Source organism: Sinohyriopsis cumingii, chromosome 18 (assembly GCF_028554795.1).
Source record: "Sinohyriopsis cumingii isolate HCF-2022 chromosome 18, ASM2855479v2, whole genome shotgun sequence".
NCBI lineage: Eukaryota > Metazoa > Mollusca > Bivalvia > Unionida > Unionidae > Sinohyriopsis > Sinohyriopsis cumingii.
Genome location: NC_142978.1, coordinates 58,630,295 through 58,746,918, shown reverse-complemented (window position 1 = coordinate 58,746,918; position 116,624 = coordinate 58,630,295). Strand labels below are relative to the sequence as shown.

General features: G+C 37.1%; 2 protein-coding genes across 8 annotated transcripts; both read left to right on the top strand.

Moving 5' to 3' along the window:
- The first annotated feature begins 44,189 nt into the window (after positions 1-44,189).
- LOC149776737 (sodium-dependent glucose transporter 1A-like) lies at positions 44,190-79,807 on the top strand. Of its 6 annotated transcripts, XR_016416096.1 has the most exons (6): positions 44,190-44,342; positions 64,321-64,563; positions 67,393-67,678; positions 68,507-68,838; positions 79,143-79,272; positions 79,673-79,807. XR_016416096.1 is itself a non-coding variant. In XM_089941273.1 (5 exons), the coding sequence occupies exons 1-5, from the start codon at positions 44,268-44,270 to the stop codon at positions 79,212-79,214; spliced, it is 1,008 nt and encodes a 335-aa protein (XP_089797399.1). In that variant the 5' UTR covers positions 44,190-44,267; the 3' UTR covers positions 79,215-79,464. The 6 variants fall into 6 exon arrangements, 5 of the variants coding, with proteins under 5 accessions (XP_089797399.1, XP_089797393.1, XP_089797394.1 ...); XM_089941273.1 differs by lacking the exon at positions 79,673-79,807 and having other exon boundaries at positions 79,143-79,464; XM_089941268.1 differs by lacking the exons at positions 79,143-79,272; positions 79,673-79,807 and adding an exon at positions 53,376-53,488 and having other exon boundaries at positions 44,232-44,342; positions 68,507-69,906.
- Positions 79,808-80,248: 441 nt separating this feature from the next.
- On the top strand, positions 80,249-97,721 carry LOC149776736 (sodium-dependent glucose transporter 1A-like). 2 transcript variants are annotated; one of them, XM_089941274.1, is made up of 4 exons: positions 80,249-82,150; positions 93,700-93,898; positions 95,185-95,470; positions 96,330-97,721. In XM_089941274.1, the coding sequence occupies exons 1-4, from the start codon at positions 82,119-82,121 to the stop codon at positions 97,445-97,447; spliced, it is 1,635 nt and encodes a 544-aa protein (XP_089797400.1). In that variant the 5' UTR covers positions 80,249-82,118; the 3' UTR covers positions 97,448-97,721. The 2 variants fall into 2 exon arrangements, with proteins under 2 accessions (XP_089797400.1, XP_089797401.1); XM_089941275.1 differs by lacking the exon at positions 80,249-82,150 and adding an exon at positions 88,616-88,967.
- The last annotated feature ends 18,903 nt before the right edge of the window (positions 97,722-116,624 follow it).

Here is a 116,624-nt window from a genome sequence, read left to right as displayed (position 1 = left end):
CAGGGTTCTTCCTCCACCAGTTATACTGGCCGCCATGTATAGCCTATCTTGGGAACTTTATATTTGCTTTTAAGAGAATGTTGACATCCATCGAGAAGAATGAAAGCGTCATCAGCATACAGACCTAATTTGTACTCACTGACATCAAAGACGCAACCCCCTACATCCACATTTTGCTTAAATTTATTGCTAAATCTCAACACCGATAATAAATACACATGGTGCAAGAGGATCCCCTTGACAACATCCTCTTTCAAGACTAAAAAAATGATGACATATTTCCTATATTTATAACAGCTTTTAGAGATATTACAAAACAGCTTAAACCACTTACAAACAGAATCACCAAAGTTAAAAGATTGTAAAGCCTTCTCCACACCCTATTTCATTTTGCTTCCTATTTCATTTCTGTTCAGTAGGTAGAGTTCTCCACCATTTACAGATTCTAGACTGGATACTATTTTAGATTTGGGTTAAGAAATTAGTAGCTTATAAATTTCGGAATCAAAATGTCCTGGATCAAGGTTTACTGTGGTTCCCACACAATAATATTGGTTCTACACCACAGACCTTGACCACACTTCGTGGATGTTCGTGTGTGATTTGGATTTTTAACATAGCTTTAACAATTTTGCAATCCTATCACTAAGATGTCTGCAGTGTGTTGGTTGATAATGATGTCTTGGGGCATCATGCTGCAGACTTGAAAGAGACCTATTAAATTGGTCAAAGGTCAAGGTGATTGCGACCCGAAAGGAAAAATGGACTACCACAAAATATTTGGCAATATCACTAAATAACCTCCACGGGGAATATTTAATCTCATGATGATCTCGATCACGTAAACGCTTGGAATCTTATACTTTCAAAGTCGTCCTGGAGTGTGTGGTTTGGATTTTTAATGTAGTTTTAACAATTTTTCAGTCATATCGCTACGATGTCTGCAGTTTATAGTGATGTCTAGCACTGGGGCATCATGCGGCAGACATGTAGCATGATGTCCCACCAGACCGACCCGTCCTAACACTAACCTCTTAATTCTGAGCGCCAAGCAAGGCAGCTGTTTGTACCATCTTTGTGAGTCTTTGGCATGACTCGACCGGGGATTGAACCCATGACCTCCCGCATCCGAGGCGGACAATCTAACCACTAGGCCACCGGAGCGGTCAAAAATGTTCGATATTATTCATATCTAATGCAATCAAATAAACATACCTTCAAATGTATGCAGCAAATAAAAGTAGTTTTTCTGTAACATAACAAACGTCAAAATTACGAGTCCGTTACTCTAAGATAGTTACCGATTATAACCCTTAATATAGAATTGGAAATGATGGCAATGATTCACAGTAATTTTTATAACATCAAAATACAATTCGAAATTATTCCTTTCCTTGCCATTAATAAAAATTTCTTATACAGATTAAAGCTAATTATTATATGCACATTCTTGGTTATTAATGAGGTTTATTCCTTCTAAAATGGAATTTCCATTTCATACATGTTTGAACAGAGCCGAATGGTTTTGTTTATCCGTAATTTATTTACGGAAGAACTTGCATGATTAGTAATGTCAGTGAGGTTTATTCCATCAAAATATAAATGTATTCTATTTCATAAAACCACTGGTAAATATGAAGTATACATGAATGATAAGTTTATAATTATTTCATGTTTTATTTATATTTGTATAAATATTGTTATTTTACGTTAAATAACAAATAATGAGCATGTGAAATTAGACACTGAAAGTGTAAAGTTAATTAACCTACCCTTTATTTTGGTGTAATTACAAACGGATTAAGTCTACTGGATGAAAAAGAATAATTAATTTACATTACATAATATAAATATAACAAGAATAATTATTTTACATTACATATTATAAATATAACAAGAATAATTATTTTACATTACATAATATAAATATAACAAGAATAATTATTTTACATTACATAATATCAATGTAACAAGAATAATTATTTTACATTACATAATATGAATGTAACAAGAATAATTAATTTACATTACATAATATAAATATAACAAGAATAATTATTTTACATTACATAATATAAATATAACAAGAATAATTATTTTACATTACATAATATCAATGTAACAAGAATAATTATTTTACATTACATAATATGAATGTAACAAGAATAATTAATTTACATTACATAATACAAATGTAACAATAATATTTTACATTACATAATATAAATGTAACAAGATTAATTAATTTACATTACATGATATAAATATAACAAGAATAATTATTTTACATTACATAATAGAATGTAACAAGAATAATTATTTTACATTACATAATATAAATGTAACAAGAATACTTATTTTATGTTACATATTATAAATATAACAAGAATAATTATTTTACATTACATAATATAAATATAACAAGAATAATTATTTTACATTACATAAGATAAATATAACAAGAATAATTATTTTACATTACATAATATGAATGTAACAAGAATAATTAATTTACATTACATAATACAAATGTAACAATAATATTTTACATTACATAATATAAATGTAACAAGATTAATTAATTTACATTACATGATATAAATATAACAAGAATAATTATTTTACATTACATAATAGAATGTAACAAGAATAATTATTTTACATTACATAATATAAATGTAACAAGAATACTTATTTTATGTTACATATTATAAATATAACAAGAATAATTATTTTACATTACATAATATAAATATAACAAGAATAATTATTTTACATTACATAAGATAAATATAACAAGAATAATTATTTTACATTACATAATATGAATGTAACAAGAATAATTAATTTACATTACATAATATAAATGTAACAATAATATTTTACATTACATAATACAAATGTAACAAGATTAATTAATTTACATTACATGATATAAATATAACAAGAATAATTATTTTACATTACATAATAGAATGTAACAAGAATAATTATTTTACATTACATAATATAAATGTAACAAGAATACTTATTTTATGTTACATATTATAAATATAACAAGAATAATTATTTTACATTACATAATATAAATATAACAAGAATAATTATTTTACATTACATAAGATAAATATAACAAGAATAATTATTTTACATTACATAATATGAATGTAACAAGAATAATTAATTTACATTACATAATATAAATGTAACAATAATATTTTACATTACATAATATAAATGTAACAATAATATTTTACATTACATAATATAAATGTAACAAGAATAATTATTTTACATTACATAATAGAATGTAACAAGAATAACTATTTTACATTACATGATATAAATGTAACAAGAATGCTTATTTTACATTACATAATATAAATATAACAAGAATAATTATTTTACATTGCATAATATAAATATAACAAGAATAATTATTTTACATTACATAATATGAATATAACAAGAATAATTATTTTACATTACATAATATAAATATAACAAGAATAATTATTTTACATTACATAATATAAATATATCAAGAATAATTATTTTACATTACATGATATAAATATCCTGTCCACGGAAAATGTCAGCTCTATAATGTTACACAAAATATTTCATTATTTCGTGCAAAGAGTAATACATGTTCCTGCATTACTTTCTGGCTGAGCAAAGAATAAGGTGATAATAAAGTTTAGAAGGATGTGCAAATAATGTAATAGCTAAAATAAAATAGGGAAATATATATTTTATGGACTGATGTTAGAGACGTTATTGGTATTACTTCGTAGTGCTAAGTTTATATAAAACGTTTATTTTGGACCCAAGGACTTAACCATTTCCGACGAACTTTCGTTTTACATTGTTTACGTGAACGGATTCAGCTCTGTAGTATTCTTTGAGTGGGCCCGGCTGCTAAATATTGATGATGACGCAGGTGCGTTTCGTAATTTTCAAGCTCTTTCCGATTATTTCCACACAGAAATGATGCATTATATGTTTATAAAGTTTAACTGGACGATACGAGTACATGGATAACAGAAGGTGACATGATAGGCACATAATTGAAAGAAATATAGGTATTATTTTCCCTGTACTAATTATCATAAGAGTTGATTAAAAATCCAATGTATTATCGTACACTTTTTATTACATAGACGATCCCCCCCCCCCCGCGGCGGAAATTTAGCGATTACCTATATAGTTGACAAATTTAATTAAGTGGTACTGTCTTCCAAACACTTGTAATAAAAACTTTCACCGCCCAAAATACCAAGCCCCATTTTGTCTACAGACTGTTCCCGAAGAAACCCTTCTCCCCGGAAAAATTTTTCCCCATGGGGGAAATTTAACGATTACCTATATAGTCGCTAAATTTACCCCGCCTAGTTCCATACACTTTCAACTTTTTTTCTTAACCCTTGTGTTTAGAACCTTCACCCACCCACCCCAAAAAATTAAAAAAATCCCAAGCCCCATTTTTTTATATATAAACTGTCGTTCCCCCCCCCCCCCAACAAAGAAACCCTTTTCCCGGGGAAAGCTTCCCTTTGAGTGAATATAAAGTTCACACAAACACAGTACGAACGTTCTCTTATAAGTAATCGCTAAATTTCCCCCGGGGAAATTTTGCTATTACCTATACAGTCGCCAAATTTAACCCGCCGAGTTAAATACACTTTTCTACTTTCTTCCTAACTTTTGTATTTAGAACCTTCACCCTCAAAAATATCAAGCCCCATATTTTATATGAACTGTCCCCTAGAGAAATCCTTTCCCGGGAAAACATCCTTTTAATTAGTCTAGAAAATGTATCTATTCAGACAGAACGTTCTATATAGGTCATCGGCAAAGAACTTTTTTAGCACATTGCTGGTTTTGAACGAGGTTCGCTTGTTTGTAAAATGACCATATGTACCACAAGACTATGCAATCCTTTTGACAAAGTACATTAAAATATCTGGGCCATACGTGATCTAGGTTTATTGAGAGCAGTGAGACAAATTTATATTATTTAAATACAGTTAAATTTTCAAATGAATTTTTATATTGGAAAATGCACCAATGTAGTATAGCATTGTTCCAAGCGTCTACGTGATCGTGATCATTCGGAAATTATAAATCCCACGAGTTGGATATCGGGGGAAATTTAGTGATATAGCCAAACATTATAAATCCCCCGAGTTGGATGTCGGGGGAAATTTAGTGATATTGCCAAACATTATAAATCCCCGAGTTGGATGTCGGGGGAAATTTAGTGATATAGCCAAACATTATAAATCCCCCGAGTTGGATATCGGGGGAAATTTAGTGATATTGCCAAACATTATAAATCCCCGAGTTGGATATCGGGGGAAATTTAGTGATATTGCCAAACATTATAAATCCCCCGAGTTGGATATCGGGGGAAATTTAGTGATATTGCCAAACATTATAAATCCCCGAGTTGGATATCGGGGAAAATTTAGTGATATTGCCAAACATTATAAATCCCCCGAGTTGGATATCGGGGGAAATTTAGTGATATTGCCAAACATTTTTGTTGTTCTTGAGTAAATTCATGGACCAAACTGTGGGTGGCCTGCATTTAGGTTATTTTGGTGTCCAAGTTTTAAACGTCATGGTCACTTTGATTCTAATAAATAGTGTCTGCACAGTAAGTTTAATTAAAGACCGTGTACATTTACCAGAGAACTGGGTGACTGTGTTGACCGATCCCGTGATACTTCAACTGGCTTAGATGGTATCAACCATCAATTTCAGAAACACATAATCCAGCTCTCAATAGGATACATTATGTTTTCAATATAATTTTGGGAACCGGCGACTTCCCGTCGTCATGGCGAGAAGTATCAGTGATACCAATACTCAAACAAGGAAAGGACCATTCTGACCCATCCAACTAACGCCCACAGTACTAAGAATAGTATGTGGCAAACCATGGAATGAATGATAAATCACCGACTCCTCAGTAATCTTTAATCTAACAAACTACTTTCAGACTTTGTGGATTTAAAGGGGACCAACATGCAAAACTGAAATTCGCGCAAACTTCATATATAATTTGCTATATGTATAAGGTTCATTTTCTGAAAATTTGTACCTTCTATTCTTACTTGTTACGAAGAAATTTATGAAAAACTGATCATCTCTCCCGATCCGTCTTTAATAGAACAACGCGCTTCCCTCCCCCTGTAAAAATAGCGGGTGTGACGTCATTTGAGACACTGTGTATACACTTGCATTGTTGATAATGAATTATGGAGAACTCGCCCTGGGAAAACTTATCCCAGGTGTTAGGAGAAGTCGCCCCATGGTTGTCGGAGAAATCGCACCACTGCGCATGGAGAAGTCGCCCCAAGGATCATGTATAGTAATTCTGAGATGTCGCCACGTGGTTGTTAAGGCTTTATTTATTATTGTTGTTTTTCTTCAAGTTCAACTTAATAACTTATTAAATCTATAAAATTTGCAACTTTTCAACTTTTCCATTTGACCAACTCCGCTTCTGTACTTAACGAAAAAGAAGCGGCATATATCCCTTTTGCTCTGCTCTTCAACTCATTAAATGCATTTTAATTGGAAAAATAGAGCGGGTGTAGGCATGATGTGACATCTGCAGTTTTAAACATGAAATCGACTGAATTCTTGCCGTCAGTAATCCAAAGGGTTATAGTATCATCTCTCTAACTGAACAATTTAATCTGATTTTTCAGTGAGATTTGATAACCATTGACGAATAATACATGAACTCGATAAATAGCATCATTGACGCCTACTCAGGAATTGAGTTCAACAACATGGCTAAAGCACAGAATTCAGACGGTTTCTGACAGTTATCATGTACTAATCCCATCATTTAGTTTATTTCTTCTTTTTTGTCAGCGTTCGTAATTTTATTATTTCTCAATGAAACAAACTATTTAAAGATGAACGAGAAGTTTAAAAATATGTCGCTACTAAATTGCCGATGCACAATAAACATGATTACGTTATTTTAGTATATATAACAATACAATGATCACGCGTACTAACGGGATTTTGTTACATTAAATGCATATTTGAACTGCTCATCGTACTTGGGACATAATGAGAAGATCATCTTTAAAAACAAATTTAAATGTCACATTTAAATCCTGGACTAAACTGAATAACATTTCACATGGTCCTAATCAGCTTGGAAGTTTGGAGAATCAGCCAGATATATGGGCCGAATCAGTCAGCGATTTTTACCGAATCAGCCTGGTCCTAGTTTGAGAGTAATTACCACATTAATGAATAATGTTACTATAATAGATTTATCAATCAAGAAATTTAACAGTAACATTTGTTTAAAAAAAATTGTATCGTGGTGTTCCTGTGTGTGTAGTTATAAGAAATCTGACGAGTTTATACACAGACTTTCAATTATAAGTGATTTATTTTTCTATTATCGACATTACACAAACAAGATGAATGCAGAATGGGAAGGAGGGGTTTATTATCCAGCGAGTGGAAAACAGTCTTGAACGTAAGTGTGGAAGTAAAATGCATATTCATCCAATGCAGTTAAATACAAAATCAAACATGCATAATAAATTGATGTTAGAAACATCGAATGAAATAGCGTAATCATTTCTTTAATGTTATTTCATTTGGTAGATAATTTCTTACTTTTCAAAGATGGAGAAAAAAAAAAAGAGTAAAATAACTGAGGATTGTTCCAGAACTGCTATTATTCACGCAATTTAGAGCTGCGCATTAAACCATCTTATTTCTACTTGACACTTCGCTGCACAAATTGAATACAACTCTTATACGTTAATCGTCTCAAAAAAATGTCACATCCTGTCGGTATGGAAGGGAGCTAACAAATTCGAGGCAGGTTCTTTCCGTTTGATCTCGGAATACAGGACAATATTTTGTATGAAATGTTTGTGCAAATACAATAGATGCAAAGACGAAAATAGTCGGGATAGATTATATACACAAACTACTAAATATCCTTCTGTTTACAATAAAATTGTGCAGGTCAGGTTTTTTGACCCCTTTAAATACCATGGAAACGCATGGACCATCTATTCTAACTTAAAACAGTTATTTAAGAAGTTTCCATAAAGAAAGAATATACAAGAAATATCTTTTTGGAGAAAGTTTATGAAGGCCTGGAAGCGCGGCATAATGCACGATCAAACAATCTAGGTCAAAAGAGTCTCCTACCTTTATGTATCCATTCTGTACAGATAGAAGTGTTTGATGATAACGACCACTCTTCTATAAGTTATCCTCGGGATACTGATGGACCTCGGGGTAGGATAATCAGCAACCAGGCCGATCCTATCATTTCCCGCTGGGGTATTTGTGTGTATGTAAGCGCATGTTTCGATTGGGTTACTGGCAATATTTTTATAAAGCGTGTTTGCCCTGTCTTTTAAGGGTTTTACGCAATTTTACGTGAATATACGGATGCACGGGAAAAGAATCGTGACCCTTGTGTAACCTAGGGTTGCCCTCACGCGTACGGCAGTCGTAATCAGCGGCCAAAAAATATTGTATCAATTTAATAACGCTCACAATTACACATATCACACACACACACACACACACACACACACACACACACACACACACACGTACACCGGGGATGGTCGAGAGTTTTTAACTCAAATGCCCTGAAGCGGTAACGCAAGAAATTTTCGAGGTTTAAATGGAATTTTAATGCTACTATTACGTTCGTGATGGTCCGATTCATCCTTGCGCGAGTGGCAACATGCCATCCGCCTCGTAGGAATTTAACACGTATGTGGCTGCGTTTCTGAAGGATCAACCGTGTTTGATTTGATATGGTGGAGCGACCGCCCATTACGACGGCGCAATCATAATGATATTCATACCTTTATGTACGATTACGTGATATATATTGGTAATGCTGCTAAGCATCCGTCGACATATCATAACCATATCACAACCTCGCCATACTCCAGCCGGGTAGTTACATGTTTGTCAAGCCATTTTGGCATTTTCACACAAGCTTTGACATTTGCATATTTAGCTTTCATTATCATACGCATTTTAATACTAATATTTTCATTTACTAATTTATGTTAAAGCAAAATCATGGCAATGCGGTAAAACGCTTTTTTTGTAATCAACAAAAAGGGCATAAAACCTACTTGTTGTTTCCTCAAATATTTACACATCAACGTGTTTAGGGAAAATGTACTATCTACGGTGGAATATCGACTTCTAAAACCATCTTGCTCTTCACCCAAAATATAATTTTCTTTGATCCAACTATCTATTCTCTCAATTAAAATGAAGGTAAATATTTTGCTGAGGACTGGTAAAAGGCTAATCCCTCAATAATTTTCAGGTGTATTTAATTTCTCCTTTTTGTGAATGGGTGTGACCATGTGGTGGACCAACACTTGGGGAAGTATCCAACATCAAATAATTTATTGAAGATAGATACTAAGACAGGTACCGTAATATTTCAAATTGCTTTTAAAAACATCACTCGAAAGGTCATCAATTCCACCTGATTTTCTCGACTTTATACGTTTTACAGGATGCTGTACTTCTGATTCAGTTACTTTACCGTCCAATTTTTCGTGGCGAATATTAATTGTTTCGTTTAATCTCAAATGTTGATCGATCTTGTATTGTATATTAAATAACTTTGAAAAGTATTGGTACCATCCGATGATGTTAATTATTCCATGCGTGGTGATTGAACATTTAAATAGTCTCCAGAAGATTTTCGAGTCGTTATCTGAAAGTGCTTTTTGAAGACTTGCCTTTTCCTTTCCTCTGTTTAGTTTGCGTGTGTACCTAGTTGTGTTTTTGTTCAAATTTCTAGTATCTATATATTGGCAAGTTATATGCCATATTATTATTTCTGAAGTTCCCAAGTACATCAAGTGCGTGATATTTTGCTGCTTTAGTCTGCATCAGACTATGTTTGTTATTTTTGGCACAAAAAATAATCGATCGTTTATTTTATTGACATCAGTTTTATCAACTTTAATTGTCTGATTCCTAGATGCTCTCGATGAACGAATTCAGAGCAGACTCGAATTGATCTTGTTCTATCAATGTCAACATTGTATTTGTTTTTTCAACGCAGATTTTTATTTCTGGCACTTATGTAACACGTGAAGCAACTTATGACGATTGTATCATGGGCCCATGTTTCGACGACCGCACAAATATCAAAATCAAGCGCATCATTAAACACAGTCACAGTTTGTCACATTTCTAGAAGGCTGTTTAACCATCCCTGAGTGCCTTTCAAAGTGTCTTATGCGTTTAAGATACGAGGCTAAAACAAACATGTCAAAAGTCAAAATATAAGCTTTTAAGGATATTCACGCTAAGGACGCTAGCATTCCAAATGAAAGAGAATTTGTTAACAATGTAGCAATCGAGATCGCAATGTGTATAATCACGTGCTCACGTACCGGAAGTGCCCAATAATAATAATAATAATAATAACAATAATAAAAGCAACTAAAATAACTATTAAAGGATATTTATTTTATTTACCAATTTTATTTCTCTTACACTCAAATAATTCAATTATAAAATGAAAACATAAAAATTATTATTATCATTTTACAATCTGAAAGTACTTCATTGGATCTGGGAACGTTATCCGTCTCAGAAAAATCAGCAAGAGTAGACTGCGTAAGCAACAGGTAAGTGTCATTAGGATAAACTTTTATTTTCAGGAGGTATCGATCTTAATGAAAATGTGCTGTAAAGTAATGCTAGGGTCATATTGTTATAATAATTTCATGTCACATACATGGATTCAACTTCAATTTTCAAGGTACTAACTTAATTCCTAACCTTCTCAAAGTACATAAAATTAAAAATATTATCTTTTTCTAACTAACTAATATATATATATATATATATATATATATATATATATATATATATATATATATATATATATATATATATATATATATATATATATATATATATATTACAAGTAATAAGATTGAAATTTTCTCTAAATTGTATTAAAAGTAAGTTTTGATTAAATTATATTGAAAGTAATTTTCTATTAAAATATATTGAGATTAAATCCATTTATTTCGGTATTACGATTATATACTATTTAATAGATTGCGCCCGTATGAGCAGAAAGGCAAAACCCTTTTGTACATACATTTCCCTTGTATCGTAGAGTCAGCAAAAAATACGCTCGCTAAGTTGTGTAAGTACCGCATTGCGGAAGCCTAAAATTCCTAAGCTATAAGCTCCGTGGTAGAATTGTCTGTCTAATGACGTACATAGACCCAGACGACAGTCTGTAAGAAACTATGAAGCCTCACTTTGAGACTGGTTAACACAAGAACCTGGCATATATCCATATTTGGCCTTGTCCTAAGGAACTGATATAAAAAGCGTCAAATCCACGCACATGCCAGTTTGTTCGCCAGAGACTCAAACAGGCTTCTGTCTTTACAGGTAAGATTATCGTCTATGTAAAATTGTTCATATAGTATATGGAATTTTAGTGTTATAATGTATGATGTTGGTAAGTGAAAGATTCCCCAGATGTAGCCACATCTTCATCGTCAAGTGACATCTCTTTCAAGAGGATTGAACTTCGTCTTTCTCTATCTCTCTCTCTCTCTCTTGGGGCATGAAAACAGCTTGACCAAGAGTTTGTGAAAAAATCCGTCTCATAAAAGCTGATGGACAATCCTTTCTCGTAAAGGCCTATGGATAAATCGTTTCTGACGGATAAATCCTTTTTTCATAAAAGCTGGTGGATAAAACTTTTTCTCGTAAAATGTGTAATTTTGCTCGTAATCTTTTCTTTTTTAAAACATATAAACATAAAATGGTCTAAATATTTTAGAAGATAATATTTTATTTATGTTAACATAGAAGTGGATTCCATTGCGAATACATCGATCCAACTATGAAATATTTAGGCCAACCTAAACTATGTACTAATGCCCCATTCTTTCTTTTTTTCCGTCTAGTTTTAAATAAGTTTATAAATTTATAAATAATATAGTATTTGAATCTAGTTCTACCCTTTAAATTTCAGATTCAAGAACATAACCAATTAAGGGAGGGATTGCCAACACAGTCTATAATTTCATACATTTTTCAACTGTTTCTGATTTTAAAGATAAATATTTTAGTCGATTCTCACTCATAACCTCTTCCAACCGTTCTTTAAAAAAAAACCAACAACATAAACTGACATGATCCCACACTTGAAAGTAAAATAATTTCCTTTCACGTAATATTTTTTAAATTTCATTTGTTTCGGTGCTTATTTGTTTTTCTCCAAATTGAGTATTGGGTACCTTCATCAATTTAATTAGGTTCATAAACGAACAGACTGTTATTGAATGAATAAAATCTTGTAATATGTAATATATTGAAATATTTTAAACTTTGTTGACCTTCCAAGACACGACAGTTACTTGTTTAAAGTACAAAAAAAAATCGTTCAGAAAAAGCTGTTTCTAATCGTTAAAACTATTTAATGTAAAATTTTCTTCTGTCGTAATCGTTTTAAAGAAAAGTAATTAATTCACTACCTCCATCAATACGTAATATTTTAGAAGTTATTATTGTTAAGTTGAAACAGTTTCAAATACATCGAAGATACTAGTAGCTTTTTATTTTTTAAAGATTGTACGAAAGTTGTTGTTGTTGTTGTTGTAGGGTTTAACGCCATTTTTCAGCACAAGATAGGCTATACATGGCGGCCAGTATAATTGATGGAGGAAGGACCCTGGAAAACCCCGGGAAGAACCACCGACCCACGAGAAGCTACTGGCAGGCTTTCTCACGTACCCACGTTAGCCGAGCCTGAGACTCGAACTCACGCAGACAGAGGTGAGATGGCAGTGATCCGTAACGGTGAGCGCTTTAGACCACTCGGCCACTCGGGGCCTCTTGTACGAAAGTTATACGTGAAAAATCATCGACAGTAACGAATACAATTATTTATAATCCTCATATTCTTTTAAATTGTTTACGTATACTAATGAGAATTACACATACTTTGTGCCATTTGTAATCATTGTAACTATTTGTTATTACATATGATTATTACAATTTGGATACGCTTTTGTTTTTTCGTACAATATTTCTTTGTAGAGGATAATTAGATTGCTTTTTAGCCATCCTGTCATTTCGCATAAATTAACTATATCGTTTGTCTTTTAATAATTCTTGCAATTTAATGGGCTCCGATATGCTCCAAGATGTTTGACTTATTTTAATTTTGTAATTCTGTATTTATTGAAGTGTTTTCATTCATTCTATTATATATTATAATTAAAATAAGATAGTTCATATTTTTACACATATTTTATATATCGTAAATAGTATTTTATATTCAGCAAAACAGTACAATTCTTTATAGATACATGATATATCGCACAAAAAATGACATCTGGTCGGTTTCAGTTTTGATGAGACGTGTTATTTAAAATCTGGGTCACTTAGTCAAAAAGTATACAATGAGTGTCTTTAATTCGATAAAAGGTTCATGTATGTTGCTTCCTATATTCCTGTGAGACTGATAAAGGCATTTCACTTCTTTATTTCCTATATTCCTGAGTGATCAATAAAGATATGTTCATGTTTGTATTTCTTATATTCCTGTGAGATTGATAAAGGCATGTTCATGTGTATATTTCCTATATTCCTGTGAGATTGATCAAGATATGTTAACATGTGTATTTCTTATATTCTTGTAAGATTCATATGCACATGTTGACGTCTATATTTTCTATAATCCTGTGAAATTAATAAAGGCACGTTCCTGCGTGTGTTTTTCTTATCTACCTGTGAGATTGATAAAGACATGTTCACGTGTGTATTTCTTATCTTCCTGTGAGATTGATCAAGATATCTTAACGTATGTATTTCTTGTATTGCTGTGAGATTGATAAAGACAGTTCACGTGTGTATTTCTTATATTCCTGTGAGATTGATAAAGGCATGTTCACGTGTGTATTTCTTACATTCCAGTGAGATTGATAAAGACATGTTCACGTGTGTATTTCTTATATTTCTGTGAGATTGATTGTCACGTTTACCCCGACCCAGAGTAGCCCCAGTTTGAAACATGTATAATCAAGATAATTCTGACAAGCCATTGTTTGATGTTAAACATTGCAGCAGGCTACCACTAACCCATTACGTAAGATTGCCGTGGCTAGAAGTGGAGAGCCAGACCTAGGAGTTGCGAGGCCGCCAGATAGCCAATTATCAGCTAGTTGTGGAAACGTTTGTCCAGATCAAAAGAAGTTGCCGAAGAAGTGGGAGTGTCTTAACTTTTTTCCCTGCAGACGATTGGACAGGGTCACAGCGCCACCCAATCAAAATCGAGATAGGGGAGAGACCTTGATTTGGGTAGAATGATATCCCCGCGTCTTCCGGCAAGAATTAGTTCGCTAAGAGAAATTACCCAGAGGAGGTTAGCGTGACTCCAAATAGCCACTCGTTATTGGCGGGAATATCTTAGAACAGGAAATTCTAAGTACAGACAGCTTCAAATAAGGTCAGTGAGCTAGTTGTTCGGTCTTTGCGGAATGCGACTGCATTTTAATTGTAGGTCGTTTGTATACTTTATTATTACTAGAATCGTAGTACGAAGAATTACTTTGTGGTGTTAATATGTTTGCATATTTTGAAGAAATGAGTTGATATTTGTAAAGAATTAAATAGCTTGCTAGCCGTCGTAAGAGTTAACATTGTATTTCGCTATGTGGGTATTTTATAGTAGACTAACACATGTGTTCATGTGATTATAGATTTTGCCATTGTTGAATATTTGTGTGATGTACAGACATGCGTCTGATTGTTGTCAGATTGTAGTACAATGAGATTAAATATATATGTGTATATACTGATGTGACGCAATGTATTGATGTCTGTATGACAATTCGCTGATACCGTGTTGTTACGCCATTGTTTACCCTGCAAGAAGTGTGTGAGAATTTCGATGTGTACGCATGCGTGACAGAAACCGTGATAGCATTATCTGATGATTAATTGTTGATCTAGTGTGAGGTGAGATTCGATAATGCAGGTGTTAACGCCTTGTGGTTTTTCACAGGAAGCTTTGAGGGACAGACCAGTTACAGTTTGGTCCCGTAGTCTCAGATAGAGAGACGGAGGAAAGGAGAAGTAAGGAGAGAAGTCAGGAGAAGTTGAAGTCTAGGAGGAAAAGGGGAGAGAAAGGAGGAAGAGGGAGCGAAATTGGAGGAGGAGGAGATAGTCGAGAGGGAAACGGAGTCAAAGGAGGTGTTGGAGGAACGGAAGGAAGGAAGGAATTAGCAGGAGAGAAAGAGATGAGTAGACGCAAGAACAGGGGGAAAATCGAACTCACACTGTAAATCACGGGATGAATTAGGCTGTCACTTGGTCGAGGGAAAGACGGGTGATTGAGAGTTTATCGTTTTAAATTATCGAATTTATTAAATTGTTATTAATTGAATTTCATCTTCGTGTTCTCTATAATTTAGCCGTCGGCATTGCTGACTGGGGGCTCAGAGCTGTAAATCTACCTCGTCACTAATTTAACTTTCTAACCTCACGAGCCCGGGTGGAACTTTCATCATAATTTAATTAAAATATATGTTGGAAGAACCCCACCCAAATGCGTGCAAACGTCACATTGATAAAGTCATGTTCACGTGTGTATTTCTTATATTCCTGTGAGATTGATAAAGTCATGTTCACGTGTGTATTTCTTATATTTCTGTAAGACTGATAAAGTCATGTTCACGTGTGTATTTCTTATATTTCTGTAAGAATGATAAAGCCATGTTAACGTGTACATTTCTTATATCCACGTGAAATCGATAAAGGCAAGTCAGCATATTTCCTATATTTCCGTAAGATCGATTTGGTATGCTAACGTGTGTATTTCCGACATTCTCGTGAGATCGATGCGGTATGTTAACGTGTGTATTTTCTGTATTGTTGTGAGATCAACAAATGTATGTTAACGTGTGTTTACTATATTCATTTATTTCTGTTCGATATAGACATGTGTTTTTTATAAATCATTATTGGTGTATCCAGTGTTTTTGTTAATGTGTGTGTGTGTGTGTGTGTGTGTGTGTGTGTGTGTGCTTGTGAGAGGCGTTTGCCTTAATGGCTGTCATTTATTTGAATCCAATTATAGAGAGAAACGTTTAATACTATTTTTCGGTAATCCAGCTTGTGCAGAGCGTTTATGACACACGTACTTACAAAAAATATAAAAATATGATTACCTTAGACGCGTGGAAGAGAAAATCTTTATCGAGTAATAATTCTCATATATATATATATATATATATATATATATATATATATATATATATATATATATATATATATATATATATATATATATAAGGCATATTATCATACCGGTCAGAGGTCAGAGAAGTCTTCATGTGGACGAAAGGAACAGAACTTTCCATTCTGTCTAGTGTATTTATCTATCACCTCTCTTTCCCCTTCTCTATCTCTCTCTCTCTCTCTCTCTCTCTCTCTCTCTCTCTCTCTCCCTCTCTCCATCCATGCACCCACCCGTCAGTACGTCCGTCCGAGAGACAGCTTTTGGTATGAATAAATGTATATATCAAATACAAAGTCATGCAACACAACATTCCGTCCATCCATCCATTCATCCATCCATCCATTCATCCAATCCATCCATCCATCCATCTTATAATTGCACACAGAGAGACAGCTTTTGGTATGAATAAATTTATATATATGAAATACAATGTCATGCATATCTACTTACCTACCAACCTATCCCTCCCTCCTCCCCCTCCATCCACTCACCCACCCATCCATCCATCCATCCATCCATCCATCTATCTATCTATCTATCTATCTATCTAATAATTACACAGAGAGAGACAGCTTTTTTGGTACGAATAAATTTATATATGAAAAACAAAGTCATGCAACAGTACAGGTTAAGGAAGGACGAAGTTAAACGAAGCATGTGCAAGCAGTTTAGAACCTGTATACATAAGCGCATATTTAGAGAAATGTATATTGTGTCCGATTTAGCACCTTCAACTAACAGAATGAGAAAGATCGAGGAACCACCATCGAAAGCAAGTTATTCTGAAGGTCGTTTTGTCTTTCCTCACCTTTTCCAAGAAAGTATGGTGAACCGTTGGAGTATACCACGAGAATATCTTCAATATAAAATGTCTTGAGTGAAACATCTTACAAGAGGATACATACGGTATTAAATGGTGTGTGTGTGTGTGTGTGTGTGTGTGTGTGTAAACTACTTATTGGTGTATAGCTATATAACGTGAATAGCAGTATTTGTATGCTACGTTTTTAACAAATGCAGATCGTCCGTTCGTCCGCTTCAAGTAATATATTTTTAAGAATTACATTATGGTTTTTGTATCATGTATATATGGCCTTTTTACTGAAATCTGAGTAATCTTTGAGGATTTGTCGAAAACCAAATACCTTCAAAAATATTTGTTTTTCACGGAGTTACTGTAAGTTAGGCGTTTTGTCTCTAGTTTACGTCATGATCGGAATGATAGACTTTTTCTTCCTATATATTTTCCTTCATATCCGCAGTTGGCAAAAATATTACAGAATGCACAAAACAATGATCAAATTAGGTAAACGAACAAAATTGACGTTTATAACACGTTGATGCACTGGCATTGTATTTCATGAAACTGTGGAGAATAATTTGTATTGTCAAAAAATATTACCTACTGTATGATATGAAAAACTATAGGAAAGTCTACGTCTTGGAAACGTGAATTTTGAAATACTAACGAGCAAGTCGGGAATAAGACTTTCTTCCAACGTTAGAAATATTTACTGCAGATGTTATTTTACGTAGAGCCTAATTGCTTTTAATATCCAATATTGTCTTTCAACATGTTCACTGTCTTTTTTAATATTGAAAATAAAACTAAAAAAGAAAATATGTAAAGGAATATTGTCTGTTTCTGCATGGATTTATTTTATATATTGTCATCACGAAGCTTTAAACTTTGAAATTTCAGATCGCAAAAACATTGTCAGAAAAAAAATCAGTATACATTGATTAGGAATTTATTAATATTCGTGCATATTTCCACTTTATGGCGTTGCTGTACGAATCGAATATGGATTAACCTTCCCTGTACAGATTTTAAATTCTGATGAAACAGTTGAAATACAGAAAAGGAGAATATGGAAAAGGCACACAACAAAAGTAAAATTTATCCAAAGCTATTGAGATGAGCAATTGTTAAAAATGAACTAATGGCCCCATAGTAACTTGTAAAGAGTGTTCAAAAGAAAAATCAGACGACTTTCGTCATTTACCTATTGGAATTTTCCTTGATTAAACGCATAAACCTAATATTGAATGGGCTCTAGTGTTTGGGTCAAGGTCCATGAAAAACAAGTATTGAATATTGTACATCAGGCTAAAGGCGAAAAGAATTATATCAGTATTCGAAAGCTGGGTCTCTTTTCTGGTAAACGAGTACTGGACTAAATAAGTGAAATTGGAGTTAGAGGTGTGTGTGTGTGTGTGTGTGTGTGTGTGTGTGTGCGAGCGCGCTTTGCTTTTTTAACGTAGCTTTAACAGTTTTTTCAGTTATATCGCTGCGATGTCTGCAGTGTGGCAGTTTATAGTGATTTCTAGCACTGGTATATCATGCCGCAGACATGTAGCATGATGTGCCACCCAGTAACATTATTCTGACACCATTCTGACCAGTCCTAACACTAACCTCTTAATGCTGAGCGCCTAGCGAGGCAGATGTTAGTACCATTGGTCTTCGGTAAGACATGGCCGGGATTCAAATCCGCGACCTCACATATCGGAGGCGAACGCTCTAACCAATAGGCCACCGGAGCGCGGAGTGGTCTGGACGTCGAGTAGAAAATAGAAAATGATATTAAAATTTATTAGTGAGATTAGACCTAAGTGTGAGACCTCGTAAGTGGATGATTAACTGAAAAATCTAGTTTTCTTTTATTAGATTTTCTTTTTTGAACAAACTTGACAGAATGATATTTTATCCTTTGTTTTCTCTTTATTCATGCGAATGCGGTTAGAATGGAAAGATGCCCTACTCTATTAGATCGACTCATTTAGCATTTACTTTATTAGCGAAACGACAAGAGATCTCATTCAATATTTGGAATAACGGTTATTTAATATTATTGAAATAAAAAGCCACAATGGAAACGCAGTAATATTTGCTGAACTTAAAATCGTACGAAACTTCAGATTTTTGAAATATATTGCATTAATTTTGTAGATAACATTTATATTTCATACAAATTACATTCTGTCATACACTCTTTTGTTACGGATAGATTTCGAAGGAAGATCGATACGCGCAAACGTATACAGTGCCGAGGCAACGAGTGTAAAGGCCTTGGTCTAGAGATACACAAAGGCAGACGATGACCTGTTCTCGATACCCAGCAACCTAATGTCCGGCATAACCATTAAGGAATCATGGCTTTCGTCACACAGTGTGACAAATATTTTTCATTTATAACTCGTGGTGTTACTTTGAAGAAATATACTTATGATAAGAAAATTACTGGCATCTGAGCAAATTCCCCAACGACATAAAGAAAGGCAACATTCATAACAGCCACATGCAGATTAGTAACAGGAGCAAGTTTAAATTGTCTGATCCATGGCGGTTGTTAGTTGGTTTAACAACGGTTTTAACTCCTTATTATACTGACGATACATTGCAGCGGAAATGAAACTTAGGTGCCTTGCGCTAACACAGACCTAGGCAGCTGACCCTCTTTGGCCTTGACAATTATCGAACCCGCAACCCTTGGATTACAAGTCCAACACTGTATCAACCGTTGTTGTGGATTTAACGCAATTTTAAGCACACTAAAGGCTATACATGGCGTGAGTATAACTGGTGGAAGAAAAACCCAGGAAAACCCAATAAAAACCACCAGAGTTACTGCAGTTCCCTGCCATTAACAATCATATTTGTATCCATATATACATATCCACCTCAAAATGTTTTAACTGTAATGTGTTAACACTTTGTTCTAATTGCAGTCAAATACGCCGTCTAATCTTATGTTTTTGTTGTTTTTTTTTGTTGTTTTTTTTTGTTTTTTTTTTACAACGTAGAGACAATGTATTTGAAATAAGCCACTAGTTCGCATGTATTGATACTTTTTACATACGGATAGGCTTGACGACCGTATCCGGTAGGTCAAAAAAAAAATAAAGTTTGGTTTACTCAGGTTTTATCCTTCATCTTGCCTTACAAGAGTCTAATTTCGTGATCACAGAATATCTCCAAGTTCGACTGGTTTAATGGCAATGATTACGTGAGCTCGACATTATCAACAAAGTAGAACTGTCTACAAATGAGCGAACGACAACTTACCTATATAAAAAAAACCACTTTATAGAGTAATTGTTACTTTGCACTTGAGGATTTTTTCCTCTAAATGACGTTTACAGTATTGCATTTATTATACCGTACTATCATAAATCCAGATAAAGACACTCATGTAACCAAGACATGCAAGTCGGTTGTAAGTGCTTGTAAATAATATATTCTTATTCCTTAAATAGAAAGCGACTGACAAAATTAAACATCAGACGAATTATTTGCTCACAAGTCGAGTTGTACTCATAACAGTTAAACATTTGTAAGCCTTTCAATCAACGAGTGCACACTTGTTCCTTAAAGTGCAAGTTGGCGTTTTTATTTAAATAAAGTGCATCCGCAGTCTAAAATGATCAGTAATTAAAATTAGATTCATAGTTTCGTAGTTACCAACGTTGATGAAATCCGTATCGGTGTTTTGTGTATTTCTTCATTCTGGTGTTTCTTTCTCACCTTTGATTTTAAACAAGAACTTGTTTCTATGAATATTCGGTTGCCCTGTGCTAAAAGCAAGGAGAGTAAAACATTGATTTTTACTGTAAACTTCACCAAACCGAGATAAACGTGAGGTATCATGATATTGACGCATACATCGTGAAGGTTTATGCCTTAGTTCATAAATGTTAAAATGTAAGTCCTTCTGCAGATCCGCGATGAAAACATTTGCCTGATACCCTGGCTCCCATGATGCATCACACACGAAGCGTCATGGAAGGCCGGGGTACCAGGCTTTGAAAACATATATTAAACATAAGTTAGGTTGAAACTGGAAATAGACTTCATAAATAGGAACAAAAACAATAACAGAAAGCGTATAGTACTGAATAGTTCTCATATTCTCACTAATGCAAAATCGTTTTCATATTCAAATTAAAACGAAATCGTTTTCCTATTAAACATTTTCCATTCAGTAATCAGAGGCTACTATTAACATGTGAGATAAGGATTGCTGTAAAATGTATTTTAACACAATTCAACCAGGATACAGTCCGCACGCTATCAGTGTTTTCCTATTATCTCGAGTCTGCTTAAAAAAAAAATTGGAATGTTTCGTAATCGAGACCTTGTTATCCTATTCATACTAAACATGATAAATTATTCCCATTAAGTAACCGAGAGATTTAAACATAAGCCTGTCATGGTAAGACAAGAAAAATCTAACCGATAGAGGATCGTTAAAGCTGAAATGAAACAATACCCTTTGATGTGATGAAAGGTTTTATGATTGGAAACGTGGGCTGTTCGTTTGTTTTCGAACTTTGAAAGGCTGATGCCTGTGCCACCACGCTGCGGTTAGTGTGTTATCTGTGGATTAAAGTTTGACAGGGTTGGGATATACGAAAAATTAGTGGGTTTTTTTGGTTGTTGTTGTCCCGATTTGTTATTCTTCAACAGGGCTTTAAATATTATTATAGATCAATGGATGCTTTATTGTTTCTATTATGCATAAATCAATGTCGGTCGAGTAGACCGAGCCTTATAATACATTATGGGATTATCTGATGTTATTGTTTCGAATTACATTGCAAGTGACTCCCTTTCTATTAGATTTTATCTCACTACCCACTTCTCTTCTCAGTCATTCGTTAGTTTGTTTACTCGCTTACTCATCTATCGAATAAACTATCATACGTTGAACTTTCTAACACTTTACCTAAGCAACCTTGTTTTTACCAACTGGGAACCCTTAATTAAAACCTTGTCCTCGTCTTCTCGTGGCCTCTAACCATAAGTGAACAGTTGCACAAATGACAACGTAACAAACACGAAAACACGAAAAGCACGTACTTTACAAAGTCTATAGAGTGTTTGCTGTACATTTGTAGAAATAATTACAAAATAAAGGTTTGAACGATGTTGAGAATTGTTACTTTTTTTAGTTCTAAAAACTTAACAAGGCAAGAGAGGCTAAAACAAGTTATTCTTTCGATGAAGGCATAAGTAGGTCAGAATTTAATTGTTTGCGCCGTCTAAAAACCTGTACTGCAGTAATTCGCTTTGCTGATTGAATGTTAAAAGCATGAATTTATGTTCCAGAGAAAAATTCCATTACTCAGTTTGTAATATTTAACAGTTTAATAAACGATTTTAAATAAGTTTTTAATGTGTTTTTTTTAATACATTTTTTCATGATATTTAAAACCATGTGTTGGAAAAAGCAAATACCTGGCAGGAAATTGCGAGTCTCGTAACCTTAATTTCCTCGTTACATATGCACCGATAAATGGCCGTTTGAATTATTTCTGGGCTTGAGTGTAGGCAGCCGATGACGCCTATAGGTTTCTTTGGGTTTCCTAATTTCTGTGCTCCATTTTGAGTTATGCTGACACAATATATATATTTATAACATGTACTTAAGTGAGATGTGGCTTCACAAACAGGTTAGTATACTTAGTTTGCTGTAGGGAATATAGATGGTAGTGTTCTAAATGCAAACTGAGCTTTTTACAAACGTTTAATTTTATTTCTTTTTTTTTTCTTTTCTAGGGCCATAATGGAGCTTTGTTTGTATAGAGGTCGCTTTTCAGCATACCGTAGAGAAAGGTCACGTGAGTCGTGTAAAGATGTGATTATGATTACAACGAACTTCTTGATGGTGGGTAGATAAGTTTTTTTCTTACACATAAAAGCTATCAAGGCTTACTGAATATTATTTAGAAGCTATTGAAAGTACTCGTCTTAACAGGAAATTATCTTCAATGGCGTGTAGTAATATCTGTACAGAATACTATTAACCAAATTTCGAGTGACCTACATTTTTTTCAGACGTAAATCATTACATTTTAGCTTTCACTAATTGCTTAATATAAAAAATTAACAGTAGCTTAAAACAAAGACTTATTTCTATAAGTATACGATTACATTTGCCTGTGTCTGGTTCATTCACTTTACGGATGGAATGTTTAATTCATTTAGAAGACTTGGATTATTTTTTTTATTTTATGTATCTGGTAATGATTAATCAATGGCAATTCATCACAGATTTAGAGAATATAGAAGCGATAGACTACTGTTGTAATATAACCTAAAGCAATACATAATTCCGGATATTTTATAAATGGACTATTATTTAATATTTCAAATTGTAACAGTAGTTCAGACTGAGTGTGCGATACGGAAACTTTAGGTGCACGAAACGGACTTTGCAGATTGAACATCTGTATTAAACGCCAGATCAGCCGTATAAGATTAAATGGGTATTTAAGAAAATTATACTTTTAATAGTCCAATATGTGTATAAAGTAACCACTAGTCCAATATGTGTATAAAGTGATCACTAGTCTAATATGTGTATAAAGAGAACAATAGTCCGATAGGTGTATAAAGTGATCACTAGCCCAATATGTGCATAAAGTGATCACTAGTCCACTATGTGCATAAAGTGATCACTAGTCCACTATGTGTATAAAGTGAACAATAGTCCAAAATGTTTATAAAGTGATCACTAGCCCAATATGTGTATAAAGTGATCACTAGTCCACTATGTGTATAAAGTGATCACTAGTCCACTATGTGTATAATGTGAACAATAGTCCGATATGTGTATAAAGTGATCACTAGTCCACTATGTGTATAAAGTGAACAATAGTCCGACATGTATATAAAGTGACCACTAGTCCAATATGTATATAAAGTGAACAATAGTACAATATGTGTATAAAGTGACCACTAGTCCAATATGTGTATAGCGTCACAGAGATACCTTCATCAGTTACATACATACCTTCAATAGTATTGAAAGTGAAGTTTTGTGAGGAGCAAAAAGCACGTTTACACCACTACTGTAATGTCTGTACCAAGGTTTAATTAAGGTTTTGAAATTAATGATGAATGTTTGGTTTTGAGGAACCGTCATACACTACTATATACCTTTTTATTGTACAAAATGTATCATGTTTTCTTCTTTCTTCCAACTGCATGCTCCTAAATTTTATGCTCTCCACACACACACACACACACATGGGAACTGCCAGAATTCTACCCACTTTTTCCATACACAGTTTGGAAATTGTTGTATTAAATCAGCATACTTTACTATCTCCAATTAAGTATTGCAATGTCATATATTGAAAATAAATCTCACGTGGGCCTCAAAAGATTAATTTCTAAAATTTTCGTAATTTTATAGGAATAAGGAAAATTGACATATTGCTTGTTTTTCACGCATGTTCAACAATATTTCATGGAGTGTAAGATGTAAACAACTTCTTTTAGTTTTTATTTCTTAGAGAAAACAATTGGTTTTCTGAGGGTCACACTCGGTGGACGTGACATTTTACAAGAATTTCCATCTAGAAACTTCCATGTGATGATCATGTGACCCTTGTTGATGTTTTAGAAAGCCCATATAACTCAATAGTTTAGAGAATTGATTTTTAGTAGAAGTTGGGCAGTTAAAGTGTTATGTTGTGCTGTTTAGAGTCATTTCAAACTACTTGTTTGGAGTTATTTCAAATTACTTGGATTCAAAAGGATTAATTCTGTTATTTGTCTGGAAATATTATGAAGAGTGTTCACACAGGGAAAGACATTGCTTACAAATTTAATTTGGATTTCTACAAGGAACTGTATAAAAACACATTACTGACTACATCAAACGTCATCGTCATCCATCTAGGAGTCGAATTTGAAATTATTAGAACAGTTATTACTAGGACTTTTGCAATTTAATTCGTGGATTATTCTTACATTATTTTGGGATTTGATTCTTGAAACCGTAAGTTCTTCTCCTTTTTTTATTTTTACATTTGAACTTCGTGAAGGGTTGAAACAGGAATAAAATATTTATTTTATCTTTATTGGGGCGGAGATTATAGATAATAATAGCAAACTGTTTCCAGCAATTTGTTGGGTATTTTTGTCATGCTGACTTCAAATACAAGTGATCTCTTACAAATTACTAATTTTATAACACCTGCAAGTTATGACATCAAAAATGAAAACGCCTCACACTAATTAGCTAACAAAGGTAAAAACGGATACAAATCTTCTCCACCACCACCCGACCCCCAACGCACCTGCCTACTTGGCATTATTTGTTTTAAGAGGTTGTGATAAATTATCGTTTTGCGTAGATCTGACATAATTTAAATTTACTGGTTTATTTATGCTACCCTAGAAATTCTGATTTAATTAATAAACTGACCCAGCTTTGCAAGAAATGAAAGATTCTGTTCTTCTGATCACTTCAAGCGAAATGTCTGGTTGAAGTTTGCGACAATGTTCGTTCCTTCCCATGGACATCCAGCAACATGCTGAAATTTTCACCTGGTCTTCACCATCGAAATTCGTATTTTCACGAATGCAACACTAGAGTGCAGTAGCTAAAGCCTGTCGTTATCACACTATCTGAATAAACACACATAAACACACTTGTAATTAGGTAGAAAAGTTTCAGAAATATTGTCAGCAACATTTTCCAATGAATCGTTGTATTTTATGCTGCTGAATCCGCCTTTTGACGATAGCCTGCGAGCCGTACCAACAGTGGGACGAGCTTATCGTTCGAAACCGAAAATATGCATCACGTGATTTGTTAAGGATAGTAGAGCTCGTGCAAGACACGAGAATGCATTCGTCATCTTGGTAGTCCGCGAACCATATGAAACAACCAAGTGATTAAAGCGAGGCAGATTATCTGTTCTTCCAGAAATATGGTCTTTACATTAAAGACAGGATTTTATGTATTATTTAGTATGGTTGCTGAGAAGACTGCAGTGAGCATGTAGTTTTGAAGCCACGGTATTTCATAACAAAGTAAGTGTTCCTTGGAAGAAAATAAATAATTTCATTGAGAGCCAAGTCAAAATTATTTTCTTTTAATTAGGCAGGAGAAAGCTTTTACCTTCACTCGATTAAGGATGCAGAGAGTTCTTCAGCTCCTGGTTTTTGAGATTTACATATTGTCACTGGAATAGTGCTCAGTGCATACTGTTACGTGTAGTATCAATTGTTGGGTGACAGCAATTGCTATCCAAGACCGCTGTGTTCACGAACAACCACCGTAGGCCAGCTCACACTTTGTCATACTACTAATTTGCTCAGTTATAGTTTAACTTTGTGGTTTAACCGGCCACTCCTGCGTTCTGCACATTTCTGACCAGTGATAACATCGCGTACGCGGACCAGTGTCAAATTGTTTATTTGCAAACATCATAATGTTATCAAAGACCTAACATTAGAGCAAGTTCTGCATACTAATAATATTGCCCTATTAGCTCACCGAGAATTTATCGGAAACAAGTCTAATAACAAAGTGGTAAAGTTAAAAGAAAACATGGTTGTTACTTATAGTATTCAGATAATAGCACTGAATATTCTTAGTCAATCTATGGTTTTTAATTCAATAAATGGGGACAAACTTTCTCATTAACAAATATTCAAGGGCATTTTTTTAGGACAAAATGCTGAACCATGATTGATTTAAAAATGAATTCTCATTTTACATAGACGTCCCACCTCCTCACTTATCCAGTCGTTCTGTTTGGAACGCTGGTCTTGGAAAAGCGATTAAAAATCTTAGATACTCATCATACGTTAGAATCTATATAGAACATTGAACTGGGTTTAGCAATTCAACACAAAGATGCTTTTCTGCTTTTCTGCATTCATTATACATGAGGGATATTTTAAAAGTTCTGAATATTTTGTCAATACATTTAACGCCGATTGAAAGACAAAATAACCTCATATAAAATGATATGCAGCTTCACGTAAAGCGCCCGGATGGGCGTTATTTGGTCAGTTGTTGTCCAGATATTGAAGGATCACATGAAGCATAGACAAGTTTGTTCAAGATGGGTCTCTCTTTTGTTAACGGCTGATCAAAACAGACTCGGGTTGAAATTGCCAAACAGCTACTAGCCAAAATGTGAAAAGAGTGACCAGAGAAATTTGAATGAGACTGTCACAAGTGATGAAACATAGGTTTATTATTTTGAATCCCACTCTAGAGAAAAATAACACAGTTGGATGATGAAAAAATGAGAAGAGGTCATTAATCGCTCGAAGTAGTAGGATTGTGAAGAGACTTTTATACGCATTTTTGGTCGATGCAAAAGGTCCCGTCAGCCAGATAAGCGTGCTTCACTCTGCTAGTGCCACTGGACTTTGTATGCATCCAAAGTGTTGCCAAAAGTGATCGGTGTGTCCACATGCTCACTGACAACGCACCGTCACGACAGTCTTCCTGAAGAAGCACAGAATCCAAACTTCCTCACATCTTCCATGCAGCCCTGACTTAGCTCCAAAGTGATTTTGTGACTGAATCCTGTCAACAAAGATTTGTTTTAAGAGTAGACATTACAATTTTAAAGCCGCCAAGCAGTTGATGACGAATGTTTCCAGTGTACGAACAAAATAATAGCGAATACAAAATAAGGTACATGTTAGGGGATGCACTAACGTAACCTTAAAAAAGAAAGAACTTTTTACACGGCGCAATTTTATTCAGAATTGCTTGAATACCAATCGTTTCTACAGTAACGAACTCAATATTTTGTAGGGGATAATTTTACCGATTTGCTCATCGAGCAGAAGAATCGGCAAGAAACCATGTCCTAAGAAGACGAGAAGGATTAACATGTGATGGTATAAGAATAACACACACACACAAACACACCCTATCATCATTGGGTATGAGAGCAAATTGGTCACTTTTGTCTCGCTGAAACAGTTTGAAAATGAAATGTAAAACATTCCCATAAACAAACTAGTCCACTGCTTAACAAAGTCAAATTTGCTTACATGACGCATGTTAGAAATGAACAGTGTAAACTCATGAATACTCCAAACTTCAATGGCGTAATAATGTCTTCCGGACACAATACAATATTTAGAAAGAATACAAGTTACAATTTAACCCAATCTCTGAAAGTCTGTTAGAATATACTTAATTCCTATAAAAATTACAACGATTTGGAATTCAAAACGGTGCACTAGTAGGAAGGTTTTTCTCAGAAAGGAAATTACTTGACTGTTTAGAGATAATGAGCGTGACTGGGTATTTACTTGTAAAAATACGTTAGAACCATTTGCCCTGAAATTGTTCATTCTGGTTTTCTTTTCCGATCCATGTCTGTAAAGTGGGCATGTAAATAGCATTCACCGTCTGTACACTTATCTAAACTTTGAGTCTAGCCTTTCAGTATAAGCATGTAATATTTCAAAGTAGGTCAATTGGAAAAACCACTCAAATGTGGTACTATTTTCTAAAAAGAATTTCTTGACTCGGCCAATGAAAGAATGCGAGAAAACTTGCCAGTAATTTCCCATGGGCCTGTGGTTGTTTCCTAGGATTTTCCAGGGTTCTTTCTGCACCAAATATACTGGACGCCGTGTACAGTCTATCACGTGCTGAAAAATGGCGCTAAACACTTGGCAACTAACGAAATGGAGTGGTTGATGGCTATCATTTGTGAAACATTTATCACAGGACAGTATACATGGAGGTTGAGTGGAAAAGCAGTGGACTGAAATATATTAGTATTCTAAGCTTATTGATTATGATATAACATCCCTAGATATTTACAGTGCGTACAGTCGCGAAATTCCCCTAAAAGCAGCAATGCCGCCGTTACGTGCAAAAAGTCGTATTTGCCAAATCATCTGAATAATGCTGAATCTTGGTAGATATTGGTCCTAAAATTCGTTCGGTTCCAATAAAACCAGAAAATATCGACATTTCATAACATTATGAGCCAAATTTTTGCCCTCGAAGTGAGAAACCCTGCCATTTTTCACATGTGGGTTAATCTATTTCAGTCAAATGCTGGAACACAAGATTTGATAACATCACCGACGTAAACATAAATAGCCAACACAATGCTATGTTGGACTATCTTCCGCCCAAGTTCGTCCTTTAAAATAATCCAGCGCATCAGCTGATCGCCAAGATTCACCATAGTCCTTTTTGTTTCATATGTTGCATGTTTTTTTTTCTTCTCAGATCCGCTTTAGAAAAAGCGGGCTTATCTCTCGTCATTCCCTCTTGATTCAATGTGTGCGCCACGGGCGAATGTTGTTATTAGATTAGACACTAACAGGATTTGTTGAATGTATCACAGTTACTTTTGGAGCACTCCCAAAAAAGGAATTTCGAACGACTTCGATGACCGCATTAAGCACATTATCAATGCTTTGATAAAAGTATTTTCTATCGAGTACAATCATTATGTACACGTGACTTGTCTGTAAATATGATGTCATAGAAGGCCACAAGTTCCATGCAAAAACCTGTCATTATATTCGTTATTTATTTATTTATTTATTTATTTATTTATTTATTTATTTATTTATTATTATTATTATTGAAAAATTGAATATTTGGATATAAATTTTAAATTATGATGAAACAATAAATAGTTGAGTAAGATATAAAACAAAATATTCCTTGTTGTCTGAAATAGTTTCACACGAAAGGGTCCAATGAATGAAAATATAAATAAATCAATAAAGAAAGAAAGAAATAAGACACTACAAGTAATAGTTGGACTATTAGTAGGAAACGTATTGCCCGGAAAGTTTTGCCGTTAATATAAATATGTTTTTCTAATGAAATTGAAGAAGATAAAAACTATATTAATGTGAAAATTCATATCTTTATATTCAGTTTACATTAAAACATATTCCATTCATAGAAGATGTTCTACTGTTAGGAGAATTTTATTGGCAAGAAAACTATTATTTAAAGTACATCTAGACCCCTTTGTTTCTTATTTGGAATCGGTTTGTCGGTGGTGCCATCGAAAGCGACGGGAAGTTACTGAACTAGAGCCTTTGCTGTGGTTTTCGGGGAAAATTCATAAAATCAACACGTGTCTTATTATCCTTCCTTCCCGTGGGGAGGTGGGGGGATGTGTTTTCTTGCATACATGTTAAACATGATCACGGATACAACATCAGTTATCAGTGACTGCAAATAATAATTACTTTATGTTCAAGCGACCTTTATCATAGATGTAAAAACAAATTTGTGGGAGGGCTGAGTAACAGCTGCAGTATGTTCAGAAATGCGATGCGACATAATTAGGACTTGTTTTGGCAGGTTTTATTAAAATGTGATAGTTGAGAAAATGGTTTTGTAAAAATTCGGATATGGTCGTAGAAAGTAACTGACCGTGGAAACAGGTGAATGTTGATGCGTACAAGTAAAATTGAAGTATACCCGATCATTTCAACGTGCATTGATCAACGCCGATTTACTGATGTTATCAGGTCTGCAAACGATTGTATCACTGGTCAACAGTGAAATCATTACTGACTTGAAAAGGCCCTAATCTGTAGTATTTTGGTGTGCCGAACACGAATATAACCGTGAAAAATTTGTATTGGCTCTCGTTTTGAAGATATTCATATACCTCATTTTCTATGTTTCACTGTGTAAATTTCTCCAGTAGGACTGCAGCAACATCCGGAATAATGATGTAACATTGCATAATACCATCATGCTCACATCATCCACAGTTGATTGCATCATTTTCTGATGCAATGCAATACTAATGCCATGCGGCTGCTGAAGTAAGTTGACGTCAGCAGTGTACTATACATGTGTAGGCCTATTATACTAATGCCAGGCGGCTGCTGAAGCTGACGTAAGCAGTGTACTATATAAAGCCCAATCAGATAGGTTCAGCATTTAAAATATTTTAGACGTTGTGCGAGACAGTTCAAGCTACTGTTACATAAAACTTATTATTTTATCCATTTACGTACAATAAAGAACAGTAATGCCTCGAAAGTGTGTTAATACCGCGGACAATTTTTGCTATATTTGTGGGGAAGTGACATTTGCCAACCAGAAGAAAAGTATCAATTCTCAAGTGAAGAAGGCATATCATCTTTACTTCGGATGCAAGGTTGGTGACCAAGACAAGCCTTGGGCTCCGCATATATGCTGTGCTACATGTACAACACAGCTTTCACAGTGGTTGAATTGCAAAAGGTCATCAATGCCGTTTGCAGTCCCAATGGTGTGGAGAGAGCCAAGCAACCACCTAAATGACTGTTACTTCTGCTTGGTTCCTCCTCTTTCCGGCGGAATAACGAAGCGAAAGAAGTCGAGAATAGTCTACCCAAACATTCCGTCTGCATTGAGACCAGTTCCACATGGTGAGGGACTTCCTATTCCAGAACCTCCAGCAGAATATTCTCTTGATTCATCTGACGAAGACAAAGGTGAGTCGACCTGTTCTTCTCCTGGTCCATCAGCATGCAGTGATCCAGATTTTCACTGTGGTGCATCATCAACCCCACACAGAATAACACAGGAAGAACTAAATGACCTGATTCGTGATTTGGACTTATCAAAGAACAAGGCAGAATTGCTAGGATCAAGACTCCAACAATGGAATCTTCTAGAAGAAGATGTCACAATTACTGCATATCGAAAGCGCCACCAGCAATTGGAGCCTTTCTTCAGAAAGGAAAGTAATCTGATATTCTGTTCCGATATTGAGGGCCTCATGAATGCTTTAAAAATCACTCATGACCCACAAGAATGGAGACTATTTGTGGACTCTTCGAAACTGAGTCTCAAGGCTGTGCTTTTGCACAATGGAAACATTCTTCCATCTATTCCAGTAGCGTATGCTGTCCACATGAAAGAGACATACGATAACTTAAGGCAGCTACTGAATTCCATTGAGTATAACAAGTACAGCTGGCACCTCTGTGGTGATTTGAAGGTAGTTGCCCTTTTAATGGGACTGCAGCAAGGATATACAAAATACATGTGTTTCTTATGCGAGTGGGATAGCCGAGCAAGGGAAATGCACTACATGAGGAAGGAATGGACTCACAGGCAGAATGTAGCCATTGGAGAGAAGAATATCCAACACCCAGCTCTGGTTGAGCCTCAGAAAATCTTGCTACCACCCCTTCACATCAAACTAGGTTTGATGAAGAACTTCGTGAAAGCCATTGACCGGACTTTGCCAGCATTCCGATACCTGCATGAAAAATTCCCTCGACTCAGCGAAGCAAAGATTAAAGAGGGAGTTTTTGTGGGTCCTCAGATTCGAGAGCTTTTCAAAGATGACCGGTTCAACAACTTGCTGGAAGGTGACGCGAAACAAGCATGGAATGCTTTTCGCCTAGTTTCTACAAACTTCCTCGGAAATGTTAGGGCAGAAAACTATAAGGAACTAGTAGAAGACATGTTGATGAAGTATAAGAAACTTGGCTGCAATATGTCTCTAAAGATTCACTTCCTTCATTCCCATTTGGATTTCTTTCCTAGCAACTGTGGTATTGTTAGTGATGAACACGGCGAACGTTTTCATCAAGATATCGCAACAATGGAACAAAGATACCAGGGAAAATGGTCCACTACAATGCTGGCTGACTACTGCTGGACACTCCTCAGAGATGCTCCCGAACAGCTGTACAAGAGACAGGCGAAGAAATCTAAGATGTAGTCAATGACTTGATTTTTTATAGGTAGGCTATTACAGTTGACCTTTTACTATTGGAATGCATTTCGTTATGTAAACATTAATTTCTTGCAGATTACAAAAAGCTAGGGCCAATTTTGCAATTTGACTGTCATATTCGTGTTCAGCACATAAAAATTGATAAGAATTGACTAATTTTATTTCAGTAACATGACTTTTGTAAAAATTTGTTGTCCAGTGCATACATGGCGGCCAGTATTAATGGTGGAGGAAGAATCCGGGAAAACCCCGGAAAGAACCACCGACCCACGAGAAGCTACCGGAAGCTTTCTCGCATACCCACACTGGCCGAATCCGAGACTCGAACCGGCGCAGACAGACGTGAGATGGCAGTGTTTCGTAACCGAGAGTGCTTTAGACCACTCGGCCACTAGGGGCCCCAAATATGGCACGTGAAAAACGATATGCATCAACAGCAACCATTTATTTGGTGTTTTTTTTTTTTTTTTATAAATTATATAATAAAACGTACAAGTGAATTTTGAGAGCCTTATATATTCCCCAAAACCTTCATTTTACACCACACAAAACGGCCGTGAATTTTTTAAAAAAAAGGGTTACATATGTATCATGACCTTAGCGACCTACATTCTAAAGCCTCGTGAATGAATGTTCAAGGTATAATTATTGAAAATTTGCTTTTAGATTTCTCAAAGATTATACACGATTGATTCAGAGACTTTTTAATTCAATCTTCAGTTTTATTTTTCATCTTTATCTGACAGATTTGGCTCGTAATTACACTAGTGACAGTAACGTAGGTATTGATATGCACCATTTAGGTTGCGATATTTTCAGATCCAAGCTTTATTTATTGTTTACATTGATCTTTTTGGCTGTATAGACGTATATTGATATAGCAAAAAGGTATGCATTAAGGAAAGAAACGTAACATGTCAGCGACATTGATTTGTATCTCATTAGTGAATTTGGGTCTTAAACGTGTACAATTAACTTACTTTATTTTGCCGTAAAATAGACCGAGACAAAAAAATAATAAACACCACTTGAGTCAAAACACGAGATGGTTAAAAAGACTTCGAAGGCACGCATATATTTGGATATATATATATATATATATATATATATATATATATATATATATATATATATATATATATATATATATATATATATATATTGTATTTAACAATGGATGAGGATCGGGCAGCGGACAAGGTAGGATAACTATTAAAAAAATTTCCGGGGGCCAACCGTCGTCAGGGGGCAAAGAGAAGACTTTTTTGTAGTTTGTAGCGGATTACCATGACCGTAGAGAGCAATCACGGGCCCTGAGGTAAGAAACACCCGGGCCACTCCAACAATAGCCAGTATTAAGAGGCTAAGGACTGGTCGGGCTGGTGTCAGGATAATGTGACTATGCTGCGTGTCTGCAGCATTATTCCCCAGTGCTAGACATCACTATAAACTGTGACACTGCGGACATCGTAGCGATATGACTGAAAAAATTGTTAAAGCTACGTTAAAACTCCAAATCACACACACACACACACACACACACACACACACAAACACGCACACACATATTTGAGCGAGAATTAGAGCTAATACAGAAAATCCAGAAGTAATTCAAATTAACGTGACGTAGGGTTGCAATATATTCAATAGCATTGGGATTCTATATATGCATCTTTCTTTGCGTGGGAACAAACTAACTTGGGAATTGTGGGATAGAATTCAGTGAAAGTTGTTGTGGTTATTTAAGATTATATAAGAAAGAAATTACTTTTATGAACTTGTTCATTAAAAACTTCAGCAAAACAAACTACCTGATACCTGTATACCAACAACGGACAAGATAACAGTTTGAAATTTAAATTTGTCCACGAAATAAAGTGAGCGTCAGCAGCTGTGGAGCTTAATATGCTTTGCTTTGATTGTCACACTAGAAGTTTCGAGCATTTATACTTGTATTTTGTTCAACATGCCTTTCTCTTCTCGATGAATGTTGTATTCATATCACTATAAGTAGCAATGTGTGGCACGATGGAGTGAAATCTAAGGGTATACTTAAGAAAAGGAGGTCTTCATAGTCAACGACTTATTAACATTCTACAACTACGTCGACAACCACCACTGCTGAGACGTCGAGAGCGGTAGCAGTCTCGACTACCAGCACCATAGCTGGAGTAAGACTTGCACGTGAACATGTTGAATACAGTTGCAGTTGATGCCCAATAGTTCATAATTTGTTTATTCAGAACCCAATGGTCCTTCTCTGAGCTACTGAAATCTGTTAGAAAAGAGATAGCCGCTATCGCTTAACCGGCTTGAAGCAGCTGTTCCGTTTTGTGCCTTTTTCATGCTACATATGCGTGTTGCCTGTCTTCGTCTACATTATTGTGTTCATCATGTATTGGTTGTTAAGTTCGTATGTGTTTCTTTCTCGGAAAAGTGCATAGAAATAGTTAATTTTATCAACGACCAGAATATCGACGTATTTTTCCTGACAGAAACATGGCTAAAAAGATCAGACGATGAGCCGAAGTGCGCGGATCTAACACCCACTGGTTACTCCATCAAGTCGTTCCCCCGTAACTCTCGCAGAGGTGAATTGCTGTCATAACAAAGAACTCCATGATCAAACACCTTACCACACTCACACTGGAGCAAAGGTCAGTCATCTTTTCTGCCTATACTGCTCTCCTCCTAGTAGAAAAAAAAATGACTGAATCTCTTTTCTGGAGCAGTTTCCGAAACTCCTGGAGTATGGAAATTAGATAGGTGATTATTCTAGGAGATTTCAACTTTCACTTAGACTGTCCCGGAACCCCAAACACATCAAAACTTCTAGATTCCATGAATGTTTTCAACCTCAAACAGTCATTTAACCAACCCACCCATAAACATAGTCACATTTTAGACTGGATTCTTCATAGACCTGATGATAACATTCTACGGTCCTCCCTGGTATCCCATGAACTTGCATCAGATCACCTCTGCATTATATGCCATCTTGACGTATCAGTCCCTAACCCTCCACCTCTATCTGCTACTAAGAGAAACCTCCGTATGATAAATAGAACCAAACTAATGCATAACATCCAAGCAAGCCTAACACATTGCTTACCTAGCACTTCGGGCCCCAAGTGGCCGAGTGGTCTAAAGCGCTCTCCGTCACGGATCACTGCCATCTCACCTATGTCGGCGTGGGTTCGAGTCTCGGGCTCGGCCAATGTGGATATGTGAGAAAGCTTGCCGGTAGCTTCTCGTGGGTCGGTGGTTCTTCCCGGGGTTTTCCCGGGTTCTTCCTCCACCATTAATACTTGTCACCATGTATAGCCTATGGTGTGCTGAAAAATGGCGTTAAACCCCACAACAACAACAACAACAACCTCGTACATCAGAACAACTCGATAACTGCCTGCGTTCATTGCTCGACAAACATGCCCCAGCTACCAAATGCAGAGTATCGATTCAAAAGTGTTCTCCATGGTATAGCAGTGTTAGAGACCAGCTTCGCACTGCTAAAAGAGACTGCCGTAAAGCTGATAGGGTCTGTCTCTCCACCAGACCCACTATTCATAAGCAAATCTATGAAGCCGCTAAGAAGAATGTCAAAATTATAGTACATGCAGCGAAATCAGCCCACTACATTACTAAGATCGTGGAAAGTTCCAGCTGCAAAGAGTTCTTCGAGATTACTAACAAGCTAATGTCAAGGAAGAAATGTACACCACTTCCAACAACCTTCTCTCCAGTCGCCCTTCCGGACATGTTTGCAAATTTTTTCCGTGACAAAGTACAAACCATTAAAGATATGCTTGACACCACACTTTCAATTGACTCGTCGTCACCATACATTTGGGATACAGAGTTTGAGCGGCAACCATTAGTAGCATTTAAACCTGTCTCTATGGATTTCGTACCTATAATCCTGATGAAGAGTGCACCAAAGTCATGTGAACTTGATCCAATTCCAACACCACTGCTGCTTGAGTGCTTAGATCCAGTATTGCCTTCACTAACTGATGTTATTAATACCTCTCTCTCTCATCCGGGGAATTCCCATCATTTTTCAAAATCTGTCATTGTAAAGCCTCTGCTGAAGAAACCAACACTAGACCATAACGATTTAAAGAACTACCGCCAAGTTTCTAATCTCCCATTCACGTAAAAAAAATCTTAGAAAAGGTTGTTCTATCCCAGCTTGTATCTCATCTAAATTCAGACAGTCTTTGCAGCCATGTACAATCTGCATATTGTCCGTGCGACAGTACTGAAACTACTCTTCTAAAAGTAGTTAATGACATTCCTTCTGCTTTGGATAGCGAAAAGATTCCAGTCCTATCCCTCCTTTGTCTGCAGCATTTGACACAATAGACCATGATATATTACTTCACTGTCTCCAGCATGTATTTGGCATTCATGATACAACCTTACTGTGGTTCAAGTCCTACTTGGTGAACAGGACATAAATTGTGTCTACAAATGGAATACACTCCAGCCCAGTTAATCTATACTGTGGTGTTCCACAAAGGTCTGTTCTCGGATGTGTTCTCTTCATTCTATACACTCAGCCGCTCTCAAGTGTCATAGATCATCATCCAGTGTCTCACCAATTGTACTCTGATGGCACCCAAATATACAAATCTAGCCACACAACTGAAGTTGATGCTACCCTCCAAGGTGTTTAGAGGTGCATTTCTGATGTGAAATCATGGGTGACATGTAACAAGGTGCAGACGAATGATGATAAATCTGAGGCCATTCTGAGCACAACACAAAGACTTTCTTATTCACATCCTTTACCTCAAACAATAAATATCAGCAGCACCAACATCAAATTCACACAATCAGTACGAAACCTAGTCATCAACATAAGCAAGGCTGCATATCTTGGCCTGAGACGCATCAGCTCCATTCGCAAATAACTTTCAGTTGATGCCACCAAAACACTTGTGTGTTCATTAGTACGTTCAAGACAGGACTTTGTAACTCAATTCTGTCTGGTTCATCTCAATATCTACTCCAGAAACTTCAAAAAGTTCAAAACACAGCTGCTTGTATCATAGAGTACCACGATCAGAGCACACCTCACCGCTGCTCTGTACCCTACACTGGCTATCCATTCGATCCAGAATCAAACACAAAATTTGTTCTCTGTGCTACGTTTCACTGACGGACTTCAGTTCAACATACCTTTACGACCTCACCCATGTGTACACACCAGCATGATACTTACGCTCCTCTTCTGACAATCGTATACTCATTATTCCCACTATGAAAACAAGGTCATATGGACAGCGTTCTTTTGCATACCAGGGCCCAGCAACGTGGAATGAATTGCTCAATGAACTTAGACACAAAGACACACCGATCCCATTCAAGAGTGCTCTTAAAACTCACTTATTTCGACTGCAAGAACAAACTTAAAGACCTAATAATGTTTCCTACCTTAAATATTTTCAGCATGTTTTTTATGCTTTCTAATTTCATTGTGTTTGTTTTTGTAATCATATCATTATATATGTTTTTATGTTATATGTGTTGTCTAAAGTTGTAAATCGCTTAGAGTTTCTAACGATTACGCGCCATACAAAGTCCTCATTATTATTATTATTATTATTATTATTATTATTGTTATACTATTCAGTGGTTGCTAAATCAAACGAACGTTAAATGCTATTATAAAATGTGTGCTGTTGTGTTATTTTATACATGCCTAACACTAAATGAAGACAAAGAGACATTTACTTGTTTGGTGTATTCTCTTGACTAAAAAGCACAATGAAAATTAAAAACACATTACAAAGATACAATTCATCTTATTTTTTCACTATCTTGTGTTCTTAATTTCATCACTGGCATGTGATGACCAGAATCATTGAACTATAAATAATAAATTGCCGCATCAAAATTAGGAACCATCAATACCCAAGGCATTTCCTATGACAGTTATGAGGAGGATATGCTTTGTGGTGATTTGATTTCATGCTGAATCAAGGCAGCGACAAATCACATTTATACGCTATAAAATCCGAACAAACCCGCGTGATACTTCAGTTTGCACTGGCTCAAGTGAGCACTGTGAGCACGTTATTGTATGCAGAAATAGTTAAACTCTAGAAATCAGCAGTTTGAGGGACGTGATCCTAGAGTGTTAAAAACATCGAACACGAAGGTGGTATTTAAGATCCAGATGAACAGTCACATACCACTAGTGAAGAAGAAGAAGAAGAAGATGACGATAGTGACGACGACGACGACGATGATGATACAGAGTAAAGTACATTTGTGATGGCGATTTGGCCAGAACAACAATAAAGCTTAGTTTCCTGTGCCTAAAAGTGGAAATAATCAGAAACAAAAGATGTGACATGAAATTTTACTTTTATTTATTGTGATTCTTACCATTATCAAACCAGTTAAAATAAATAAATTGGTTCAAGAATTTTAAAAATATAAATAGAGCACCCCAAGGTTCTAATTAATCATCTGCTCCTTGTCACATTAAAGATTTTGAATAATTTTTTAATTATGAATGTAGTGACGCACGATTCTGACTTATTAACTGTGCTGCTCCTTGCAATATAAAAGTAGTTTAGTGAATTATATATGATGAGAGAGAGAGAGAGAGAGAGAGAGAGAGAGAGAGAGAGAATACACCAAAACTGCATATTTCATTAAGTTATTGTAACTGTATACATGTATATTGCGTCGATGAGTGTGTTTTGGGGCAGTCTTATGGTCTTTCCTTCAGCAAGTATCAGCAAGAGAATAAACTCTACTGATCTTACTCGATAATTATACAGGTTCTCATTTTACTGATCACTGTCTTTTTATTTGGCTTTATTCTATTTAATTGCCTACACGTATCCTGGGTAACTGAGTGTGTTTTTGGGATAGTCTTTTGTTGTTTTAGGGTAGTCATGTGGTCTTTCATGTGGTGATAATTACCAATATGAGGATAAAACTCTCCTGATCTTCCTCGATAATGATACAGTGCAGGATTTTTACAGATCACTGTCTTTTTTAAGGTTTGATTCAATAAAATTATATCCACGTATCCTGGGTAGGTGAGAGTGTTTTCAGACAGTCTTGAGCTAGCCCCATTACTTTCAGAGTGACAGATAGAAAAATTAAACTGTTGGATGTCTAATTCATACATATGTTGTTGAAAATAATCAAACATAACATTTGTTGGACAGATTTGGGGTTTGCTGTGAAGAAACTAACTTATGAATCTCTCTCTCTCTCTCTCTGCTGAGTTATTAAGTTATGGAATTTACCTTATCCATTGTTCCAAGCCACATATACTAGGGATAAAAGGCCAAATTTAAAATTTCGTCTCAGGTCCATAAAATATAATAGTTTTGTGAAAGCCAAAGTATCAGAAATAACAAATTAGCAAATAAAATATAATCCTTTTCATGGTTTTTGTTCATAGCGTGTGCAAACAACATTTTTTATTGCCCGTAAAAAAATCTCAAAAAACTGATCATTTTTGTACAGTGTATGTTAAATACAGATCCAGTGCTGTTCTTGAGGCATAATTTACAATGCATTTGGTATACAAAAGGTAATGTGCCTTGGCCAATCCAGAATTTGCAGTTTTAGTTCCTCAGAATTTGCAATTATGTCCAACCCGAAAGCCAAATTGTGTAAAAAGTTTGTCTTTAATCATGTTTTATTCATATGAAAGTGAAAAACAAAAGGGATTGGCAAATAAATCTATAAGAACGATATAACAAGACAATCCATGTATTTGTTCCTTATAATTGCATACCTGTATGACAATTTTTTATTTCAGACTAATTTATTTTGCAACATTGTTTTTATGAATGCCGGTTTACATTAAATATTTTTTCTCTTATATTTCCTATGAAAAGTTAAACATAGGACTGTATATAGTTTTTATTTATTTATTTTGCTTTGTCGCATAGTTGTATTGTGCTGATATGTTTGTGTCATGACAATATTAACTTATGTTTTAAATAGGATAAAATAATGACGAAATCACAGATAAATAAAGACGTTTATGCGGAGGAGGCGGGGGAGGGGATGGATGCGACAACAGCCTGAGCTGTGAGAAACCTTAGAAACTTTACAAGTTTTTAAATAAATTATATTGGGGAGGGGGGTCTTTCGCTTCTAGCAGAAAACAATCACATATGTGGAAGATACATGTACAAATTTGCATTAATCTTTTTAACTACTACTTTAATTTCATATTCAAATGCATCTAGCAAGATTGGTACTGTATTGTAGCAGTAATAATAAAAAGAAATAGAGCTGGTTACTGGTAGAGGTATCAACGTTGTTTATATTCAATATATTGTATTTTTATAGTTGCTACCAAAGGAGTCTGATGTTTTATCAGTGAAGTACCTTACAATCAATCATCTTATCTGTACTATAAATATCGCTTCATGTATGGATAAATCCGATTTACAGTAATAAAAGAAATGTAGTTGCCAGTTTGATATCTGTGGAAATAAAGCATCTCAAAATTGTATGGATATGTTCTTTATATTTAGATGTAGAAAATATATTTCATACTCTAAGAATTCATTTTTCTATATAATTAAATAAGTTCATAGTTTTGTAGCATATAGCTATGCTACAGTATATGCTTCGTATGTGATGTCCTTCTTTCAAGTCATTGGCCTCTTGCTATTATATAGAAATTGGAGATTTAGTATAAAATTGGTGATATGAGATACTTGTCACAGACAACTAGTCACAATACTTGCTGGTAATCGCATAATCATCCATGCTTATACATATATAAGAATTCTGTATAATTTGATTATTTACCGTACTTCTTGTTTATATATATATATATATATATATATATATATATATATATATATATATATATATATATATATATATATATATATATATATATATATATATATGTGTGTGTGTGTGTGTGTGTGTGTGTGTGTGTGTGTGTGTAATTAAACTGCCACTCTACCGCTCTGGTGGTCTAGTGGTTAGAGCGTTCTCCTCGGATGCGGGAGGTCGTGGGTTCGATCCCCGGCCGAGTCATACCAAAGACTTACAAAAATGGTACTAACATCTGCCTCGCTTGGCGCTCAGCATAGTGTTAGGACTGGTCGGCCCGGTGTCAGGATAATATGACTGGGTGGGACATCATGATACAATTCTGCGGCATGACACCACATTGCTAGACATCACTATAAACTGCCACATTGCAGACATGGTAGCGATATGACTGAAAAGTTGTTATAGTTACGTTAAAAATCCAAATCACTTCACAAACTGCCACTGTAAACTGCAGATTAACAGTAAAATTTAATTACATAGGGTTGGGAAAATAAACAGAATCTTCATCTCTCTCTCTCTCTCTCTCTCTCTCTCTCTCTCTCTCTCTCGTGAATTAACAAGAAAGTATGGCTTTCATGTACAATTATCTGCAATTTCCTAGAACCTATGAGGTCTATTTTTTACTGCTACAAAAAGCAGAATCTGCATTGCTCATTTAAATAATAACCATGCGCTAAAATGATAACATTGTGAATGAGAGTATATAAACAAATTAGGACCTTAAACCTTGCTTGTAAGCGACTGCCCTATTCTGCTACAGTGTGGCAGCGGTAAATTACACCCACAAAATGTTCAAATAAAATGGGGTGCGAAGGGTCAGTGGAAATATAACTTTGTGTAAATACATCTAATTGCATACAGTTTGATACGTTTAATTTGTTTTGTGTTTCTTGCAGGCCACCGCTCTTCTGAATGTTAATACTCAGAACTCAGCTGACTGTAATGCCAAATTGCAAGATACAATGACGCAGAATGAAAGTAGATCTAAACACTTGCAAGCAGCCATTTATAGCTTGCATAAACAAGAATAGAAAACTGATGAATAGAATTATGAATGTAGCACTTGCAAGCAGCCATTGACAATAATGCAGAAGGAAAGTAGCACTTACAAAATGACACCTACAATTTGCATCAATGAAGAATACAAATTACATGGATATAATTATGAAAGTAGCACTTGCAAGCAGCCATTTACAATAATGCTTCAAGGATGATTAGAAAATACATGCATAGAATTATGGCGGTAATCCCCCTCCAAATTTCATGCCCGCAAGTATGCCGCTATGTGTAAATTAGTTTTACTTGAAAATACCGTAATGCGTGCGTGCGCGCGCGCGCGCGTGCGTGTGTGTGTGTGTGTGTGTGTGATCTTTAGGTTTACTGCTGAGAAATCTTGGGCCAAAGAAATAGCTGGCCAAAGGCGACAAAAGTCAATACAGGTTAACGAATGTGGCTTGCACAGATGTCCGTGAGACATGGCTGGGTTAAAGTAATTACTCTTGAATTCCAGTACCCTACTCTATCTACAAAGGGGATTCATAAGGCCTTGCATTTGTAAACTGTGACAAAAAATTATAGATAAGAAAAACGTTATAAAGACGCTATTATTGCGACACAGTGACAAGAACACGTTAAAAGGAAGCCCACAAATATAATAAATTAGCTAAAATTACATTAGCTTGTGTATCGTATATATTACAACGTGTTTTCTGATAATCCGGGGCATATTCTCTATCCTGATTAACGACATGTTTTTTTCTAGAACTAAATGGTTTACACATGAATTATTTTGACTTGTATATGAAAAGTTGAATTGTTGACCACATGTACCCACATTTGGTACATTGCATTTAATGAGTTATTCTGCACACACACACACACACACACACACGAACGCAGGCACGCACACACACACACACACACACACACGCCTGCGTTCGTGTGTGTGTGTATATATATATATATATATATATATATATATATATATATATATATATATATATGTGTGTGTGTGTGTGTGTGTGTGTTTGTGTATATATATATATATATATATATATATATATATATATATATATATATATATGTGTGTGTGTGTGTGTGTGTGTGTGTGTGTGTGTGTGTGTGTGTGATTTCGTCATCTATATACATACATATATGAATCAGCAAATTCTACCTCTTTTATCTACGGCCCACTCCAAAAGCAAGTATATGGTTTTATCGTTAGGTTTTATACATTCTCCTTTTTGCAAAAGAATTTCAACATATGTATTAGAATAAAAATGCCCAGCGTCTAATTTTATTTACTAAAACATACAATTATAATTTATAAAAGCCGCATACATCGACATATCTCGAAGGACACACTATGAGGCTGCTATAGCTTATATAAATCCAGTAACAATATTTTTTGGTCTCATAAACTGCCTGTCGCATACATTAATAAAATCTCACAAGCAGGTTAGGGAATGAAGCTTTCTTTTTTTAAGCTTCACAAAAGCGATAGCTCATGCATAATGCGCCAATCACAGCTGGCCTTCTTATTCATTTCTGCATAGGCATTTAGCTCCGCTACCTTTATGTCAGTTAACAGTATATGGACACTGACCTAACAACAGTCGATCAGGAATTAGGGTTTCCAGCCTGTAGCGGTCGACACGTTGTATTCAAGGCAAGTAGAATTATATTTTTAAACTGCGTGTTCACAATGAGCTCGTACAAACTTGACAAGCTTGTATTTCAGGTTTTGTAACCACTCAAAAATGTGGATATTTTTGGGGGCCCTAAATGATGTTCTTTAGTATTTATGTGAGGTCTAATATTTGGTATATTGATGTGGCATCAAGTTTATGCATAAAACATCACCTTTTTCCTAAAACACGAGACTAAATTGACGTTCTTGTCGCGATATTTCATAACGGTTTGCTCTGAAGCGAGTTTCGTGTCTCGGATATGTTACGTCTGCAGTTATAAATGATGTTTCAGAGTTGAAATACAATACTTAAGACAATATTATTAAACATTACCCCAATTTTTTAAAGTAGGGTTTCAGCGTCTAATTCATTTATTCATGTTTCAATTGATTTCGTCTCAGCATGGAAAGGGCAAAAATACGCTGATTTGCTTACGGCTGTTGCATGGTGGTACTGTACAGAAATCATTCATAACCAACGTGTTAAAAGTCGTCTGCTCGAGACCTTGCTTGAAAAGAGTTTTTATACACTGATATACATGTAGCACAGCTCGAGTATAATTGCAAATATCAGTAGTTAATAATCCGTTCCTCTATGAGTCTAGCCTCAAGCAAAAGCATTATAAGCATATACATTTTAACTGATGAGTGTACAGATTATTATTCCGTTGAGCAACGAGCTGTATAAGACAAAACAAAATTCTATTGAATGTTGGTGGCCTGTGTACGTCCTTTTTTTTTACCGACAAGGCTAGACAAAAAGATACCAGAAATTTTATTTCAGGTTGGTGGTCTGGGTAAAAATACACCAAACACTATTTCTTTACGAGCTACAATACCGATATGAAATAACAAAATTATTTCATAATTGAACATATAGTGGTACACAGTACATATTTACAGTGAAATATAATGTATCAACATTACAGTATCAATGGTAACAATAGATTTATAGACAATACAACAGTTGACGTGACAAAACTATTTCATAATTGAACAGGTACGTTACAAAAATAGTACATGTTTACAGTTAAATAATATACACAGAGCATTACAGTGTCAAAGGTGACAGGACATTAAAAGACATTACTGTGTCAAAGGTAACACGAGAATGAAACATTGAAACAAAGCAAAATAGTAAATAACATGCAGATTTTCAAAGCTTTTGCTTTTGGTTTCGTACGAGTACATATAAAACATGCGTATACGTAGTAATTCAAGTTGAAAGTATTACATTTTTCTGTTGTTGCAAAAATCGTGTAAAATGGGAACGATAACTGGCGGATTAAACGAAGAACATCAGGTTATAGCATGCGTCTACGAACTGATTTCAATATTAACGCATGCGAAATTCAATTGGAAAAAAGTCTACATCTATTATTGAAGAATCTGTGGCAATTATTTTGTCACATAAAGCGAATCGTAAAAAATCAATATTGACGTACAAGAAAAAGAAGGTAAACGTTGGTTAATATCGTGTGTGCGTGCGTGTGTGTGTACTATTTGTGTACCACCTATCTGTTGAATATATATATATATATATATATATATATATATATATATATATATATATATATATATATATATATATATATATATATATATATATATATATATCTGTGTGTGTGTGTGTGTGTGTGTGTGTGAGATTTGGATTTTTAACGTAGCTTTAATAATTTTTCAGTCGTATCGCTACGTTGTCTGCAGTGTGGCAGCTTATAGTGATGTCTAGTACTGGGGCATCATGTCGCAGACATGTAACATGATGTCCCACCCAGCCACATTATCCTGACACCAGGCCGACCAGTCCTAACACTAACATTTTAATGTTGAGCGCCAAGCGAGACAGCTGTTAGTACCATTTTTTGTAAGTATTTGGTATGACTCGGCTGGGGATCGAACCCACGACCTCCCGCAGGATTTACGAATCGAAGTGCCCGACTCCCACGACAACCTCAAATTCGGCACGAGTAAGCTCAAGTTTCCAAGTAACTTCTGCACGGGCGGGGCCAAAAAATTGAGTTGGGGTTTGTTAGTGTTCCGTTTTTAATGGAAACCAGTTTTGCCAAATAAGAAGTAAATATCACCATTCCAATTTATCGATTACAATTTACTCATACTATGTGTACATATCCGAGATTAGCCGACGTTAAGGTCCATACTCTCTATAGACTCGGCAGTTTGTTATTTAGATTGCTTTGATGTATTTTTCCCGTCTTAAGGTGAATCAAGCGTTAATTGTTAATAATTCAATTTTTGAGCTTTCATTGACATATGTGTTTGGAAATAAATGACACTCGTCACTAACCACTAACCACCAGGATTTCATTCAAAGCATGATCAATGAACCGAAAATATAACAACCACACACGGTATTTATGGTCTGTTTATGTGGTAATTGTCATGAGACCGTTACGTATTTGCAGGCTGACAAACATTTAAATGGATACAAAATAACTGTCTTAGATTTCAGAAGTCGACTTATCAAATATTGTTATGCATGTCGATGATTTCAAGGTGATTATATGCAAATTGTGAAGTATATTGATAAAATGAGTGTTTACAAATAGTTCGGTTGCGAGTATAAATTAATCATTACTCTAGCTAACATTATTCATAATGGAGTTGATGAAATGAGTCTGCCATCTTATCTACGCAAGAAGAGGAAACTTGACGAAGTTTCTAGCTCCAATGAACCCATCTGGCAGAGAGAAAAAAGCAGTACGATGCTGCTAAATGTGCAAGAACGTTTCAATAATCACGAGTTAATGAGTATTCGTGGCAAGAACACAACTCAGCAAATGAATCAATATTCTGCAGTCACTGCAGAAAATATCCCCAAAACAACTTAAGGCAAAAACGGGAGAGCACATCAATTTTCCTTAGGGACGGACTGACAATTAAGCGGAAGCAGACATGTGAGTGGACACAACACACCACAGAGGTACATGATAGAGTGAAATCATTGACTATTTCAGTGATGAACTTATTTCTACTCTCTTCTCCACCTGGATGCACAATTAAGTCTGCGCGATCATTTGAACTTTAACTAGAAAGAAAAAGATTAATGTTATGTATGAAAACATGATTAAAATTAAATAAATGCAGTTCTGCTATTGGTTGCTTTAAACTCTCCCTCTCCCTTTCTCTCTCTCTCTCTCTCTCTCTCAAAATTCTGGCTATTTTGAAACTATTTTCAACCTGACTATTAGGGCAAGTTTAGTTTTCCCAAGACAAATTCAATTGTCCAGAAAATGTAACATTTTAGAAATGTTTTAAATCTCCGACTATATATATATATATATATATATATATATATATATATATATATATATATATATATATATATATATATATATATATAACCGTAAAGAGAACATTTATTTCTCTTGTATTGGTGTTGAGTGCTTTATTAACCTTTATTTAAATAAAAACAGATATAAAAACAAACATCACGTTAGATATAATCTTGGTGAGAAGAAGAATTCAGTATGAAAATACCAGATGATACTAAAATGGATAGTAAAATTCAACACCAATTACCAATATTTGCACATTATGACTTTTAAAATAGTACACACAAATTCACGATCAAATCAATGGGAAAGTAACTTCCACATTAGAAAATTATAACTTACTGAAAATTAATAACTTGGTGTAAGAAATTTTAATTATTATCGAAAATTTATAATGATAGAATAAACTTATTTGAATTATATTTTCTGATGTTTAATGTTTAGCACGTATTTTTAAGATTAAGCAGTTTTTCAATACTAAACTATCCGTATCTACTTTAGGAAAGCTAGATCTTTAATCTATCCTTTTCTTTTATATATATTTGATTCTTGGGCAAATTTGGCAACATTATTCTTTTTTTTTTTTCTTCTTCGATTTTGAGACAATTAAACGTTATTCGTCATTTTCATGAATGACAGTATATATGTATTATGTGTGTGTGTGTGTGTGTGTGTGTGTGTAGACTTTAGGTCTGTAGGCATAGTAGATTACTGCATATATGTAGGTGGTATTGTTTGGGACGTTTAGTTGGGTTTTTTGGTGACTACCCGGTTGGATGGATGTTTATTGTCAAATTGAATTGGTGTATGTATATTATAGCGTGGATACATGTAGACATGTAAACTTGTCACTTTCATGTAGCAGATCATTATAATATACGTCGTTGGTATTGCCACAAAGAATTTTCTGGTTTAAATTCAGAAGTATTGACAATCCAAGATACTAAATCTTTGTAGTCATCTGTTGGTCTTCGTAACTCCACCTCCTCCTCCTCCTCTGGTTGGAGGGGTGCATCCAGATTCCTAAATTTCAGTAGCCATCCGTTCCTCTTGATAACCCCAGTATCCTCCTCCCCTGGGGGGTACATCCACCGGTAGAAATGGGATAGATTCAAGATCCTAAATTGGTATAGTCATCTATTCATCTTGGTGAAACATCGAAGATCATGCCCCCCACCCCCGCAAATGGTGCAGTATAAATTGATTCGTGTTACAAAAATAATCGACAGATGGAGGGACGGTGGAGAACACGATCTGTTATACAATAACCTTAAAATTCCTCATAGATAACGATTGAAAAAATAATAAACGATGAAGCACTGTTCACTTTAAAAAATATGGACATGTTCTCTTAAAATAATTGTTTTACCAGGCCTAACAAATCTGAAACCTAATTAGTTGTTTGATAATGTGTTCAGGAAGACAGACGTTTTGGTTGTAACGTCTTTAGTTTTGCTACATAATGTGTAATGAAATCGTTTTATCTAGAAATCAATGATATACCAGTCAACATTTACACTGCTGTTTTCAATTCAACCACTGACATAATTCACTGCATGTACATTCGAACGTGCTATCCGTACCACTTAAATGAACGTGTCCAAACATGTAACATACTGTCTGCACCGGGTCTTCACATTTATGTTTGGTAGATAAATTTAACTTACTGCGGTTCTACCCTTCATGCTGCCTTGATATTTAAATATTGTTTTCTAATGCAAAATTGGCATGTTAGAACTTGGACGGGTTTTGTTCAAGGGCCTCAAGGGACAAAAGTAAAGTCAATCACTTGCTCGAACGAATCAGATAACGCTTTTATTTAAATGGATAACTACAGGCGATGACGTCATAGTTAAAGTATGTGTGTTTTGTGTGTTTTTGGATGTTTAACGTAGCATTAACAATTTTGCAGTCATATCGCTATGATGTCTGAAATGTGACACTTTATAGTGATGTCTAGCATAGGGGCATCATGCCGCAGACATATAGCATGATGTTTCAATCATTCACATTTTCCTGACACAATGCCGACCAGTCCTAATACTAACGTCTTAATGCTGAGCGCCAAGCGAGGCAGGTGTTAGTACCATTTTTGTAAGTCTTTGGTATGACTCGGCCTGGATTCGAACCCACGACCTCCCGCATTCGAGACGGACGCTCTAACAACTATACCACCGGAGCGGTCCATAGTTAAAGTACGGATAGTGAGTCAAACTCTGTCAATCTACTATCAGAACACGATGCAAATGCCAAGGTTATACTCCACAATTAACCGAGAGTGAGGAAATTAAAGGTTTTTAAAATGGCTACTGTCGAAGTAAGAATCTCTATTTTCAGCATTAGCACTTATTCGAAAATAAAACCCAGAAGTGCGCGCTGAATCATTTTGTTTATATAGTTTGTTCAAATTAGTTCACAATATTAAATGGTCACATGACTGGTGATATTTCATGCAATAAATAAAAGTTTCCCAAAGCTTTTGTATTCTTGCACCTCGATATGCTTCAATCAAACACATCCACTGCTTGCCGTCCACGCGAAAGATCAAAACGTTGACTGGAGTTGTATTGATCAACTTCTTTTAAAACAGGTGATTTTGTTTGTTCAGTTTGGTATTAGATTATTAGTCGTATGACAAAGGTTTCAGCGAGAACAGTAACTGGGCTCCCTCAGTTAGAGGCGCTTTATGCACTGCTTATTGCGAAATTAGACATCCTACCTTCTGTCATACGAATCGAAATAGTTTCCTCCTGAGTTCACTCTTTCCGCTTCGTTTACTATCGTCATTTAAAAGAACCGAAAATTAGTGAATAAGTATTCATTCCATAGTTTACTTTAAAGATATTACTGTGAAATATAGAGCCACAACTCTGTCACAGAAGAAGGCAATACATAATTTGGTTTCGCCTTAGAACGATTTGATCATTTTCGCCGTACACGCGTACAACGTTACCTAGGGTGGATTAAAAAAATCTGGGTGAGCTGTAATAATCATAGGATGAGCTGGATTAATCGAAGGGTGAGCTTGGAGAGATTGTAGAGGGAGATGTAATACTTAAACAAATAGATTTAAAGCGCTCTTCTATAAGGTTCCAATTTTTAATAAGGCTTAGCAATCAAAATGTGAAATACTCAAACCGTAGGTTCAACGTTGGAATCAAATTTCATATTTAAATAAAGACTAACAAAAATTATTCTTGTTTTGTAAACTTTGATGCTTTCAGGCCCAATAGTTTTAATTGGTTTGTATTCCTCGGTATTCGAAATCAAAGAATCGAGAATACTGATAGTTTGGAGAGCTTAAATGAGACTAAACTACATAAATTCTGATGGAAGAACCCAGCTCTATATACATTGCTATTCATGAACCTTTTTATCATTGTTAACATCCTGCTCTAGATAATCTTTATAATATTTTTGTTGCTGATTTTTCTTGTCTGTATATGTCAAAGAGATGCTTACTTGCAGGTCTTAGCATTTTACCCATCAAGCGGACTGGTTTCCGTATTTGGAGGAAAAACAAAAGTGAAAGAGCACACGTTTCTACAGCTAAGTAGTAAAGGATACGATCTGCTTTCTGAACATATGTGGACTCAATAACAGGTCAATAATACAGATAAAATCAGAGCCCATTGTGACTTTCATTCTGTACTTGCTTGAATAATGACGTTTGGAGAAAACACGGCAAACAGACAAATGTTTTTTAAGTCTTGTTTCCTACTAATAACTACCTAAGATCTACTCATTTTTGCCATGGATGTACTGCACCCAGGGCCGGATTACCCGTTAAGCATACTAAGCACGTGCTTATGGCACCAGAAAAAATTCAGACTTTATTGTTGGTGATAAAACAGAATGAATTATATATGACCGTTTCAATCTGCATATACGAATATTTTTATTTGAATTGATGACAACACTGGTATTTTCCCAGGTCTTAATAATTTCTTTGTTGAGTTTCACATTTTGTAGGAAGGGGTGGGGGAACCATAATAGTTTCAGCCCTTAGGGCCCTGGAAGGTCTTAATCCAGAACTGACTTAATGTATGTAAATTTAAGTTTTCATAGTTTCGTAAATGTCAAAGTCGATAACGGAACTTTGAACCGTATAAGTCGTCCATTTTGACGACGCAGACAGTTCGATTTAGCATCAGACGCTTTGAGTACATACTACTTAAATGCATTTGGACATTAGATGAAAAATGTTAACATTACATCATCTTCTCCGAGCGATCTGGACGGCTCATGTTTCGTTGTGATGACATGGATCATAGAAACTTTGTTCAAGATTTTTAAAAAATCTCATGCTTTAGCTCAAAACCAGAATTTTTATATGTTCAAAGTGCAGATTTAATGTAAATTAAATTTAGCACGTTTTTGAAGTCATTAAAAGTAAAGTTGATCCTTAAAATTGACTGATGCTAATTTTTCTTGAGTTCAATATGAACCTGACTTTCTTCCTTAAATAATTTAGAAATTACATGACATTGTATTTAATATGGTAAAAGATAGAACTGAGGCGAACCCATCATTTTTTTTTTTTTTTTTGTTTTTTTTTTAAATTTATTTTTATTGTTTTTGGTTGCCTACCATAAATCTGCAAAATGTAGAAACCAGGGAACCGAACTAACAACTACAGAATGCATTGTGTATTGCCGCCACAAATTAAATAAGACACCGAAAAGTTGCAGAATGTAAATAATAAACACTCTAAAGGAAGGTTCTTGGTATAAAGATTAAAACAAGTAGAAAACGTTACTACAAACCAGAATTATTCACACTACGATCGTTCCAGCTCGTCCATTTAGAACGATACAGCGTGCCATGCATATCGAACGATTTTGCCGTGCTTTAGATGTCAATAGATGCTATTCAAAGTACTTTTGCGATTTGCGAAACAAGGACTGACCGAGACTTTACGAATAACTGAACTAATTTTGTAAAATTCTTAACCCCTGGATTAATCATACAATCAATCCAATCGTTGAAATAGACGCGGTGATCCAAATAGTTTGGGTCTGTTTTTTTTACCAAGACATTTCCGCCTACAAAATGCCTGATCTTCTGCAAATTACAATGCCGACATAATGGCATAATGGTATAATGTTTGTCTCGCAGAAATAGCCGAGGTAGCTCCGAGCGCTAACTAGATTTTTTTTTTTAAGATTATTCTAATTGTCAATCTCATTTAATCCAGTCTTAGAGCCGAGGTAGACCAACAGTCTTAGAGCCGAGGTAGACCAACAGTCTTAGAGCCGAGGTAGACCAAAAAGATTGCGGTTTTTATGCGAAAATTGTTATGAATTTTCAGTTAGTTCTCTGACATTTTAAAAAGTTCATTAATGGAGAGAAATCAGAGAATATTCGTGCAAGAAATGGTGATGTTAGGATTGATAAAAGCGAATAACTCCATCGAATCTCGTCCGAGAAATCCACAATGGCAAAGATATAAGCGCAAAATAGAATGGTGCAGTTTTTATTTTCACGGAATAAAGCTTGCATTTGATACCAACAATATATGAAGTAAATATCAGTTTCTTAACATGTAAATGCATGCAGATTGTATAATTCACAATTTGCCTTAATAAATGCTACAGAACTTGCGCAGTTTTTCTTTTCTTAAAATGTGTCTTACCTTTATTTTCTCTGACAGTGACAACTATTTTTTTCAAATCGGATTTTGATTTATTTAGCCTAATTTTTTATACGATTGCAGCAGACATCCTCTGTGAAAAGCGAGTTAAATCAATAAACTCAACTGCATTTCTCTGAATTGAGGACTGACTATGGATGTGTGACACATACAGTTCGTCAAAACAGGATTACGAAGTAAGTTACCTGGTTAGGTTTGGTTTAAGTGTTTAACGGCACAGCAATACAAGTAGGTTATTTAGTACTGAGGCAATTGGAGTAAAGTATCTTGCCTAAGGACACGATATGGTAGTAGTTGACCCAAGCTGGTCTGATGGTACGATCCTAATACGCACCCTTTAGATTGTACAATATCTGGTACACAGCTTAAGCTGTTCGTATCATAAATATTAGAGATCTTGTTTCGAATGGTTTACAAACAATGAAAACAACTTCGAGTATAACAGACTCATGAACTAACCTGGAATGGCTACGTGTCCATTTTAACTTGAGTTTTTTCCCCCCTTACACCCTTTACTTGGTTATGTATCACATTCGACGTTAACTTATTATTTAGCGTGGCCTAACATGCACACAATATAGGAAATCTGATTGGTTATGTGGGGTAAATCCATACATGTTTTTTAATGGATCCATCCAGAAAATATGCATTGGAATGCCCGTAAATTTCTTTGACCAAAATAAGCAGTATTGAAGAAACTTTACATTTTCATTCTCTGAGGTGAAATTACATTCTTTCTGAACATTTATTATACAAGTGCTTTTATCATCGACTTTAATGTTTTTCTTTACTAGCGAACAATTTTTAGTAACTGACGAAAGAGGAAAGTATGTTTTTTTAGTCAATTAGTATAATTGGCGATCGAGTTTTACGGCTGTTGACTGACTGTTAATAGGTACTAATATTTACTTTAAGAGTTGTTTTTTTTTCTTTCTTCGTCTTTAAACATGGACAATGTCAGCTTTTTCCCCTTACCATACGGTAATGGATAGTGTCTGCACAAACTTGACCTAACATGAATCTATATTTAGGTATTGTGATGTTCTTGACATCAAACTGTGTCCAGGCATTTTGTGATGTTCTGAACATGAATGTATGTTCAGGTATTTTGATGTTCTTAACATCAAACTAATTCCATGCATCATTATATTCTTAACATGAATCTATATTCAGTTGTCGTGATATTCTTAACATGAATCGTTATTCAAGTATTGTGATTTCTTAATATAAGGTTGGAGCAAGTTATCGTGATGATTTTAACGTGAATCTATATCCAAGTATCGTGATGTTCTTAACGTGAATCTATATCCAAGTAGCGTAATGTTCATAACATGAATCTATATCCAAGTAGTGTGATGTTCTTAACGTGTCTCTATATCCCAGTAGCGTGATGTTCTTAACGTGACTCTAGGTCCAAGTAGCGTGATGTTAGTAACGTGACTCTAGGTCCAAGTAATGTGATGTTCTTAACGTGAATCTATATCAAAGTAGCGTGACGTTCTTAACATGAATCTATATCCAAGTAGCGTGATGTTCTTAAAGTGATTCTATATCCAAATAGCGTGATGTTACTAACGTGACTCTAGGTCCAAGTAGCGTGATGCTCCTAACGTGACTCTATATCCAAGTAGCGTGATGTTCTTAATGTGACTCTATATCCAAGAAGCCTTATGTTCCTAACGTGAATCTGTATCCAGGTATCGGGATGTTCTTAACATGAATCTATATCCAGGTATCGTGATGTTCTTAACGTGCCTCTATGTCCAAGTAGCGTGATGTTCTTAACGTGAATCAGTATCCAAGCAGGGTGAATGTTCTTAACGTGAATCTATATCCTAGTAGCGTGATGTTCTTCACGTTAATATATATCCAAGTAGCGTTATGTTCTTAACATAAATATATATCCAAGTAGTATGATGTTCTTAACATGAATCTATATCCAGGTAGTGTGATGTTATTAACGTGAATCTATATCCAATTAGCGTGATGTTCTTAACGTGAACATATATCCAAGTAGTGTGATGTTCTTAACGTGCATCTATATCCAAGTAGCGTTAAGTTCTTAACGTGAATCTATACCCGAGTAGCGTTACGCTCTTAACGCGAATCTATATCCAAGTAGTCTGATGTTCTTAACGTGAATCTGTGTCCAAGTAACGTGATGATCTTAACGTGAATCTAGGTCCAAGTAGAGTGATGTTCTTAAGGTGACTCTATATCCAGGTAGCGTGATGCTCTTAACGTCAATGTATATCCATGTCGCGTGATGATTTTAACATGAATCTATATCCAAGTCGCGTGATGTTCTTAACGTGAATCCATATCCAAGTAGCGTGATGTTCTTAACCTGAATCCATATCCAAGTAGCGTGATGTTCTAAACGTGAATCTAGTCCAAGTAGCCTGATGATTTTAAAGTGAATCTATATCCAGGTCGCGTAATGATATTAACATGAATCTATATCCAAGTCGCATGATGTTCTTAACGTGAATATATATCCAGGTAACGCGATCTTCTTAACGTGACTCTATTTCCAAGCAACGTGATGTTCTTAACGTGAATCTAGGTCCAAGTATCGTGATGTTCTTAAAGCGACTCTAGGTCTAAGTAGAGTAATGTTATTAACGTGAATCTATATCCAAGTAGCGTGATGCTCTTAACGTGAATCCATATCCAAGTACCGTGATGTTCTTAACATGAATCTATATCCAAGTATCGTGATGGTCTTAACGTGAATCTATATCCAAGCAGCGTGATATTTTTAACGTGAATCTAGATCCAAGTAGCGTTATGATTTTAACGTGAATCTATATCCAAGTAGCGTGATGATTTTAACGTGAATTTATATCCAAGTCGCGCGATGTTTTTAACGTGATTCTATATCCCGGTAGCGTGATCTTCTTAACGTGACTCTATTTCCAAGTAATGTGATGTTCTTAACGTGAATCTAGGTCCAAGTAGCGTGATGTTCTTAACGTGACTCTATATCCAAGTAGCGTGATGCTCTTAACGTGAATCTATATCCAATTAGCGTGATGTTCTTAACGTGAATCTATATTCAAGCAGCGTGATTATCTTAACGCGAATCTATATCCAATTAGCGTGATGTTCTTAACGTGATTCTATATCCAAGTAGCGTGTTGTTCTTAGCGTGAATCTTTATCTAGGTATCCAGCCAATGTGGGCATGTGAGAAAGCCTGCCAGTAGCTTCTCGTGGGTCGGTGGTTCTTTCCGGGGTTTTCCGGGTTCTTCCTCCACCATTAATACTGGCCGCCATGTATAGCCTATCGTGCTGAAAAATGGCGTTAAACCCCACAACAACAACAACAACAATTATCTAGGTATCGTGATGTTCTTAGCATGAATTTATATCCACATAGCCTGGTGTTCTTAACGTGAATATATATATCACAGGAATCGTGATGTTCTTAACATGAATCTATATCCAGGTATCGTGATGTTCTTAACGTCAATCTATATCCAAGTAGCGTGATGACTTTAACGTGACTCTATATCCAAGTAGCGTGATGTTCTTAACATGAATCTATATCCAGGTATCGTAATGTTCTTAGCATGAATCTTTATCCAGCTATCGTGATGTTCTTAACGTGAATCTATATCCAAGTAGCGTGATGTTCTTAACATGAAGCTGTATCCAGGTATCGTGATGTTCTTAACGTGAATCTATATCCAAGTATCGTGATGTTCTTAACGTGAATCTATATCCAAGTAGCGTGATGTTCTTAACATGAATCTATATCCCAGTAGCGTGATGTTCTTAACGTGACTTTAGGTCCAAGTAGCGTGATGTTAGTAACGTGACTCTAGGTCCAAGTAACGTGATGTTCTTAACGTGAATCTATATCCAAGTAGCGTGATGTTCTTAAAGTGATTCTATATCCAAATAGCGTGATGTTACTAACGTGACTCTAGGTCCAAGTAGCGTGATGCTCCTAACGTGACTCTATATCCAAGTAGCGTGATGTTCTTAATGTGACTCTATATCCAAGAAGCCTTATGTTCCTAACGTGAATCTGTATCCAGGTATCGCGATGTTCTTAACATGAATCTATATCCAGGTATCGTGATGTTCTTAACGTGCCTCTATGTCCAAGTAGCGTGATGTTCTTAACGTGAATCAGTATCCAAGCAGGGTGATGTTCTTAACGTGAATCTATATCCTAGTAGCGTGATGTTCTTCACGTTAAAATATATCCAAGTAGCGTTATGTTCTTAACATAAATATATATCCAAGTAGTATGATGTTCTTAACATGAATCTATATCCAAGTAGTGTGATGTTATTAACGTGAATCTATATCCAATTAGCGTGATGTTCTTAACGTGAACATATATCCAAGTAGTGTGATGTTCTTAACGTGAATCTATATCCAAGTAGCGTTAAGTTCTTAACGTGAATCTATATCCAAGTAGTCTGATGTTCTTAACGTGAATCTATATCCAAGTAACGTGATGATCTTAACGTGAATCTAGGTCCAAGTAGAGTGATGTTCTTAAGGTGACTCTATATCCAGGTAGCGTGATGCTCTTAACGTCAATGTATATCCATGTCGCGTGATGATTTTAACATGAATCAATATCCAAGTCGCATGATGTTCTTAACGTGAATCCATATCCACGTAGCGTGATGTTCTTAACCTGAATCCATATCCAAGTAGCGTGATGTTCTTAACCTGAATCCATATCCAAGTAGCGTGATGTTCTAAACGTGAATCTAGTCCAAGTAGCCTGGTGATTTTAAAGTGAATCTATATCCAGGTCGCGTAATGATATTAACATGAATCTATATCCAAGTCGCATGATGTTCTTAACGTGAATATATATCCAGGTAACGCGATCTTCTTAACGTGACTCTATTTCCAAGCAACGTGATGTTCTTAACGTGAATCTAGGTCCAAGTATCGTGATGTTCTTAAAGCGACTCTAGGTCTAAGTAGAGTAATGTTATTAACGTGAATCTATATCCAAGTAGCGTGATGCTCTTAACGTGAATCCATATCCAAGTACCGTGATGTTCTTAACATGAATCTATATCCAAATATCGTGATGGTCTTAACGTGAATCTATATCCAAGCAGCGTGATATTTTTAACGTGAATCTAGATCCAAGTAGCGTTATGATTTTAACGTGAATCTATATCCAAGTAGCGTGATGATTTTAACGTGAATCTATATCCAAGTATCGTGATGGTCTTAACGTGAATCTATATCCAAGCAGCGTGATATTTTTAACGTGAATCTAGATCCAAGTAGCGTTATGATTTAAACGTGAATCTATATCCAAGTCGCGTGATGTTTTTAACGTGATTCTATATCCCGGTAGCGTGATCTTCTTAACGTGACTCTATTTCCAAGTAATGTGATGTTCTTAACGTGAATCTAGGTCCTAGTAGCGTGATGTTCTTAACGTGACTCTATATCCAAGTAGCGTGATGCTCTTAACGTGAATCTATATCCAATTAACGTGATGTTCTTAACGTGAATCTATATCCAAGTAGCGTGATGTTCTTAACATGAATCTATATTCGAGCAGCGTGATTATCTTAACGTGAATCTATATCCAATTAGCGTGATGTTCTTAACGTCTCTCTAGGTCCAAGTAGCGTGTTGTTCTTAGCGTGAATCTTTGTCCAGGTATCGTGATGTTCTTAGCATGAATTTATATCCACATAGCCTGGTGTTCTTAACGTGAATATATATCACAGGAATCGTGACGTTCTTAACATGAATCTATATCCAGGTATCGTGATGTTCTTAACGTCAATCTATATCCAAGTAGCGTGATGATTTTAACGTGAATCTATATCCAAGTAGCGTGATGTTCTTAACATGAATCTATATCCAGGTATCGTGATGTTCTTAACATGAATCTTTATCCAGCTATCGTGATGTTCTTAACGTGAATCTATATCCAAGTAGCGCGATGTTCTTAACGTGACTCTAGGTCTAAGTAGCGTAATGCTCTTTTCGTGAATCTATATCCAAGTATCGTGATGATTTTAACGTGAATCCATATCAAAGTAGCGTGATGTTCTTAACGTGACTCTAGGTCTAAGTAGCGTGATGTTCTTAACATGAATCTATATCCAAGTAGCGTGATGTTCTTAGCGTGAATCTGTATCCAAGTATCGTGGTGTTCTTAACGTGAATATATATCACAGGAATTGTGATGTACTTAACGTGAATCTATATCCAAGTATCGTGATGTTCTTAACATGAATCTATATCCAGGTATCGTGATGTTCTTAACGTGCCTCTAGGTCCATGTATCGTGATGTTTTTAACGTCTCTCTAGGTCCAAGTAGCGTGATGTTCTTAACGTGAATCTATATCCAAGTAGCGTGATGATTTTAACGTGAAAATATATCCAGTTATCGTGATGTTCTTAACGTGAATCTATATCCAGGTAGCGTGATGTTCTTAACGTGAATCTATATCCAAGCAGGGTGATGTTCTTAACGTGAATCTATATCCATGTAGCGTGATGTTCTTAACATGAATCTATATCCAGTTATCGTGATGTTCTTAACGTGAATCTATATCCAAGTAGCGTGTTGTTATTAACATGAATCTATATCCAGTTATCGTGATGTTCTTAACGTGAATCTATATCCAAGTAGCGTGATGTTCTTAACGTGAATCTATATCCAAGTAGCGTGATGTTCTTAACATGAATCTGTATCCAGTTATCGTGATGTTCTTAACGTGAATCTATATCCAAGTAGCGTGATGTTCTTAACATGAAGCTATATCCAGGTATCGTGATATTCTTAACATGAATCTATATCCAGGTATCGTGATGTTCTTAACGTGAATCTATATCCAAGTAGCATGATGTTCTTAACGTGAATCTATATCCAAGCAGGGTGATGTTCTTAACATGAATCTATATCCAGGTATCGTGATGTTCTTAACGTGAATCTATATCCAGGTAGCGTGATGTTCTTAGCGTGACTCTATATCCAAGCAGGGTGATGTTCTTAACATGAAACTATATTCAGGTATCATGATGCCAAAATATATGCGTGATTTAAAATGTTTCATGCGATAATTTTGGCAAGAATTAAAGAAAATTTAATCTTTGAAAACTGATGTGAAAAGGTAAAGTATTCCAAAACAATTATTAATTATAAAGAATAAAATTTATTACTAAAACATAATAATATTTATGTATTTGATTATATGTTTACATTCCCTAGATTTTTGTATATATAAATGTTCTTGTCTGGGACTTAATATAGGCGGATAAATTTGAAGGTGTTGTTCCAATGCGATTTTTGTAATCTTTGTTTCAGAAATTTGCTATTGATACATCGTTTGTTTGAAAATTAAAAAAGATTTTAGAAAATATGATTCGTGTGCTTGTCCATCTTAATACAAATTTTAACCCTTGATTTCATCTGAAAAATCCGGTTTATTTACCATTTGTTAGGTAGACCAAAAAACCAAAAACAACTTGCACTTGATGTCTGACGGTAATGCTGTAATGAGTACATTGCACTACATTATATCTGTATTATCATAGAACGGTAGCCTAAAGTAGTCGAATAATTAAAAATTTAATAACAGTTCCACTTGTAGGTAGATTACAATATAATGACCATTTCAGGTGTAAATGACTTTCTATCAGACTAAATTACATTTTAGCTTCTGGAACATTGTCATCTTTTCCAGTACGTCCAGGGGCGAACTGGAATGCTTTTCTTGAGTAAATTTGTGTTACTGTTATATGGTTGAAATTATGCCCTAGGGCCCTTTCCCCCTTGACCTCTATCAGGGGTTCCACCCATAGACCCCTTAGGCTCCCCCTTAAATGATATTCCAGGCTCCGGCCCTGTTGTCCATAGGAGTCAAAACAGTGTACGCGCGAGCTATTTTTAGGTATTAGATAACTGCGCTGTAAGTCACTTCCTCCCACGTCGTAACCAGCCCTGTTTATATCTCTTGGAAAATCCTTGTCTTTCTGAAAGCGAGAAAAAACATCGGATGTAGTTCGTCGTTTTTTAGACACATGTTTTGAACTACGTTCGTTCATATGGAACAGTATGGCGGCGGAAAAAGAGTCCCAATGGTAAGAGTTTCGACCTTTGCTGTTGTAATGTATGTTGTGCACTCAACCAGAGTCGAATCACCAAACTACTTTGCAACATCGAGGTTAAGTCATCGACTCTGTTATCTGGCGTTTTATTTTCCAATTTTCCAATCTTTATCATAAAAGTAACAAATTAGTTCCAAACAGGTGGGCGCGTTACATTGTTTATCTTCATGACTTGTTAAGGTCAACTTAATGCATGTATATGTATATATATATGTTTGTATGTATGTGTGTATATATATATATATATATATATATATATATATATATATATATATATATATATATATATATATATATATATATATATATAAATTTAAACTAAGCACAAGTCTTCGTAAAAATGTGTTATGATGTATTTTCGCAAAGCATAAAACTGTCCATGCTTTTTGGAGCACATCTGTTGTAAATTGTTGTGTTTCGGAGATGAGTAGTTTTGCATGTTGTTAAACTCTCCAGTTACTGAGGTAAGTAAATCTTGCATTTAGTCTGCAATACAACAATGCATAAATTGAAGTGATCGTTTTTGAAAAAACACCGGAACCTATAAAGTTTTTCACCAGTCAAATACATCTGATGTTATTTCAAGACCTGGCCGAGCGATGTTCCGATCACTGTTTACATAGAACTCTATGAGACGCCGCAGCCGACAAAACCTGGTCCAATGAGAAAGTTGTAGCTGAAATTTTGATGGCGTATTTCGAGAAATCCAGTATCACGCGATGGATGATAGTACATGTCCTTAAAGTTCCATTTTCAAGATCGAGATTTTAGATTTTATATGTTGAATTATACAGTGGTGGTTTAAAGTTCTATTTCCTATGTCGACGTTTTACAGTGCATATTTTGAATTACACAGCGTTGGTTGAAATTTCAATATCATATGTCGAGAATCCCTAATTCACAAATTGTATGTAACTATTTTTAATGAAGTTCCATTTCATATGACAAGGATTTTGATTTCATCTGTTGAATTTCACAGCAATGATAAGCAGCATCATTGTTTAAAAATTACGCGGTCCGTTCACGAGAGCGACCTCTAGCGAAGAAATTCACAGTAATTATCGACCTGTGAATGATTGAATACACGAATGATGATGTATCTTAATACTCGATATCATTTAGAATTGTTAAAGTGGTCATTGTGTTATGCAACTTTTAACACCAACACATTTCAGCATATAAAAATAGCAATTCCGACAAGCACATTAACGTGTCTAATCACCGCTGAGTAATTCAGCAGATACAATCTGAAACCTCAGCATACGAAATGGAACATTCAGCACAATCAGTTTGATTCAACATGTTAAATTGACACTCTCGACATATGACATTAAAATTTCAATAACCGCCGTGTAGTTCAGAAGATACAATCTAAAAACTCGACATTGGACATCGAAATTTCAACAAGCGCTGTGTAATTCGACAGATGAAATCTAAATATTCAACATATTAAATGGACATTTCAACGTAAACTCTTTCAATCAATACGTAAATTAGGAACTCTCGATGTATGACATTGAAATAGCAATCGCCGCCGTGTAATTCAAACGACACAAACTAAAACCTCGTTTAGAAAATATAACTTTCAACCACTGCTGTTTAATTCAACAAATACAATCTAAAATTTCGACCTAGAAAATGGAACTTTAAAGACAAGCATTTTTGATACAACACGTGAAATTGGAATTCTGGACATATGACATTAAATCTTCAACAGCAACGTTACGATTGGACCAGGTTTTGTCCCGTACGGCGCCTCATAGATCTCATTACTATTTGTAAAGTGCTCAGAGCAGTGAACAGTGACATGTTAAAAACAGAGGATATCTCTCTCAGTAATCCAATCGATCCTCTTAGCAATAATCCAGTGATCCCAGCGTTGAAAGAAACATCACTATCTCTCTCTCGCACACACACACACACACACACACGAATTCTGTAGTAGATAACATTTCTTTCTTTGTATGTAAAATTTGTTATTTATGGGCACTCATATTTATAGTTTGCCAGAATTGCTTATTTGCCTTTGCAAACATGACCGTAGTGCAGTTTATATTAAAACTGCACAAACTGTTTAAATATTTCAAATAAGTTACTAAATTCATATAATTGTTTTAATTTAAAGCCCTTAATGTTATTTGTTATTTCTTTTTTAATTAATAATTCAAAATGGAAAGTAGATTGTTCTGAATAATTAAGTTGGTCATTATATTCATATATAGGAAAGACATAAATATGTTTTGAAAAACCTGTGTCCATTTATACCGCATGTTGTCCTTACGTTGACCCATAACTTGTCCCATATGTCCCGCTGCACCGTCGTGAGCACTATCTGTGAAGGGTGTCGCCCTTTCAAGATGGCAAAAGGTTTAATTAGACAGGTGCGCTGTTTTCAGGCAAAATAAATAAATAGTTCTGATACGATCATTTGCCACACTTGTTCAGTCTGTTGGTAGGGTATAAAATTTGTATCGTTTGCTACAGTACTGTGGCCAAGCTAAGGCAAGTACACTACTGACACTCTACTAAAGATGTATTTTGTTGTCAGACAATTATTTTTCTGCATTTATGCCATAATTCACTCAGAAATTCCCACCAATATTTTATTTTTTAAAATGTGTTCGAATTTTCATAGTACCCAACATAAAAGCAATTTCATCATTCTTCATTTAGACGACATTGGTGCTGTTAATATGTTAACTTGAAGCGAAGTCTGACACTAACGTCCATGACCATTTGATTTTTTTTCGAGAGTGTCATATCTTCCCTGATTTAATATAAGATGGGTAAACAATTGTGGTATGAGGTCTATATGACGCAGGAGAGACGTTTACATGTTTATTTTTATATAATCACACACAGGACTTTATTTATTGGTTTGTTTTCGAAGGAATTGTCCATGTCACCAAAGGACGCAAACTGGAACAAGGATGCAATTCCGACAGAACTGTTTCAACGAGACGAAGGACTGTCTTTCTTAGACCAGGATGAAGAAGCGGCTGACAAGGAGGTTGAAAACAATAAAACGGACGAGAAAATTTACTCAGGCTTTTTCGATCGTTACAAGAGAGATGACCTCTACAGACGGAAGTTGATCCAAACTGTGTGGATATGCTGGTCATTCACAATGTTGGTAAGAATTGGCAACCACATCAGTTTTATCGTTGAAATTTGCGATGAATTAAATCAAGCTAAACGGACGCGTAATGAAAACTTAAGCATCTGACTAAAGCCAGAAAGTACAAATGATCATAATTCTTGAACTATAAGTAAGCACCAGTCTAAGTGTCGGTTATCAGGACATATCTATTATAACAAAGGAATTATGATTTAATTTATGACTCACACATTTATTGTACAGAACATGTATTTCAAGCCAGTGTATGAACATCTATTACAAGACAGTATACAAAACACTCGTTATAATACAGTGGACTGAACACTTGTTACAAGCCAATGTAAACAAGACTTGTTACAAGACAGTGTACAAATTATTTATTACAAGACGGTGTATAATATATTTATTGCAAGACAGTGTACAGAACACTTGTTACAAGACAGTGTACAGAACATTTGTTAAAATACAGTGTATTTTATATTTATTACAAAACAGTTTACAAAACACTTGTTACAAGACTGTACAGAACACTTGTTACAAGACAGTGTATATAATATATATTGCAAGACAGTTTACATAACACTTTTTACAAGATAGTATACATAATACTTGTTAAAACAGTGTACGTGACACTTGTTATAAGCCAGTGTATATAATATCAATTATAAGACTGTACAGAGGTTACAAAACTGTACATAAGCGTTACAAGACAGTGTACAGAACACTTGTTACAATGTACTATACAAATCATTTATTACAATACTGTAAAACACTTGTCACAAGACAGTGTACATAAGACTTCTTACAAGACAGTGTACACAACACATGTTACAAGACAGCGTACAGAACACTTGTTACAAAAGAGTACTAACCATTTATTACAAGACAGTGTGCAAAACACTTGTTACAAGACAGCGTAACTAAGAATTTTTACAAGACAGTGTACCTAACATTGGTTACAAGACAGTACACCTAAGAATTCTTGCAAGACAGTGTACAAAACATTTATTACAAGGCAGTGTATAAAGAAGAAGAAAATGATAGCAGAGGATTACCTGATTGCATTACAAATTTACATATTAGATACCAGATCTATCTTTCATAAAATGTTACTGAGCATTTCGAGTACTTCATGTTTGTCCCGATTTGAAAATCCTACTCAAAATGTAACAATGCAACGTTTCGAATGGTTAGAAATGGTTTTGAGTTCGATCCGAAGTAGAAGTATACTGACAATGACAAGTAAAGACATTTGTTTTGACAATGACATATATTTATTATGTATTACTGGTAGTGCAATGAGACACATCCCGAGGGGGATTGTCTGGACATTGGGGCTTTCTAAGTTCAAACTGTAAGCTATAAATCTGCCAGTTTGCAATGAGGTTATTGAAGGGCAACATTCCCCAGACGACAGCTTACAGCAATTCCACGGTAATTATTTGGATCATACAAAACACCTTCATGTTTAGCGATGACGGTCTCCAGCTATCAGTTAACAGAAATCAAGTCAACGTAAGAATGAGGCGGTATACTAATTGATCAATTAAACATGGGACTGTACACTACTACGTGATCAGTTAAACATGGGACTGTGATCAGTTAAACATGGGACTGTAACCTAGGTGACAATTAAATATTGGAATGGATACTAGTTGATCAATTAAACATGGGACTGTATACTAGGTGATCAGTTAAATATGGGAATGTTTACTATGTGATCAATTAAAATATGGGACTGTATATTTTAATACTTCAATTACGATCAGTAACATTAACATTCCATTTCTTAAAAAAACAACCTGTATTGCTTGGCTTCCCTTATTGGTTGGGAAGTCCTGATTAAGTACAGTATTACTGGTTTAGTACAGTATTACTGGTTTAGTACAGTATTACTGGTTTAGTACAGTATCACTGGTTTAGTACAATATTACTGGTTTAGTACATGACATTATTACTGGTTTAGAACAGTATTAATGTACTGACGCTGTACGGTATTACTGGTTTAGTGCAGTATAGTATTACTGGGAGTGACTTAGTACAATATAGTATTACTGGTTTAGTACGGTATAGTATTAGTTTTAGTACATTATTACTGTTTTAGTACAGTATTTCTGGTTTAGTACAGTACTAATGCTTTATTATGGTATTATTGGCTTATTATAGTACAGTATTAGTATTTAATACAGAACAGTATTACTGGTTAGTACATTATTACTCATATAGTACAGTATTACGTACGATGAAAGGGATAAAGTTAAGAAAAAATATCATCAGTAATAAAGTTGTTAAAGTAGTTAATACTTTTTTGGTGCTGGAAAACGGATTCATTATCAATTAATGTCTTAGTGTCTGAAAAGTCGACAGTTACCTTTTTAACAACTTTCCAGTATTCACTAGGGTTGAAATCTTGAAATGACTTTAATTTTCTCGAGATAGTTACTTTAAATTGTTTTTCTTTCAAACTGAGGAGTTTTGGAAGTTGTAATCTCCTTGGTGTCTTGTCAGATTGGACTGAATTTTGTCGGGTGTTTACAGCTAGTGCAAAGCAAATGTTCTATGCGTTAATTCCTTTTACAACAAACTAATATAATTGATTTATATAAATAACTAGAATAATTTAAAGCAGTGCTGTTCAACCCGCGGCCCGCGGGCTGATTTTAAATGGCCCTACAGAGCTCGAACAGCTGTATAGTCGATGCTTTTCAGTTTTCTGCTGCGGCCCTCGGCTTAAAGAAAAACATTTTTCAGTGGCCCATGGTGCCAAAAAGGTTGGACAGCACTGATTTAAAGTTTAAATGGTAATATAGAATTAGTCTACTTAAATTACAAATCTTCTTTTAGGGTCTGCATTTTTGTCAGATGGGACCAGCCCTTCCCGACCTCCGACTTATTATCCAGAAAGACCTTGAGACCGCCTCCTGGCTGTTCGTCTCCCGTACAGTCGGATATGTAGTCGGGGCCTTTGTGAGCGGGTACCTGTATGACCGCTATAACCGACTCCTTCTACTCAGTCTGGCTTTGGCTTTAATGGGTGCTACCAATGGCGCCGTGCCGTGGTTTGAGAGCTTCCATTTGATGATAGCTATTATTGCTTTCCATGGTTTCTTCATGTCAGCCGTTGACACAGGTCATATCATTCTTTGTTGTATAGTTACAGTATGGATGGATGGATGGATGTGGAAATTTAGCTATGCGAAAACTGACAAACACAGGAAGATAATAGCAGCAAATTGTAAAATACTTAAAATGCTAAGTTACTGTCTCAATATTAATGACACATGTTAGGTTTTATCTGTATCCAAAGAGTAAATGCATATAAATCTTGTTTTATTGCACTAGACGTTAATTTTCAACAGAACTGGCACCACTAATTCTTCTACTTTGGCTACTATATTTTATACATATTTCTGTTCCCTGTGTTTCCTTTCTCTCCTGTTACGCAGTGCAAAATACTTTTCATATGTGAGTTGTGGCACGCATTATTTTTTTTTTCATTATAAATTTGAAGGTTTGAATTTGTTACCATCAGCAACTCAATAGCAAATATTAAAATTGTCCAATCTTATTAAAATCGTATCTCCACTGTTATACATGAAGATCTGACAGCGACCGCTTAAGGGTTATGTTCTGGTAACCTATGCAATTACCATAATCGCTAATTTTATCAACCAATTAGATGAAATCTAATATCTTTGCGTTTAGAGGCAGCGCACTGTGGGTGAAGAGCATGAATGCGTACCGAACGATTTGATTCACTTTAAGATTTTTGAAAACCGCATTTCTATTGGTTAACTCAAAGGTCACCAGAATATGACCCTCAAGCGATCGTCGTCAGATCTACATGTATGACAGCGGAGACCTGATTTTAATCAGATTGAACATTTTGTTTTTTTGCAGGCGGTTTTGCTGTCGTTGTATCAATCATTGCAATTATTAACATTTTCTTTCTTTGCAGGCGGTTTTACGGTCGTTGTGTCAATATGGGGAGCAGAAGGGCGATCCTACGTACAGGCTCTGTCTTTTATGTTTGGTGTGGGAGGTACATTATCACCTTTGCTGACAGAACTTTTCCTCGCAGAACAAAGATCAGAACATGTTTCACAAAACTTTAATTTATCAGCTTTAAATTATTCCACTAACCATGAAGAAAACCGAAGAGATATAAACAGTTCTTTTCTTAATAATATATCTGTTAGTTCCATTCCAACTTCTTTGATTGTCGTATCGAATGAATCTGACCACCTGACCAGTATTTCAGAGTCTTTTCTAGCGTGGGAGGATACAAAGGTTCAGTATGCATATTTGCTCACTTCCATACTGTGTATTGTTTCTGCCTTTTTGCCTATGCTAGTTTTGTACCTTAAAAAGACCTACAATATCCAGTCTCCCCATAAAATGAAAGATAACAAACGGTTACTGAGACATTCTAAAATGTCTGCCTTTCTTAAGCAGATATGTCTCGTGCACTTATGTGCCCTTATCTCGATTTGTTCCACCCTTGAAGATACATTATATGGCTTTACGATGACATTCTCCCTGATGCAGTTAGGTTTTACCAAGGCACTCGGCTCCATTGCAACCTCGGTATTCACAATATCTCTATGTTTCGGACGTTTTTCTGGAATATTTCTACTCCAATTCTTCCAGCCATCTAAACTTATGTTAGCCTACTCTTGCTTTCTCTTTCTCGCACTACTAGCTTTCTTGCTTGCTTGCATGCTTAATATAGAATTTTTGATCTGGATAAGCATTTCTTTGTCAGGGTTATTCGTATCAATACTGTTTGCAAATATATACACATGGACAGAAGAAAACGTAATGGCAGTTACAGGAAAGGTTTCAGCCGCACTTATGGCGACCTCATCCCTGGGGAACTTAGTCGTTCCAATAACACTGGGAATTCTCATGCAAAACTTCAGCCCAATGTGGTTCGTTTTTCTGCTTCTAATCCAAGCTTTTCTATTTGTCATTATATTTGCATCCATTTTCTTTATATCGAAAAAGTATATCCACTCACAGAGACAGTCGGTAACAATTATAATTACGAATGAAGCACAAGAACTTGAAACAATGTAAAATTCCTTTTGTATTAGCATTTTTATGATTAAATATTCGACTACATATGCGTACGTGCGTTAATGCACGCATTTATGGTGTCAGAGGATTGTGTTGTACATCATTCAATACGGATATTTTATTTTGTATGCGATATGATAAATATTATGTTTCCAAAGTTAATGATCATTCCATATTGCACACTCAGGATAAAATTCATAACATACTCGAAAGAAGGGGGAGGGATTATGTTAATTGCGAATAGGCAAAAATATATCAAATAAAAAGGACTACAATGTATGCTTTTTTGTTGTTGCTGCATTTGTTTTTTTCTCTATATCTTGTCATCTTTGTAGCTATGATGGTGCTTAGCTAATGATTTTGGTCAAGATATTTGTTGGATGGAATCGAAATCGATTCAACATGTCTACTGTAGAAATTGTGGTGAAAATGATGACTGCCGGCTGTCTAACGATATACAGTGGACATTCTGTGAATAATATCTTGTTTTTCGGCTGTCTCTTGATATACAGTGGACAGCCTGATAATAATACGCTTGTTGCTGTCTCTCGATATACAGTTGACAGCCTGAGAATACTATATGCTTGTCGGTTGTCTCACGATATACAGTGGACTGCCCGAGAATAATATCATGCTTGTTGGCTGTCTTTCGATTTAAAGTGGACAGCATGAGAACAATATCATGCTTTTTGGCTGTCTCACGACATACAATGGACAGCCCGAGAATAATATCATGCTTGTCGGCTGTCTCACGATCAATTGATGAAATTGTCCCTCTAATACAATGGCTGTCAGCTGTCTCACGATATACTGGGCTTGTTACCCTTTTTCACGTATATGCGTTCTTTTTAAATGTAATATTCTTTCCATTCTCATTTTTTTTAGTCATGTCTGTCTTCTAGTATATGATAAGTAATCTGGTGCATGTGCTTTGTGGGTCAGGTGGATTTACATGTATTTACAGACATATTAACGTGCTGGGATGATTGTATTCCTGAACTTGTGTTTCTTACCCTTTTTCTTTGTGTTCTGTTATACTTTTATGACACATATCGTTAATGATATGGATTTATAGTCCATAATTACATTTGTATATTCTTTCAACATGTACTTTGTCATAAGGAAATACAAATATAACAAAACAAATATACCAGTTAAATATGTCATGAATATTGATTAGATCTACACCTTTGACCGTAAAGTAATTAATTACTGAAGCTATGCAATACGTCATTAACACGATCTACATCTGATCGTTTGTTTTTGTCTGGGAATAATTTACATCATCCGGTGAGAAACGGTCTCTGCTCATCGTCTATTGATGCATTTCCCATGAGTGAGATAAAAAGCAATTTACAGAAAATATACCATTTATTATTCATTTTATCTGATATTGTGTATGTTGGAAAAGAAGAAGAAGAAAAAAACATTAGTTTGCATATGTACACTAAATGAAAAAAGATAAAATGTCTCATCTGCATAGAAAATATTTGTCTCTTTTAATTAGCCGTAGACCATAATTACTTAATGGTCAGTTGTCCATCGTCGGTGCTTACATTAGCAGAAATCTGTTACTGCTACTCTTCTTAAACTACTTCAAGAATTGTCATGAAAACTTTACACACATATCCATAGTATAGTTTAGTTAATTCCTAATATGATAATGGTGACGCTCGGGCAACCAATATGGCCACCACCGTGGCCATCTTCAAAACATTAGCACAATGCCTGAATTAATGGTCGTATCAACATGGGTCTTTTACTAAAAAGTATTTATATCTAGTCCGTCGTAAAAGTGCTATTAAGACGTTTCAATATGCCCGTCACAGTGGTCATCTTAAAATAGTGTTATAATTACTCCTCCTGAATGGATGGTCGTATCAACGTGAGTCTTTTACTAAAACCATGTTATAATGTCCTAATAGTGCCATCGAAACTGTCAATAATATGCCCACCATAGTCCACAGCGGCAATCTTGAAAATTTTTATCACGATTTCTCCCAAATGAATTGTCATATCAGGATTTGGTTTTGATTGAAACAAAATATAAAGTCGATTTGGTCCTAAATAACAATGGTGCCGATCCGACTTCTAATGTAATTGCCACAATGGCCATCTTTAAAATCTTTTTATAGCTACTCCTTCTAATGGATGGTCTTATCAACATGGGGTTTTCATTAAAAGATTCCTTTCTATATCTGTTTAGATCCGAATTAAAATAGTGGAGATTTGATCTCCAATATCGTCGTCACAGTGGCCATTTTTGACACTCTTTCTATTTATAACCCTTCTGAACGAAAATATAACTATTGGATTTTCATCAGAATTCTTGTGATGTCTAATTGGTCCAAAATTTAAATGGTGTCGATCTGATATCAAATATGGCTACCTCTGATATCAAATATGGCTACCTCATCAACCATCTTGAAAATATTTGTCGTATCAAGATGGGTCTTTTACTAAACAACTTTTTATGATGTCTATTTGCTCCTAATAGTGTCATATAGTAATTCAATATGTGTACTACGGTTACCATCTTGAAAATGTTGTTATCACGATTTCTCCAGAATGAATGGTCATATCAGCATGTTGTTTTCAATGGAAGACTTTTATGGTGTTTAGTTGGTCATAAATAACAAAAGTACCAATCCAACTTCCAATATGACTGCCATAATGACCAGCATAAAAATATTGTTATCAAGATGTTGTTCCCAGATGGAAGCTATGACGTTTTCGTTCCGCGAAATTGAAACTCATGCAAAGAATTCTTAATTTTTAACAAGTGACCAACCAAAACCAACAGTAATCAACACAACCAACTGTACGCTGAATGTAAGCCATGCAACCAAGTATAACCACGAAAACAACATGTAACAAAGACAGCCAACTGTAACTACCACAACCACTGCCGATAGAGAAGAAACAAATTTTCCAATCCTATAATTTTGGGGCAAGCACAATCCATACACATTATGAAAGATTAACCTCATGTCGCAACTAGTCACATATTGTTATTGTTTGTTAAATCTGCTTTGTAACACAAGCTGATTAATTTTCCAGAGTTTGCTGAGCTACACGCAGCACATTCCATTCTGCTATTTTCGACCGACACGGTAACAGAAAATAGTATGCGATCAAGACGGTACGTGATTTTCTGCATGTGACTGCGATCAGTACACGCTAGGCTGCATTACACTGAGAAAAATGTTACACAAATCATGAACGTCAATCCTTGTTTGCATTCAGCCAAGTCGATGCCGACTATGCTGTATTCAGCCGATTGGGTTGAACGTAGCCTACCGCATATCTGTCAAAGGCCAAATTGCGCATACCGAGAACGGTCATAAACTATTATTGTGTTAACCGTTTTGGACCAAAGGCACAAATCGCAATATGGTTTCTACCACTTGAAAGTGTAGGGGAATAAAAGAACACATTAAATCACGACAAAATTCGGAAACATTAGGTTGCATCATAATTTGGACGAATTTTATTGTGGTCAAGGGATTGCATGCGGTATGTATGTATGTGTGTGTGTGTGTGTGTGTGTGTGTGTGTGTGTGTGTGTGTGTGTGTTTGTGTGTGTGTGTGTGTGTACAGAAACCATATGACGAAAGTTGCATTATTTATCTTGACAGTTTGTGTAGTTTTGTTCACTGTATAGTTTGTACTAATGACCAGTATTTTTCAAGACTCCTCCCACTTAACTTGTCTAAGTCAATTATTGGATTGAAACATGGCCCTCGGTCATGTTTTAATTCTGCTAATTTTATTCCTTCTATCTGATAAAATTCAGATCTCTACTATTCTAAATGAAGATTTGACAGCTACCACATAGGGGTCCTGTTCTGGTGACATATGATATTACCATAATCACTAATTTCATCAGCCAATCAGATGAAGTCTAATATCATCACGTTTGGAAGACTGAGCAGTGTGGTTGAAGAGCATCAATGTGTGCTGAACGGTTTGATTAACTTTCAGATTTTTGAAAGCTACGTTTCAACTGGCAAATTCAAAGATCACAAGAACACGATCTCAAGGAGGCCACTGTCAGATCTTCACGCAGGACAGTGGAGATCTGATTTTAATTGGATTGCTGGTTCCTTTTATGCATATCTGAGGCAGTCTACACGTGACTAGTAGCTTTCAAACGCTGTGTTGTCCATCTATGGTTTTGGCGCGAGAGTCATTCCTTACGTTGTTAAGTGGCTTTTTATCCCACTGGAACGTTGCTAGAAAAAGAAAGATATTCAACTGTCACAAATAGTAGAAATAATGGAATCTGAGCAATAAGAAAATTCTTTGTATTTCTTGAAATTAATGTTGACAGTCCGTAAACGACTTTGCATAGATGGATTGTCCAATGGTTGAATTAAATTACAATTTAGAACTTGATGCTTTGAAAATCTGAACTCCATCGTCGATAACCGAGGACTATCCATTGCTCTGAAGAAGAAAAAACTGTTCCAGCCTGTAAATCTGCATCGTCAGCTGGTTTGGACACCCACTCATAGCTAGAAATTAATTGAATGGAGGAAAGTTGAGTGAATGTATGCAAGGGAGATTCTGTGCATGAAGCTTTCAAGGACTGACATCATTTTGGGTTCAACTTCTCATAACTGTACTTCAACTTAAACTGATTTGTTCGTGCTTTGAATTTTCTGAAACAAAAATTTGGAATTTTATTGACCAAGAATATTAAAACTTTGGAATTTTGAATTTATGTTTTTTCAAAGGATTTACAGTTTATTTAATTTTTCACGCCTTTACGTGATTCTTTATTTGTTTTCTCACTGAAATACGGCATTTTTACTACGTTTATTTTGGTCCAATTCCGTACGTGTTGAATCGATTTTGTTAATTATTCGTGTTTCTCGTAGGTTTCTGCCTCGTCTTTCATTCTTAATTTCAATAGATTATAAATGCAAACGATTCTGTCTTGATATTGTTCACAAATTAAATATTTTTTGTAAACGCAGTGTCACCTTTTCATTCAAGATTACCTAACCGTGTATTTGAATTGAGATTGTGATTTTCAAATTGATGCTAAACGTTTAAAAATAAACTTTATATATCAAAAGATATCAAATTCGTCTTATTTCCTCGTCATTGTCGTTGATTATTTAATGCATTTGTCACTTCTCTCTCTCAATGGATTATTTGATGTTCATTATTAGGATGTGTTTATGATAAATCGTCTGGGTGAATTACTCGCCTCGACTCGTTCATGCCTTCCGTTTGTATTTCGTGTGGCAGACCAGCAGACCATGCCAGGGTGAAAATACACGGGTGGGGTGGCCTGTAATATAATAAAAGTTGGAAGTTAGAATTCGGCTTTGCGACTCAACGTTCTATGGCGCGTGCATATATATATATATATATATATATATATATATATATATATATATATATATATATATATATATAGGTTACTGCATTTGTATGGGAAAAAAGGAACGAGTTTTTCGGAATGAATACTGCACGAACTTGTGAGTGCAGTATATCCTTCCGACAAAACGAGTTCCTATTTTCCCATATAAATGCAGTAACCTTTTTATTATATGCTCATTTTTTTATTCAACCTAAGGTTTAATTATATACACAAAATACACTACAAGAAACAATATAAATGAATGAATGCCGTATTCCAAACTAAATACACAAGCGCATATTTGACATTACAAAATGACATCATTATTATAGCGCGCATAGCTCCGCCCAGATAAATTTGAACTTAGTCGCGCGGTCGACAAAACTTTCGAAAGAAAATGGCGTGTCTAGTTAAAATTGAAATTTGCAGTCATATTGTGAATAAATGCACATTGCAGCGACTTTTCCATTTGATCTGGAGTGAATATATTTTGGTATTTTGTTTCGATTCGACTAAAGTTTGTGATTTTGGACTGGATTCATCTGTGCAAATTATACATGAAATACATCGGATTGAAGTGGCGCGGGAGAAGCGTGTTTACGTCTGCAAATATGTTTTTGTTTCTGTCACTGAATGTTTGAAAACATAACTTGGGTAAAATATGAAGTCTTTCAATTGCAATTTTCAAAAAGACGCTATGGAATTTAATGTGTATTTCATTTTGAGTGCAGTAAGGAGGATGCAATTGCACTTATCATCGAAATTACAGCACACTTTCGAAATGTGTGATCCAGATTGAAAACCTATGACATGGCTCATGTAATTCGGATTTGCAGAATTAAGAAAAAACAGTTTGAGGAAATTCAGGATGTAAAACTGTAAGTATATTTTATTTTGCCATTCTTATCACCAGCTAAAGAAAACAGTATATGCCTTGTTATTGTAAGGACCAAATCCGTCATTTATACAAGGTAGCTAGCCTAAATCCGTAACATTGTATCAACGCAAAATGTCAAGACATCTGGGGTTTGTTGCAGTCCACGAAACATGTTTTAGTTCATTCAGAAACAAATAAACAACCACAACGTAAAGAGCCTCTTACGCGAGTGTACATGATTTGTTTACAAATCAAAAGTGCTGGCGTCTGAGTCCATTGTTTATTTACAAAATAAAGTAGTTCGTTTATTCACGTGAATGCTATATGTGTACTATCGCGCGCGTTCAGTATCCGGGAATATTGAACGATTCTGTCAATGTAAAGTTAACGGGGAAAAAATTGAGCATATAATATATATATATATATATATATATATATATATATATATATATATATATATATATATATATATATATATATATATATATATATATATATATATATATATATATATATATATATATATATAATACCATGCATGATATCATGCTATAAAATACAGTAATTTAAGTATTTTGTACATCTCCACAGGTTACATTTTTCTGCACTTTAAATGTAATGCCATCAATTTTACTTATTTTAGCTCTTTGTCATTTATTATGTGAATTTTGAAGAGATAACGTCGAAAAAAGGAATGAAACATCAAAATAAAGCTAGCGATTATGCACGTGCGAAATTTCCATTTGCCTGCAATAAAATAAAAACTCAGATTCCTATAAGTAAAAAAAAAAAAACGTTCAATTTTGCTCCAAGAAAAGTTTATAATTGTTTCCAGAAACGTTTTGCAAAATAATCGAATTGATTTGTTATTAAACAACCAAAAAAGTACCGTTCTTCTTTGCCATTTTCGTAAAAATTTTCTTTGGTAATGTCTTTATATATTAATGTTTAATGACACGTCAGCACAATTAAGGTGCTGCTATAAGTTAAGTTGTAAAAATGTAAATACACGTATGCCCAAAAGATTCTTTGGGAAATTAAACTTTTCTGAGTAAACGTAAACATGAAGTACTACAAATTGAAAATAAAAAAGTGTTAAAATTTTCGTAAAGCGTATATTCAAAAGATTAGCCGAAAAGTGCACACTCATCATTATATTGGGTATAAATTTGTTAGATAAATCGCATAACTAAAAAGCCCAGTAATTTCTCTGATGGTACATAGTTATAAGGTTTCTGAATTCACGTTAAAAACGTCTGTAAGCACAAAGTAGAAACCGACAAACTACAAATATGTATCCACTGTTAGTGAGCACTGGCATGGTATGCCCGCTGGACGAGGTTCAACCGTCAGCAGGTATGCACGCGTCAGACACTTGTCTTTTACGTGATTGGTACATGATGGGGTTGATATTAAGAAGCTTGTTTGTGGACAGTGGCGTAACAATTGCCCAAGTGGGGACTACAATTCCCATCAAACCTTTTTATGAGGCTCCGTACGGGACAAAAGCTGGTACAAAACAGAATGTTGTCGTTTAAATTTTAATGTCATATGTCCAGAATTTCAATTTCACGTGTTGTATCAAAAATGCTTGTCCTTAAAGTTCCATTTTCTAGGTCGAGATTTTAGATTGCATCTGTTGAATTAAACAGTAGTGGTTGAAAGTTATATTTTCTATGTCGAGGTTTTAGAATGTGTCGTTTGAATTACACGGCGGTGGTTGAAATTTCAATGTCATACGTAAAGAATTCCAGCGGTGGTCGAAATTTCAATATCATATGTCGAGATTCCCTAATTCACACATTGTATGCAACTGTTTGTGATGAAAGTTCCATTTCATATGGCAAGTATTTAGATTTCATCTGTTGAATTTCACAGCAACGAGAAGCAGCCTCCTTGTTTAAACATAACGCGGTCCGTTCACGAGAGCGACCTCTAGCGAAGAAATTCAGAATAATTCTCGACCTGTGAATGTTAACTTTCAAATCGAAAGTGCATGAAATGTAATGGCGCCTCGTAACTGAATACACGAATGATGTATCTTAATACTCGATATTATTTTGAACTGTTAAAGTGGACATTGTGTCATACTTTTAACACCAACACATCATTTCACCATATAAAAATACAAATTCTGACAAGCACAATAAAAAGTCCAACCAGCGATGTGTAATTTAACAGATACAATCTAAAAATTCAACACTCGAAATGGAAATTTCAGCAGAATCAATGTGATTCAACATGTTAAATTGAAATTCTTGACATATGACAATAAAATTTCAACAACGGCCGTGTAATTCAAAAGATACAATCTAAAAAGTCGACATTAGGCGGCGAATTTTCAACCAGCGGTGTGTAATTCAGCAGATGAAATCTAAATACTCAACATATGAAATGGAAATTTCAACATGAACTCTTTGAACCAATACGTAAATTAGGAATTCTCGAGGTATGACTGATATTTCAACCACCGCTGTGTAATTCAAACGACACAATATAAAACCTCGACATAGAAAATATAACTTTCAACCACCACTGTTTAATTCAACAGATACAATCTAAAATCTCGACTTAGAAAATGGAATTTTAACGACAAGCTTTTTTGATATAACACGTGAAATTGGAATTCTGAACATATGACATTCACATTTCAACGGCAACGTTCTGAATGGACCAGCTTTTGTCCGCTACGGTGCCTCGTAGGAATCAGCGTTCAGTTTTGCGAATGAGGATGTAGTCAGAAGTTCACGTTATGCCATTTTGTTGTGGATTCAACGTAGTTTACCGAGTGTGCCGATTTATCTAGTTTAAGTCAGTATGTAGAATATTACTTTAACCAGCGGGTGGGTGTAGGACAGCTATAGCTACGTTATCTCTCTTTTCGTCACCGTTCATACCAATGTGATTTGGCAGTGTACTGTATATAATGTTGCTTTTCTCTCTCGCTTTTATGAGCAAATTGTATTTCTCTAAGATTGGAGATTTTAAAAGGTTGGAAAATTTAAGGTTTTGCAAGGTTTTCTATGTTAAAAGGAAGCCGTAAAAGATTACGAAATCAGTCGTTGGAGAGGTTTAAACGTGATACAAAGATCCGAATAAGGCTTTTAAAATTCCGTTAAAAATATACATGTAGTTCTAAATTTTTCAAAGTTTCTTTCAGGTATACTTCTAACATGCAGAACATTTTCCACATATCGCAAGAAACACCTAAACTAAACATTACGTGTTCACTGTTATTTAGAGCTTTCACGTTTGTTTTTGCAGGATAATGGTCTTCAAGATATCAAGTTTCGGGCATTGTCCGCATGTACTCGTGAACAAGGATGGAAAGTCTGACGCGTCTCTGGTCTCCTAGCAACGAGCGAATATAGTAGCCTAAGACTATCTTTAGCTGGTATCTTATTGAACCTTGAATGATATTTGATATCTTATGGTACAAATTACTATCATTTCACCTTTAGCTGAAATAGTATAGAATACAGTTAGGCATACATAATGGTGTTCGCTCTGCTGTAGGAAGGTAATTTGTATGCACCTTGTGAGGAGAATGGTCTGATTGCAGAAAGATTTTGCACACGTAGTGTGAGAAACTGGAAAATCTGCACCTATAGGGAAACAATCAGTATGTTGCCATTATTATTTCGCACCTCGAAAAAATAGCACAGTAAGTCTAATCTGGTCATAATCAAGAGTTGATAAAACACATGTGATAAGAGAACGTTCATCATCATTTTTAAAAAAATTAGTGTGATGCATTTTATTAGATATTTCACGTTATATAATTGTAATTGCAGTATTAAAAAATGACCGCTCCGGTGGCCTAGTGGTTAGAGCGTCTGCATTGGATGCGGGAGGTCGTGGGTTCCAACCCCGGTCGAGTCGTACCAAAGACTTATTTAACAAATGATACTAACAGCTGCCTCACAAAGCGGGGCCCCGAGTGGACGAGTGGTCTAAAGCGCTCTCCGTCACGGATCACTGCTGTCTGCGTGGGTTCGAGTCTCGGGCTCGGTCAATGTGGATATGTGAGAAAGCTTGCCGGTAGCTTCTCGTGGGTCGGTGGTTCTTTTCGGGGTTTTCCCGGGTTCTTCCTCCACCATTAATACTGGCCGCCATGTATAGCCTATCTTGTGCTGAAAAATGGCGTTAACCCTATAACAACAACAACAACAAAAGCCTCACAAAGCGCTCAACGATAAGAGGTTAGTGTTATGGTAATGTGTTTCGGTGGGACATCATGCCACATGTCTGCGGCATGATACTCCAGTGCTAGATATAACTGTAAACTTCCATACTGCAGACGTCGTAGCGATACGACTGAAAAATTGTTAAAGCTACGTAAAAATTCGAAATCACACACACACACACACACACACAATTAAAAAGAAACTAAATTTACCTGAAAATGGTACAGATGCTGAACCGTTCTAAACTTCTAAACTTTATAAAATCCAGTAACAACTTATTCACAATTTAATGTTGACAATATTCTTTATGGACGTAGCCTTCACAATTTTAAGTTTGTTAAAGTCTCACTTGATAGTTTGGTATTTTGACACCTCCCTAATTGTTAATGTAGAAGGCATGAACCTAATTATCATAAGCCTAGCGTTTATAAATTCACACAAGTTAATACAATTTATAAAGGCAGTCTGTTGAATTAGGGACATTACTCTTGAATGTCGGACGAGATTCCGGTACCACTGTAAATGGCGTGATGTCTCACACCTTTTAAAATTATTTTCCAAATTATCAAAGTGTAGAGACGACACCCTTTCAACGCTGGCAATAATAATAAAAAGTTCATTCTGGATCAATTGGAACCTTACATCAACGCAGCAGCACCTCTGTCGGCACCTCCTCCTCTCCACGTAAAAACACGAGAAATAATAAGCATGCGCTACCTGCGGTAATGCGCCGAGTGGAGGCTCCTATACTTCCAACTCGATGAGTAATAAATAGTGCCCGGTACGTACACTTGAATCATCAAAATGGATGCACTCAAAAGCACACAGATTAGGGGATCAATGGATAGTTTCGTATTTTGACACCTACCAAATTTGTAAGGTTGAAGGCGTGAACCTAATTATTACAAGCCTAGCATTTATAAATTTACACAGAAACTAAATCTGTAATGTGGTTTAGATTTACTTTGAGTTAGGTTTGAAAAGGGTTGGCATGCCTGTCACAGTTAGACTAGCATTGGAAATCAACTGCGTAACTTGGGCTGCAAATGAACAGCCGACTTGGGGTGTGTATTTACGTATGTCTGTTACAGAGGTAAAAATATAAAAATCGAGATGGTTGAGGGGTGATGAAAAGCATGCTAATTTGTTACAGTACTGGTGAACTTTATTCATGCATAAGGCACAAACTGATTCTTTTAGCTGCATTGTCACAGGAAAATATTCAAAATAGCTCTTTGCTGTCAAAAATGAATGTAAAAATGAGGGTTGGGTGGCAGTATTGGTTCATTATAAAAGCCACAAGTTGAATAAGGAATTCGCATGATTGCCGCAGTCAAAATCTCACATGCATGCTTTCTACAAAAAAAAATCATTAGTTTGTTTTTATTTGCATCATCAATGTATAATTATTCCCATTTGTCTGCAATAGGTCATTATCAGATGAAAATTCACCAGATAAACTGTCCAGTGAGACATTGCGAACCAGTGTCATATTTTAGTCTTGTTAAATGTAATTCACTGTGCCATAAATCATTTCCTTATTACCTCCATGTCTTGAAACTGACATAGTTAGGTATTCCAAACATACATTTCCTATAGATTTGATAGCACTTAATCATAGTAAAAGAAGGGAGTTAACTCAATACTGTTAGAATTACCAGGTATTGTTTCTGATCCATTCTTCTAATGAACAACAAAAGCCTTATAATTTTCATTCAAGGTGGCTTAAATGAAATATTTCACACTTATTCAGTTTATCAATATTTTCAGTACATACGTTGTATATTTTCCTAATTTAATGATGATTGGGTTAATTTTATGCCTTTACATACATATCTACTCATGATGAAATATTTTAAATAAACATATTTCATCTTATTTACAGAGATTTAAGTTATAATGACCTATATATAAGAGATTCATGGTTGTTTCCTTGTAGGCCTCAAAGTGTATGGGAGCACACCTGCCGAAGTGATATTGCTAGCCAGGACAACGTCGAAGATTTCATCGGGAGTCAGGTGCACCAATTGTTGTGGAGTTTTCACAAGAACAGATGTATCTGCATCAGCTTCGTTGGAGTTTTTGGTGAGTTATATGAAATGGAAGTCCATTTTTACAAATGTGTTTTCTTCTCCTCTTTTCTACTTTGCATGATTTTTCTGTTTGCTTTAGATTTGATTCTGTGCAGATTACAATCACTAGCAAAACAAACTTCTCTAAATAGCAGCAGCTTCAGCAACAATGTGCTGGCCAGTGTGAAAATGATGCAAAGGTGACCTTCTAAATGTTCTTAAAATACATTATCCATAAATAGTGTCTTATCAACAGATGGGGGGGGGGGGGGGGCCGAGTGGCCGAGTGGTCTAAAGCGCTTTCCGTTACGGATCACTGCCATTTCACCTCTGTCTGCGTGGCTTCGAGTCTCTGATTCGGCCAATGTGGGTATGTGAGAAAGCTTGCCAGTAGCTTCTCGTGGGTCGGTGGTTCTTTCTGATGTTTTCCGGGTTCTTCCTCCACCATTAATACTAGCCGCCATGTATAGCCTATCGTGTGCTGAAAAATGGTGTTAAACCCTACAGAAACAAAGATGGGATGAATCTGGGTATAAAATTTCATTGTTTAAGTTTGCCAAATGATTTGGTTCAGTTTACAAAGATTGGTCCATACATTTTATGTTACTTGATGAGTTGCCTCCCTTACAGTCTACCTCAGATTGTTCCGTCTGTTCTAGTATAGATTTGACCTTCTTCATGAAATCAGTGAGAGAGTTCTGGTCACTTTATATATGATATGCATCGTTCATATTTTGTTAAGTACTTAGCATGCACATTTTGCATTTATTTTACAAGAGAATCGGCTTGGCTTCTTTTACATCTTTTAGTCACTACATTTTGAGATTTCATAAATAGTACTATTTTTTAAGGTAAAAGGCATGAACCTAATTATCATAAGCTTAGTATTTATAAATTCAGACAGAAGCTCAATCTGTAATGTGGTTTAGGTTTACGTTGAGTTGGGCTTGAAAATGGGTTGGCTTGCTTGGTGACTGCCTGTTACAGTTAGACTAGCATTGGAGATATCAAATGTGTAACCTTGGCTGGAAATGAACAGCCGACTTGGCTTATGTATTTACGTATGTCTGCTACAGAGGTAAAAATAACAAAAATCGAAATGGTTGAGGGTTGATGAAAAGTTTGCTAATGTGTTATAGTACTAGTGAACTTTATTCATGCATAATGCACAAACTGATTCTTTCAGCTTCCTTGTCACAGTAAAATATTCAAAATAGCTCTTTGCTGCCAAAAATGAATCTCAAAAAGAGGGGATGGTGGCAGTATTGGTTCAGTATAAAAGCCACCAATTCTATAAGGAATTATCCTGATTGCCGCAGTCAAAATATCACATGCCTGCTTTCTACAGAAATTATTAGTTTGTTTTTATTTGTATCTTCAGGGTAAAATAATTCTCATTTATCTGAAATAGGTCTTTGTCAGATGAAAATTCACCTGATAACTGTGCAGGGAGGCATAAGTCTTTAAATAGTTAAGTCTGGGGCATCATTCCGCAGACATCTAACGTGATGTCCCACCAAGTCACATTATCCTGAAACCAGGCAGACCAGTCCTGACACTAACATCTTAAAGTTGACCGCCAAGCGAGGTTGTTGCAAGGACCATTTGTTATAAGTCTATTTGATGACTAAGCCGGGGTTAGAACCCACGACCTCCTGCACCCGAAGCGGACGCTCTAACCACTTAGGCCACCGGGCTGATCGGTGTAGGGAAAATATCCACAGTTGCATAGTAAATCACCAGATATTTGAGTCGCTTATTCAACAACAATGGCGAAGAGTCTGTTTTTCCCAGTAAGGATGATGACTTCATTTATTATGGCTGAACACAATACTAGATATCCATTAACCGATCACCTTTCGGAATAACTTATGTTTCCAGATCGACCTCTCTCTTTCTTCAACTAAGTACAGGCAAAGTCGCATTAATAATTGTATAGTAAAATGTAGTCATCACTTAGTAATAAAAACACAGTATATACATGAATGTAGATTCTTCCGTTGTTTTAAAAATGTCATTTATACTTTTGTAAATCACATTTTTAGTCAAACCTCTTCTCTCTCAAACATGCCATAGTCAACAATTACATGGTGAGGATTTCAAATTAATGTTTGACGAAGGTAGCTGCTGCTGAGTTCGATTCGAAACGAGAGTACTGAATGGCACTGATAGCAAAACAAAGGCATTAATTTTGCGCTTTGTATCACTAGATAACTTAAACGGTGAAGCAGTATATATTTGCCGGTAGTTTTTTCCGGACCCCTGTTAGATCTAAATAGCTTAAACAGAGGTCTTGCTGTAAAAGTCATGTCTGGAACAATCAGACCTCTTCAATTTGTTCCTTTAGATGTTGTTTCATTTTTTCTTGTTTAGGTTCTTTTCGATTTAAAGAAAAATAGCAATGCTTCATGCAGCAAGGCAGAACTTTTGATCCTTACCTTGTCGTAGAGCTCAAGGCGATACGTCTTTTCAAAGAGTCGATTGCTTGATTCTGTAAAATGGAAGATAGGAAGGGGGGGGGGGAGAATTTACACATACCCCGGGTATAGGAAAGTATCCAACCATATACTGGTTATTTCAAAATACCCTTGCCGTAGGGTACTTCTAGTACTTTGATCTTGCTTGTCTTATTTTCTCACAGAAACGTTTAGTAATCCTTTCATGATTTGTAATCCAGTCTAACGCTTTGATCTTGATCTGGTTGGTGTAAGTCGCCCTCTTAGTAAGAGGGGTGGTTAATTGGATTTGGCTGGCGTTATCTAGAGGATGACCTCCCTCGATAATATACCCTGGTGGAAGTGAAAGGAGTATGGAATTTCAACAAAGAACTGAACGAGAATACTGGGAAGAAATAAAGCATAACGAGCCCCCTATGCCAAGAAAATAACAAATTTAATTAGAACAAATTAATAACGGCAATTCCAGTTCAAGTTAAATTATATCAATAGAATTTAACAGGTATGTCCAATTTGGATTTATTTCATCATCATAACGAGAGGTGAAAATAGCGCAATGTCCACGATTGATGTGCATCGCCTTCCTTCCCGTTGACCGTATGTCAACGTCTCCTAGTTCATCCTTCCTAAGCTCTATGATTTGCCCCCTTCATGAACTTCCTGGTCCTTTTATTCTGACCTCGTCCTTCTTTTCATCGTCCTTCTGTCTTCAGACTGTCCCCTCTCTCTCTCTCTCTCTCTCTCTCCCAAAAAACTTGTGCGTCCTAGCACTAAACCCTGTCTTTCTTTCTACAAGACGGCCACCTGGTCCCTTTTCTTGTTTAACGAGGAAAACACTATTCTCTTTAGGCTTTCCACAGAGTCGAGACTCTTTCCTCTTTAAGGAGATTTTCGGACTAAAGAATTTCGACTAAGATCGTCACTTTAAAGTATGACTGCTCTAAGGTGTACGCCTTAATTTATTCTGCCCAATCGTAGGCAGCGGTCCCTAATTTTTCCCAAAGAAATAGTCCTTTTCTTCAGGTTTAGACAGGTCGGAATCTGTGAACGACAGTGCGTAACAATTTCCCTTTGAAAAAATGATAAGTGGACATAGGTTTCTACCAAGCGGTTAGGGTTGGTAGCTCAAATGTTTACTTTCTAAGGACCGTGTTAAGATACCCCGGTCAATTTCACCGAGTTGGAATGTTGCCCCTTTGAAGATTACACTGACATGGGGAGGGGATGAACGAAGAAAGGTCGAAGTGACCCTTCACAAAGGCTTTTCTGGCTTAAATGCGATAAAATGTTAATTCTCAATGCATTCAACTTTAAAGTTCACTGCATTTCAAAATTCGACACTTCACAGTTGGCTAGATTGGCACATATTTTCTAGTCAAATTGACTTACCATTCGCGTCGCGTGCACAACACATTCCAGTAAGTATGACCTATTGTCTTTGTCAAACTGTTATTTATTAACTGCTACTTAAATGTAATAAATTAATTTTCTCCATGACAACGAGAACAACATTTTTTTCCGTTCAAAATAGATGCATTTGCCATAGGCGACCTTCTTGGCTGTAATTTAGGAGTCTGCATTATAAAATTTAACACGGAAAAGAAATTGGATCTCATTTGGGTCATCGACGTATCAAATAGATATTGAGCTATGAAGCACTAGCAGAAGTTTTCCGCGTAGAACAATAAGCAAGGTAGGGTTGATGTCATCGTACGGCCAAGTTGTTGCAGTTATTTGTGGTGTAAGGTGCGCCATTTCTCAAGCAAGACATGCAATGCATGGATTAACTGGTGGAGGTAGAAACCGAAAGAAAAAAAAAACAACCGGTAAGTACCACCGACCCACGGGAAGCTACTGGTAAGCTTTCTCGCATATCTTCCTTGTCCGAGACCGAGATTCGAACCCACGCGAGAGAGGTGAGATGGCAGTGATCAGTATAGGCGAGCTCTTTAGACTACTCGGCCTCCTGGTGCCCCAAGAGCAAGTTGTGAATTTACTAGATTGTGAGGTGGTAGATTCAATTATATGGTACTTCTTATCGTATGGTAAAATTGTGAATTAACTCGATTGTGAGGTGGTAGGGGATGACTAGCATTGCCCAGTCCAACACTACTGAAATGTACCAACGTTATAGATAGAATAAAAAGAATAAATACCGAACCTAAAACACCATTGGAGGCTTTGTATATATACTAGTATGGGTTTACAATCATAAGTAGAGAAGATATGTACAGAATTAACACCCTAACACAAAAGAACTAAAAGTAGCTAGAAAATTTAGGAACATCAAAGAACTATTGGTTAAATATAGGGACAGAAAGGAATTGTGGGGAGTGGATATATATAAAACTTATGTATGGCTGAGGGAGGATATAACAAAAAGTATACGGAGCAAAGTTAGGCAAGAATATTGGGATGTAAATTGGGACAGGGCAAGGGGGTACTGGTCAAATATCAGAAACCCTAAAGATGCAAAGCTTGTTATTTAAATATATGCACAACTCATGGCTAACAGGAGAAGTATCCATGAGAAGTCACATGATTAAAACAATGCCAAAGTGTCTGATGTGCAAATTTCACAAAGGTACATTTGCAATGTGAAAAAAGAAAACCTGAAATAAACAACTTAATCATGGAAATATGTAAAAGAGAGAGGTACCGGAGGAATAACATATTATATTTAGATGGAGACTTCCACCAAAACCTTTTAATGGAAACCACAAAATATATAACTAAAACAATGATGGCATGTGCTCAGGTCATTGTAATCAAGAAGTGACCTGATAAACAAGATATCATAACCAAGAGGAGGGGGAAATTTTAGAGGGAAACATGGAACCTGCATATAGGTGAAGTATGAGGCACAGACATCGTAGATCTAAGTCGCAAAACGCTATGCGAAGTGAACAGGCTTGCGAAAGAGTCTCAGAAAAATTCATATGCAGACAAACAGAACACACATACAGGGATATAGATATAGGATATGGGTGTAGCCTCAACAATAAAGCATTATCCAAAACTAATATTTTAGATGATAACTAACATATTTTTATCCTTTTGATTTAAGACCCTTTCTGACCATTTTAGCTTTTGAAATTAAATCTAAACTAAATATAACTTTCACGACGGCAGACAAGGCTATACCCGAAGATTAGAAGAAGCATGATGAAATAAAGGGAATGCGGCTCCTTAAATAGGGCATGGACTTCTCGCCCATGAAACACTTTGAGGAAAAATGAGAAACGTCTCACAATGAACACGCATATAAAACACTAGGAATTTGTTTTCTTTTCTTTTGTAGAATGCAACTGTTTCTCATTAAGATCCAAAACTAGCTAACCAAATTACAAGAAATTAAATTTTGGACAAACTAATGGAATTTATAATGTCCAAATAACAAAACAAAAATGTATCCAATGATATAGACAACTGGGGAGTAACCTTGGTATTATTGCTGTCCTTACATACAAATCTATAGCGCACAAAAACTATAGCAAATACACACATAGCATACACAGGACATAGGAGATCCTTAGCTCAAATCACTCAAAATTATAAGGGACGGGGTTCCGATCTTGGAGATTGAAGCCAGGATCGGATAAACAACCCTTTAGAATCCACGATGACAATCAATACCCCATCAAAAAGTTTAGTTTGAACTAAATGTTTGATCAAAAAATGCTTGTTGAATAAAAAATCCAAACACACACACCTTAGGGGGGGATATATAAACACACACAAAAATACTTTTTTTGGAAGGGGTGGGGATTTGTCTGGTTCCCCTCCCCCCCCCCCAAAAAAAAATAAAAAAGATTGTCTGGTGGTAAGCTCACGCTGGTGTTGAAACAGACAGTTTTGTCTACTTGAAAGAAAAGTGATTTAAAACGCTCAGTTCTTAAGAAACGGTATTGTATAAAAATAATACCGGTACTTATTAAATTTATTAAAACAAGCAATGTAAGCATTTACCTACAATAACTATCTATTTGTGTATCTGTGCAAAATTGTTGTCAAATTCGAAAAGTTACTGATTTAAAAAGGCCGAATACAGTGTAATGGAACTGCGTTCGTAGCCATTTTGTCGTGACAATGGCTTCCAGGTGCATGTGTCCCACGATTAAGAATCGTCTGCACCCATCCGGTTTAAGCTGGTACGTGAAAGGGCTTTAAAGCAAGCTTTACAGACCGACATTTAATTGAAGACACTTTATTATGCTGTATACGATACAATCAGTGCATATTCGAGTGTACTGAGTGTGTAACAAACATGCGGATCATCAATCAATCTCTAGTAAGAGTTATCTCCATTCCTGTGCGATAATCTTCTAGCGTGTATGCCTTACTTGATGTATAAGCGACACGTAGACAATACAGGTATGTAGTACACAAATATCAGTCTAAGGTAGACGATATCTGCCTGTTTACATATTTTCCAACTCAAGCTGTCAGATAAGTATTTCTTGTGCCGTTTAAATGTGATATTTTTTTTTTTTTTTTTTTTTGCATAAACAAAATTGCTGATTTTTAATACTTTTATTTTTAACAAGACTTCATATGCAGTACTCCAAAGTGTTGTTTCCGATTCACCAAAAATAGCTTCTTCATGTTGTATAAGCCATACTGACTGCCACAAATGTGAGGAATTATATGCCCTGTACATTACTAATGCCGCCCACATGTTTGCGAACATATTTAAATAGTAAATCGTCAGGTAAAACTCCAAAGCGCGCACACACACACACGCGCGCGCACCTTTCAAGGCCTAGGGTAATAACCTTATATCATGGAATTAGTCTTCATTAGCGAAGTTTCATTAGTAAAAGCACGATAAACGATTGTAGACCAGGTGATGTAAGCCTAGAACATGCGTTTGCTTCTCGTTTGCTTTAGCTTCTTTTGTAAGTCTGTGGGAACAAAATGTGTTATCTATGTCGCAGTCTAGAGGCCCGATTACGTGAGCTTGATTCAGCCAATCAAAAGACACTTTTCCATAACATGATTTCCGTATCTTGATGTCCATTATGCTCCATCAAGTTCTCGATTTCACGAAATCAAAACTACCATTTCGTGTAATCGAACTAAATGTACAGGTCGGTGACATCGGATCATAACGTAAAAACAAAATTTGAAAGTGCGTAATCAAAACTCGAATACGCCATTAAAGCGTATTTGAGTTTTGATTATGCACTTTCAAATTTTGTTTTTACGTTATGATCCGATGTCAGTCTAAATAGTTGTGTAAAGTGTAAATCACATGATGCGCCAAAAGAAAACAGGAGTATGCGTTCTCTAGGCTGGAATACACGATCTTGAGCAAAAACAATTTCGAAAAGTTGTTTTAATCAAATGCGTTCTCTCTAAATCGAGTATGCCTGACTCGATATAGCGTATTCCAGCCATTTAAATGTAAATAGCCTGTCTAATACATAACCAGAAAATAAATCATGTTGTAAAAACAAAATCTCTCTGGTTGTCTTTCTCGAGATCGCTTTTTCGAGCCTTTGTAAAACCACATTCGTTCGGATTCGAATAAATGATCACTTGATTCAAAAATATTTTCCAGTTGTTTCTTCTGAGATCGCGTATTTACCCTTCGAATACGCGCATTCGAGAATTAAATATCCGTATTCAAGTTTAGAGAAAGCGAAATGTTATGACATTATTGATCTTCTTGGTTTGGCAGGTAGCTCGATTACGGGAAGTGGAAGTTTCTATTTCGCGTAAAGGAGAACTCGAGTGTGCTAATGCAGAACTATATGATTCAGCGCAATGCAGAGATTATCTGATTGCAGAGTATATTTTAAATGGATATCTCGAGTTTGCGTGATCGAGCCTTGTCGTCGTTTAACTGGATATCTCGATTTGCGTGATCGAGTCTTAAGTTCGCAAAGCGTTTACACGCTGCTTCCTATCATTGGTCTTATTTTAGTTTTAAGGGAGATTATTGCAAGACTAGTCTTGCTGTAGTCTTGGCATGTTGACCAATACATCCCGCGGGGCCATAAACCAAACGTAAGTTTAAATTTAAATGGCAGTTAGTTTAGAATTGAAATCTAAATCAATATTTACGTAACTTTGACGAGGGAATGTTTAATCCTGAAAAGGTTGACACTAGTTGTACGAGACCTTGTTGCCAACATCGTCCTTAATCTTAGGAGATTTACGGTCAAAGTACATTTTAAAGCAGTGGTGTCCAACCTTAATCTTAGGACATTTACGGTCAAAGTACACTGTAAAGCAGTGCTGTCCGTCCTTAATCTTAGGAGATTTACGGTCAAAGTACACTGTAAATCAGTGTTGTCCAACCTTTCTGACACCATGGGCCACTGAAAAATGTTTTTCTTGAAGCCGAGGGCCGCAAGAGAAAATTGAAAAGCAACGACTATATAGCTGCTCGAGTTCTGGCGGGCCATTTAAAATCAGCCCGCGGGCCGCACGCGGGCTGTAAAGTCACCAAGTTACGCAGCGTCCGTATTATGACAAGGATGTTGACTCAAACAATAACACAACCACCGTTTGATGATTCGAATATTAAAACCTAATTATTTTCTGGAAAATTGTTTAGATGATATTATGCTTTAATGCTTTTTTTTTTAGGCCATTCCGTAATTGTTTGTGGACATTAAGAAAAATGTAGAACGTAAATAACACTGGACAACAAATTTTTACAAAAGTCATGTTACTGAAATAAAATTAGTCAATTCTTATCAATTTTTATGTGCTGAACACGAATATGACAGTCAAATTGCAAAATTGGCTCTAGTTATTTTGTAATCTGCAAGAAATTAATGTTTACATAACGAAATGCATTCCAATAGTAAAAGGTCAACTGTAATAGCCTACCTATAAAAAATCAAGTCATTGACTACATCTTAGATTTCTTCGCCTGTCTCTTGTACAGCTGTTCGGGAGCATCTCTGAGGAGTGTCCAGCAGTAGTCAGCCAGCATTGTAGTGGACCATTTTCCCTGGTATCTTTGTTCCATTGTTGCGATATCTTGATGAAAACGTTCGCCGTGTTCATCACTAACAATACCACAGTTGCTAGGAAAGAAATCCAAATGGGAATGAAGGAAGTGAATCTTTAGAGACATATTGCAGCCAAGTTTCTTATACTTCATCAACATGTCTTCTACTAGTTCCTTATAGTTTTCTGCACTAACATTTCCGAGGAAGTTTGTAGAAACTAGGCGAAAAGCATTCCATGCTTGTTTCGCGTCACCTTCCAGCAAGTGGTTGAACCGGTCATCTTTGAAAAGCTCTCGAATCTGAGGACCCACAAAAACTCCCTCTTTAATCTTTGCTTCGCTGAGTCGAGGGAATTTTTCATGCAGGTATCGGAATGCTGGCAAAGTCCGGTCAATGGCTTTCACGAAGTTCTTCATCAAACCTAGTTTGATGTGAAGGGGTGGTAGCAAGATTTTCTGAGCCTCAACCAGAGCTGGGTGTTGGATATTCTTCTCTCCAATGGCTACATTCTGCCTGTGAGTCCATTCCTTCCTCATGTAGTGCATTTCCCTTGCTCGGCTATCCCACTCGCATAAGAAACACATGTATTTTGTATATCCTTGCTGCAGTCCCATTAAAAGGGCAACTACCTTCAAATCACCACAGAGGTGCCAGCTGTACTTGTTATACTCAATGGAATTCAGTAGCTGCCTTAAGTTATCGTATGTCTCTTTCATGTGGACAGCATACGCTACTGGAATAGATGGAAGAATGTTTCCATTGTGCAAAAGCACAGCCTTGAGACTCAGTTTCGAAGAGTCCACAAATAGTCTCCATTCTTGTGGGTCATGAGTGATTTTTAAAGCATTCATGAGGCCCTCAATATCGGAACAGAATATCAGATTACTTTCCTTTCTGAAGAAAGGCTCCAATTGCTGGTGGCGCTTTCGATATGCAGTAATTGTGACATCTTCTTCTAGAAGATTCCATTGTTGGAGTCTTGATCTTAGCAATTCTGCCTTGTTCTTTGATAAGTCCAAATCACGAATCAGGTCATTTAGTTCTTCCTGTGTTATTCTGTGTGGGGTTGATGATGCACCACAGTGAAAATCTGGATCACTGCATGCTGATGGACCAGGAGAAGAACAGGTCGACTCACCTTTGTCTTCGTCAGATGAATCAAGAGAATATTCTGCTGGAGGTTCTGGAATAGGAAGTCCCTCACCATGTGGAACTGGTCTCAATGCAGACGGAATGTTTGGGTAGACTATTCTCGACTTCTTTCGCTTCATTATTCCGCCGGAAAGAGGAGGAACCAAGCAGAAGTAACAGTCATTTAGGTGGTTGCTTGGCTCTCTCCACACCATTGGGACTGCAAACGGCATTGATGACCTTTTGCAATTCAACCACTGTGAAAGCTGTGTTGTACATGTAGCACAGCATATATGCGGAGCCCAAGGCTTGTCTTGGTCACCAACCTTGCATCCGAAGTAAAGATGATATGCCTTCTTCACTTGAGAATTGATACTTTTCTTCTGGTTGGCAAATGTCACTTCCCCACAAATATAGCAAAAATTGTCCGCGGTATTAACACACTTTCGAGGCATTACTGTTCTTTATTGTACGTAAATGGATAAAATAATAAGTTTTATGTAACAGTAGCTTGAACTGTCTCGCACAACGTCTAAAATATTTTAAATGCTGAACCTATCTGATTGGGCTTTATATAGTACACTGCTTACGTCAGCTTCAGCAGCCGCCTGGCATTAGTATAATAGGCCTACACATGTATAGTACACTGCTGACGTCAACTTACTTCAGCAGCCGCATGGCATTAGTATTGCATTGCATCAGAAAATGATGCAATCAACTGTGGATGATGTGAGCATGATGGTATTATGCAATGTTACATCATTATTCCGGATGTTGCTGCAGTCCTACTGGAGAAATTTACACAGTGAAACATAGAAAATGAGGTATATGAATATCTTCAAAACGAGAGCCAATACAAATTTTTCACGGTTATATTCGTGTTCGGCACACCAAAATACTACAGATTAGGGCCTTTTCAAGTCAGTAATGATTTCACTGTTGACCAGTGTAATTGAATGCATGTTGAAATTTTGTAAACCGTTAATTCATTCTTTCTGTCTGGATAGTAAGGAGAACATAATGATGGAAAAAGAGGAAGTTATTGTGAGCGATAATGTAGCTGGATCTAGTAGTGAACGGAAGCCAGTAGGTGATAATGGATCTAGTAGTGGACTGAAGCCAATACTTAACCGTTTGAAAACAGACAAAACGTTCAGGAAAAAGTTTATCCTGACAGCGTGGACCTTCCTAGCATTCCTGGCATATGTAAGTTCTTTTTTATTCTCCAGAGAGTGTGACAGAGACAGAGACAGAGATTTTTTCTCATCTTCATTTCGAATTTGATTTGATTTCACCATACATAATGTAAGCTTTAGAGACACACCGTAATCACGTCCTCTGTCCTCTGATATTCTTGTGGGCTCCAGGGTGGCCGGGTGGTCTAAAGCGCTCGCCTTTACTGATTACTGCCAGCTCACCTCTGTCCGTGCGGGTTCGAATCTTTGGCTCATCCAGTGTGGGTAGGTGAAAAGCTTGCCACTACCCATACGGTAAGAAGTATGTAGTTCTTATCGTGGTTTTCCCGGGTTATTCCTCAACCAGTTATACTTGCCGCCATGTCTAGCCTATTATGAAAAACAGCATTAAACCCAAACAAATAACAACACCGTCTGTAATATTACTGAGCAACACAGTCGTGCTCAGGGTGAAACAAGGAAACATGTACAACCTTTTTGCTTTAGTCAGACTTATATGTCCATACAAATTTCAGGATTTTCTTTAACGGATGCCTCTACAAGCCTGCCTGATTTCAGTACTATACATTTGCTGTTTGTATCCTATCTGATTGGGAGGAAGGTTCACATTGACCTTACGTTGTGTGCTAAACATTCAGGGAATAGATGACCAGGTTGACTTGTTGTCTTTTTTATTTTACCAGCAAGTAACTGAGTTTTTATCTGTTTTTCCGTTTTGTCTTTCATGCCATTTGTTTTTGTTGTATTTCTACTACTTGACAAATAATACAACTCTTGTGCAGTAATGGTCATGAATGTCCATTAAACATACACTTTGCAGGTGATGTTCGCTGTTGTGTGTTTTAAAAGTTTTATTTAATGATTTTTCCCCATGAACATGCAATCAGTATTAATCAGAAAGTATATTCCGCACACAATGAACTATAATGAGTTAGTTATATCGTCCACATGGACCAGGCCTGGCCCTAGGATATGCGGGGTCCAAGGCAACATGCGGTGCCCAAGGCAGCAAGTGATGAGCGCGGGGCCCCAAGGAAAAAAACTGAATTGCGGAGTTGTTTTCCTGAAAGCGCGGGGCACTAGGCGATTACTTCTGTCTCTCTCCTTGCCCTAGGGTCGGGTCTGACATGGCATGTTTCGAGTAATACGTGCAATATTAACATTGATAACTTTAAGAAAACGAAATAACTGTATAAATAGTGTATCAGGAAGTAAATTTTGAAGATTAATGAAAACATATCGATGTTCAAACCTTCCAAAGTACATGATATGTTTTTTCTTCTTTCTTGTGTGCAGGGTTTGACTTCCGGTCAGGCTGGACCCTCTTTTCCGGATCTACAGTTAATTGTAAATGAGGACCTCGCCACGGCGTCCTGGTTGAACACGGCCTGTGCTGTAGGGTTTGTAGCAGGTAGTCTTATTTGGGGAATCATCTGTGACCGTTTTGACCGAGTCCTTGTTTTGTTTTTTACCACACTTGGGGCGGCAATTACAAACGGAGCAGTGCCTTGGTGTTCAGCCTTCCCGCTGATGATCGTTATGAGGGCTCTGTCTTGCTTTTTCCCATGTGGACTAGAAATAGGTAAAGAAAAGAAATATATTACCGTATCTACTGAATCTACAAAGTAATTATTCATTTAATCACTATTCACCTGCATCTGTAGTGTATCTACCCATAGGACAAAGAAACTAGCAAACAACAGACCGATAAAACGACTTCCAAACCGCCTACGTAAATTAATCAATCTTAAACCAACCAACTAACGAAGGAACAAATCCCACTACGTAGCTGATACCCGAATTCGTATTCCCCTTAGCTTTCAAACCACTCAACTATATATATTGATTATTTAGATTATTTATGTCTATCTTTTCTTTTCGTTTTCGTCTATGTCAAATTTTGTATTCTCTCTCTCTCTCTCTCTCTCTCTCTCTCTCTCTCTCTTGAGTACATTTTGAAACCTAATGGTAAGATTTCAAGCCAATAAATTGCCGTTTAATACAGCTCGATGTTTTTATTTCTCCGGAGTGTTTTCAGCTAAATGAAATTATCTGAGCGAAATGGTTTTATACGTGCTTACTTCGATACACTCTGTGTTGAGATTACCATAAATTCAGTGGAAACATATTTGCATTAAAGGTATCCCAGTCCCCACAGTTTTGAAGGTGACCTCTCCCCTAGCCCTACCTTCCTTTTATCAACCATACCTTTTTCTGAATAAAGAAAAATGAATTTAGAACTGATATGCACATTTATATACATAGTTTCATTGTACAGGAATTGTGAATTTATCGTGTACAACATTACGAAAAACTGTGACATAATACACACGAACGCATTAGCAAAGCCGAAGTGACACGATTTCCTTATCTTCTGAAAAAAGCTGGAATAAAACATAAATTATTACGAAAGAAATATAAACATATGTTGTCTTTTTCAGCCGGAAGTACGCTGATTCTGACCATGTGGGAGAAAGAAGGCGCACCTTATAATCAAGCGGTCCATTTTGCCTTTGCTCTCGGAGGCATTATTTCTCCACAGATTATTTCACCGTTCCTGGCAGCAACAACTTTTGACAGTTTAAACGATACATTTAATATTTCCCGTGTACATCGTACTGATAATAGTAGCTATTTAGGCCTCAACGATTCTTTAGGCAATGAAGATTTTTATAATGGAACTAATAGCGGTTTCATTGTCTCAAGTTTTAATGGGCATACAACTTACGTTCACTATGGATACCTCATTACATCATCGATAGTGTTACTATGTTCTGTTCCGTTGATAGTAAGCTTTTTCAAACAGAAAGATAAATTAGTGGTTTCAACAAAGAAAAACAAAGTTATTCCTAAAGACAAGTATGCTAGAAAAGTACCTCTTAAGTTGAAAATACCTCTACTTATGCTTCTTTGTTTAATTCTTCATAGCTATATGGGAGTTGAGATTACCTATGCGACTTACCTCATGACGTTCTGCCTTCGCCATTTAAAATGGAGCAAAGCAGACGGCTCTACAGCTAGTTCATTATATTGGATAGGATTTTGTTTCGGAAGATTTATGGGAATTTTCATGGCTGGCTTTTTTCAACCTACCACGCTAATGTTATCATTTTGCATTATGATCATTTTATCTTTCTTTGGTCTTCTCCTCGGAAGTTTGTTTTACGTACAACCAGTAGTGTGGGTTTTCATTGCTGTTGTTGGCTTTGCATTCTCACCAATATTTCCTGCTGTGTTTTCCTGGACAGAAGAGCGCTTTTTCCCAGTGTCTGGTAGAGTTGCTTCCCTTTTCATGCTCTCATCGTCTACAGGTATGGCTATCGTCCCAATCTATCTTGGGTATATGATGGAACATTATAATGCAATGAGTTTTGTTTATGTTATGATTGGATTGAGTACATTTTGCTTGTTTATCTGCATAGTAACAGTGATATTTGCTAAAATTTTAATTCCGGTAGGGCATACATCAATTGAGGTACACGTAGATGGTAGCATAAATAACATGGTCACGCAAGAAATGGAATGCCTCAATAACATAAATGAATTTAAAGATGTCTGAGGATTTCTCTCAGCTAGTAGTATATAAACAACAAAAATTGACCCAGCTTATAAGACATGGTTCAAAAAACTTTCCAAAATTTTTTTAAGATAATCAAAGAATGTTTGGAATCCAATATAACGAATATACCTTTTTTTCAATAACAATCGGAGAGTCTTGAAGCAATGTGTTCCAAAAATACCCAACTATACTAAGGGGAAATATGAGTAAAAACTAGTCTCCTTATTTAACTATATATATTTGCTTTTTTGGAATAAACAAATTTGTTTATAAACCTAACTTTCTCTTATTTCCTTAAACTTGTGACTGTCTGTACCAATCTTCAGTACCAATGCATGTACTCATATGTTACGTGTTTAGGCTCTAATTAATAGTAACAAAGAAAGAGTGAAAACAACAAGCTTCGAAAAATTTAACAAATTATTTATTTCCCTGGAAAAACAATGGAAAAATGAAAAAATAAGAACTTACGGTTTTAAGAATCGAATAAAAACATAATCCAAAAATAATCCACGAATTAAATTTTAGAAGTCCTAGCAATGAAATGTTCTACTGAATTCAAGTTCGAGTCCCGAAGAATTTTTTTAAAAAAGACGATGACGTCTATTGTAGCTAGTATTGTGCTGTTATGACTACAGTTCTTTGTTGATTCACAAATACTAGTCCGGTGTTTGAATTTCAATAAATGTCTTTGTTCAAGAATTCTGTATGGGCACTCAGATATTTCCAGGAAAAAGAAATAATCTTTAAGAATCCAAATAATTTGAATAAAACTAAAAATGTAACTACAAAAAGGTCACAAAAGTGTAAAAGACCAACTAACTAAATTTTCTATAGACATCAGTATAAAACCTGAATACTGTGCAAAACAGATGCCCGTCATCATCTTCAAGAACAGTTTAGAAGCTATTTACATGTCTAATGTAACGTATTACAGTACAGCCTTGATCTCGCTCTTTGTATCCCACAATAAAAATAAATTAAAAAAAGAAATCGTTGACTTGATTCTCAGTCAATGTCAGGAACTAGGTCAGCAAAAGGATACAAACAGTCAGTTCACCAACCCACCCATAAACATGGTCACATTTTAGACTGGATTCTTCATAGACCTGATGATAACATTCTACGGTCCTCCCTGGTATCCCATGACCTTGCATCAGATCACCTCTGCATTATATGCCATCTTGACGTATCAGTCCCTAACCCTCCACCTTTATCTGCTACTAAGAGAAACCTCCGTATGATAAATAGAACCAAACTAATGCACGACATCCAAGCTAACCTAACAACTTGCTTACCTACTACCGCAGAACAACTCGATAGCTGTCTGCGTTCATTACATGACAAATATGCCCCAGCTACCAAGTGCAGAGTATCAGTTCAAAAGTGTTCTCCATGGTATAGCAGTGTTAGGGACCAGCTTCGCACTGCTAAAAGAGACCGCCGTAAAGCTGAGAGGCTCTGGCTTTCCACCAGACTCACTATTCATAAGCAAATCTATGAAGTCGCTAAGAAGAATGTCACAAATATAGTCCATGCAGCCAAATCAGCCCACTACACTACTAAGATCATGGAAAGTTCCAGCTGCAAAGAGTTCTTCGAGATTACTAACAAGCTAATGTCAAGGAACAAATCAACACCACTTCCAACTACCTTCTCTCCAGTCGACCTTCCGGACATGTTTGCAAATTTCTTCCGTGACAAAGTACAAACCATTAGAGATAAGCTTAACACCACAATTTAAATTGACTCGTCGTCACCATACAGTTGGGATACATAATTTGAGCGGCAACCATTAGTAGCATTTGAACCTGTCTCTATGGATTTCGTGCGTACAGTCGTGATGAAGAGTGCACAAAAGTCATGTGAACTTGATCCAATTCGATCATCACTGCTGCTTGAGTGCTTAGATCCAGTATTGCCTTCACTAACTGATGTTATTAATACCTCCATCTCATCCGGGGAATTCCCATCATTTTTCAAAACTGTCATTGTAAAGCCTCTGCTAAAGAAACCAACACTAGACCATAACGATTTAAAGAACTACCGCCCAGTTTCTAATCTCCCATTCATATCAAATATCTTAGGAAAGGTTGTTCTATCACAGCTTGTACCTCATCTAAATTCAAACAGTTTTTTAGCAATGTACAATCTGCATATCACCCTTGCCACAGTACTGAAACTACTTTTCTAAAAGTAGTTAATGACATTCTCTCTGCATTGGATAGCGGAAAGATTACAGTCCTCACCCTCCTTGATTTGTCTGCAGCATTTGACACAATAGACCATGATATATTACTTGACCGTCTCCAGCATGTATTTGACATTCATGATACAGCCTTACTGTGGTTCAAGTCCTACTTGGTCAACAGGACACAAATTGTATCTGCCAATGGAATACACACCAGCCCAGTTGATCTATGTTGTGGTGTTCCACAGGGGTCTGTTCTTTGACATGTTCTCTTCATTCTGTACACTCAGCCGCTCTCAAGTGTCATAGATCATCATCCAGTGTCTCACCAACTGTACGACGATGATACCCAATTATACAAATCTAGCCACCCAACTGAAGTTGATGCTACCATCCAAGGTGTAGAGAGGTACATTTCTGATGTGAAATCATGGATGACATGTAACAAACTGCAGATGAATGATGTAAAACTGAGGCCATTCTGATCACAACAAAAAGACTTTCTCATTCACATCATTTACCTCAAACAATAAATATCAGCAACGCCAACATTAAATTCACGCAATCAGTACGAAATCTAGGTGTTATTCTGGACAGTACTCTCACATTGTACCAACATGTCATGAACATATGCAAGGCTGCGTATCTTGAGCTGAGACGCATCAGCTCAATTCGCAAATATCTTTCAGCTGATGCCACTAAAACACTTGTGTGTTCATTAGTACTTTCAAGACTGGACAATTGTAACTCAATTATGTCTGGTTCATCTCAATATCTACTCCAGAAACTTCAAAAAGTTCAAAACACAGGTACTCTGATCATACTTAGAGTACCACGATCAGAGCACACCTCACCGCTGCTCTGTACCCTACACTGGCTATCCATTCGATCCAGAATCAAACACAAAATTTGTTCTCTGTGCTACGTTTCACTGTCGGACTCTAGTCCAACATACCTTTCCGACCTCACCCATGTGTACACACCAGCAAGATACTTACACTCCTCTTCTGACAATCGTATACTCATTATTCCCACTATGAAAACAAAGTCATATGGACAGCGATCTTTTGCATACCAAGGCCCAGCAACGTGGAATGAATTGCCCACTGAACTTAGACACAAAGATACAGTGATCACATTCAAGAGTGCTCTCAAAACTCACTTATTTCGACTGCAAGAACAAAAGTAGTGAAAGGGGTCACCCTACGTACAATGGGAATTAGCATTACAGGGACCCCTGGGTCACTCTACGTACAATGGAAATTTAACATGGCCAAAAATCGTGGGTCACTCTACGTACAAGGGGAATTTAACATGGCAATAAATCGTGGGTCACTCTACGTACAAGGGGAATTTAACATGGCAATAAATCGTGGGTCACTCTACGTACAAGGGGAATTTAACATGGGATTTTTTTTTAAATTTTAAAAAAAATTTTTAAAAAAGGGGTAGGCAATGGAAAGACTATCTCTTTTCGAGATATATGGCTGGCCCTGAAAAGGGCCTTTGGTTTATGTTAATATGCCCTTAACATAAAGGGCATTTGCGACATCTTCTTTTCCTCAAACTTCGTCTTACAGCAGGGCCATACATCAGAGTCCTCTTGAGGCAACCTTGTCTCTCTATATAGACTCTTCTTATCCACAGGCTGCTGTTGGTCCTGTGGACAACGGTCCACTTGGATCGGACATACATGAGCATGTCCGTCCTGAACATCATTGTTGACACAAGGGTTGAAGATTCAACGTCGGTCCACATGTTGAGGCTCCGAGAATAGGTGAATCAATCCAGTGAACTGCGCTTATTTATAGGGACAGAAAGGATTGAAACGGATTGAGTTCATTCACCAATCCGAACACGCGTTACAGAATTCAGTCAGCCCGCATCCAATCCGAAGAGAGCAGTCTGTGACGTCACGTAGTCAATATAGATTCGCTAGCGCTTGTGTGCAGTCAATCTATGCGATAGTGATTCAACATGACGGAAACTCAGAAAACGATCCAGTGGGGTGCACCAGCAGGGGAGACCGCCCAAGGGAACCCGGACTTACTTTCAGAAGAGGTGAATTGGGATTTTGTGGATTTTCTCTCCTCGCAAGAATTTGTTCCGGAACCTTCGTTACCTTCTTCATTACCGCAAGTGGAGAATTTTAGACAGAGACAGAAAGAAGAATTGGAGAAATTTATACAACGACAAAAGGAAGCGGAACAGGCTTTTCTCCTACAGCAACAGCAACAAGAAGAAGAGGTAAGAAAAAAACAACAGCAAGAAGAAGTAGCAGCAAAGAAACAAGAGGGTGAAAATCAAACGGTCACGGTACTGTTGGACATTTTAGCGGAGTTAAGAAGTCTGAAACAAATGTATCAGACTTCTTTATCACGACCGAAGAGAATACGACCTTCCCGAGCCAAACATGTCAACCCTGTGACTAAGCCTACCGTACCACCCTTAGTGATTTCAACCCAATCATCATCAACATTACGCAGTCCAGAAGTAGGCCTTGGCCGTGGCAAAGGCTTAAGGCAGTTAAAATTGATTGCTTAAACACACCCCTACACCATGAAGAAAAAAGGCCCTTTTCAGGGCCACCCACATTTCTCGAAAAGAAATACAATTTCAATTTGCCAATAACTCAAAAAAAAAAAACTCACCCATTTTACCTTTATAGTACGTGTCTGTGTATGTGTGCGTGAGTGTAGCTTCTTATTTTAAAATCAAAACTCAATGACTCTTACCTTATATCATTAATTTATTCTTTTCTCCATTTTTTACAATCCAATTCACAATTCACAACACATCACTTTAATAAAAAGTTCATTGATTTCTTCTTTTCTCCTTGTTTAGTCTCTCTGTTTTTTGAATTTCTTCACCGTCACACTCTTTTCCTCTTCTTCCTCCTCGCTTTCTTCCCTTCTTCTTTTTTTCTCCTGTTTCTTTTTCTTCACCTGTCTTCTTTCTTCCTCAGAAGAATCCCTTTCTTCCTCTGAAGAATCCCTCTCTTCTTCTGAAGAATTCCTCTTTTCTTCTGACTCCTCTTGTTTCTTTTTTGGGCAATCTGGAGACCAATGTCCTTTTTCTTTACAATAATAACAGGTATCTTGACTTTTGTCTTTTTTATCCCCTGTTTTTTTTCTTTTTTGACGGTCTGGACACTCTGAAGACCAATGCCCTTTCTTCTGACAGATATAGCAAGTATCTTGACTTTTATCTCTAAAGGAAGGAGAGTAGTCCGTAGGCTGGTCTGAAGAGAATTTTCTAATGACCCCTCGCAAAGCTCTGACGAAACGTTCCATCTGGTTAGTCTCTTCCATCGTTGTGCTCGGCTTGAGAGTGAAATGAATAGTGAAAGGACAAGACACACACCCTTTTATATACGCTGGTCTGCTATGACTATAAAGTAGTTTATTGTGTTTGAACTTGAGTCATTTGACTTTTTGCTTTCAAGATGAAACGATCCCATTCATTCGAGAAGAAAGAAGAAGAAAGTAAGAGGCAGAAACGTGATCTATCGCCTCATACCAGGGCTGAAATCTTGGCACAAATTCATGCCAGTGATTTTGAAGAGGACATGAGTGAACCAGAATCCGAACCCTCTAAACCAAATTCACCACCCTTTGTCAACCCTGAAAAGTACTATTCCATTCGAGAGACGGAAAAGCGCTCCTCTAGAAAATTTAGAACCACGGCTTACAAATACACGGTGAAGTTTAAAGATTTCAAGTCCGAAGTACCGTTAGAGAAAGCAGAAGTGTTCATCACTGAGGTGTGGGATTCTTTGCTCACTGCACTTAAGCGACAATGTCAACCCAAAGAAGACGATCGCTTGAGACTTTCCATACAACACGACGGTTTGAAATCCCCTGTTTGGATCGAGTTTAGCACCCCTGCAGAATTGACTGCTTCCAAAGTCATGGACAAGATTCAACACGTACAACAATCTAATGATCAGTTTGACATCACCGATGGTAAAGCCACACTGGACATGACCCACGTCTCTCCTCCTCAAGGGACAGGACGCAAAAAGATGTTATTGGTGGACGACCTTCGCAACACCAAAACGAGTCTCGTCCGAATTAACAACCCTCATGACCAGATGTGTTTAGCCCGTGCCATCGTGGTGGGACGAACCTATGCCAACAAGAACGACACGGTAGAATGGAAAAGAACCTGGAACACTATTCAACGTTCCGACCGAGCCAAACAACGAAACGAAGCAGAACTCCTGTTACAACAAGCCGGACTGCCCAAAGACACACCCTGTGGCATTCCCGAGATGCAAAAATTGCAAGATGTCCTAGCTCCACGATACACCTTGAAAGTGCACCCTCAAGAAATGCGCGGGCCTCTATTGTTTCGAGGCCAAGATTTTAAAGACGGAAAATACATTCACCTTTATCATCACGATGACCATTTCGATACCATTACCAGTATCACTGGATTCCTGGGATATGTTTATTATTGTGAGAAATGTGACTATGGTTATAATAATCGAGAGCAACACAAACATTGTGGATGGAAATGCTCAGGATGTTTGGCCTCTCCACCCTGTCTGAGCGAAGAACCAGTGCCTTGTTCCACTTGTCTGCGCACGTTTGTCAGCCCTACCTGTTACCAACAACATTTGAAGACGCAAGGTTCACAGAAGAAATGCGCTTGTCAACTGCTGAGATTGTGCTCTACGTGTGGACAAGTCATACGTACCAATAATACCAAGGCACACGTATGTTCAGGAAAGAAAAAATGTCACATTTGTCACCACATCGTGGACTTGGAACACGAATGTTACGTGCAAAAATACCAACCCCCACCAGAGAAAGAGGACGGTCACAAGAAGAAAGGCAATTTCATCTTTTTCGATTTCGAATGCATGCAAGAGACCGGCATTCACATTCCTAATTTCTGCGTGGCTCATCGAGCGTGCGAAAAGTGCATTCAAGAACCTATCTTCAGTCATTGCCCTCACTGCAGCAAGATTCCTGGAGGGCGTGAAAAAACCTTTCGGGGGACGAACACGTTAGCCGATTTTGCCCAATGGGTCTTAGACCCCGTCGACAAGACGTGGAGCCAAGAGGATATCGAACGTTACGGAGATTGTCATCGTCATGCCACGGTGATGGCTCACAATTTCTCCGGATACGATGGACAGTTTCTTTTGAGGTATTATACGGAACAAGGCACCGAGCGTCCTAAAGTGACTTTGAACGGAGCCAAAATCATTTTCATGCAAGTGGGACAAGTACAGTTCAAAGATTCGATGAGTTACTTGGCCATGCCTTTGAGTCGAATGCCTAAAACGTTTGGAATGACAGAAATGGCTAAAGGGTACTTTCCACACTTTTTCAATACGGAAGCCAATCAATACGCCGTTCTACCCCATTTGCCTGAGGCTCACTATTACGACCCCGACAACATGCGTACCGAACAACGAGAAGCTTTCTACGCTTGGTACCAGGCTCACGCCTCGGACCCTTTCGACTTTCAGGAAGAAATGCTAAAGTATTGTCGTTCCGACGTGGACATTTTACGGCGTTGCTGTGGAAAATTTCGAGAACTGTTCATGGAACACGGAGGGGTCGATCCTTTGAAAGAAGCTTGCACCATTGCCAAAGCGTGTTCCTTAGTGTACCGCCAACGATTCATGCCTGAAAAGACCGTGGCTGTCATCAGTCCTCAAACGACCCACTTTGTCAAACGTCAATACTCGGTCAAAGCCCTACGTTGGTTACATTACTTGTGCGACAAGGAAGACAAGTGGATTCAGCATGCCCGCAACGGAGGGGGCGAAAAGACCATCGGAACGTATTCGGTCGATGGCTGGGACTTAGAAAACCCCAAGATCGTGTACGAGTTTAACGGTTGCTTATTTCACGGATGTCCCGTCTGTTACCCTGACCGTGGCACTAAAAATCAGTTTTTGCAACGAACCATGGAAGACTTGTACCAGGACACTTGTCAGCGACGCCTAAAGTTAGAACAGGAAGGATACCAAGTGGTGGAAATGTGGGAACACGAGTACGATCACCGTATGAAAACCGATCCCGAGTTTAAACGCCTCGTGGAAAGTTACCAGTTCATGGACCCGCTCAACCCGAGGGATAGTTTGTACAGAGGAAGGACCAATGCCACCTGTTTGCTGTACCAAGCCGACGAAGAGAAAGGAGAAGAAATCAAATACTTGGACGTGTGTTCGCTGTATCCCTACGTGTGCAAATATTGTCGCTTTCCCGTAGGGCACCCACAATTGCTGACGGAACACATCGACCTGAAAAACATTCGACAATACGAAGGCTTGATCAAGTGTAAAGTTTTGCCTCCCACGAACCTATACCATCCCGTCTTACCTCACCATTGTCAAGGCAAACTGATGTTTCCCTTGTGCCGTACTTGTTCCGAAACGTGCAACCAAGACCAGCCTTGTCATCACAGCCAGGAAGAACGGGCCTTGACGGGAACCTGGGTCAGCGTGGAATTGTTCAAAGCTCTGGACATGGGATACCAACTGTTAGAAGTGTACGAAATTTGCCACTTTCCCAAGACACAACAATACCGCAAGGGTGACCCCACGCAGAAAGGCATTTTCGCCGACTACGTGGATGCCTTTTTCAAACTGAAGCAAGAAGCCAGCGGCTATCCTTCCTGGTGTCACACTCCCGAAGACCAAATACAATTCAAAGAGAAATACTACGAACAAGAAGGCATCACTTTAGACCACATCGAGAAAAACGAAGGCACGCGATCGTTTGCCAAAGTGATGTTAAATTGCTTGTGGGGTAAAATGGCACAACGACCGTGTTTACCCAAGACGGAATATTTGACAGAACCTTCCCGCTACTTCCAGATGATTCACGACAAAACCAAATACATGAAACACTTGGACGTCGTTCGAGAGAATTTGATCTTGGTCAATTACGAAGAAGATCTGGACTTTGTACAAGACGACCCTTTTGGGAATGTCATCATTGCGGCTTACGTGACAGCCCATGCTCGCTTAAAATTGTACGAAGCTTTAGAACTGTTAGAAGAACGCGTCCTGTACTTTGACACGGACAGTTGCATTTACATCCATCACCCGATTCAACATCACCCTAACATCGAAGGAGACCGTTTAGGAGCCTGGACAGACGAGCATCCCGACGACAAGATTCTAAGTTTCGTCAGTGGCGGTCCCAAAAATTACGGCTACGAATACCGGGACCCACAAGGAGAAGTGCACACGACGTGCAAAGTGAAAAGACTGACTCTGAATTATCGTACCAGTCGAGTGGTCAACTTTGGGGTATTGAAAGAAGCCTTGCAATCGGGAGAGGATGGAAACTTTAAAGTGACCACTCACCAACCGAACAAGATTGTACGTTTACCCACTCACCACATCGTCAGTCGACCCTTGGAAAAAGTCTATCAAATCGTGTACCAGAAGCGAGTGCGACTTCCCAATCATTTCACCTTACCGTACGGTCACGTCGGTATTGGTCTGTATATAAAAAAGGAACCCTAGGCAAGATCGATAGTTCATTGGGACTACCAAGATCGAGCAAACAAGATGAATACTTTGAAAGAGACATCGTTCCAGTTTGGGGATTGTAAAAAAGTTGTATCTTCCTCTGGTGTGACTAATACTGGATGGATAAGACCCATGCATTGCGACGGAAAATGTCCGGAAGGAAACTGCGATTGTCCATGCGGTTACCATTGTAATTGCGTAACGGAGTTTGCAGACGAGTGCGATTGTGAGCCTTGCGATGGATACGATGCTGTACCTTGTGACCTGAGCGATGCCGTAAAGCATCATGGGAACTTTGTTCTAACTGCCCCTATCATGGAAAGTGATGCTGTGCGTGTCAAACCTGAGGGATGCGAAAGCGATGCCGCTCGTCCTCTTAGACATTTTACCGGGTTTAAAGGGGAATGTCGACCTTCACGTTTACCTCCCTACGGATGTCATCCAGCCCTGAGCAAACTCCTGTTCATGTCACCCAACCCTCATCGAAACGAACCTGTGAAAGACGAATATTCGTTTCCTGTGCGTTTGTCGGAATACTGCGACTTTGAAAATCGTCTTCAATCGTTCAAAGGAAAATGGCCAAAGTATCTGGGAGGACCGACCCCCGAAGAATTAGCCAGAGCCGGATTTTTCTACTTGGGCGAAGGAGATAAAGTCAAGTGCTTCAGTTGCGGTGTGTCACTTCACCACTGGGAACCGCAAGATTCGGCCTACGTAGAACATGCTCGATGGTCACCGAATTGTCATTACTTACCCTTAGTGGGACCGAGACATTGAAGTAACTTCTTACCATAATAATCTGTTCATGGATACTTTACAAGAGAACATTTGTGCTTTGCCTGTGGAGTTGAGAGAACGCATTTATCGAGAACTAGTTAAAATACAAGTGAAACGTAAAGAACAATTGCATCCGTTACGTCACCGGTGTTTGAACCACTGGTACCTTCAGGCTATACAAGGACTGATTGAGTTGAAAGTGTTCCATTGGACAAACATTGATCAACGACCTCCTGGTTATAAAAAGGAATGGTTTGGTATGGACGATTCTATCTACTACATTGTAAACGTACTGCATCGAATTCCAGAGGAAGAGTTAACGAATTACCAACATCTTTCACGCAATGTCAACTTGGTGAAAGAGAAAACTTCTGAACGAATTGTAATGTGTAAATTAGTGGTGAAACGATTTAGATTCGACAATGAATTAAAACCATGTTTGTGCAAAGAGTACATTTCTTGTGTCAGACCAAAGAGGATTTAGTATGACCTATTCATGGATACTTTACAAGAGAACATTCGTGCTTTGCCTGTGGAGTTGAGAGAATGCATTTACCGAGAGCTGGTCAAAATACAAGTGAAACGTAAAGAACAATTGCATCCGTTACGTCACCAGATCTTTAAAAACCGGTACCTGAAGGGTATGAGAGAACTGATTCGTCAGAAATTGTTTCAGTGGTCAGACCTTGTTCAATACTTCCAGGCCCCCGATGATTCACGTGTTGATCATTTTGGTTACTTCGAGATTCACCTAGAGCAACCCATTGAGGAAGACGAGGTAAAGGATTACCAACATTTGTTACGTGGAATATACTTAGCGGAAGAGGAAACTTCTAATCGAACTCTGACGTTTCGGTTACAGTATGCAAGATTTACATTCCCCACTGGAGAACGAAGATCACTGGCTAGAAAGTACGTGTATTCTTTTCGAAACAAAGAGACTATAAAAACAGGCAGCTATGCCACGGCTTATGTCGTATGTAATCCAACAGATTCCGTGGAAGGAACTCAATGACCGTATTCAAACCGTGGATCATTACCATCGATTATTACAAGAACTTTATCCATTCAATTTGGGACGACAAGTGGTGTGTGTCTTAGTGACTTGTTTTCTGGGATTTCGTTTACCAGCCGATTCTTTGTGGACTCTTTACGATCAGTACTTACCACCTCCATGGCCTTAAATGGTCACGAAAAACTCCTTTTGCTCAAAGCCTTGCGGTTTCATCTGGATACTTCTCGACCTCAACAGGAAAAAAAGATTCGTCAACTTTTAGCTACCCAAGACGTGTATGACGATGTGTGTGTAGCTTGTGACTTACACCCTCATTGGACAGATGTTCGTGACTGGAAAAAGGGGGGTTTTGAGGCTTGGACCCAAGAAGTGGCCCAGTATGCACAAGAGTTGTTCAAGGAAAAAAGTTACTTTTCAACCTGTGTTAGTGACGGTGCCAGAAGAACCCGTCACCGAGAACAACCACTCGCTTCAGGACAGGACTGTCGTGGACATTCCTGAAAGGTCATTCCGGGAGGACACTTGTGTGACAATACCTCATGTAGAGACTGTAAGAACATTACACACTGTCCCTAGGACATCTTGGTTACCCAAAACATGTTGTACAGACACTTGTTTATATTCCACTTTGATCGCTTTGCTGTGTTTTATATTCCTGTACATCACTATTTGGGTTGTATGTATTTTTGTCTTTCGTGTTCATATTTGAAACATTCAATAAACGTGTTCTGAAAAAAGTATATAAACTCTTGTCTTGTTTGTTTTTCGTGTCACAAGTGACATTTCTCACACCATGGCTACCTCTGCTGTCTCTGCTCCCTCTTCCTCTACTGTCAAAGTCATCGACGAACACTTAGATCGTGCCAGTTGGGAGGCTTTGTATCTTCGCCATCCCTTTAACATGCTCAATGCTGGACCTAGCGGTTCAGGCAAAACCGAATTCGTCAAACGTTTGATCGAACATAAACATCATTTGATCGATCGGCCCCCTCAACGGATCGTGTGGTGTTACAAAGAGTGGCAATCGGCGTACAGCCTTTTGCGAGAAAGTCAAGGCGATTCCATCGTGTTTGTGGAAGGCATTCCTAAAGAAGACGACGGCATCGTCTCTGACTCCCGTCAAACCCATTTGGTCATTTTCGACGACATGTTAGGAGAAGACGAAGAAGAAATTAAATTGTGGTTCACGCGCAAAGGGCATCACCGTAATGCCAGTGTCATTTACATCACCCAAAATTTGTTTCAACAAAGTAAAGCCCATCGCACCATCAGTCTCAATGCGCATTACGTGGTCTTGTTTAAAAGCCCTCGAGATAAATCGCAAGTGCAAGTCTTAGCCAAACAGTTAGGAACGCCTTGGCTGACTCAGGCGTACGACGATGCCACTCAAACACCACACGCCTATTTACTCGTCGATTTGAAACCTACGACCCCCGATGATTTGCGATTTCGTACCCACTTGTTTCACCACTGGTGCCAAGACGGAGGGCCTGTCCTGTACACGTCTCCGTCCTCGACTTCATTTCACTCCCCATGAAAATAATCTATAAAAACCTAAGACCCTTTTTCGTCTGTCTCACACAGTGTGAACATGACGTCCCTTCAGTCGCATCTTCCCGTCAAATTGATTCGTGCCTTGTATGGCATCAGTCGAGAAAAAGATCCACAAACACGAGCCCGTGTCTTAGAAGCTAGTCTCAAAGAAGTCTTACGATGGTTCACGGTGACGGCACGTCAATTACTCCAAGGAATCATTCAGATTCCTCATCAAACCCAACGCTTTTTCGATCGAAACAAAGTCGCTTTGGTCCAACTGGCCGATCCCCGCATCGACACTCAAACCAAAAAACAAATCATTTTGAAACCTGGAGGGAGCGGTACTCTAGGAGGGGTCATCATTCGCTCACTCTTAAGATGGGATCCTAATGCCCCCAAAGTTATCCCCAAGACAAAAGTCCAACGAAGCCCCAAGAAGAAAAAGAAAAAGACCAGGTCCCCAAGAAGAATAACTTCTCCAGTGGCGGGACCCTCCTCTTACCAGACACCACCCCGGAAAAAGAAAAGAAGCCCCCAGAAAAAGAAACAGAGAAAAAGTCCCCAGAAAAAGAAAAGTCCACAGAAGAAAACTAGTCGCAAGAGAGGCACTTCGGCCAGGACGCAACCTTACACTCGCAAACCACGACGTGCCACGGCAGTGACTGCGTCTCCGGCAACCTCACGTTTGTCCACTTCTCCGTTGATGTCACCAAGAACTGAAGAGTACTTGGAAACGTTGATCACACCAAGAACTTCTCCGTTGATGACCCCCAAAAGAACTTCCCCAGTGGCAGGACCTTCCAATTTAGCGGCAGTGGCTGCTGCTCACAAAGTACCTTCTCCAAAAATCAAAGTCCATGAAAGATCGGGCATGTTACAAAGTTTACTGGATTTGTCCAAGCAAGAACTGGCTCGATTTAGTCCGTTGCGTACCCCTGCACGACGTGTCATGCCTGTCCTCAAACTGATAAAACGTAAAGACAATCAGTGGCGACGCGTTCCAGTATAAAAAAGACCTGTGACCAAGTCGGGGTATCAGTGAACTTGTAAAAGATGTCACCTCCAAGAAGCCACAAAAGAAAGAGACAAAGGCAGACGCGTCATCCGACAAAGCGCTTAGCCAAGCATCGACATTACCCTAAGAAAAGACACAGTCGTTCCAAGAAAAAGAGGCGTCAACAAAGGGGAGGATTCCTTGGTGATTTTGGGAAAAACATTGTCACCTTTATGACAAAGAGATAGTCCCAAAAAAAAGATAAAAGGGTGTGCGTTAAGTCATCGACGTTAGTGTCTGTTCGGTGAATGTCCCGGAACCCACAAGCAAAAATGTCACCCTCCAGAAAACCCCAAGGAAAGAAAAGGAAAGGACTGCCACCACGTTTAGCCAAACATGGGGACCTGTTATCTGTCCTGTCCAAAGCTTCTCCACCCCTACGAAAAAAACTCATTGAAACGGCCTCCAAAGAGGTCATCGATACCGTGTGCGAATGCTGTTTGAACGTCTTGAAAGGCACGATCCCTTTGTCCAAACACCAGAAACAATGCTTAGGCAAACATCGTCACGTTCTTCGCCAAATGGTTCGAAAGAAAATTCCCATTCGTCAAAAAAAGAAGATGCTGGTCCGACGTGGAGGCATTTTACCTCTCTTGTTAGGCCCCATACTGAAAGGAGTCTTGGGAACCATGTTGGGAGGACTGGTGGGAGCAAGATAAAAAGGCCTCGGAAGTTCCAAGATCTCAGAATCGACCCCTGACAACCCCATGGAAGGACGAAAACTAGCTTTAGTGCCTTACAAACGATGGATGGAATACCATCGGTGGCAAGAACAACGCACCCCGCATTTACCTCCCAATCCCAATTTGAGCGAGATGTCCCAGTTACAACACGAATTGCAGTCCTTGATGGATCGCCAAGATTTGTCCGAAACAGAAAAATCGCAAAAGTACGGTCAACTCTTGCAAAGACTGCAACTCTTTCACCAGAAAGCTTTAGACGAAACAGCTTTACCCACTCTAAAAGATTTTAAGACCTTGATGAAACGTCCAGCACCATCATCATCATTACCACCACCACTACCATCCCCAAGGGTCACCAGAGATGCTACCCCACAAAGACCTGAGGAAGAAGAGATGCGCGAAGTGTTTCAAACACCGTCAGCAGCTCCCATTTCGAGTAAGATTGCAGCATCCTTGTTGACCCCGTCCCCCACACCCCAACGAGAAGAAATGAAAGCTTGGGTTAAAAAGATGATGTCCACTCCTCCTTCGACAGAAGTGAAAAAGAAAGAAGGGAAACCAGAAGTGAAAAAAGAAAAGAAAACCAAAGCCATTCCATTGCCACCTCCACCTCCACCACCACTACCTTCGACTTCTACTCCCGTAGCCCATCGGACACGTAAATCCGTTTCCAAACCACCCTTTCGTCCCACCCAAAGTAGCATCACCGAAGAGTGGGTGACTTATTAACACACAAAAAATGGAAAAAGTCTTAGCCAGCATTTACTACGATCCCTCCCATCCTGCAGGTTACGCAGGAGTTCAAAAATTGTATCGTGCTGCCAAAACTCGACTGAAAAGTCTCCGTTTACCTCAAGTGCAACGATGGTTACAAGAACAAGCTACCTACACTTTACACAAACCCATTCGACGCAAGTTTGCCAGAAGTCGCACCCGAGTGGAAGGCATCGATCATCAATGGCAAGCCGATTTAGCCGATGTCTCTCACTTGGCCAGCTACAATCGTGGTTACAAATATTTGTTTTGTGTCATCGACGTCTTTTCCAAATTTGCCTGGGTCGTACCCTTGACTTCCAAATCGAGCAGCGAGTTAGTGCGAGCCCTGCAACGGGTGTTGAAACAAAGCGGTCGTCACCCTTTTCGATGGCAAACGGACAAAGGCACCGAATTTCTGAACCAAGCTTTCCAAAAAGAATTAAAGAAACGTGACATTCATTTTTTTACCACCGAGAATCCCGAAACCAAAGCCAGCATCGTGGAACGTTTTCAACGCACTTTGAAAGAACGCATGTGGAAATATTTTACGCATCACCACACTCTGAAGTACATCGACATCTTACCGCACTTGGTGCAAGCGTACAACCAATCTTACCATCGAAGCATCGGATGTGCCCCGCAAGACGTGACTCCCGACAACGAAGTGCTGGTGTTTGAGCGTCTGTTTGGTACGTCCCCGACGAGGGCTGTCCCCAAGAAAAGTGGAGTGTTGGCCGTAGGAGATTGGGTGCGCATTGGCAAAACCAAACGCACTTTCGACAAAGGTTACTTACCTAACTGGACCACCGAATTGTTTCGCGTCACTGGACGAGTGCATGGCCGTCATCCTGCCGTCTATAAATTGGAAGACATGAATGGAGAAGTACTCAAAGGAACGTTTTATTTGCCCGAGTTACAACGTGTCACCAAAAAAGAAGACGACGTGTACGACATCGAAAACATTCTCGAACGCAGAACCCGTAAAGTGGGCAAACGACGTGTCAAAGAAGTCAAAGTACGTTGGAAAGGATATCCACCCAGTTTCGATTCTTGGATCGACGCTTCGCAAGTCATCGACTATAAAAAGAAGAAGTGACCATCATGCCCTTTCACACAGCAGCAGACGCAGCTACGTCGACCACTCCTTCTTCCCCTAGTTCTTCTGTGCAAGATTTAAAAAAACAACCCTTGTGGGTGTGGTGTGGAGAACGTGTGCCTAAAACGCAAATCGTCTTTTTCTGCCAAATCTTCGTGGTGTATTGTGTCATCGGGGCAGCCATCGCCAATTTGAGTTTGCAACAAGGAGACAAACAATTGTGGACCATTTTATTGAGCAGTTGCATCCGTTACCTGCTTCCCAATCCCTCCCTGAAATTCTCCTCGAACGGTAACCCCGGGAACCTTGTGTCCAGTGCCAGTGTCAGTCACCAGTCCAACCACAATCAGAACCCCATTTTGGGCGGAGACACGCCTCTGACGTCCAGTAATATCCCCTTGGACAACCACAGAACTCTGGAATTATGAGTCACGAAAACCAATTTTACTTGACCTTACCCAGTGACAGTTCCATGGAGGTGTTTCCCAATAACACGTTGTGCTGTTACACGGCTAAATTACCTCAAGCCATCCCCTTAGATCACGAAGCCCATTGGGAAGTGGCTTTAGTGGAAATGATTCACCCTACACAAATCCAAAACGTCACTGAAAATCAAAACACTTTTGAGGTCGAAATCCTGAACCAACAATTACAAGAAGCCATGAATGACATCGGGTTTTCAGGGATCACAACAACATCCACCAGCAATCCAACCTTCAAAATCTACACCGTGAAAATTCCAGCAGGGTTTTATTTTAGTGGCCAACATTTGGTGGACACCATTGTGGACAGGTTCGAGTTCGCCTTTGGCAAAGCCCTGAACAGAGTCAAAAAAAGTGTCACCCTGGAGTACCATAAAGTGGCTCGTCGCTTACTTATGAAATTTCAGGATACCCAAACGTTGTCCATCAGTTTTAATCGTGACTTGTTTGATATTTTAGGTGGAGACACAAAAATGGCTCCAAATTTTAATCCGAAGATCAACAGCAATATGGAATTTTACAAGTATTTTCGATTCCCTGTAGAACTGAATCAAGGACTGAATTTGATCTTCGTGTACTCCGATGTGGTGGAGTATAACGTGGTGGGACACACCTCCGTACCGTTACTGCGTGTCATTCCTTTCAAAGTGGATAGTACCACGACCAGTGACCAGGAAGGTGGAAACACTTACCACGTCCACCGCGAATTTGTCCATCCTCACTATTTGCCGGTCAGCAAGTCGTATTTGGACACGGTCAACATTGCTATAAAAGGAGATTTGGGACAAAATATTCCATTCACCAAAGGAAAAGTCACGGTGAAACTCCATTTTCGAAAACGGTTCTCTCACAACTCGTAAGTAAGTCATGTATCCAGTGTACCGAGGGGTGGCTCGACAGCAAGGACACGGTTTAGGAGACATGTTAAAATCGGCCTTTCGTTCGGTGGCCCCGGTGTTGAAACCGATGGTGACACGCGGATTGCACGCCTTGAAAGATGCGGCACTGACGCAAGGCAAAGAATTTCTCCAAAATGTCATCATCGACAAACAAAACCCTAAAGAAGCCTTCATGAGGGCAGGCAAAAATGTCTTGCTGCAAACGGGCAAAGACATTTTGGGTCGACGAGACACACCTATAAATGCCCTGCACGCTACCGAGTCAGGCATTCAGCAAGGACAAGGCAGAAAGAGACGACGACGAAGAAAACACCCTTTCACCAGACTTCAAGCTAGAAAGGCCAAGAAAAGAAGAACCGTTCGAGACTTAGACGTTTTTGATTATTGAAACACAGAACAAAAAAATGATGCACCGAGAGTCTTGCGCTTGTTCCAAAACGGAACTGGATCTGTTTGCCATGCCCCCCACCATGATGACCATGCAAGAATCCCAATGGGTGGAATTTCATCCCGTCTCCTCATTGGCCGATTCCGCTCCCATCGAGTTTGAAATCAAAGGACAGCCCGAAGATTACATCGATCTGAATAGAAGTTACTTGTACTTGAAAGTCAAAGTTCAAGATAAGGGTGGTAATGATATAGACACTGAGCCAGTAGCTCCCGTCAACAATTTTATGCATTCTTTGTTCAGCTCAGTGGACTTGTACTTGAATAACAAACTGGTCAGCAGCAGCATGGATACTTACCCTTACCGAGCGTACTTGGAAAATTTCTTGACGTACGGAATAGATGCCAAGGATACTCATCTCAATGCTTGCGTGCTATGGGAACCTGACGAAGCGGGCGAATTTGATAAAACAACTCTTGAAGCTGACCCCAAATCAAAAACAACCATCAATGATGGATTTGTAGAACGAAGAAAGAGAATCATGGGAGTCAACCAAAGTTTAGAACTGATGGATCGTTTGCATTTGGACATGTGGTTGCAAGAAAAATATTTGCTGAACGGGGTGGATGTTCGCCTGAGACTGAATCGTAGCAGTACCGCTTTCCATTTAATAGCTGACAGTGACGGTTACAAAACCAAAATCGAAGAAGCCAGACTCTACGTACGCCGTGTGGAAGTGTTACCTAAAGTAGGTAACGACATCAGTCAGACGTTAAGCAGAACGACCGCCAAGTATCCC

Coding starts and splice junctions, on each gene's coding strand:
- LOC149776737 (XM_089941267.1), top strand. CDS start 44,268: ATGGACACTGACCTAACAACAGTCGATCAGGAATTAGGGTTTCCAGCC. Junction 64,564..67,392: donor GCTGGTCATTCACAATGTTG/GTAAGAATTGGC, acceptor ATCTTCTTTTAG/GGTCTGCATTTTTGTCAGAT. Junction 67,679..68,506: donor CATGTCAGCCGTTGACACAG/GTCATATCATTC, acceptor CTTTCTTTGCAG/GCGGTTTTACGGTCGTTGTG.
- LOC149776736 (XM_089941274.1), top strand. CDS start 82,119: ATGTATCTGCATCAGCTTCGTTGGAGTTTTTG. Junction 82,151..93,699: donor CAGCTTCGTTGGAGTTTTTG/GTGAGTTATATG, acceptor CTGTCTGGATAG/TAAGGAGAACATAATGATGG. Junction 95,471..96,329: donor CCCATGTGGACTAGAAATAG/GTAAAGAAAAGA, acceptor TGTCTTTTTCAG/CCGGAAGTACGCTGATTCTG.